Raw genomic sequence first — 137270 nt, 5'->3', positions numbered from 1 at the left:
GGAACGGAAAGCAATCAGGCTCTTGAGAGACTGAGCTGCTAGGTTCCTTAATTTCCATGATATATGCCCAAGACTACAGCAGAAAGACATAGGCTGTAAGAGAGAAACTATTTACCTCTAAGAAAGGGCGCACATTTCTGTTAATAGTCATAAAAATAATTGACCTTGTGATTTATTTGGCACTTTGGAATGGATGTACAGTGAGTGATAGAAGTGTTTTAGCACCAGGCATCGCTATAAGACACCAGTGAAGCTTGCCCACGCTTCGTGTGGTATTGGAATGGGGGTGAGGGACAGCCTCGGTGCTTCGGGTGCTCTGTGGCACACAGAACCGGTGGCTGTTGTTTACAAATACCTGTGCAGACAGGATGGTTTAGCCACAAAACCAACATGTTCAAGAGGCAGAAGAGAAGCTGTTTCCAGACTACAAGGTTACTGGTCTCTAAACTTTAAGCTTGAGGAAAAATTGAATGGTTAGATTGTTTGTAATCTTGCAGAAGAGGATCACCAAGAAAATCCACACGTCTCATATCTAACAACATTTCCCATAATAACCTTAAAAACATTTGTCTGGCCTACCTGTCTGATGGTCCAAAATCCAGACTGCTTTTGGTCCCCAGCTGAGCTCCTTTGGTGACAAGTTATGTAGCTCTGCTTCAAACGGCAAACGTCTGCCAGCCCAGCTGAGCTGCAAACAGTGAGGGCCGTTGGGATCAGCGTGCCCAGCAGCGGGCTGCACACAGGGCACCTGCTGCTGTCTAGGTCATAGCCACAAGCCACTGGCATGGAGAGCTGCCCTCAGTGCTTTTCCTGACCGCAGAAAAGCCTGCATCACTGCGGCATCACACCCATTGCAGACTCCCAACACCAGCCTTACCCCTGTGGTTAGACAGCAGATGTCCGTGCCCCGGGATCTGCTGTCTGGTTTGCAGCAGTTTGGGGAACCACCAGAGAAACAAGAACACACCTCTTCAGAGCAGACATACAGGGATCGTTGCCTTCTCCAGAAGAACAGTGGAAGTAGCTTTCCCTGCACAGCTGGAAGCAGTCCCCAGTGGGGCACTCAGCAGCAAAATGCTCTGGAAAAGCACAACATGGGTAGCCCCATCAGCACGGCAAGCTTCCTGCAAAGAGGCCCAAGCAGGACTGGTCAAAAAAAAGGGGGCAAGATACCCTCCAGACTATTACCTTCCAAAGCCAGTCCTCAAGGGAGGATTACCTTACCCTTCTCCAAAGAGACTCACATCTGTGCCCAGGACAGCTCCATGCCGCAGCAGCACAGCTTCTCAGGAGCCCTTGGGCAAACACATGCAGCAGAATTAGAAACAGCTCCACCAGACGGGCCCTCTGTCCACACCTCCTCCACCCCTGCGGTGCCCTGGCCAAGGGAGCAGATGAAAAACGGAGATACTGAGATTCATCCCGGAGAGACTAGTGGGCTTGGCATCATCCCTGCAGAGCTCCCTGCGGGTGTAGGCTGGGAAGGCAGACTCAGGATGCAAAAGCTCTGACAGTATTTCATAGTATCATAGGATCATAGAATCATAGGGTTGGAAAGGACCTCTGGAGATCATCTAGTCCAACCCCCCTGCCAGAGCAGGGACACCTTAGAGCAGGTTGCACAGGAACGCGTCCAGGCGGGTTTTGAATGTCTCCAGAGATGGAGACTCCACCACCTCCTTGGGCAGCCTGTTCCAGTGCTCTACCACTCTCAAGGTAAAGAAGTTCCTCCTCATGTTTAGGTGGAACTTCCTATACTCACGTTTGTGCCCGTTACCTCTTGTCCTGTCACTGGGCACCACCGAAAAGAGCCTGGCCCCATCCTCCTGGCACCCACCCTTTAAGTATTTATAAGCATGGATCAGGTCCCCCCTCAACCGTCATTTTTCCAGACTAAAGAGACCCAATTCCCTCAGTCTTTCTTCATAAGAGAGGTGTTCCAGTCCCCTAATCATCTTGGTAGCCCTATGCTGCACCCTCTCCAGCAGTTCCCTGTCCTTCTTGAGCTGGGGAGCCCAGAACTGGACACAGTACTCCAGGTTCGGCCTCACCAAGGCAGAGTAGAGGGGGAGGATGACCTCCCTTGACCTGCTGACCACACTCTTCTTGATGCACCCCAGGATGCCATTGGCCTTCTTGGCCACAAGGGCACATTGCTGGCTCATGGTCATCCTGTTGTCCGCCAGGACTCCCGAGTCTCTTTCTACAGAGCTGCTCTCCAGCAGGTCAGCCCCCAACCTGTACTGCTGCATGGGGTTATTCCTCCCCAGGTGCAGCACCCTACACTTGCCCTTATTGAATTTCATACGATTCCTCTCCACCCAACTGTCCAGCCTGTCCAGGTCTCTCTGTATGGCAGCACAGCCTTCTGGTGTGTCAGCTACCCCTCCCAGCTTTGTATCATCAGCAAACTTGCTGAGGGTGCACTCTATCCCCTCATCCAGGTCATTGATGAATATATTGAACAGGACTGGACCCAGTACTGACCCCTGGGGAACACCACTCATCACTGACCTCCAACTAGACTCTGCGCCCCTAACCACAACCCTCTGAGCTCTGTCTTGCAACCAGTTTTCTATCCACCTTACTGTCCATTCATCTAACCCACTCTTCCTAAGCTTCCCTGTGAGGATGCTGTGGGAGACCGTGTCGAACGCCTTGCTGAAGTCAAGGTAGACCACATCTACCGCTCTTCCCTCATCTATCCACATCTATCCTCATCTATCACACAATCATAGAAGGCTATCAGATTAGTCAGGCATGATTTCCCCTTGGTGAATCCATGCTGAGTACTTCTGATAGCCTTCTCTTCCTCCACGTGCCTTGAGATGACGCCCAGGACAAGCTGTTCCATCATCTTTCCAGGGATGGAGGTGAGGCTGACCGGCCTGTAGTTCCCCGGGTCCTCCTTCTTGCCCTTTTTGAAGACCGGAGTGACATTGGCTTTCCTCCAGTCCTCAGGCACCTCACCTGTTCTCCAGGACCTTTCAAAGATGGTGGAGAGTGGCCCAGCAATGACCTCTGCCAGCTCCCTCAGCACTCTCGGGTGCATCCCATCAGGGCCCATGGACTTGTGAATATCTAATTGACCTAACTGGTCCCTCACTTGATCCTGCTCAACCCAGGGGAAGTCTTCTTCTTTCCCCGTTACTTTCTCCAAGGCCTGGGACTCCTGAGGGCTCGGCCGGGTAGTAAAGACCGACGCAAAGAAGGCATTCATTAACTCCGCCTTCTCCGCATCCTCCATCACCATGGCTCCTGTCTCATTCAACAGTGGGCCCACAGCTTCTCTGGTCATCCTTTTGCCTCCAATATACTTGAAGAAGCCCTTCCTGTTGAGCTTGACATCCCTTGCCAGGTTTAGTTCCAAGGCGGCCTTGGCTTTCCTTGTTTCATCCCTGCACACTCTGGCAGCATTCTTGTAATCTTCCCAAGGGGTTAGGCCATTCTTCCACTGAGTGTAAACTTCCTTCTTCCACTTGAGCTTGTTCAGAAGCTCCCTGCTCAACCAGGCAGGCCTCCTGCATCCTTTGGCCGATTTCTTGCTCTTTGGGATGCACCGATCCTGAGCTTGGAGGAAGTGGTCTTTGAATACCAACCAGCTTTCTTGAGCCCCTTTGCCTTCTAGAGCTCTAGTCCACGGGATCTCCCCAAGCAGTTTCTTGTAGAGATCAAAGTTAGCCCTCCTGAAGTCTAAGGTTGTGATTTTGCTTCTTGTTGTTTTGTGTGTAGTGCCCATGATCCTGAACTCTATCTTTTCATGATCTCTACAGCCTAGGGTGCCCCCAACCTTAATGTCCTCCACCAGTCCCTCTGTGTTGGTTAATACTAGGTCCAGGAGTGCTCCTCTCCTTGTTGGCTCCTGCACCACCTGTGTTAAAAAAGTTATCTTCAATACACTGGAGGAGCCTCCTGGACTGTGTGTGACAGGCCATGTGGTCTACCCAGCAGATATCTGAGTGATTGAAGTCCCCCATAAGAACCAAGGCCTGAGATTGGGAGGCTATCTTTAGCTGTCTGTAGAAAGCCTCATCAGCTACCTCATCCTGATCAGGTGGTCTGTAATAAACTCCCACAACAGTGTCCCTCATATTTGCCTGGCCCTTAATCCTTACCCATAAGCTTTCAACCCTCTCTACATCCGCCCCCATTGAGAGCTCGATGCATTCCAGTTGCTCTCTTGCATAGAGCACAACTCCACCACCACGTCTCGTTGGCCTATCTTTCCTGAAAAGGACATAGCCATCCATGACAGTATTCCAGTCATGTGATCTGTCCCACCATGTCTCAGTAATTGCAATGAGATCATGGCCTTGTAATCGTGCACAGATCTCCAGCTCCTCCTGCTTATTCCCCATGCTGCGTGCATTGGTGTATAAGCATTTCAGAGCAGGAGTCGTGTGTGGTTTGGACCCTTGAGATGTGGTGGGCCTTCTGGCTCTCAGGAGTACTGGCAGACTTTGCTACAAGTGCTGAGCGACTACGCCCTGGCACCTCACCAGCCAGCCCGGTACTATCCCCACCCCCCTTCAAATCTAGTTTAAAGACCTCTTAATGAGCCCTGATAACGCTTGCCCTAGATCCCTTTTCCCCCTGCAGGACAAGGTATGTCTGCCTGTTGCCAGTAGGCCTGGCACTTTGTAAATCCGGCCATTTGTGCCCCTGAGAGCCTGCCGGGGCCTGTCAAACATCACAGACCATCTCCCTCCTCTTACGTGGACTGAAAAGATGCTGCACAGCAGAAACCGTTAGCTTTTCAGAGCCCCTGACAGCCACATGTGACCCCTCAGCCCCTCACTGGCCCCGAGCTCTGCTCTTGCACCAACACACCACACCATGTACTTGGAACCTCAACACGTCGCCACTGATCTCCCCTGCAAATCCCACTACCACAGCTCCAAAGACGAAGCAGCCCCAAGGGAATTTGGAGCTCACACACCAGCGGAGTGTGTGACAAACAGCTGAAGGCAGGAAAACCTTTGGAGCAGAGCTCCCCACAGCTGGCAGGACACCCTGAGCCGGGACAGGTGACCCATGAGCTCTAGAAGGAGCTCAGCTATGGACCTCAGTGTTGGGCACCCCTGACCCTCTCTCACAGGTGTGAGCCTGGTGGAGGTGGTGAAGCAAAAGACTGTCTCCACTCCAGCAAGAGGAATGAGGAAGTTGATGCTGAGCAGCCCACCGGGAGCAGCCTGTCTGTGGCACTCGGCAGCTCATGGATTTGCCCGTCCACTACCCTGTTCGGGACCCAGCATGGGGGTACAGCTCCTCAGGACACTGAGGACAGGGATGGTGGGGGGTTCAGCCACCAAGAGCCGTCCTCTACATGGCAGCGCTGGGCAGAAGCCCAGCAGGGGAGGTGGCAGTGTGACCCTGACTGCGGCCAGCAGCTGGGATGGTGACTATGTGGCAGCACGGTGACACCAGGGTCAGAGTGATGTCTCCTGACGTGACTGGATGTCACTGTTTTGCAGCACACCAGCGCACCCTGCTGTAGACCACAGGGGATCGAGGGACACTGCAACAGGATGTCTGGGGCACCAGGGATGGGATCTTGGGACACAGAAGGAGGGGAGCACTCCACAGCTGCATCGCTATTTGGTTGGAGACCTCTGCCTGCCCATCCTCTGTCCTCCTGCCTGCCTACACCACCTCGCTTTGGCGTCAAGACCCCTCACAGCAGTGTCTTGGGAGCTGTGAGGTGCCTCTTCCCGTACCCCCACCCTCCAGCACTGCCTCATACACCCATCCATCTTCACCAACACAAATCCCACTTGTGGCTTACTCCTGCCTCCCCCATTCCCATGTCCAGACCCCTTCTAGAACTCTGGCCTCCCCCACAGCAGCTCCATCCCCTCCCCACCCCACTGAACCCCTCCTCCCAGCCCCTGCTCCACATCTCCCCTTTCCTCCCCACACCATCTCCTGTCTCCTCTCCGCAGTGACACGGGGGCTCTCAATGTCAGCAAGAAGCAGCTGGATGCGATGGCATCACCCAAGGTGCTGGTGGGAACAAAGTCAGAAAAGAGGGGCTTTGGTGCTGACCCACCACTTGCTTCCCAAAGAGGGAACCTGCCATGGTGTAGGACCATGCAGCCAAGGGTGCCTGAGCCAAAGAGCATCAGCCCACTACCAAATGCACCTCTTGGCCGATGATCCCCTCTTGGCATTACGGAGGAAATTTGATTAACTGTATTCTTCTATCCAAATAGTCTCGTTTAGCGCTAGTAGCTTAGCACTAGTAGCTAAAGAAGTTGAAGCCTTAGGCTGCAAGAGCCCGTCTGAGAGTGTACTTTTTGATAACACTAATGCTGCTAACAAAGAACTAGCTGAATTCAGCACATATGAGTGGAATGAAGAAGATAAGGACCAAGGAGGCAATTCCAAGAGAAGGAGATAACTTCAGAAGAAGGCCAGCCCAGCACCAGTGAAAACCAGTAAGAAATCAAGAGGCCACCAACCAGAACTGAGTGATTGGGCTTAGGGATCGAGTGCTGGGTGGTATAACTGAGAGGCGTGATCTGGGGTAGGGGTTCCTCTCTGGAGGCACCCAGCTCGAGCTGTTACCTGAGAACTAATAGAAGAGGAATTGGAGGCCTTCACTCAGACTTTGCATTTTCTGTGGCATCCTAGTGTCGGTACCTGTTACGGTAGCCGGGGTGTGTAAATCCATAACAGTTTGGCATGCCAGATGGGACCCTAAGCGTCCACCATCAGAACTCTTGTCTACAAATGTCTGATCAGTGCCAACGGGTGAGTTCAACTGGAATCTTTGGCAGCAGGAGGTACAGAACCTGGTGAGTCTTAAATTCCTTCTTAAAAATTCCATTTAGAATGGGAAACACTTTCAGCATAGAAAAGGGGATGCCCTTAGCCAAAGTAATGGAAAACTGGCCTAAAATCGATGGCACCAAAAGAACAGGGAAAAAGAGATTAGTAACATTAAGCCAAGACAACTGGCCACTTCTTACACATGAGGGCAATCCTGCAGAAAGGTGGCCACCGCAGGGAACCTTTGACCAACAGGAATTGAACTTCCTGCGTCAACATTTGGAGGACGTGTTCCCTGCACAAATGGATTATATGTATGTATGGGATAATCAAGCATTTGCAAGGTGAAAAGAAAAGCCTAGAAAAAGTGGAAAAAGTTCCTTTAGAAATACCGTGAGTATGCCATCTGCTAAAATACTTGTGGAATCTGCTCCACCCTAAGTTCTGCTCTCTACCTTGGCTTCTCTGTCTTCCCCACTCTCATCTACTTCTATTTTCCAGGCCCCCTTACAGGTGGTGCCAGTACTGGGAATAGCTGTGCCTGGCCCCAGTGGGGTGTGCCAGTTAGCCAGTACAAGGGTCTACCAACTCTGGTGTCCACAGGATTTGATTGCTTGAAGTCAACAGACTCCCAGACTTAGAGAGGACCCAGAGAAAGCATTACAAGTCATGAAGGGAATACTGCAGTCGTATGACCCTGCCTAGGGAGATGTCCAGAGGTTCCCTGAAGCCCTGTTCACACCTGATGGGAAGCACACAATTCTTGAAGTGAAACGTCACTGGGCAGAACAAGGGTGAGATGCAGCTGCCCGGACAGCTTGGGCGACTGTGGATCCCGGGTGGAATCATAGCATAGGTGCAGGCTACAGACAGTTACAATTAGCCAGACAAGGCTTAGAAGGGGCTGTACATTTGGCAGGACAATAAAAATGAAAATTGGTCTAAAATAAGGGAGTGGCAACAGAAGCCTGAGGAACACGTCTCAGCTTTTCTCTCCAGATTGTTTAAACAAGCAGAAGGTCGCTGTGCATCTCTCTCTAAGCTTCAGCTGCGTCAGCAGGAAGGGAAATATTTAGGATTTGTATTAAAAGAAGGACGAAGATTAGTAGACCCAGAACAAGTCCAGGCTATTGCAGAAATACCTCGACCAGAAACAGAGAAACAACTGCGAGGATTTTAAGGTGCAGACCTTGGATAATGGGGATAGGGGAGTTAAGGGGGCCGTTGACAGAATCTATCAAAGCAGAGGAGGTGGAGCCTATATGGTGGGGTCCAGAGAGAGAAAAGGCTTTCCAAGCTATAACAGAAGCTTTAACGTCTGCTCCGGCATTGGGATTGCTGGATTACTCCAAGGCTTGGAACTATTTGTGCTTGAGAACAAAGGAGTAGCTATCGGAGTCCTTACTCAAAAGCTAGGTCCATACTGCCACCCTGTGGGTTATTACTCAATTCAGCTGGATCCTGTCGCAACAGACAATGATGGCTGTGTTAACACGATAGCAGCAAACAGCAACTGTCCTAGAAAAAGGCAGACCCGTTAGTCCTGGGTCACCAAACAACCGTGTATGTCCAGCATGAATCAGAACTGATTCGTAAGCAACATGCGACACAAGCGTTGTCCCCACAAAAAGCACGTGGTATGTGATTTTAAATGCAGATATTACGTTAAAAAGATGCGATGTTTTGAATCCAGCAACTTTACTGCCCGTTCCCCCTGATGGTGAGCCGCACCACCATTGTGCTGAGGCAGTGTTTGACTCCAGCCGCCTACGGGAAGATCTGCAGGATCAGCCTCTAGAGAACTCGGATCTAACCCTTTTCGCCAACGGATCATCATACTCTGTGAATGGAAAATGATACACGGGCTATGCAGCGCTGAGAAACTTAGACGTACTTGAAAGTACAACCCTCGGTAAGTGCTCAAGGGGCTGAATTAACTGCGTTAGCAAGAGCAGCCTGATGGGGACATAATCAGTGGGTAACTCTTTATACTGATTCTAAATATGCTTTTGGAGTGTGTCATGCAATGTGTGTGCTAAGGAAAGGAGAGGATTCCTTACCTCAGCAGGAAAGAATATTTCTAATGGAACTGAAGTCCAAATTCTGTTGGAAGCTACTAAGCTTCCAAGGGAAATCTCTGTAGTACACTGCCCAGCTCATACCATGGGCTCCACCAAAACGGAAAGAGATAATGAATTGGCAGAGAAAGGAGCTAAAGCCCCTGCCCGCCAACCCATACATGAGTGTACTGCCATATGTCATGGTTTAAGCTGGGATAGAGTTAACTTTCTTCCTAGCAGCTGCTGTAGTGCTATGTTTTGGGTTTGGGATGGGAATAATGTGATAGCACGCTGGTGTTTCTAGTTGTTGCTAAGCGATGTTTACGCTTTTCAAGGACTCTTTTCAACTTCCCATAGAAGATGAGAAGAAGTATAGACAGAACAATGGAATGGCAAATGGAATATTCCGTACCACAGATTCCATGCTCAGTATATAAATGGGGGGAGAGGGGAAGAATCTGCAATTGCTGCTTGGGGCGGTGCCAATTCACCAGGCAGTAAGGGTGACTTGTGTCATTATTCTTATTATTGTTATTTTCTTTTTCTGATACCATTATATTGAACAGTCTTTATCTCAAGCCATAAGGGTTTTTTCCCTCTCCCCTCCTTTTCTCCCTCTTCTCCCTGCCCTTCTTGGTGGGGAAAAAGGGGGGGTGAGTGATCAGCTGCGTGGTCCTAGCTGCTGGCTGGGGTTAAACCACGACACCATAACAACTCCCTCTGCTGATGATCAGCCAGATATCAATACTCCATCACAAATATATGCAGAGGTTACTCATGAAGAATGAGCTCGATGGGAAAGTTGGGAGGCTGTGAAAGATGAAACTGGGCAAAACCAATTTTAACAAGAAAATATTTAATGACTTTGGCTAGGTGGTTTCATGATTAAACACATGGAAGGATGACAACAGTTGTTAACCAGAATGAGAAAACGTGGGCAGCACCTGGAATGCATATGGCAGTAAAAAGGATTGTGACTTCTTGTCCCACACGTTGGGAGTTTTCCAACGCATAACCCAAAAAGCAGGCTGGAGGTTGACCATGGCCGTACTTCCCATTCCAAAGACTGCAAATTGATTATGCTAACATACCTCCTGTGAGTGGATTTAAGCACCTGCTGGTAATCAAGGATCAAATCTCAGGATGGGTAGAAGTTTTTCCCACCAGGAAAGCTGATATTGCAGGAGCTGTCGAAGCACCCTTGTGGGAAAGCACTCCCAGATACAGAATACCTGAAACAATATAATACCATAGGGGCTCTCATTTTATAGTGGGAATACTAAACTAAAAAAAAAAAAAGAGTTTAGGAATAGAATCATGGACTGGTCAGAGTTGGAAGGGACCTTAAATCTCATCTTGTTCCACCCCCCTGCCCTGGACAGGAACAGCTTCCACTAGACCAGGTTGCACAAAGCCCAACCCAACCTGGCCTTGAATATCTTCAGAGATGGGGCAGCCACAGATGGATCTGTGGACGGTTCGTCACCATCTAAGAGGCTGGCCCTATCAAGGACAAAGGTCCCAGGTACCGCTAAGTGCCTGCCAAGCGCTATTTCTGCTGCTGACAACCCTAGAGGTTGGCGAGTGGTATTTCTGATATCCCATAGCACTATTCCTATAACTTCAGGCCATTTCAAACCTACCTGACTACAAGTTCAAGCAATTCTATTTTTGAGAGTCCTGTTCATTCTTTCCGCCTGCCCGGAGCACTGTGGAACATAGAATCATAGACTGGTTGGAAGGGACCTTAAAGCTCATCCAGTTCCAACCCCCTGCCCTGGGCAGGGTCACCTCCAGGACCAGGTTGCTGAGAGCCCTGTCCAACCTGGCCTTGAACACCTCCAGGGATGGGGCGGCCACAGCTCTGGGCAACCTGTGCCAGGGGCTCACCACCCTCAGTAAATATTCTAACATCTTCCTTCACAATACCTTGCTAATATCTCATCTCAATCTCCCCTCTTTCAGTTTAAACTGTTCCCCCTCATCCCATGGCTCCCCTCCCTGATCCAGAGTCCCTCCCCAGCTCTCCTGGAGCCCCTTTAAGGCACTGGAAGGGGCTCTCAGGTCTCCCCGGAGCCTTCTCCTCTCCAGGCTGAACCCCCCCACCTCTCCCAGCCTGTCCTCCCAGCAGAGGGGCTCCAGCCCTCCCAGCAGCTCCGGGGCCCCCTCTGGCCCCGCTCCAACAGCTCCATGTCCTTCTGCTGTTGGGACCCCCCGAGCTGGAGGCGGCACTGCAGGGGGGTCTCCCCAGAGCAGAGCGCAGCAGAGGGGCACAATCCCCCCCTCCCCCTGCTGGCCACGCTGCGGGGGATGCAGCCTGGGATGCCGGGGGCTCGCTGGGCTGCCAGCGCACATTGCCGGCTCGTGTTGATATTAAGATAATAAAAAGAAAAGATAATAAAGTTCATAAGAAAATAACTAAATATACGCAATAAATACAGCCCGTATCAAGCTCCCAGGATGATGATTGTGTCACCGGCAGGCGCTGGGGAAGTCCCAGACTGGACTCAGTGGCGGATGGGACCTGGATTCCGGATATGGATTCAGGAATGCACGGGTCAGGATCAAAGGCTGATGAACAGACAGAGTCCTCCTCAGACACCGGCCACTGAAAGAAGAGGGCTGACCCTTTGATCCCTCAGCTTTTACACTGAGCACGAGGCAGATGGGACGGAATACCCCATTGGTCAGTTCTGGGTCACCTGTCCTGTCCGCTCCTCCCTGCAGGTGGGACACCTCTACGCTCTTCTGCTTCCGACCCTCCAACGGGGCAAGTAACAAAGTTAGCTGGCCTGGGGTGTTATAAAAAGTATAAACAAGATCCTCTCTCCGTACCATTCCTTGGTATTCCCTATAAACATCAGGCACTATCTGCTAGAAGCGGACACTGAAAAATATGCAGTTAATTTCAGAGTGAAGTTAGGAGAGACTTAACTGAAAAGTAAAATTACTGAACAGAAAATTGGTTCTGTTTTACCTCAAATCAAGACATTCCACCCCTTATTCCATACCTTTTGCGTCATGCTCAGATCACTATTGCTTTTTTATCTTCAAATATATACAGATCACTAATTTATAACTTATCTCTGTACAAAAAAAAAAAGTTTTTAAGTTCATTTAGTTCATAGTTGTAGGATTCCATCTATCATAGCAGTCTCTCAGGGCAGGAAAGATGGTATGAAATTCATCACGGTTTGTGCCCATGAGTAGTGTATGCACCTCAAGGAGTTTGCTGGACACCACTTGATGAAGCTAGCTCAGGTTTCCCCACCACTATGTCATCCTGAAAAACACTTATTGAACACTATTAGTATTATGTAACAATGAACATCATACAGAATAGCGTATTCTCACCCAGTGTTAAATTTCTTTGAGGTACACATTGAACTTCTCCGTTCTTCAGCATCACCCACCAAGTACATCCAGGTCCTTGAGCAAAAACAGTCCCACAAACGGGTTTGCCTTTGCCTGAAGCAGGAAAAACCCAATTTTTCCCAACATATTCCTTTCATGCACCACAGGGACTTTATCCCCTTCTACAGTATCTAAAAGGTCTGACTGAGCAGGACCAGCTCGATTGATGGATCCCCTGGTGTTAACTAACCAGGTGGCTTGCGCTAAATGCTTGTCCCAATTTTTAAAAGTCCCACTCCCCATTGCTTGCAGGGCAGTTTTTAACAGTCCATTGTATCACTCAGTTTTCCTGGAGGCTGGTGCATGATAGGGGATATGATATACCCACTCAATGCCATGTTCTTTGGCCCAATTATTTATAAGATTGTATTTAAAATGAGTCCCATTGTCTCAATTCTTTCTGGAGTGCCATGTGGCCGCAAGATTTGCTTTTCAAGGCTCAGGATGGTATTCCGGGCAGTGGCATGGGGTACAGCACGGGTTTCCAACCGTCCGGTGCTTGCTTCCACCATTGTAAGCACATAGTGCTTACCCTGGCGAATTTGAGGCAGTGTGATGTAGTCAGTTTGCCAAGCTTCCCCAGACTTATGTTGCAGCCATCATCCCCTATACCACAAGGTTTTAACCATCTAGCTTGATTTCCGTGCATGTTTCATAGTCGTGGATAACCTGCGCAAGAGCATCCATAGTTAAATCCACCCCTCGGTCATGGGCCCATCTGTATGTTGCACCTCTTCCTTGATGACCTGAAGTGTCGTGGGCTCATTGAGCTACAAATAGTTCACCTTTATGTTCCCAGTCCAAATCTGTCTGGAAAATTATAGCGGCCTGACCCGCTTGCTGTGCCTCAGTGGCCCGACTCATGGGTACATGGGCATCTACATGATGTACCTTTATGACTAGTTTCCCTAGCCAGTCAGCAATGTCTTGCCACAGCTCAGCAGCCCAGATGGGTTTACCTCTGCGCTGCCAGTTGCTCTGCTTCCACTGCTTTAACCACCCCCACAGAGCATTTGCCACCATCCATGAGTCAGGACAGAGATAGAATGTTGGCCACTTTTCTCATTCAGTAATGTCTAAGGCCAGCTGGATGGCTTTCACCTCTGCAAATTGACTCGACTCACCATCTCCTTCAGCTGCTTCTGCAGCTCGTTGTGTAGGGCTCTGCACAGCAGCTTTCTACTTTCAATGCTTTCCTACAGTACAACAAGATCCACCAGTGAACAGAGCATATGGATTCTCATTATCTGGGAGTTCATTATATGGTAGGGCTTCCTCCGCATGTGTCACCACCTCTTCTGATGGCATTCCAAAGCCTTTGGGCCAGTTTGTGATCACTTCTGCAGTTCCTGGATGATTTGGGTTTCCTATTCGAGCTTGTTGTGTGATTAAGGCAACCCACTTACTCCAGGGAGCATCGGTGGAATGATGAGTAGAAGGAACTTTACCCTTGAACATCCAGCCCAGTACTGGTAATCAGGGCACCAGGAGGAGCTGTGCTTCATACGTAGTGAAAGCAAACTGTGGCCTGCACTCTGCTGCCAAAGGAATAGAGAAAAAGTCATTAGCAACGTCAATTGTAGCCTACCTCTTAGCTTCCTTTGACTCCGGTCCATAGGGAAGTTCTAATGTATCTGGGACGGCAACACTCAACGGTGGTGTGACTTCATTCAGGCCACGATAGTCTACTGTTAATCTCCATTCTCCGTTAGACTTTCGCACTGTCATGCAGGGCTGTTAAAGTGTCAGCAAGTCTTGCTGATGACTCCTTGGCTCTCTAGCCAACCAGTCAGGTTGTGGGTGGGAATCAGGGAGTCTCGGTTGGTGCGATACTGTTGTCGATGCACCGTGGCAGTAGCAATTGGCTCATCTTTAACCCTGAGCAGTCCCACAACAGAAGGGTCACATGAAAGACTGGGCAAGGTGGACAGCTGTGTAATGTCCTCAGTCTCTACAGCTGCTATACCAAAAGCCCACCGATAACATTTTGGCTCTTTGCAATACCCTTTCTCAAGGAGGTCTATGCCAAGCATGCACGGAGAATCTGGGCCAGTCACAATGGGGTGCTTCTCCCAGTTTTTCCCAGTTAGGCTCACTTCGGCCTCCAAGACAGTCAGTTCTTGAGACCTGCTGTCACTCCAGCAATAGTGACAGATTCTGCCCCTTTATGATTCGATGGCAATAGGGTACACCGTGCACCAGTGTCCACCAGGGCTTTATACTTTTGTGGCTCTAATGTGACAGGCCATCGAATCCACACAGTCCAATAAACTCAATTGTCCCTCTCCTCCTCCTGGCTGGAGGCACGGCACCTCTGACATTGAGCATAGTAACTACGATTAGCAGATTGGTTCCTACCTGGGCTGGAGGATCACTCACCGTAGGTCAGAGCAGCCTTCCTCCTGGAAGAATTCTTCCGTCTGCTTTACATTGCAACTCAAGCACCCATGCCTGTAGGGCTGAGGTAGGTTGTCCACCCCACTTCCTCTCACTATGGAGAGGCATAGTCACAGAGGCAAAACCACAGGATATCTTGGAATGGATTCTGTTTCTCTTGCGTTGTTCTCGTAGGAGGGCATTTCTTTCCTAATGGCTGCAACGTGGGTCCATGCAGGGGAAGAGTGGGATCTTTCCTCTATCTTGGATGGTTTATTAAACAGTTAATCAAACAGTTGCTCGTTTTTCTTATCCATTTTCTCATTTTGCTCAGCCATTTTCTGGGTCATTTTCTCAATTTTCTCAGCCACTTTTTCTACGGCTGCCACAACGAGGGGACGAGAGAGACTGTCTACATACTGTCGTACTTTTTTAGCCACTTCATTTACAGTTAGTGTGTTGGCATCGGATCCTCCCCAGACCATTGTTAACAATATGTGGGAATATACAAGTGGTGCACTCCGCACAAACGTCCTCGGCATAGATCATTTGCATGGCATTTCGTCAGGGTCTACATTCACTCACCATCACCATAAATCACCTCTCACACAGCCACTTCTCTCATGCACTTAATACCTTTCTCCATGGTGATCCATTTGCTTTGACGGCACTTGATACCATCCTTAAAGGGATACCTGCCCTTTACAGCTGACACCAGTTGCCTCCAGAGACTGAGAGTGTTCATCTTTCTCCCAAACACTTTATCAATACCTCAATCTCTGGCCAGGTTTCCCAAATGGAAGCCAAAAAGTGTAGAGGGGTCCCACCTGCAGGGAGGAGAGGACAGGACAGGTGACCCAGAACTGACCAATGGGGTATTCCATCCCATCTGCCTCATGCTCAGTGTAAAAGCTGAGGGATCAAAGGGTCAGCTCTCTTCCTTCAAGTGGCCAGTGTCTGAGGAGGACTCTGTCTGTTCATCAGCCTTTGATCCCGATCCGTGCATTCCTGAATCCAGATCCGGAATCCAGGTCCCATCATAGAATCATAGAACAGTTTAGGTTGGAAAGGACCTTGAAGATCATCCAGTTCCAACCCTCCTGCCATAGGCAGGGACACCACCCACTAGACCAGGTTGCCCAAGGCCACGTCCAGCCTGGCCTTGAACACCTCCAGGGATGGGGCCTCAACAACCTCTCTGGGCAACCTGTTCCAGTGCCTTACCACCCTCAGAGTGAAAAACTTCTTCCTAATGTTCAATCTGAACCTGCCCTCTTCTAGTTTAAAGCCATTGCGCCTCGTCCTATCGCTACATGCCCCAGTAAAAAGTCCTTCCCCAGCTCTCCTGTAGGTCCCCTTTAGGTACTGGAAGGCCGCAATAAGATCTCGCTGGAGCCTTCTCTTCTCCAGGCTGAACAGCCCCAACTCTTTTAGCCTCTCCTCATAGGAGAGGTGCTCCAGCCCTCACATCATCCTCGTGGCTCTCCTCCAGACACACTCCAGCAGGTCCATGTCCTTCTTATGTTGGGGACTCCCGAGCTGGATACAGTACTCCAGGTGGGGTCTCACGAGAGTGCAGTAGAGGGGCAGAATCACCTCCTTTGACCTGCTGGCCACACTTCTTTTGATGCAGCCCCGGATACGGTTGGCCTTCTGGGCTGTGATTGCACACTGCTGGCTCATGTTGAGCTTCTCGTCAATCAGCACCCCCAGGTCCTTCTCCTCAGGGCTGCTCTCCAGCCATTCCCCGCCGAGCCTGGAGTTGTGCTTGGGATTGCTCTGACCCAGATGTAACACATTGCACTTGGCCCTGTTGAACTGCATGAGGTTGGTTTGGGCCCACCTCTCCAGCCTGTCCAGGTCCCTCTGGATGGCATCTCTCCCCTCCAGCGTGTCTACCTCGCCAAACAGCTTGGTATCATCAGCAAACTTGCTGAGGGTGCACTCGACCCCACTGTCCATGTCGCCGACAAAGATGTTGAGCAGTACAGGCCCTAGTACGGAGCCCTGAGGAACACCACTCGTCACTGCTCTCCACTTGGACATCGAGCCGCTGACCGCAACTCTTTGAGTGCGATCGTCCAGCCAGTTCTTTATCCATCCAGCGGTCCATTAGTTGAATCCACGTCTCTTCAATTTACAGATGAGGATATGGTGTGGGAGAGTGTCAAACGCTTTGCACAAATCCAAGTAGATGACATCAGCTGGTCTCCCCTTGTCTACTGCCACTGTAACCCCTTTGTAGAAGGCCACCAAATTTTTCAGGCATGACTTGCCCTTGGTGAAGCCATGCTGGCTGTCACCAATCACCTCCCTGTTTTCTACGTGCCTCAGCAGAGTTTCCAGGAGGATCTGCTCCATGATCTTGCCACTGAGTCCAGTCTGGGACTTCCCCAGTGCCTGCCGGTGACACAATCATCATCCTGGGAGCTTGATACGGGCTGTATTTATTGCGTATATTTAGTTATTTTCTTATGAACTTTATTATCTTTTCTTTTTATTATCTTAATATCAACACGAGCCGGCAATGTGCGCTGGCAGCCCAGCGAGCCCCCGGCAACCTGAGCTGCATCCCCCACAGCGTGGCCAGCAGGGGGAGGGGGGGATTGTGCCCCTCTGCTGCACTCTGCTTTGGGGAGACCCCCCTGCAGTGCCGTCTCCAGCTCGGGGGGTCCCAACAGCAGAAGGCCCCAGAGCTGTTGGAGCGGGGCCAGAGGAGGCCCCGGAGATGCTGGGAGGGCTGGAGCCCCTCTGCTGGGAGGACAGGCTGGGAGAGGTGGGGGGGGTTCAGCCTGGAGAGGAGAAGGCTCCGGGGAGACCTGAGAGCCCCTTCCAGTGCCTTAAAGGGGCTCCAGGAGAGCTGGGGAGGGACTCTGGATCAGGGAGGGGAGCCATGGGATGAGGGGGAACAGTTTAAACTGAAAGAGGGGAGATTGAGATGAGATATTAGCAAGGTATTGTGAAGGAAGATGTTAGAATATTTACTGAGGGTGGTGAGCCCCTGGCACAGGTTGCCCAGAGCTGTGGCCGCCCCATCCCTGGAGGTGTTCAAGGCCAGGTTGGACAGGGCTCTCAGCAACCTGGTCCTGGAGGTGACCCTGCCCAGGGCAGGGGGTTGGAACTGGATGAGCTTTAAGGTCCCTTCCAACCAGTCTATGATTCTATGTTCCACAGTGCTCCGGGCAGGCGGAAAGAATGAACAGGACTCTCAAAAATAGAATTGCTTGAACTTGTAGTCAGGTAGGTTTGAAATGGCCTGAAGTTATAGGAATAGTGCTATGGGATATCAGAAATACCACTCGCCAACCTCTAGGGTTGTCAGCAGCAGAAATAGCGCTTGGCAGGCACTTAGCGGTACCTGGGACCTTTGTCCCTGATAGGGCCAGCCAGATGGTGATGAAGAAGTTACCAAATTTGTATTGGGGATACAGAAACATCTACAAGAAAATAGGGTACAAGCCAGATGGATTCAACCAGTACCAGCTGGAATGCAATTACACGATAGCTAGTCTGCAGATGCAGTAATGGTAAAAGTCCACTCTCACAAAAGAAAGTTCGACCCTCAACTGGGGGGTCCATATATTGTGTATATGTAAGCAACTTCTTACTTTTCTGTAAAGGTGGCAGAGAAGGCTGACTGGATTCACCACTCATGTTGAACAACTGCCAAAAGAATATCAGTTAGATGGACCACTCTCAACCCCATGGGACTCCGTCAATCCTACCTTGGAGATTGACACTGGGACCATCTGAGCTTACAAATGCTAAAGGAACCCCAGGACCATGTTGGTGGTTGTCTTTCCAGAGCAACCCGGACCAGGAAGGCATCTGCTGCTTGGCCAAGTGGACCATGAGAGACCATAAATCAAGGACAGTGTTTTATTTGGTGTATACACCATCCTTATCAAGTGGCAATCACTCCAGACTCAGTTGCAAGAGGGGAAAGTTTGAGATGGCATCGGCATGGTTGGCTTTGGTTATCCTGCAATAATTATGGCCCATGTCAACCTGGCTGGTGTATAAATAAAGGTTGTTGGGAAAACCACCATTGAGGTTGGGGCTGGGGAAATATAACCCAACACCCAGTGGCAGCTGCAAGAGGGTCAAAACCACCCAGGTCTGCCTTCGCAGCACCTCCTTCACCAGTTGGGCCATACGTGGTGGATGACGCTGGGGGGCAGCCAGGGGAGTCTGCAGTGGGATCTGTAGGGGGCTCAGCAGGGGACTCTCTGGAGGACCCTTAGGAGGACCCTCTGGGCGACCCTTCCAGGGGCTCTCTGGAGGACTCTCCTCTGAAGCCCCCATGGGGCTCCCCTGAGGAGGCTCCCCGGGACGCTCTGGCAGTGTGTGGGGAGGACCACCACCACCCCACCCTGCTTCCCCTGGGGGTCCAGCAAGGGGGACATCACCAGCCCCAGGAGTCCCACAGTGCTGCTGCCACCACTCGCTCCTCGGGGCAGTCACCCTCCACCCCATGCTTTGGAAGGAGGGGAGCTGGTTGAGGAAGGTGGGGCTGTCAGGAACATCAGGGACAGTGTCCTTGCTCTCCCCCAGCCCTACTGCCACCACTCAGTCCATGCAGCAGCCACCCTTTGAACTCTGAGGTCAGGGAGCTCATGAACAAAGGTGGTCAAGCTGGGGCTGTCACAGACATTGGGAATAGTGTCTGTGCCATCCACGGTGCTGAGCCAGGTGAGCATATTAATGTTGGTGTCACCTGCCTGCTGAGAAAAGACCTCTTCAAAGGCATCTGCCCCCTCCTCAGGCAGGTCTGCAGGCTTCTCCAAGGCTGCTGGGGTGGTTTCCACTGCTGAAAAAGCAAAGAAAGCCAACCCAACCCCGGGGTGATGCAAGCTTTCCTCAGCATAGGCCTCCCACAGACTCTGCCACCCCCCAGACCTCACCAGTTGGCAGACCTAGGGTCAGCTGGTAGCAGGGATGCTGTTCTTCTCTATAGCCACCGCACCCTTAAAGGCCTCCGCCAGGCAGGGTGTGGAGCACAGGAGGTGCTGCACCCAGCACTGATCCATCCACAGGGTACCACCAACCACTCTCAAGCTGGAAGCACTGGGATCCTCCTAGAGCTAGGCACACTTGAACTGGGACCACCTCACCCAAAACTGGACATCTTAGCAGAACTGGGCACCCTCAAACTAGGACTACCACCCCCCTCCAACAGGGACCACTGGGCTCCCCAGACTGGATTGCTTGAACTGGGAGCACTGGGATCCTCCCAGACCTGGACTCTCCTTTAATGGGACCATTGCACCCATTTACTCCAGACCCTACTGAGGACCTGGTGTAGCCACACTGCTGGCATCCCTCAGGCCCCCTCAGCACCAACCCCCCTCCTCCCACACACCCCAGTAAAGGGAAGGGAAGAAAAGAGAGCCACTGTGGTTTAACTCGTTTTATTTAGACTCATACAAGGTAACTGCGGCCCAGCTGGACCGTGCACATGGGGCTGAGACCCCGTAGAAACGCAGCAGTAAGTCAGGAGCGGGGTGGGACAGGGTGAGCTGCAGCAGGGCACAGTGCCTGGGCTGCTGAAGGAATGGTCAGTTGTTAAGACGAGGGTTTATGAGAGCTGCCCACAGTCGGTAATGGTGATCTTCTTGCTTGTTTTGCCATCTTTGGAGCCACAGCGCTCCATGGCCTCCACCACATTCATCCCCTCCTTGACGCGGCCAAAGACAACATGTTTGCCATCCAACCTGCAAGAGAAACATCAGTCATGGCTGGCACCTGCCATCCCCATGCAGGGACCTCAGCACCAGGCCTGGCATGTCACCTTCCCCCAGCTCACCCTCCCGCAGTCTCCAACTCACCAGTCGGTCTTGGCAGTGCAGATAAAGAACTGGGAGCCGTTCGTGTTGGGGCCAGCGTTGGCCATGGACAGGATGCCAGGGCCCGTGTGCTTCAGGATGAAGTTCTCATCAGGGAACTTCTCCCCATAGATGGATTTGCCGCCAGTGCCGTTGTGGCGCGTGAAGTCACCACCCTGTGAAGAAGCAGCCTTTCAGGTCACAGGCGCAGAACTCTCCAACCAGGCACAGCAGCCCTGCAGAGGCTGCAGGCAGGAGGCAGATCCACCTTCCCACCCCAAATCTGCCAGCACCCAACTCTGAAACCCACATAAGTGGCAGATCTCCTCACCCACCCACCTCCCTGCTGTGGTAGGAGCACCACACACCTGGCACATGAACCCAGGAATGATTCTGTGGAAACAGGACCCCTTGTAGCCGAATCCCTTCTCACCGGTGCTCAGGGCACGGAAGTTTTCTGCAATGGAAGAGGAAAACCATGAATGACTTGTTTTGTCCAGAGTTAAGGAGAAAGCACTGGGGTCTGGTGCAGCCGCAGTGCAGCCAGTGCTGCTTTACCAACCTGCCGTCTTGGGGACCTTGTCTGCAAACAGCTGCAAAGAGAAAAAGAGGCTGTTAGTCAAACTGGGGTGAAGGCTGGCTGCACCCCCAGCCCGTGGGGATCTCCCCCCGTCCCCCTCACTGCTCAGAGCCCAGGGACTCCTGGCCATGCCTGCAGAGGATTCTCCACCTCACACTTTCATCTGGAAACTCTGAACTAACGGATATGGCATCCAAACGAGTTTAAATACGCCGCATGCCTCACCAGCGGGGCGGATGCACATTCGTTCCGCTGGCTGAGATTGAATTAAAAAAAAAAAAAAAAAAAAAGACATAGACAACTATTGGACTGGAGCGTTCCCAGGCAGGGCGCACGGCACCACCCCAGCGCTCCGGGAGGATTTTGGGCAGACAGCAGCCATCTGGGCGGCGAAGCGCTGCCAGGCGGGGCTCTGCGGCAGCCGCAACGCGGCCATTCCTGGAGCGCGGTGCCCGGCCGGGCCGTGCCGTGCCGGAGATGCTTCACACCCCGGGCTGCGCGCTCGACAGGGCGCTAAATGCTTTCCCTTCACGGCGACAATCCCGCGGCCACCCGGCAGCACTACGAGAGCGCTAGAAGCATCCCCAGAGGGAAAGAGGAGGATTGAGACGCAGCTCGCTCCGATGCACCGGGCGGCTCCGGGGGCTGCTGGGGCCACCCCGCTTTTGGGGGAAGGGGGAAGCGGGGGGGGAACGGGACAAAATGGCGGCGCGGGCGGCAGCAGCAGCGGCCCCGCTGCCGGGGCGGAGCGGAGCCTCCCGGAACGCGGGCTGGCGGCGAGGCCGCGCGGGGGGGGAGGGCCGGCAGGTGCGGGGGGGGGGGGGGGGGGGGTAATGCCCGCGGGCCGCGGCACACCCTGGACTGGCACCCCGCCGCCGGCGCTCCCCGGGCGAGCCCGGCTGCATCCTCCGCCCCGCGGGGCTGCATCGGGGCCTTTGTTCCCTTCCCGCCGCCGCCACCGGGGGGGGCCGGGGCGCCGATACCCGCCCACCTCCCATAGCCCCCGGGGGAGCCGCGGCCACGTGGAGGCGGCGCGGGTCCCCCAGCCGCGCAGGCGCAGTGCCCACCACCCCTCACGTCTCCGACGAGGAAATGGCGGCGGGGTCCCCTCCCTCAGCGCCGGCCGCCCTCCTCCTCCCTCCCCCCCCAAGCCTGCTCGCTCCCCCCACCTCGAAGGTGACGCGCCCCAGGGGCTCGCCGTTGGCAGCGATGTCGAAGAAGACGACGGGGTTGGCCATGGCGGGAGCGGGGTGGGAGCGGGGCGGCGGCAGCAGCAGCGACGGCTCCGAGCGGCGGGCGCGGCGCAGCAGAAGGAGAGGGGCTACGCGCCGCCGCTTATATAGGGCCGGGGAGAGCCCGCCTCCCCCGCGGCACCGGCCAACGCGGCGGCGTCTTGTGGCGGAGCGGCGGGGCGAGCGACCAATCGGCGCCGCCGCGTTTGAAAAGGCGGAGGGGGGGGGGAAGAAAAGAGGCGGGGGCGGGGGGCGCGCGCGGGTCTGGCGGACGGGTAGGGCGGGGCGCGCATGCGCGGTGCCGGTGGGGGGGGGGGGGGGCGCACCGGCGGGCCTCACTCCCACCTTGGAGACCGCCTAGAACCCACACGGCCCGGGCGAGGGCCCCCCCCGCCATGCTGCGGGCTGCCGGCACCGCTGCCCGCCTTTAATGAGTGATAGCAACGCGCACGCTTCACCGCCCGGCCGGGCCGCCGCCGCCGCCCTGGGGAGGGGATGGGATCCGTCCAACCCCCACCCCCGACTCATTCCCCCCCCCCCCCCGTGTGTGTGTGTGTCACCCCCACCGCGGGGTGACAAGGGATGGAGTGGGACACGCGTGAGCCCCGCCGAAACGAAATCCTTTAATAGGCAGCGATAAGGAGACGGTACAGGGAGCTCGGCGGCGGGAAGGGGGGGGGGGGTGGGGCGGGGGGGACCGAGCCCCACAGCCCCCCCCTTCTCCTCCCCCCCTTTCCGCCGTGGAAGCAGCGTTTGCACATTTATACAGGGGCGCGGGTCGGCCCCGCAGCGACGCATTTGCCTTTAAATACGGGGGGGGGGAGTCTCGGGGGGGGGGGGGGGGCAGTAGTGTTTCTACACTATGTACAGCCTTGTGCTTCTGGGGGGGTGGAGGGGGGGGCGGGGGGCGAGCCTGTCTGTCCTTTCAGGGGAAGCCCCCTTGTTGCGGGGGGGGGGGGGGGGGGGGGGAGGAGGTGTCCCGGCTCTGCGGAGGGCAGGGGTACGCCGGTGCTGCCCCCCCCCCCCCCCATCCCATCCCTGTGAGGGGGGGGGGGGTGGTGGTGTCCGATGGGGCGGGGATGGCTCAGTTGTTCTCGAAGAGGGAGAGGAGGTCGTCGTTGCTGCTGGCGGGGAGGTCGGGGGGGCCCAGGTAGGAGAGCAGCTCGTCGGGGTTCGTCAGCTCGGGCAGGAGCTGGGGGCGGCAGCCTGTGACCACCGGCCCCCCCCCCCCCCCCCCATGGCGGCGGGGGGGTCCCAAACCGGCAGAGGGATCCCCAGCCGCCCCGTCTGTCATCCCCGTCCCCCCCCCCCGGGGTACTCACGTCGAGGGCAGGCTCCGCACCCTCGCCCGTCCCCGCCATGCCAGGAGCAGGTGGGAAGGTGAGGTCGCCGGGGGGAGCCGGGGGGGGCCGTGCCGGAGCGCTCCGGTGGTGCAGCGGCTGTGCCGGCTGGCTGCCCGGGGAGGGGTTGTGCAGCCCCGGTTGCACCGGGGGGTGGGAGGGCTCCATCCGCCCCGGTGGGGGCAGCTAAGGGGGGAGAGCGTGGTGGTGAGACACCCCCCCACCACCACCTCCACCGTGACTCCCACCACCATGGCACCACCACCCCCCATGGGGAGATGTGGGGGTCAGGGTGGAGCCCCCCCCACCCGCAGCCCGGCTGACCTGTGCGGGGAGAGGGGGCGCAGGGGGCTTCTCAGGGGCCAGGAGGCCACCAGGGATGTCAGACTGGTAGGAGATGGGGGGGGGTCCCGGCGCGAAGTCGCTCAGCGTCGGTGTGCCGGGGGCGCCGGGGGGGGGGAATGGCTCTGGGAAACCCCCCGGTCCTGGAAAGCCGGAACCTGCAGGAGGAAAGGAAGTGATTGAGGCAGGGGGGGACGACACAGAGAGGGCCTGTCCCCATCTCCCATAGGTCCCCCGTACCCGGGGCGCCGTAGTCGGCCGCAGCACCTGCCGGTGGTGGTGGCAGCGCTGGGAAGGGTGCGGAGCCGGGCCCCAGGGCCGCGATCATCTCCATGATGTTGGGCAGCACCATGTGCGTGGGGCTGAGGGTCCGGCACCGCTTCAGCGCTGGCCCCTCCGGCTCCTCCTTGACATGGACGTCAGGTTTGACCGGAACGGGTTTCCAGCTGCAGGTCGGGTCGATGGTGATCTCCTCGTGCTCCGAGCTGGGGGTGGCAGGATGGCGGGGGGAGTCAGGCTGGGGGGGGGGGAGGGGGGGTGTCTGTGCCCCCGGGGTTGCACGGTGCCGGTCACGGATGGATGGAGCAGGGACACTTACTTCTGGATGTAGATCAGGATGCCCAGCATGTACTGGTCCACCTCCAGCCCCTCCAGCAGGGCCGTCTTACTGAAGGCAAGGAGAGGCAGGGTGAGGGCAGGGTGAGGGCAGGGAAACCCCCCCCGCAGGCAGGGAAACCAGGGCACGGCCCCACTGGACCCCCACTCACTTGCAGACGGGACACCGCCATGTCCCCCTCTCACAGTTGAGCTGCAGGTAGGATTCCAGGTCGAAGCACTGCAGGGAGAGAGCGGCAGCTGAGCCAACGGTGGGGGGGGGGGATACAGGGTGGGAGACACCACCCCCCCCGCCACCCTCCCTACCTGTATGTGCCGGCAGTCGTGGCCCCTGGCCGGGAGCTGAATCCTCCGGAAGGTGATGGGGCACTTGAGGGACACCTTGATGGCCGTCTGCTCCACTCCGTCCTCGCCGTTGGGCCCCGGGGTCCCCGGGATGGTCCCGCTGCTGAAGTTGCGCTTGACTGGGGGGGGGGGGGAGGGGGAGAAGGGCGAAGGGCACCAAGGGTCAGAACTGGGACGCTGGGATGAGGGTGGCACTGGGGTGGCACCTGGGCATGGTGCCCCATGACCCCCATCGTGTTGCAGTCCTGGACCAGGGCGTGTGTGTCCCCCATGCCAGAGCCCCCGCACCAGGGTGTCCCCCCCACCCTGCTGCAGCCCCCAGACCAGCGTGTGCCCCCCCTCTACCCCACCCCATCCCACTGTGTTGCAGACCCCAACCAGGGTGTCCGTAGCCCCCATACCAGAGTCCCTGGACCAGGATGTGTCCCCCCCCCCTTGCTGTGCTGCAGACCCCCAACCAAAATATCCCCCTCCCATACCAGAGCCCCTGGATGAGGGTATGCCCCCCCCCCTCACTGTGCCAGAGTCCCCGAACCAGCATGTCGTGTCGCCCCCCAACCAGAATCCCTGACTATGGTGTCCCCTCCACTATGCTGCAACCCCTGACCAGGATGTCGTCCCCCCCCATAAAGCCAGAGAGACCCTGGATGAGGGTGACACCCTGTCACGGTGAGGGGGAACACCTTGCTATGCCAGAACCCCCGCACCAGGGTGATCCCCCCACGCACTTCACCCCTGTCCCCCCCAGAGCCGGTAGGGGGGGGAGGTGGGCAGCTGCAGTGCTCACTTTTGGTGATGCAATGCTCGGCGGGGAGCAGGCGCTTCTTGATGAGCCCCTGCAGCACCGAGCGCACCGAGGGCCGGTGCACCAGCTGCAGGACGAAGAGGTGGGACTGCGGAGAGACACAGGATTGGGGAGGGGGGGGCTGAGCGGCAACCCCAGCCACCACCGCTGTCCCCACGGGCACCCCCGCGGCGACTCACGCAGCAGCAGGCGGTGACAGTGATCTGGATGGTGTTCCTGCCGGGCTGGCAGACGTGCTTCAGGTAGAGCGGCTTGTGGGAGGTCTTGTTGTCACCACGCTCGATGGTGAGCGGCGTGGCATTGACGCTGACCTGGACGGAGGCCGGCCAGTTGGTGTTCATCTGCCGGTCCTCATGGTGGTAGCACTTGAACTGCAGCTCCAGGTCGGGCCTGGAAGGGTGGGCAGGGGTGTGGCAGGGGTGGGGTAGGGGCGCGGCCGCACGCGAGCCACCGTGCCGGGTACCACCGCGCCACACGGCACCGTGCCGTGCCACGTACTACCATGCATACAGCACCGTGCTGGGCCAAGGCATGCCATCCGCGTACCACCGCGCCGTGCGATGCTGTGACAAACCACGCCGGGTACCACCGCGCTGCATGGCACTCTGCCATGCCACGCTGCCCCCTGGACCACCGCGCCATGCAGCACCATGCCGTGCCAAGCGCCGCCACGCATACAGCTCCGCGCCATGCTGAACCGCGCCACATACTGCCACGCCGAGCCACGCCGCGGCGGCGTGCCACACTGCGCCGCTCGGTGCCACGCGGTACCGTACCGCCCCTTCCCCACCTCATCATGAGGGTCTTGTAGACGGAGTCGCGCAGCTGGAAGACGTGGTTGCTGACGGCCAGGTTGTGCTGCAGGCGGAAGGGCTCCAGCACCACACCGTCCCGCACCGGGAAGGTCAACCGCAGCTCCTCCCCAGGGGCCGGCCCTGCCAGGGACACCATCAGCAGGGACCACCCCTCCAAGCCCCGGCCACGCCCCCCCCAGCCACACCCCAGCAAGCCCCGCCTGTTGTTTAAGAACCCATCCTGCAGGAAGCCCCACCCCCATACAGAAGCCCCTCCCACTCCAGACAGCCCCACCCCATGCATGAAACTCCTCCCACTCAAGGAGGCCCCACCCCATGCATGAAGCTCCTCCCACTCAAGGAGGCCCCACCCCCACAGAGGCCCCTCCCACTCCAGGCAGCCCCCACCCCATGCATGAAGCTCCTCCCACTCAAGGAGGCCCCACCCCCACAGAGGCCCCTCCCACTCCAGGCAGCCCCCACCCCATGCATGAAGCTCCTCCCACTCAAGGAGGCCCCGCCCCCACAGAGGACCCTCCCACTCCAGGGCACCCCACCCCTAGGCAAGAAGCCCCTCCCACTACAGGCAGCCCCACCCTTATGCAGTAAGCCCCTCCCACTCAGAGACCACCCCCACATAAGCCCCACCCACCATGCCCGAGGCCCCTCCCACTTCAGGCTGCCCCACCCTATGCAAGCCCCGCCCACCAAAGCAACCACTCCTGACTGAAGCCCCTCCTACTGAGGCCCCACCCTTTCTACAAGCCCCTCCCATGACTCACAGCCCTGCCCCCTTCAGAGGAAGCCCCTCCCACTCCCTTGATCCACCCTCTCATTGGCCAGTGCCTGTGAGGCCCTGCCCCTGACCCCTGGCTGTGGCCACGCCCCCACGCGGGAGCCCCGCCCTTTTCCTTCGATGCATCCCTGCAGCACCCGGCTGTTAAAGGGGCAATGACCACCAGGCACCCGCAGTGGGGCCCACACCAGGGCACTGGCACATCAGGGGGATCTCTGCAATGTGCCCACCCCCCGGCACCCCTCTCCCCCACCGAAGGCACCTACCCGAGGGGGACGGGTGCAGGGAGGTGACGCTGGGCTTCATGTCCGGCAGAAAGGGCGACTTGACGTCCTGACCCGGGGATGCGTAGGGGGGAATGCCGCTGCCCGGCGTCATGGGCGGTGTGGGGTTCCCTGCCAGTGGCGAGCTGGGGTACCCCGGCAGCGACCGGCCCGGCTGCGGAGGTACCGCGCACCCTCAGCACCCAGCCCTGCCGACATTGCCCACCGCACCCCACCCGGTGCCGGGACTCACCCCGTTGACGGCCGCCTGGCTGTAGGTGCTGAAGCCGGCGCTCTGCCCATTGAACTGGTCAGCCGGCTGCGGGAGGAGGAAGGTCCCCAGGGGAGTGACACCAGAGGACAGCAGACACCCACACACACCCCCCACCCTGTGCCCGCTGTCCCCCCTCCAGTACCTTGTAATAGGGTCCAGCGTTGCCCGAGGCGGAGAGGTACTGGCCCATGCCCTGCTGCAGCCTGTGGCCGGGATAGGAGGGGGACGGAGCGGAGGGCTGGGGGGCGCTGGGGGCATACTGGGCACCCGCTGCAGCGTACTGCCCACCCTGGAGGTACTGCTGCGCCGGGTATCCCTGCGGAGCCAGGGAGAGGTCAGTGCCGGCGGTGGCGGGGGGGACGGTTCCGGCATGCCGTGGCCCCCCCCTCCGGTGCAGATGCTCACCTCGTTGGAATACGCCCGCTTGAGACCCTGGCGGGGGAGCTGCTGGCTCGGGGGGGGACCGGGGTAGGTGTGTTGGGGCACCCGCTGCCCGCCGTACAGGGGGCCGGCACCGGGCGCTCGCGCAGGGCTCATGCTGACGGGGGAGACACCGGAGGAAGCCATGACGCCTGCCATGCCAGCCGGGCTCATGCCGGCGGGGCCACGGGGTCCAGCGTGGGGCAGGAACTGGCTGCCGAAGGGCTGTCCCGCACCCATCTGCGGCAGGGAAAGACGGGGGTCACAGCAGGGTGGCAGCAGCGGCCGGTGGATTCCCGGCTCCACCGTGGACGGGCTCTTACCGCGCCGTACTGGCTCAGCTCCTGGCTCTGCTTCTCCTGCAGCGCTGCCACCGTCGCCGTGGCCGTGGCGGTGGCTGTGGCGGCGGCGGCGGCCACGGCGGCAGCAGCGGCTGCCTGGGTGAAATCGGCGGGAGGCCGGCCGGCGTGTGAAGGGAGCCCCATCCCACCAGGGCCACCGGGACTACCGCCGTAGCTGGAGGACAGAGAGAAGGGGAAGGGGCGTGCGGTGGCCCCGTGGTGGTAGATGCGTGCCAGCATGGCGGGCGCAGGGCCGGCCTTACCTAGCGGCGAAGCCTGTCCCGCCGGGATAGGCGCTGCGGCCGTAGACACCCGGTTGCACGTAGCCTTTCCCGGTCGCCCCCTCGGCAAAGGGCTGTTGCGGTAGGAACGGTGGTGAGCTCATACCCGAACTGGTACCGGCCATACCGGGCAGCAGCGGGGTGCTGGAGCTGCTCCCCCCGGGGCCCATGGGGCTGCCGAAAACCTGGGGGGGGGGGGGGGGTTAGCGGAGAGGGGGGAGGGTTAGGCAGGGGGTCGCCATGCTTTGTGGGGGGGGGATGAGGATGCTGGGGGGGGGGGGGGTACCTGGCTCTGGGAGGTGTTGCTGACACCCCAGACGGTGGTTACCACGGAGAGGGATCCCGCCGGCTGATTGGTGCTCGGTTGCCAAGGAACGGCCTCGTATGCAAATGAACCATCACTAGAAAGAAAAACAAATTAATTAAGAGGAAGGAGAGGGGGGAAAAGGGGGAGGGGAGGAAAGGTGGGGGGGAGGTGGTGGTTTGCTCACCCGTGGGGGGTGGGCGGCAGGGAGGGTTTCATGGGGTTCATGGAGTTCATCGGCGGCGGGACGGCGTCACCCTCAACCGGGGCTGCGGGAGAGGAAGAGGAGGGGGATGAAGGGGGCGGACATCTCCGCCTCCCCCCCGGGACGTGCCCGGGGGCGGCGGGGCGGTTGCCTTGGCAACCGCCCCGCCGCCCCCGGGCACGTCCGGTGGGGGGGGGGGGCGCCCGATGGAGCCATTTTGCCTCCTCCCCCCGTCCCCTGCCCCGCACTTACCGTCGCGATCGGCCCCAAAATGGCCCTTGGCGGCGCCGGGCGCGCGCGGCTGCGCGGAAGCTGCGCGGGATTTTCAGCCCGCGCGCAGCGGCGGCGGCGGCGGCGGCTCCACGGCGGGAGGAGGAGGAGGGGGGGGGGGAGGGGAGGGGGGAGGGGGGGAAAGGAGGAGGAGGGAGGGGGGGAGGGGTGGGGCCGAGCCCGGCCCGGCCGAACCCTCCCGCCGGCGCGCACAATGGGGCCGCGAGCTCATCGGTATGCGCGGCCCCGCCCCGCCCCGCCCCGCCCCGCCAGGCGCGAGCAGTCGAGCACCGAGCGGCAGCGGCTGTGCGTGCGTGGGTGCGCGTGACGCGCGGAGGGGCGGGACACACACACACACACACGCGTGTGACAGCGCGATGCGTGTGTGACGGCGTGACACGCGTGCGTGGCAGCGCGACGCGCACATGGCAGCACGACACGTGCGTATGGCAGCGTGACACGCGTGCGTGACAGCGTGACACACATCTGTGACAGCACAACACGTGGCAGCGTGATGTGTGCGAGACTGCAACACACGTGCGTGACAGCGTAACACATCTGTCACAGCGCAACACGCATGTGACTGCAACACGTGTGTGCGGCAGCATGACATGCTTGTGTAGCAAAGCAACACACATGTATGAGTGTGACACGTGTATGGCAGTGTGACACGTGTGTATGGCAGTGGGACACACGTGCGTGACAGCGTGACACACATCTGTGACAGTGCAACACACGTGGCAGTACGGTGTGTGTAAGGCTGCAACATGCGTGCGTGACAGCATGACTCATCAGTGACAGCGCAACATGTGTGTGACTGCAACACGTGTGCGGCAGCATGACACACTTGTGTAGCAAAGCAACACACATGTATGAGTGCGACACACATCTGGCAGCTTGACACGCACATGGCAGCACGACATATGTGTATGGCAGCGCAACACATGCGTGTGACAGCGTGACACACATCCTTGACAGCGCAACACGTGGCAGTATGATGTGTGCAAGACTGCAACGTGTGCGTGACAGCATGACTCATCAGTGAAAGCACAACACGTGTATGACTGCAACATGTGTGCGGCAGCATGACACACTTGTGTAGCAAAGCAACACATGTATGTGTAACACACGTGTCTGGCAGTGTGACACACATGACAGCATGACACACGTGTGACAGCGTGACATGCACATGACAGTGACACGTGTATGGCAGTGCAACACAGTGCGTGACGTGTGTAACAGCATGACATGCATCTGTGACAGTGCAACACATGTGGTAGTATGATGTGTGCAAGAGTGCAACACGCATGTGTGTGACAGCATGTGACAGCACGACACGTGTGTGTGGCACCATGACACACTTGTGTAGCAAAGCAACACACATGTATGAGTGTGACACGTGTGTGGCAGTGTGACACGACCACAGGCTGTACATGAAGTGCCTGCCTGCGTGTGTGTGCAAGCAAGGATGTGGCCCCCACGTGCACCAGGGTGACGGTGTGACAGCACCCTCACGCCGGGAGGCAGCACACGTGTGTGCAAACACCCATGGGTGTGCGGCAGCCCCCCACCCCGGCTCTCCGCCCCCCCACCCCACTGCCGAAGGATCCGGGTGACACTGGGGGGACGCGGTGTCTATGGGGGAAGCCCCAGCCAGCCCTGCCGGGGGTCACCCCCCACGGGAGTACACAGTGGGCTCGGTGCCGGGGTGGGCAGAGGGGGAATGCGCTCCCCAGGGACGGGCGAACCCCCCACGGTGCCCTGGAAGCTGAAGGGGAGCTGGGGGGGCCCAGACACACCCCACACACACCTCAGAGAGAGGCAGCGGCTGCTGGACAAGCGCGACAGAGGACTGGGAGGGACTGGGAGGCTGCTGGACCCATGGCACTGGAGACCCCCCGAGCAGAGCCCCGGGGACCAGCCCCTCCTGGGGGGCTCCGGGTCTCCCCCACCCTTTGGAGAGCAGGAGGGCAGCTCCCAGCCCCTCTCCCCCCACCCCGGGGTGGCTGCGCCAACGCTGGCCCCGGCACGAGCTAGACAAGGACTCAAGGTGCCATCATGGGGTTTTACAAGGTCTGTAGTTAAGGAGGGAGGGGGGAGGCGAGCGAGGGACAGACAGAGGGACAGACAGACGGACGGGCGCATGCTGCCGCCGGGCTGGTGCTTAGGCCAGGTCCTTGAAGGCGTCGAGGTTGAAGGCCGTGTCGAGGAGCCGCTGCAGCTCCGTCAGGTGGGTTTTCTTGTTGCCGGTGGCAGGGGCAGCCGCCGGCTCCCGCCCCGCGTACCTGCAGGGTAGACGGCAGAGAGTGAGGAGGGGGTCTGCAACCCCTAAACCCTCCCCCAGCATCACGGCCACTCTGCCGCATCCCTACCAGACGGGCTTGGCGCGGTTGATGGTGGTGCGGAGCCGGGGTTTGACGTAGTCGTAGTAGCCCTGGTTCTTGTGCTCCTCCTGGCACCACACCAGCTCGGCAGCCGGGTACTTCTCAGCTTCCCGCTGGAGGAGGTCGAAGGGGAAGGGGGAGAGCTGCAGGGGAGACAAAGCGGCGTCACGGCAGTGTCACGGGGGCCATGGCACCCCCGGCCCGCGGGCTCGGAGGTGGCCAGCCCCTACTCACCTGCTCCACCCTGGTGATGGCCACGTCGGCCTCCATCTGCCGGGCCTTGCGCTCGCGGGTCAGGTCATAGTAGACTTTGCCAGTGCAGAACAGCACCCGCTTCACCTTCTCAGGGCTCTGGGCCGCAGGGCCGCTGTCGGGGATGACTCGGAGGAAGTGGGTGCCTGCCAAGGGAGAGGACGGCACTGTCACCCTGCACCCCTGTCCCCTGCCAGCCCCCCCCGGCACCCCAGGCAAAGCAGAGAGGCAGAGCCAGACCAGCTGGGACTGGGTTCGGCTCCCAGTACAGACCATCATGTCTCTGTGTGACTCGGGGCTGCCAAACCCTGGCCACGCCGCTCCAGCAGAGGGAGCCGAGCCATGTTTCCCTGGGGTGCTGGACTTGGCACAAGAGGTGGCTGCAATTTGCTCGGTACGCGGCTGCAGCCGGCACACCCCGGCCACAGTGGGGGCGAGCACGCCAGCTTGGCACTGGAGGGGAGTGGGGAGGGAGGAAGAAAGCCCCTGTGCTGCGCCGGCACAGAGCGACCCGCACAGGCTGTCTGCGGTGCCCTGATGGCAGTGGCGTCAGCTGTGCTTGGCCGCTCTTCAGCGGGGAGAGGCTGCTGCCAGGCGGACTTTACCCAAGGCGGCCGCTCCTGCCCTTCACCCTTCATCCCACAGAGAGGCGTGGAGGGGGCGGGAAACAAACAGCTCCGTGCCGCTCGTACCTGGCAGCATGTCGTCGAAGCTGGAGCGGGCTTCAGGGTGGCGCAGCAGCGACTTTGGAGTGAAGATTATCAGCTGGAAGGGGGAAGAAGGGGATAAGCACAGTGGTCTGCCTGGCCAGAAACACCTGCCCTGCAAGTCAAGGCCGGAGCGCAGACCTGCCCACCCCTCCCCTGCCCGAGCACAGGAGCAGCCGCAAGAGATGTGTTCCTCGTGCTCTGCCAGACTGGGCACTGCTTTCCGACAGCACCAGCTTTCCCAGTCTGGGTTTCCCCTGGGGAAGAGGTTGAGGTGCTGCCGCGGACCTGCCTGCCCCACGGCCAGAGCTGGAGGCAAGCAGCTGCACCGGGTTATTTACTGATGTCCGCCAGCCCCGACGCCTCTGACCTCCCTGCAGTGTGCAGGACGGGGTTGCAGTCACCCCAGCCTGCACGAGCCAGCCGGCAGCATGGCACGTACCGAGCCAACCCCGAGCACCAAGAAGTCCTTGGCCAGGGCAGAGGCAAACTGCCCGCGTTTGCTGCCGAGGTGCAAGAACAAGCCCACCCTGAGTCCCATCCCCAGGCTCAGCAGGGACGCCAGGCTGCCCTGCCTTGGCACTGAGCTGGGCACAGAGCTGCCAGCACTGACCGGTTTGCGGAAAGGCAGGAGGATCTGGCGCCGGAGGACATGGAAGAAGTTGGCTGGAGTGGAGCAGTTCACAACGATCCAGTTGCAGTCGTAGAGCTGGCGCACATCAAAGTCGTCCAGTTTCTGCCGCGGTGAGCGCAGTTGAAGGGATTTCAAGAAACACAAGGTGCCTCGTGGCTTCGCGGCTCCAGCAGTGGGGAGAAGAGCGGCACCCAGCCCTCCCTCCCCTCCCCTCCCCTCCCGGAGCACATGGAGACCTGGAGTGGCTGCAGGTCTGTGACCCCCACCTCAGGGCAGCCAGCAGCCCCCTCCCATGCTGCTTTCAGGGCCTCCTCTGCCTCACACTGTGCAGCAGCCCCAGGGGCGGCGGAGGTGCAGCCTGGGCACTGGGTTTAGTCCCTTTCCCCAAAACCTCCCACCTGCAGCGCGAGCCCAAGGTGTCCCGAGACACCCACCCCGACCGCAGTGTTGCCCTGAGCCCACCCGGGTGTTATTGCCCACCCCGTTCCCCATTTCAAAGCAGTGGTCGGATCCAGGACACAGGAGGGCCGGGCTGAGCACAGCGCGGCCGCCACTCACAGGGAAGACATCGGGATCGTCGTTGCACATCTGCAAGAATCGCTCCGGGCGGGCGGAGGAGTGCTCAGGACCCTGCGGGGACCAAGCCAGGGTGGAGTGTGAGCTGGGAGCAAGGCTGGAGCAAGAAGCCGATGCCAGGCACGGCCGTGACATGAGCAGTGCTACCTGCCACTGCTGCCCTCAGCTGCGCTTCTGGTGCGGGCCAGGCAATGGGCACCCCTGGGTACTCACGAGCTGGGGGGGGGGGTGGGGTGGTGTCCTTACCATGCCCTCCATGCCGTGGGGAAGCAGCAGGACGATGCCGTTCTGCCTGACCCACTTGGCCTGCCCAGGACAGATGAACTGGTCGATTATGCATTGAGCAGTGTTGTGGAAGTCCCCGAATTGGGCTTCCCAAAGCACCAGGGCGTTGGGGCTGGCCATGGCGAAGCCCAGCTCGAATCCTGACGGATGGAAGAGAAGCGAGGGGGTTATCCTCTTACAGTGGCCTCATCCCTCCCCAGGCATCAGGCGCAGACCTCCTCGCTCACCAAGGACGCCGTACTCTGACAGAGAGCTGTTGCAGACAGTGTAAGGAGCCTGGTTGGGCCAGAGGTGGTTCATGGGGATACAGGTCCTCTTGTCCACGTTCTGATCGTGCAGCACATGGTGGCGATGGCTGAAAAAGGGAAAAGCATTACTCTATCGTCACCCTTCAGACCGCTTCCAGAAAGGCCGGAATCACTTTTACGGCCACCAAAAGCACAGCTTTACCTGAACGTCCCCCTCTCGACGTCCTGGCCGCTCAGGCGGATGTGGATGCCCTCTTTAAGCAGGGAGCCGAACGCCATGTACTCTGCCAGGGCCCAGTCCACCGTCCGGTTCTTCACCATCTCCCCACGGGTTTTCAGAATACGGCTCAAACCTGCCGGGATAGAAGCCAGTTCATAGCCAGCGTGGAAGGGAGCTGCAGCGACACCATGTTTGTCCCTCAAGCTGCCCACAGACTCACGGACTGCAAATGCCTGGGGACAGAGAAACGGATCCACCTCTGCCCAAGGGATGAACCAGGGATGGGGAATCGGGACTGCAGGGAAGGATCAGCCCTGAACAAGAACTACTCCTCGGTTCACTTCCTTTAACCACAGCTCTCTTGTGAACTAATTCTCATAGACTCACAGAGTGGTTTGTGTTGGAAGGGACCTTCAGGGGTCACATAGTCCAACCGCCCTGCCAGCAGCAGGGACACCTTCCACTAGACCAAATTGCTCAAAGCCCCTCCAACCTGACTTTGAACACTTCTAATGATGGGGCATCCACAGCTTCTCTGGAACACCTGTGCCACTGTCTCACCACCTTCACCGTAAAACAGGTCTTCCTTACGTCCAATATAAACCAACTCTCTTTCACCTTAAACCCCCTCGCCCCTTCTCCTGTCACTACAGGCCCTGGTAAAAAGTCTCTCTGCACCTTTCTTATCAGTCCCCTTTAAGTACTGAAAGGCCGCAGTAAGGTCTCCCCAGAGCCTCCTCTTGTCCAGGCTGACCACCCCCAACTCTCTCAGCCTTTCTGCACAGGAGAGCTGTTCCAGCCCCGGGATCATTTTTGTGGCCTCCTCTGGACCTGCTCTACAGGTCCATGTCTTTCTTGCGCTGGGGACCCCAGAGCTGGGCGCAGGGGTCCGGGTGGGGTGTCAGGAGAACGGAGTAGAGGGGTGGAATCCTTTCCCTTGGCCACACATATTGAAGCACTGTAACACGTCCCTTGCTTCCAGGCTGCATTCCAGCCCTATCCCACATCTTTCTCTGGAACAAACACCCAATCTGCCATAGCTTCTGCAAGCTCCTACCTCCATGGATAGTGAAATCCTCCACTGGCACTGAACTGGCCACTTGACCAATGTGCGTCAAGTCCTCTTCATTCAGACCGGTGGAAGGGCAGGTCATGCTCCGGGGCTGGCCGTCCAGAGTGAAAAAACCTGCAGGAGGAGGAGCAATCCACCACATTGCAGAAGCCATGCTCAGCTCCGTGTGAAGAGCTCAAGTCATAAACATCCTCAAGCAAGGGTGGGGATGCCAGGAGTCAAGACCACCGCCCCACCGCCCCACCAGGGCGACTTACCAGAAAATAGCTGCCACGGCTCTAGAGAAGCTAGGCTCTTTTCTAGGGACCTCTAAAACATTGCTAGCGACTTACCAGGCCAGGGTGAATCCAGCCAGTGCTTGATGTGCAAGATCTTTTCATCCTTGGATCTCGCATGGGCCTCCTCACAGATCTTATCGTACTTGGCAATTTCCTCCTGAAAGGCAGAAGCAGGAGGTGGCAAAGCATTAGCGAGGGGTCTCCAAACAAGGGTGCCAAGCCTGGGGGTCTCGGCGCAAGCTTGCAAGGGTGCTGGAGGGCACAGCTGGTCCCCACAGCAGGGCACCCCAGGGCTGTGCAGCTCAGCCTTAGAGAGCAGAGCCGCTACGGGAGGCCCCTGTCCCCCAAGGGACAGATTTGCTGCTGTACGAACCGACAACTCGCATTCAACCCTAAAGATGCTGCAAAGTGGTACCGGAGCAAGGAAGAGCCGGCAGAGCTGCTGCCACGCTTGCTGCCTGGGTGGCAGAGCCGGGGCAGGGGACCTGTACCAGATAGCCCCAGGCCACAGTGAGCCCAAGCGCTGCGGAGTCCAACTCCCAGCCGTGCCACAGTGGCCCGGCACTGTATGGCCTGTGCCGCACCGATCACAGGGCAATCCTTGAACTAGATGTTCCTGCGCTGTTCGGAGCTGGCACAGTCCAAGGACGAGCCTCGGCTCCTAACCCATCGCTGCCAGGACTGAGCGCTTGCCCAAGCCTAGCACAGCTCTGCCACCTTTAGGTGACATGCACAAACACAAACGGACCCCATCACGTCATTCACACCCAGGTCTGAACCAAACAACCAGACTTCCCCGGAGATGCCGCCCGCAGTTTTCCTCCCAGGCTCCAAGGGACAGTACCTCATACTCCAGCTGATTTACCACCCCCTGGGAAATCAGCAGTTCTGCATATTTCTGCAGCACCGGCTTCTGTTTCCGGATCTGTTTGTACATCAGGGGTTGTGTGAACATGGGTTCGTCCATCTCATTGTGACCGTTGCGCCTGTAACAAACCTGCCAGGAAGGGCAAAATAGCTTTGAAAACAGCTGCTTGCAAGCCAAGGCTCCAAAAGCAGTCGGAGATAGCTGGGTCTCTGTGCTAGGAAGGGTCTGAAACAGCCCAAAAGGGATGCAAGCGTGTCCTCCCCAATGCTGGAGACAAGGTCAGGCTCCATACAGAGACAGTGTCACCTCTCCAAGAGCTATTACACCCTCGTTGACTTGCTTTACAGCACCTCCTCCCTGTCATCACACTAAAAGGGCCAGACAAGCCCTGAAGAGAAACCTCAGCTTTTAGAAAATACACCCCAAGAGGTACCGGCGAGCATCCACAGCAGAGCCACAGCTTTAGGATAAAGCTTCATGCCACGTTTCTTACCAAATCCACCACCACATCCTTATGGAAGGTGCTTCGCCACTCTGCTGCCACATTGCACACATAGACGACGGCCTCTGGGTCGTCCGCGTTGACATGGAAAATGGGCGCATTCACCACGCGGGCGACATCAGTCGGGTACGGAGAGGAGCGGGCCATCCGGGGATCTGTCGTGAAGCCGATCTGTAGTGGGTGAGAGGGAACAGGACCAGCACAGTGGTAAGGATTTGGAAAGTGGCACATGCAGCTTCGAGGGCAGCTCAGCTGCTGCGGCTGAGCCGGAGGTTCCCCCATGGCTGCACCACTCAGCCATAGCACAACCTGCCCATCTCCTGTGCCCCCAGGCACTGCAGCCTGTCCCGGTCCCTGCGCCTGGCTGTCATCCTGCTGCACCCGCAGGGATGGGCTGGTCCCAGTGAAATGTCTCTGGTTTACGTGGGGGCAGAAAGGCACAGCCCCACGTGATCTCGCATGCCAAGCATCAGGTTGCACCACCTCTGTGCCAGGCTGGGCTCAAAAGCTGCTACTGTTGAGCAGCTGGGCATAAAAGTACCTCCTTGCTGACCCCAGGATTATGGCTCATTCCAGGAATATTGGCTGGGAAACAGCTACTTCCTGCTGCCACCTACTATCCAGATCTGAGCCTGCAGAAGCTGGTCTGCAAGGGACACCGGGGATGCAGGGGATTTGCTCCTCACCTGGTTGTTCACCACGACGTGGACGGTGCCATGGGTGGTGTAGGAGGGCAGGTCGCTCAAGTGGAAGGTCTCGTACACAATGCCTTGCCCAGCAAAAGCAGCATCTCCGTGCAGGAGGATGGACATCACCTTGTGAGACATAAAGCCACAGCAGTCAGCAGGGGCTCTGTGAGGACGGCAGGCAGGGGCAGCCACCAGGAAAGGGCCCGAGTCTCATCCCCATGAGCCTTCGGCATCCCAGAAAGGACACGGAGCATCTCATCGATGCATCCAATGCTTTCTCAGGGGATCAGAGTGGAGCCGGCCATGGCTGGCACAACCACCAGCGAGAAGGCTGCAGCCACCAGCTCTCCCCCTGAGCAAGGGCAGCACGCTGGGGGACCTTGACTGGGCAGCAAGATGGCACCCAGCACAGAGTGTCTGGGAGGCGAGTCCCATTCCCAAACACACAGGTCCCAAAACAAAGCCTTTTCCCCCACACTTTCACCCTAGAAGATCTTTGGGCAAGGAGCTGGGCCGGGAGCTCACTCCAGCTTCTGTGACGTTATTTTGCGATCGTACCCAGGGGCTGGCTGAGGACGCCGCCTGTCAGACAAGGACAGAGTCTGTCTATTTATATCCAGCCCTTGGGATGTAGGAGGAAGAGAAGCACTTTTGATCTCACCCTTCCACTTCTTGGTGTTGGAGACAGGTCTGCGATGAATCAGACTGCAAATAAACCCCCCCGCCATCCTGTTCCCCACCTGCTCTCCCACCCAGGTGCAGAAAGCTGCGTCCTGCTGCTGGTTCCAGCTTTCCCAGCCTCAAGAATGGTTATCCCTGGTCACGTTGAGATCCTTCAGCTTGAGCCTCCTACTGCTGAGCCCCCCGATTTGTGATGCTTGGACTGGCTTTTGGGAGCGCCCCTCATTTCCCTGCTTTCCACCCAAGGGTTTGGGCATCTGCTGCTCCCCACAGCCCAGCTGAGTCAGTCATTCTGAGACAGAGGAAGCAGCAACGGGAGCCCAGGGTGGGTGAGTCCCTACCAAAGACAGTGGGGAAGGATGGGGGAAATCAGGGTGATAGCAGGGTGACGGCAAGGGAAGGGGCACAGCAAACAAAAACCAGCTGGGTTTCTTCACTTCCTCACCAGCCTGCCTCCCACCAAACCCTGTCCAGCCCAGGCCACATCAGTGCAGGCATCTCAGCACCACTCACCTTCTTCCCTTCTGTGTCCCCGCAGTAAAACTGCTCCGCTTTAGTCTTGCCTTGAACAACAGGATCAGCTGCCTCCAAGTGAGAAGGATTTGCCACCAAGGAAAGGGTGATGTTCCTGTCAGTGACACGGTTAATCCGCCGGTGATACATTCCCAGGTGGTACTTCACATCACCGGAGCCCTGATGGAGGGGAGAGCAGACTTGAGGCAGGGCGGTAGTGACCCCAGGGGCTGGAAAAAGGGTGCATTTTCTGGAGGGACTGGCAGAAAGCAGCAGGCACTCACTTTAGGAGCTGACCTGGCATTCAGCAGAGCAAAAGTAGCCTGTTCCAGGGGCCAAACCACCAACAAACCTCAGACACACATCAAACCCATCTAGGTAAGGTCGTGGGTGCAGGAGAAGAAGCAAGTGTGGTGGGTTTGGGGAATACAATGGAAAACAGAGCTGGTATAATGCTCACCCAAGCTCTGCATGCACTGTGGCAGTACAGCTGTCCCTGGAAGCGCTCGCAATATGCTGCAGTTCCCAGTCAGGGCACCTCGACGCCCCAGGCTGCTGCATTCTCACCTTGAAACACCACCTGAAGGGCATAGCAGGATAAAGCCAGCCCAGCCTGGCTTTCTGAAAGCCAAATCATCCCTGCTTACGATGCTGAAAGCTTTGGAGCATGAGTGCATCACAGCAACAGAGCCTGCAGCACAGGCAATTTGAGCCTCGGGGCTTTTGGAGCTGCTTTAGGACCCCGTACGGGGACCAGGGGCTGTTGCAAGGGTACAAGCCAAGCTCTGCTGCTGGCTGCTTTCCCTTCACCTCATCGTTCACCCCACGGCTGCTTTATGCCCAGGGAGAGCTGCTGACCACCCAGCCTGAGCTGGAGACACTGGCAGCCGTCAGGGCATACGTTCCCCCAGCCAGGACAGGCAAGGGGATACCAGCACTGGCACCAACACAAAGGCTTCAGTTGCACGAGCAAGCGTGTGCTGTGGAAATCCTTGCAACACCGAAGCCACCAAGTGACACCACAAGCAGTGGAACAATCCAGCTCGCTCTGCATGGCCACAGCCTCTGGGGGCCGTATGGGGACAGGCAACAGCAACCTGCCACAGGCAGAGGAGGAGACTCACCTCATCAGCAGCCTCCAGCTTGGAGTCGAACTGGCAGAAGATCTGCTCCAGCTCTTTCCTGATGACATTGGCGAGAACATTCAGGCGTCCCCTGCAAAAACAATACCGTTGTTGGCAATCAGCAGCACCAGCCTGTCATCGAGTGCCAACAGTGACCTGCCTCCCCCCCCATCACACAGAAGCAGTGCAACAGCCCTGCACCTTCAGCGACAGCTGTAGGGTCGCCCAGGGAGGGGGTTCTCAGGGTTTCACCTGAGGAGACTGCAGACCCCTCAGCACAGGGATGGACCAGCTGCCGCCACATCCTGACAGCTGCCCCCGCATCCTGACAGCTGCCCCAGAGCGGGCAGGCCAAATCCTGCTCTGGGATTCAAGCTCTGCTGCTTGAGCCACCACGCCCCTCCAGATGAATTTACAAATGAGCTGAAGCTGAAAACAGCTTGATGAGCAGAGAGCAGCCACAGCCTGAGCTCTCCAGCTAAGGTTCACCACCAGCCAAGACCAGATAGGTAATGGCAGAAACCAGTTTGCCCTCCAGTACCGAAGCCTGGCAGCATCCCCCCTTCTCCACGCCCCAAGCACCATGGTGCAGAGAGGCAGGGTTACCTGTGGGGCATCCCCATGATAACGTAATCCACTCCCTTCTCACTCGACTTATCAATAATGGTCTTTAAGGCTGGGATCAGCACTTCGCAGCCCTCCAGACCAAAACGCTTCTCTGAAGACCATTTCCGATGGAGGAATTCCTCAAACCTGGAAAGCAAAGGGCAAGAGGGATCAGTGCCAGAGCTACAGCTGAGGACAAAAACCAGAGAAAGGATCAGGACCGCACCGAGGGAGCCACAGCACCAAATGATGCTTAAGCAGGCATCACATAGCAGCCCGGGAGACTTCCCGGTCACCCTGGTCCCTTCCCACAGAGCCTGGGTGGCTGCTCCCCAACCCCGACATGGTGCTGCACTTAAACCTTATTTTTAGACCTTTTCTTTCCTTTCAGGATCATCCATGTTTTTGGGCTCTTTGCCAGCACCTGAGCCTGCCAGTACAGCAGCTTGCTGGCGTCACCCTGCTGATTAAGCCAAGCGCGACAGATGACGTCAAGATGTGACTCAGGCAGTGACCACGTCGCTCCGGCTGGGAGCAAACCACCCTGGGCAGCAAGGGAAAATAAGGGAAAGGTGAAGATCCTCCCGGGGGTACCTGGTAGAGCGGACCAGCCTGGCCAGCAGTGTGCGTTTCTCTTCATTGGTGAACTGCATGATGCCCGGGGTCTCAAACTTCTGCCGGATCCACTGGCATTGCTCCAGGTCGTTGATAAACATGAACTCCACACCGATGTGCTGGCAGTATGCCATCTGCCCCAACAGGAGAAGGGCCGTGAAACAACAGCCAGGGCTTTAACACCTCCTCACCCTCCAACAAAGGCAGGCCCATGCGGCACTGTATTGGACCACGGGGCCAGGGACTCTTTCCTGCCCCTCTTTAACCTTTCAGCAAGACAAAGAGCCCTCCCGCACCAGCAGAGACACAAACGCTCCTGCCTGGCAGCCGCACCGCACTGTCCAAACACTGGCAAGCACTGCCTGAACACAGGCAAGCACTGCCTGCAGTGGCAGCCTGGGGGGACCCGTGAGCAGCGCCCGGCAGCCAGCCCTGTTTTGGGAGCCTGATTTGAGCTGTTTTTCTGGGAAAGGGGACACTGCAGGGAATGTTCCAGGATGCTGCAGGGCACCTCAGACCCTGCATATGACCCAGCATCAAGATGTTTAATTCCCTTTTCCCAAGGGGCCTAGGATCAGACCCTCGAGTCCTTTATATCCACCTCAGAGGCGAGATTTTCCCTCTTGGTGGCATCAGCTATGACCAGGTCCACAACCCCACTTCATATGGCAGGGAGAGAATCAGCAAAACAACCTCCCCCAGCAAATAAAGAGCCTGTTCTTGCAGCTTATCTAAGATGTTGATGCAGCTTTGCTTCTCCCAAGGTCAACCTGTCTCGGCAGAAACCATCTGAGTAAGCCTGCAGCTTGCCTGGGAGCCATCTGCACTCAGATCAGGCAGAGCAGGGTATGAAATTTGGCAGGAAAGGGGAACTGGCTGCAAGAGCTGGAAGCCCAGACCCAGGTTGGAGCTGCTCCTGCACCGAGACCCTCCAAGGGACCACCACGCAGGGCAGCAGCACCGCACAGGGGGGTATCACCTGCCTCCAGCCCACTCTTGTGCTCTCTCAGCACTGTTTGCTGCTTTTTAAGTGGAAAACATAGCTGGAGAGGTTTCTGAAAATGCAATGTCTAATTCCCTGGGGTTTGCTCCACCTTGGGTAGACCAAATGTGTTGCCCCAATACAGCGTGAAGCTGGAGGTGATCAGAGATGACCAGGTAACACAGGGCGGCTGCTACAAGTCGGGCAAGCGCCAAGGAGAAGGTCCCAACCTGAAGAGCTTAAAATCTGCAGGTGGGCAGCAGCAGGGCCCAGGACCTCCAAAAAGCAACTGCTCTGCCCCCGCCCTGGGCTGTAAACAGGTCTCGCACAGCCCTCCCTGCCCTCCTCACCTCCAGCCGACGGATGATTTCCCGGAGCGGAAGAGCCGATTCATTTCCACCGATGAAAGTGGTTGTGGGCAAGTGGAAGACCTTGTCGAGGTCAGATTCATCCAGCCCATAAAAGCCTGCAGGATTTTTCATGGGTGGGACAAGCGAAAGCAAGAGAGAGAAGGAAGGAAGAGGGATAGGGGGACACCGTCACGCAGGGACCAGGTGCATTTGGGAGAGGCGGGGAAGGGACAAAAAAAAAGCAGCATAAAACCAAAAATAAGCATGAAGGAGGTTTATATGGATAAAAACAAAGCCGTAATTAAACAAAAAGACATTAAGCACAGAACAACAAGGTTATAAAAGGTAACGCGGGAAACAAAACACAAAGCAATATATATACGCATGTAAATCGGTAATTAAAATCCAGGGTGAGAGTCAGGAAGTTTGTAGCCCCAAGAACGCAAATAATACACCACAAATTATAACAGAGGGAAGAGAAAAGAAACAGAGGAATTGAGGAGTCACCGAGCACAACAGAGGTGTCGCCACACGGTGGGAATTAAAAATGAGGAGTCAACGCGGAAAAGGAAATGGTTAAAACAGACAAACCCCAAAGAGGGAGAGAAAGAGAAGCAAGAAAGAGAAAATGGCATCAGGGCTCTGCGACGGACTCTCCTGAATAGCTCAGCCCGGGAGCGGGGCAGCCAGCAGCCCCTCGGGAGTTTTGCTGCCCAGATACCCCCTTGCCCAATTAACAGCCTTATAATTAGGGGTTTAGCCTAGGTCTGCTCGGCAAACCCCCTCCTTTTTGGTGCTGGTACCTCGTGGTTTGTAGGTGGCTCCTACTTACGGCACGCGGGGCTGCAGGGAGCTGGGTGTGCCTGGAGAAGGTACCGAGCAGGGCTCAGAGCTGAACGTCGGGTTTTAGAGCTGCCGCTGCCATTACAGCATCAGCAGGTCCCTGCCAGGGCCCACAGCAGCTCCACAGTACCCCAAAGCCATCGGAGGTGCCTCAGCGCCTGCTGAAGCTCATGGTTGTCTTTGGGAAACTGAGGCACAGAGGAGAAGGGACAATGAACTGGCTGAACAATGCAGCAAGGCAGAAGCAGAGCTGGGGATTCCCAAGACCCTTTTGAAGCATGAGCTTGGCTGGAAGGGAGGTGGGCGAGAGGAGCTGCCCGCTCCCAACAGAGACAGGTTTCAAGGTGTTTTCTAATTCAGGGCAGGAGCCACAGAGGAGGCAGAGTTACCCCTGCTCCTCCCAGCTCCCGCCAAACCAGCCAAATGCCCCAGCTGGGATCTCTTTTAGGGAGGCTACAGGGGATGTCACCCCCTAAACACTGCAGGGCAGCATAGCTCAGCTTCCTCCGGGCAAAGGGAGGCAAAAATTGGCCCCTCCAGAGCTGGCCCTCCTTGAACTTTATCTTAAGAGAGTCTATCTCTCACACTCTGGTCAGGAATGGAGGATGAGCTGGAGACAGGGCTGGCCATGGCATGTCCCTGTGCAGTCTCGAGACCTGCGCTTGCCGGAGGCTGGGAACACCCACAGCACACCCGGAGCAGAGGTTTTCCTGGTTCCTACTGCCATCCATCCCCTCTCCTGCCCACATCACCCTCTTGGACGCTGCTAGTCCCCGGGGAAGGAATTAAGCCAGACCCTGGGGAGCTCGGCTCTGGAGCTGTGCCTGGGAGCACTGAACCGCAGCTGGCAGGCACTGAGAATTTGGCTCCACATCTCCAGGACTTCTCTGTGGTTCCCATCCAAACAGAAGTCCTGGAGAGAGGCAGCATTAGTCCAGAGCATCCCAGTTAAGCTGCTGGCTGGAGGTTTTCAGGGAAGCCTCAGTAATTTGCTGTGGCTCCCAGCCCCGCAACACAGGGCTTCGTTTTGCTCTGCCACGCCAGTTTCAAGACTCAGGCACACTTTGGGGGGTATCAGATTTTACAAGGAGTTTTGAAGGCTCTAAGCATCTCTGCTTCTGCTTTGCTGCAGCCTGCCAGCTTTTTTGACGGTGCTGAGTATTTATAGGCAGCAATACCATCAGATGGGGGGAAGGCTGGGGATGAGCTGCCAAATTTTCACTGGGACAAAACCAGGACAGAGTCAGGAGAAGACAGCTTGGATTTTTAGGAGACTCGAACCAATCGGGGAGATTGAGGCCTCGTAAAATTAATGCTTACAACAAAACGTGTACACTAGCAAGCTAGGCATGCAAACACACAGTATGGAAATGGCCAGGGGGGCTCTAAATTGGGGATCTCTACAGGTGAAGCATCACTAACCAAGCACCTACATTGAGACTTTTAGTGGGATAAATTAAAAATAAACATGTTACAAAACTCAAGAGTGGTGCAAGACAGGAGAGGACCACTTTACCAGCTTCGTTCATGCCCAGAATAACCTATTCAAAGAGAGTCCTGCACTCCAGAGGGTTAAAGGCTCATTAATTGCATACCTCCTACTGTTAACACTCTCAGCCGCTCCTTGAACACTGCGAGATCTGGGGTGGGCAGGGGAGGGGGTGCAGAAAGGGAGAAGATAGAGAGACGCAGGCAAAGTTAGTAAAAAAAAAAAAAACCTGGAACTGTGAAAACTAGTCATGGAAAGCACAAGTCAAAAAAATACAGTATTTAAAATACAGTCAAAAACCATCAAAGGCAAAAGGATTGGGATGGAGGATGACTATGCACTAGGAGGAAAAGAAATCCCAGTGGAAGGTCTGGCAAGAGGAGGGAGGAGCAGGGAGGGGAATGGGAGGCATCAGACACTGGCTAGCAGTTGAGCTGCATGGTTTGAGATCTCTCATGTGCACGCCTCACACGGGAAAGGGAGAGAGTCGGGCACGGCGTCTTCACCTGCTACGACCAAAAGGCATCTTCCCATCAAGCTGCATCAAGGGGAGCGTTATCCTCTGCAGAGCAGGGAGCTGCCTCCCACCAACATCTGCTCCCAGAGGGTTTTGCTCTGCTCGTTGCTACCGGGAGGATTTCAAGGTCACCCCAAGGAGGCACTGCTGCTGCCTACACACAGGCAGGAAGGGGATCGGGGTGTTAACGAGCAGTCCGTTAATGAGGAAGACCAACAGGAGGCAGGCACACGCAATGCTGTCATTTCTCGAGCATGCTCGGACGCTGTGCCGGATGCAGGCAGTGCTGCCGGAGCAGCGGGCAGCGTGCGTCACCAGGGCTCCCCAGCTAGGTTAGGTGACCTGAGTGCCTCAATCTCACCTGGGTTACAAGAAAGCTTTGGAAACACTTCTCCTTTCAGTCAGTGGGGAAAAAAATCATACATTTAGGTGAGATGTTGGGTTAGCAAGGTCTCAAACTGGGGAAACAGGAGGCAGCAGCGCTCCCAGCCCATCTCCCCATAGGAGCTCAGCTGGCTTTTCCCAAGCTGGAAGACAATTTCCATCAATTCCCCTGGGCAAGAGACAGGAACAGCTGCCTTCCACAGAGAGACAGACAGACAGACAGATGCTCAGACACACACCGCCTTCCATGCACCACCTGGACTTCAGTGTGCTAAAGTATTATTTCCTTGTACAGGTCACATCAAGTTCTGTGGTCATCTTGTCCTTGTTTTACACCACTTACCATGCTAGATCAGCTGCAGTAGAAGACCAGGATGACATTATTTTGGTTTTTGAAAAGAAAAGACAACAGAAAGAGGAATTTGGTGGCTCCAGCACCACCGCTCATCAGACCAAGTACCCCCAGGCGGGCTTTCCTCCCCTTACATTTTCTCCAAAGCTTACACTGCTTAATCCAAAGAGAGCTTCCAAACCAGACACAAACCAGTTGCTAAACAAAAGGCAATTGAGAAGAAAGATCAATTTCCAAGATTAACCATGCAACTTCTTTGAATCACAGCACTGTCCGGCCACAGTTTAAGCTACTGGCAGCAGAGCTCGCACCACAAAAGCTGACCTTTAAGGATTTCACTGCTCAGAAAGAGGAAACAAGATTGTTTCCAAGTTTCAAAACCACTTCTGTTATTAACTGCTCTGTCAAGTGTTAAGAAATACTCTTTCAAATCGAAAAAAAGCCAGCAGGATCTGCTTAGAAATTGGCTTTCTCTGCCACAAGCAGGCAACACCCAATCTTAGGCTCAGCCAGAGTTCTGCCCACGCTCTGCACCAGCTCTGCTCCCCTCCCCTCTTGCTGAGCACTATTTGCAAGCTATGATCACCAAGTTGTATTTTAAGATCAACCAGATGAGGTTTTCCAGGATGAGGATACCAGGGAAAGTCTACTTATTATCTTGCTGTAAGTATTATTTATACTAAAGCCTCCTCCGATTAGTCACAGCCATTTGAGTCTGGGGTCCTACCACAGGACACAACCCCAGCACGAGCTAGAGGCTGATACCAGCACAGCCTGTTCCCTGGACTCGTTATTTCCTATGGATTCCTGGTAATTAAATCAACACCAGGAACCACAATGACAGATATCTTAATACAAAAGCCACAAAGAAACAGAAATTTAACTTAATGCCGGGCTCAGACATGGAGATCATGGGCTGACATTCTCTTCCAGCCGATGCCTACAGACCAGCCATGCCTGAACACTTTCCACCACAGTGAGCCAGGCTGGGTCACGCTGCTGAGCTCGTGACCGCTCACCCTGGGGGAGCAGGAAAAATGGAGCTTATACTGCATCACCCAAATTCTGTTACAGCTGTGATGATGCTGTCAGCCCAGCTCTGCAGCTGGGGCTCCAAGGGAAGACTTCTTGGATCGCTTTGGGCTCTTCTTCCTCTGAAGCAAGGACGCTGCTAAAGCACACCTTGCTTCAGAGGAACCACACGGTCAAAGAAAAGCACTCTGAACTGATTTTCCCCACTGAAGCAGTCCCACAAGTTCACTGACAAAGTGGAAACCAGGAAGGAGCAGTATCCCTCTAGGGTCCATACTGGGACCAATATGGTTTGATATTTTCATCAATGGCATGGATAGTGGGATCGAAGGCACCCTCAGCCAGGCTGCCGGTGACACCAAGCTGAGTGGTGCAGTTGATACACTGGAGGGAAGGGGTGCCATCCAGAGGGACCTGGGAAGGCTGGAGGAGTGGTCCTGTGTGAAGTTCGTGAAGTTCATGAAGTTCAACAAGGCCAAGTGCAAGGGTCAGGGCAGTACCCAGTACCAGCACAGACCGGGGGATGGATGTTGGTAGATGAAAAATTGGACATGAGCTGACATTGTGCGCTGGCAGCCCAGAAATCCAAACATATCCTGGGCTGCATCCAAAGAAGTACGGCCAGCAGGTTGAGGGAAGGGATTCTGCCCCTCTACTCCATTCTCCTGACACCTCACTTGGAGCCCTGTGTCCTGCTCTGAGGTCCCCAGCGCAAGAAAGACACGGACCTGTAGAGCGGGTCCAGAGGAGGCCATGAAAATGATCCCAGGGCTGGAACAGCTCTCCTGTGCAGAAAGGCTGAGAGAGTTGGGGGTGGTCAGCCTGGACAAGAGGAGGCTCTGGGGAGACCTTACTGCGGCCTTTCAGTACTTAAAGGGGACTGATAAGAAAGGTGCAGAGAGACTTTTTACCAGGGCCTGTAGTGACAGGAGAAGGGGCGAGGGGGTTTAAGGTGAAAGAGGGTCGGTTTAGATTGGACGTAAGGAAGACCTGTTTTACGGTGAAGGTGGTGAGACGCTGGCACAGGTGTTCCAGAGAAGCTGTGGATGCCCCATCATTAGAAGTATTCAAAGTCTGGTTGGAGGGGCTTTGAGCAATTTGGTCTAGTGGAAGGTGTCCCTGCTGCTGGCGGGGCGGTTGGACTATGTGACCCCTGAAGGTCCCTTCCAACCCAAACCACTCTGTGAGCCTATGACTTACTGAGCAGCATGGTAACTCTGCTCCCCACACCCAGCTCCCTTTTCTCATGAGGGAGAGCAGTCACTGCAACCACTTGAAGCCATCAGCTCTGGGTTTCATGCAGACCCTTCTCTCCTCTCAAAAGGGAAACATGTCCACCAGGCACAGCGCTTCAGGGCTCTCCTCTGCTGCTCTCCCTCAAAAGGCACTGGTAACCACAGCAGAGTTCAAAACCCCGAGCTAGAAAAGGCTCTCCTCGCCCTTTCCTCTCCCCAGCCACTATGAGTGACTTCGAAGTCACCTAAAAAAGTCTCCCTGCTCCCCTTGCAGGGCCCACCACAAGCACTTGTGTCCTCTCCTGCACCTGTACTCATGCCCATAATCCCGCCTCTTCCCATCAAAACTTCCCAGGCACAGGGCTTGCTCCAACCCAGATCCAGCTGGCTCCTGAGGCACAGCCAGGGCTTGGTCCTCCAGACAAGCATGTCAGAAGTCCAGACCTTGGGATGAAATGGATTCTCCATCATCCAGTGAGCTGGGACACCCAAAACCTAATCCTTCCCTGCCACTCCCAGTACGCGTAATCTTGCATGAAGGTCCAGCAGGTCCAGGGCTGGTGTCCCTGTGCTGGCAGCTGAACAAGGAATCAAGATCGTTTACATGCACCGTACGCTCTGATCGGCTGTTTCAGTTGTGCAAGGTTAGTAATCATCACTGCTGCTCTACTCTAAGTTAGAAGCATGCCTCTCGAGCGCTTGTAGTGCCAGGGTAACAACCCTTGGAAAGCACCAGCAAGGTGAAAGAGCTCAGCGCTGCGACCTCATTCTAGCTAGAAGAATGGCAGCGTACTATGGAGATCAAATCTAAAGCACATCGAGTGGCGCTGAGTTTAAGCACTTTCAGATTAGGATTTCAATTCCTAGGCACCACACACACTTCTCTGCAACACTCATGCATTTTTCACTCGAAAGCATTGGGATTTCCACCTCTCTACTTGGATGGGAACGCATCCCAAAGCTTCCTTGTTATGATCACCGACAGGGACTAATAGCTCAGCCTTGGAAAAAGGGGGCAATTAAGAGATTTACAGATGCTGTGGCAAGCTGGGAGCAAAGGAGGGGAGGGCATTGTTGCAGTGGCATGCCAAGAGGCGCTTCTCAGCCCCGCAGAGATGAAACCAGCCCATTCCGCCCAGCTCTCAGGGTCCCCAAGAGCAGCAAGAGGAGCTCAGGGAACAGACCTCCAGCTCACACCAACACGAAACCTCTCTGCTTTGCATTTCCAGAAGATTCTCCAATTGCTCTCCCCTGGATGAGCAAGTTCAATTACATAATTAATTGGCACCAGTTGGAGGAGAAACATGAGCCGAGCAATAGGGTTTTGGCACAAGACCCATTCGCCGTGACAGCCAGAGGGGGGCAGAACTGCTCCGCGGCGGCCGGTCGACTATAAATTTAGAGTGATCATTACTAAGGAAACTTAAGACCTTTCCCCCCTTACTGGTGAAGCAATCTACCTACAAAGCCGTGAAAGAGAGAGGAGCTCAAGCAATGCAGCACTAACTGCTCTCAAAGCCCTCACCCAGTTTGTCTGTGGATGTGATAATATCGGCTGGAAGGGAGGAGTCCAGATCTGCATCCAAGATGCCCAGTGGGTCGAGTTGTGCTACGTGATGCCCTCGAATCTATGAAATGGGCCAGGAATGGAAAGGAGAACAGGTACCAAGAGGGAGAGGGGAAAGGGAGAAAAACAAAAGAGGGGAGGGGTAAAAAAGTTAAATTACATTAGAATTAATTTGCAGAGTAATTCTCACCGACGTTTGGAGAAACAGTTACTGGTGCATCATCAAAATTTACACAACTAATGCCGAGAGGATCAAGCTTTGCAATGTGATGACCCCTGACCTGGAAGCAACAACACAGATCAGTCATTAAAACAAGTTAATTGAAGAGACATTCCTTAAAAAAAAAGCAGAAAAAAAAACAAGTTATGCACAGTTTCCCTCTTCACATTTTCTGCAGAGCCACCCCAATTTCTGGCTGCAGCTAAAGCCTGGAGAAGTTGAGTTTACTTTCAGCTATAGCATGTAGCTACGAGTGCCACCAGCTGCAAGGACCACTCTGCTCTGCCTGAAGCCAGGCTGAAGCGGGGTGGGTAGGGGGAAGGTGATCTTCACAGCAGAGACCTTCCAGAATTGAGGTCCGAGGGCCTCCCACCTGCTGTCCAACCTAAGCACCTCCTCTCTATGGATGCAGTAACTCCATACCAACGGTTTATTCCTAAGCATCATAGCAAATGAAGAGGCAACTTTCCACATTTTGGCAGATCTAGGTGCTCTCCTGCCAACGTAGCAGAGAAAACAAGCATTGCCAACTAGCAGCAGTAGCATCTGAAAGGCCGAAGAACTTGTCTGGGGAACATCTGCCTGTCTGTGTTATTAGAGGTCAGCAGCTCACAGCATTGTTTTGCAGAGAGGAGCCTACAGCAGCACTTGGAGCACTCTTCTGGGAAGGGGCAGGTGCAGAAATACCAAAGAGTTTTGGCACCAAGAGAGCCTTGACTGCTCCCAGCAGCGGCAGTCAGGCCAGGAGTCACCACGCTGGGTTTGAATCTGCATCAGGAGCCACAGAGGTAATGAGGAGCTTTTCACCTTCACAGGAGGACCCCACCACATCTCGCTGGGCAAAGTCAATTCATCTCAGTGGCCAGCACTCTCCAATTGGCAAGCCACAGTTTATTTCTTCACAGCTCCTGCTCTTGAAGCTTCAGGCTCAGCTATGCTGGGAGCAGAGCAGGAAAGACTACTGCCACGGTACGGGGTGCAGTGCCTTCTTTATGCTGTGAAAATGATACTCCCGGCCATCAAATCTGTTGCCAGTTAGAAAAATCATTCATATACGAGGGGATTACTAAACCTCTTGTACAAACCAGACATACTGATCTGACCTTATTTACCAGAAAAGCATTCCTATTCAGAGTATCCTAAGGGGATTTTAGGAACGGATTTTTGTGGTTTTACCAACCAAAGAGCCTCAAATCAGCCACTGACATTAAGGCAAACTGCTAAGAAAGCACTGATCCCCCTCCACGCTCTCTGCAGGGCCAGACAACAACGTGCCCAAGCACTGGTGGCCACACGGAAAGCTCTTCTTCTGGGCCAGCTTTGTCTGGGAATAATTTGCTTGTCCGTCTTGCAACAAAGTGCAGGGGCTAGCCCATCATTTAGCAGTCGGCAGGACACAAGCTCACCATGCTGTTCCCAACAACCAGGACACTCTCAGCAGGACCAGGAAGCCACTTTGTATGGCAAATGTCTTTGAGCTGAGGGCGTCTGATGGCCTTGAGGTCAACTCAGCAGTTCGCAGGTCCACAGCAAATCCCCAAGTCAGCGTGGAAGCGAGGAGGTCTTTTCCCCCATAGGAGCCATGCTGCTTGTTATTGTCCATGTGCAACGCAAGCTGTTTTGGCTGTTGAGGGTGCTAGTGCATGGGATCCCTTGGCAAACTGCCCTCAGAGGCAAAGGAGTGAATGAGAGCTGAGAGATATTTAAAGACATTTTTCTCAGGGTGCACGAGCTCTCAGTCCCAGCGTGCAAGAAATCGGGCAGGTGAGGCAGGCAGCCAGCTTGGCTACGTCAAGACCTCAGCCAAACCCAAACACAAAACCAAAATGCATAGGCAGTGGAGACAGGGATACACATCCTGGGGAGATGATAGGGATACAGCCTGGGAGTGCAGGGAGGGGATCAGGAAAGCCAAGGCACAGCTTGAGCTGAACTTGGCTAGGGACGTGAAAAATAACAAAAGGGGTTTCTCCAGGAACACAGGATGTAATCCCCTGATGAGCAAAACAGGAGACCTGCCTGCAAGCGACATGGAGAAGGCTGAGGTACTCGGCAACTTTTTTGCCTTGGTCTTCACTGGCAAGTGCTCTAGCCGTGCCACCCAATTCACAGAATCCAAAGGCAGGGACTGGGACAATGAGGTAACACCCACCATAGAAGACCACGTTCAAGACCATCTAAGGAACCTGAAGGTACACAAGTCCATTGGACCTGATGAGACTCATCCGCGGATCCTGAGGGAACTGGTGAATAAAGTTGCCAAGCCACTATCCATCATATTTGAGAAGTCATGGCAGTCTGGTGAAGTTCCCACTGACTGGAAAAGGGGAAACATAACCCCATTTTTAAAAAGGGAAAAAAGGAAGACCTGGAGAACTACAGGCTGGTCAGTCTCTGTGCCTGGCAAGATCATGGAGCAGATCCTCCTGGAAACTCTGCTAAGGCACATGGAAAACAGAGAGGTGGGTGGTGACAGCCAACATGGCTTCACTGAGGGCAAATCATGTCTGACAAATTTGGTGGCCTTCTACGAGGGGGTTACAGCATTGTAAGGAAAGAGAAACTGATGGCAACTACCTGGACTTGCGCGAAGCTGTACCACATGACATCCTTGTCTCTAAGTTGGACAGACGTGGATTTGATGGATGGACCACTCAGTAGATAAGGAACTTGGCTCGATGGCCACACTCAGAGTTGCGGTCAACGGCTCAGTGTCCAAGTGGTGACCAGTGACAAGCGGCATTCCTCAAAGGTTAGTACTGGGACTGGTGCTGTTTAACATCTTCACCGGCAAGATGGACAGTGGGATCAAGTACACCCTCAGCAAGTTTGCCAACGACACCAAGTTGTGTGGAGCTGTTGACATGTTGAAGGAAAGGGATGCCATCCAGAGGGACCTGGACAGGTTTGAGAGGTGGGCCCATGCAAACCTCATGAAGTTCAACAAGGCCAAGTGCAAGGTCCTGCATGTGGGTCGGGGTAATTCCAAGCACAAATCCAGGCTGGGCAGAGAATCGATTGAGAATAGCCCTGAGGAGAAGGACTTGGGGGTGTTGGTGGATGAGAAGCTCAACATGACCTGGAAATGTGCACTGGCAGCCCAGAAAGCCAACCACATGCTGGGCTACATCCCCAGCAGCGTGGCCAGCAGGGCGAGGGAGGGGATTCTGCCCCTCTGCTCCGCTCTGCTCTGGGGAGACCCCCCTGCAGTGCTGCCTCCAGCTCGGGGGGTCCCCACAGCAGAAGGACACGGAGATGTTGGAGCGGGGCCAGCGGGGGCCCCAGAGATGCTGCAAGGGCTGGAGCCCCTCTGCTGGGAGGACAGGCTGGGAGAGTTGGGGGGGTTCAGCCTGGAGAAGAGAAGGCTCCGGGGATACCTTAGAGCCCCTTCCAGTCCCTAAAGGGGCTCCAGGAAAGCTGGGAAGGGACTCTTGATCAGGGAGCAGAACCACAGGATGAGGGGTAACCGTTCTAAACTGAAAGAGGGGAGATTTAGATGAGATATGAGGAAGAAATTCTTTGCTTTGAGAGCGGTGAGCCCCTGGCGCAGGTTGCCCAGAGAAGCTGTGTCTGCCCCATCCCTGGAGGTGTTCAAGGCCAGGTTGGACAGCGTTTGGAGCAACCTGGGCTGGTGGGAGGTGTCCCTGCCCAGGGCAGGGGGGTGGAATGAGACGATCTTTAGCATTCTATGCTTCAAAGCATTCTATGATTCAAAAAGAAATAATGACTTGGAGATGCAACCACAGCTACAATTAAGAAGCCATCGCTAATGCCACAGCAGTGGAGGGTCACTGCTCACCTATAATTACAGGGACAATCCAGCTCGATCCAATTAAGCAATTAATTGCCTGGTGTTTTAAGTAGGTTACCCATCACAGGCAAGGTTTCCTCCTGCCTTCCTACTCTTTTGTACCTCCGTACACTGTGCTGAACTTCTCCACCTGGACACCCCACTGCAGCTACAGCCCTACAGTGACACTGGGGTAGGAAGGGAGGTAGATTTCTCACTGCACACAGCTTAAAAAAATACGTCTGAGAGCAATGACCTCCCAGTGCTGCCATTCCGAGACTGAGGAAGTGACGGGAATGCAGAAGATGTTGTGGATGTTGTGTTCAAATCACTGACTTGGAGCTGCTGCCTCCAACTACATCAGTCACCACTTGTTTGAACTTGGCGCCTGCCTGCTTGTTCCACCAGCGAGAGCTGCACGGCCTTTAGAAACAGCTCGCCAGGATCCACATGAGCTGGAGAGAGCTGGCCAGGTGGTCATCTCCCATGAAATCAGTAACGAGGGAAGACACAAGCCCTCACAAACATGTCCCCACTTCCTCTTCTTAAAGAAAAGCAGGGCAGGGCCCCAGCATTCATGTTGGCACCTTGGCTGTGGAGGTGGGCAGGACAGGAGCCTTCAAGCCAGAGAGCAGGGCCAAGGCTGGGCAGACCTTTGGACTTGCCCAGTGCTGCAGTTCTTGCCTCAACCTGTGGCCTTGTACAGTGGATTTTCCCCATATCTGAGCAGGAACACAACCTGCAACAGCTGCTTCTTTGCAGGAATAGGGGAAAAGACCATGGTCACACCTCCACAGCAGCTGGGTTTGTTAACTTCACACTACAGCCCAAATTAAAGCCCCCACACTTCACAAACCAGAGTGCAACCAAGGGTGAAAGGATGACACAGATCTAGAAATACATTTAAATGTTCTCTTGAGTTAAAATATTGGCTGGCCAACCCCTAGCCAGAGGATGTTTCCTTCCTTGTTTCTCCCAACAGGCTGACTTTGGCAGCACCAGTCTGAGTTGCAGCCCAGCAGCACCACAGCCCTCTTCCTGGTCGCAAATTGCAAGGAAATGTTTCCTGAGCTTTTATTTTAGGACCTCAGAAGTTTTCTCAGCAAAATGGGAGAAACAGGATGGGTGTCCCACACCACTGCTGAGCATGGCAGGAGCCCACAGCACAGGAGCCTCACTCCAGCAGCCAGCAAACCACACCGCTTAGAGAAGACCTCCCCCTCCCTGCCACCGTAATTGCTCTGTTTGGGTGACAATAGCTTTAATCTTCCTATTGTCCAGCAAAGCATCAGCTGAGCTTCTGCCCCAACAGATCAGCAGCTCCTGTTAAAAAACAGGCAGCCCAGCACGCATCCTGCATGCTCTCCATGCAAAACACGTGCATCAGCTGCACTAACCACAGCCCACCTTGGCCACTGCATGCCCCTCTACAGAGGGGACACTCCCCCTCGGCGAAAAGCCCATCTCCTTACCTGATATGCCCTGATGAGAGATTGCACTGCGAGATGGTCCTCCACCAGTTTATCTACGTTGGGCTGTGCTTGAACCAGGAACTGGGCTTGGGACAGCGTGGAAAGGCTGGTACTCAGTGGAGGGGGGCTTTGGTAAGCGGTGCCTGGAGCAGCTCCGGCATTGGCATTGCGAAAGAAGATGTCCCATGACTAGGAAAAGGGAAAGAAGAGAGGCAACAAGGTCATTACCCGCCACCCAAACACCTCCTCACTAGAGCTTACTGGCATCTCGGATCTATTGCCACAGCAGGGAGTAAAATCCCCCAGGGGCAGAGCTGCCTCCTCCCCCACACACCTCAGCCCCACACAGCGGCTGCCAAAGGCACCCACCTGCGTTGGACAGGAGAGCACTAAAGCTTTCCCACTGTTCCAGTTACACCACTATCCAGCTTCCCATCCATCTGGATTGTTTCTTTTCGCATGAGACTGTTCTCAGAGCCCCCACCCCACCCCCCCCCAGCAGCAGCACCCAGGACAGGACACCGGTGACAGCTCTCACCCAGCTCACCTCTCAAAACCACTACTCTGAGCAATGAGCCCCAGACTGGTCTTCAGGCTCTTGTTTCCCTCTCTCCAGGGCAGGACACTGCCCTCTAAATACCCACAGTATTTCTTGAAAAATATTTTTGCCCTGTAATCAACTTCTTCCTCTTTTCTGTGGTCTAAATGGCCTGAGACCCAAGTCCCAGCGTAAGCTGTGTTGTCCAGTGCTCAAATAGCAATGGCTTTTTTCTTTTTCTATCCCCTCCAATTTTTCCCCATCCTTTCAGCAACACCAACTATGTGGCTACTCCCATACCAGCTCTCCCATGCCCTTAGCGAGGCAGATATCACCTCTGCTCCTGTTCCCCTCTGTAGATGGGCATTTCTAGGTGTTAAGAAAACAAAGGAAAAAAACAAAAAGCACATTTCAACAGACTTGGTGTAACTTTGTGGTACTTATCCAGCACTGCCTGAAGAGACCAGAAGTTTCCCAGGCAAAACTCAAGTTAATCTGTCTACTTGGAGAGGCACGGATAGACCGGGGGAAGGAGAGACCAGCAGAGCTAAGTCCAAGCCACGTCTTCTCATCACACTCTCACCCCTGCCCACTTCCCACGTGCCACTGAATGATAGCAAAGGACAAGGGCGAGGTGGAACAGCATCTGCCTGCCTGCACGTACCCAAGGCACCAGTTAGAGCAAACAAATCCCATCGGTTTCGCATGCTGGTTTCAGCCCCAAGGGTCTCTCCACTGACCCAGCACTCAGCACCCTGCATGTCCCTAAACCTCATGTCTGCAGAAAGCACCAAACCCAACCTCAGTGATGCAGAGATGGGTGAAGCTCTGCCCAAATCAAGTTGAAAAGAGACATGAAAGCAGCTCCAGTGGTGGTTTGGGGCAGAAAAAGCAGCTTTTGCACCCTGGTAGCAGGGTGGAGGGGACCTGACCTTTGCCAGAAGAGCACCAGCTCTCCCCTTTCCCTGGAGCTCCTCTGGCTGCAGTGCCCATCACATGCCCCAGGAAGCTATTTCCAGCCCAGATTTACCCAGACACCCCATCACACGGCTGCACAAGGTGATTAAATTTAGAAACAAGTCATGCTGAAGGAACATAAATAAAATTTGGAACAATTTGGCACCGTAACTGATAAACAATAGTTCCCCCAAAGGAAAAATGAAAAAAAAACCAACAAAAAAACCCCAAAAAACAAAGACAGAAAACAAAGACAGAAAACACCCACCCCTGTTCTGATTGTTGTCTGCTAAAGGAAATCTCAGCAGAAAAAGAGTGAGAGCTGCTTTTTGTACAATCCTTACTCCAAGCCACTGGTGAGAGCAGCCCAAGCCCCTTCCCCAGGCTCACGGAGTTCACGGGTGCCCCAGAAGCCATCAGCTCCTGGGAGCGGAAAGAACAAGCACGCTGGGATTAGGCTTTGTGCCCTCAGGGAGGAACCTGGCTGGACGCTTTGCTCAGTGGCTTAAGGTTGTTTAATGTACTGGAAAATAAAGACAGGCAAGAAAAAGGGAGCATCTGCTAGACCCAGGAGGAGGCTGGCAGCGGTGCTGGGGGACAGGGACAGAGCCAGGAGGCAGAGGTGTTGCCTTTATGACCTCTCTTCTGACGTTCAACACTATTAACCTCCTGGAGATGCAATTTGCTTCTGTTCTGAAAGAAAAAGTTAATTTTAATCTCTCCAAACAAGGTGTGGCACCAGCTGGGTCAGCTCAGGCACTTTTACTAAATGCTTTATTGCCCAACCTAATTACAGAGTATTTCAGGCTACCTGACTGCAGGCTTTGCCCCCAGTGAAGGCTGTGGCCCTGATAAGAGCTATAAAAACGTCAGCTTTCAAGTTGCTGATATGGTTTCGAATTCGAGGGTATTCAAGGGCCAGCCCTGGGGTTTCTGGAGACCCACGGAGGTGCTTCTGGAACTCACGTATCCAGTGGGAGAGGCTGAACAGCGTCATCAGCGTTATCCTGCTTTATTGCAGGAAGGGGGACTTTGCCTTAATCCAGCACTTGCCGAAGGTAACAGCAATAATAAAGCTCATCAGGTTATTCCCCTCTGACCCTCTCCATGCCCACAGCAGCCCTTAGAGCCTTCCTCCAACTCTTATACCCTATATATAGAGATAGGGTATAATATATATATAGGGTATAAAAGAGGTCAGATTCACCTCATTTTTACCAAGAGGGCTCAAAGCTGGTATCTCCCCGCTCTTCAGTGAGCAAGCAGCCCCCAGGTCTCAGCACGCTAAATGCTCCCAACCCCAGGTCCCTGCTGTGACTGTCCCACAGCCGCGCACCCCACCACGACCACAGCACAAGGCATTGGCCCAGAACGGCTTTCCCGGTGCTCCTCTGTGCCACTGCTTGTGTGCCAGCAAAGCAGGATGGGAGAGGCAACTGACTGCAGCAAGCCTGGATAGTTCAGGCTTTAGAGGGATTTTGAGCTCAGCTCTGAGAACAGAGCTCACCACAGGTTTTTCTGCTGAGAACAGCCCCAAAACAGCTCATCAACTGAAACCAGCATCTTTCACTTTGTTTATCAGACTCAGTTCCTGGAGAAGGCTATGGGTCCCAGCCTCTGCCACAAATCCAGCTCAGAGATCAGGTGCACACAGGAAGGGGACAGGGGTGACATCTCCCACCTGCTGCAGGGCACCTCAAATTGGGCTGGGGCTGCTCCAGGCTGGGAGGTGCACAAGGGAGACACTGTCTCTACCTCCAGCTCAGGCTGTGTTCTTGCTCCTTCTCATGCCACAGGCTCCAGGGGACAGAAAGCACCAACCAGACCTGCTCTGCACAGTCGGCAAGCCAGGCAGCACCTCCTGCCTCGGCAGGGAGAAGAGGAGGAACATTCAGAGCTTAAGGCTGGAAGAGGAGCCTGAACCAAACTTACAGCTGAGAGTAGGGAGTCAAGCAGCAATTGATCAGTTCATCCTCTGCACATTGCCTTGTGCCTTATCAACATAAACAAGGACTTTCAATTCTCTGCAGTGCTCGCTTTTGAAGATGGGGGATGAAACCCAAATGTTTCCGACTCCCAAGCAAGACTCCTGCCAAATTCAGACTGGGGTCCTATTTGTGAGCATGACTGCAAAGGATGCAGCAAAGGCACCTCTGGCCTTGCTGAAGGCTGCTGGCTCCTGCCATCATGTCAGCAAAGCTGGGCTTACACAGCGTGGTCTACACACATTGTGGTCACAAAACCACTTTCAGTACAAAAATCAAAACGCTGGCATATTAAGAAGTTCATGTTAAAGACTGATGTATATATATACAGGGAGAGCTGTATCCCTTTACACTACTTCAACGTGAACACAGGAAGGCTAGACTTGTCGCAGATGTATGACTGCAGGTATCATCTACCTGCAGTCAAAGTTCTCCAGCTGCCTGACCTGAAGCAAGCTTAAAATTGCATTAAAAAAAAAAAAAATTCCCTACTCTAACCAAACATGTAAGTACATTCTACAGTTTAAACCACCAGTGTCTCCACAGAGGAAGTGAATTGATTTTGCTCAGCTGGGACGGACATACAGCCTGGACGTGTCGTAGGTCTTCAGCGACAACAGCAAAGAAAGCCCAGCTCTTCCCTGGCTGAAGGTCTCTCCCTCACCACCAAAAAGCAGCAGTGAGACACAGCTGGCCTCTGCTCTGTGGAGGGAACAGATAAGCCGCAGCTGGGTCCATGTGACCGCCCAGCTTTTTTTGGGAACTCCACCTTCAGATCTGACCCTACGTCTAACAGGATGGAGGCCAACTCTTATCAGGGACGGGGGTGGCACACTCCACTGCTGCTTCAGTGTCACAGCAGAGGGGACACAGGCTGACGGGGACTGCTTGCAAGGCGAGACCAAGGAAGGCCACAACCCTGATCCCACTGCAGCAGCTTGGTGACCCAGTGGGGACAGGGTGAGCCACAAAAAAGTGCAGAGAGGAGAAAGGGGCAAAGCTAGGAGCTGGGAATGGATCTCGGTCACTGGAATGAGGTGGGATCCACCCAGGAGAGACAAGTCAAGTGCGTCACCTGATCAAGAGCATCAGGGACCAACAACAAAGTCCGTGCCAAACCTCAGATATCATTACATTACTCGGGTTTGCTTCCTGGCAATGATAAGACCCCATTTCATTTCACACTTATTTTCCTACTGCCACAAACCATCCCCAGCCACGCTCACGTCACCTCCTGCACTGCTCACTAAGCACTTAGAAGTACTTCGAGGGACACTGATTTCCAGGGGTGACTGATACACACTTGCAATTCTTCACCATAAACATTGGACTGGGGGACTGGAGTGGTGGTGCAAGCTCCACCCTCCAAAAATCTGCTCAAAATCTGACCGCACAAGGCCCCAAGTGACCTAGTCTAGCCACGAAGCTGGAAACCACCTCCAAGCTGGATGCCACCTCCAAGCTGGCCATGCCAGGGCAGAGGCTCCAGAGGCTCCTTCTGACCTAAATTCTCCCCCATTTTCTTCAGCCAAGCGTGCATGAGGGCACTGTATGCACTGCCTACCTGCAGATGAGCTGATGAAGCTCCAGGGGCTACATTAAACAGCAGACAAGGCCAGAAGAGATCCAGAGGTCTGGTCTCAGGACCTAAACACACTTCCCAGCCTGCTGCCCCTGTTAGTCTTGATGATTACTCTCACATCTGCTCAGAGTGACATTCAAGACTGAGCAAGGTCTGTAAATCAAAGAGCTGGTATCAAACTGTGAAGATCCCTTGCCAAAGACATAACTGTGCCTGTAGCTGGGACAAATGTGGTGTAACACTCACTCGTTTTCAAATTAGACTACAGCATTTACATTCATGGCTTTTAATTCAATATCCTGCCTCTGAAGGACTGGGTTGCACCACGTGCACATGCTTGGGTAGCTTTCAAGTCACTATTTGACAAAGGGCCCAACCCAAACCAACATACTTTGTGTTTTCCGAGTCTGTATTGCTTGGCTCAGCTACCCGTTTGCCTCGAAAGAAGCATAAAGTCAACACTGCTTGTGAAAATCTGGCTTTGATCTTACCATAAAACCTTTACAGCACCCTAGAGGCTGTGCATTTTGGATGCATGGGATCAGTGCCATGGAAAACACACACTCAACACTGATGCATGTGTTGGGGCATGAGATTTCTTATTCACCCTTGACTGCTCAATTTAACCATCACGTCCTGGTTTGCAGACTGCTCACGTGCTACTGAGTAAAGAAAATCCCTGCTTTACATCAGGACGGGTATGAAACTGTCTTAAAAATCCTCTGGGTAATGCCAAGGCTTAGTCACTAGAGGAACATTTTCCTTGTGAAATATTGGGGATGGGGAAAAAATGCAGGTGGGTTTCAGAAATCCTCTTCCCAGCTGAGCCCTCACCTGCTGGACTCTACATTAAAGACCTGGCCTTCTCCTCGCCGGAGGAGCTTCAGTAATAGAGATCAAGACAGAGCTCTGTGTATATTGCCCACAGTCAGGTCAATTTCCCAGTTTTAAGTTCAGGCGCAGCTGGTGGGAATCCCTCTGGCCACCAGACCCAGTCCCCCTCCCCAGGCTGCAGATCAGCAGTCTGGCTTTATGCACACAAGCTCAGAGTCAAGCTTAGCTACGGCCTGTCTACCCCAACACGTAACACCACCCGTGCCTGAAGCAAAAAGAAAAACAGTCAGGATGCAGAGAATACCCTCCCTGCCTCCCACCCCATCCTCCACTCCAGAACAATCCCTTCAGATGAGCCATCAGAGCTGGAAAAAAATAAAGCATCGTGAGCTCGTTAAAAGTGGACTCCCAGAAGAAGCCATTCCTTGTATCCACTTGTGATGCAGGATGCTGCCCATGTCCCACAAGCCGACGGCGTCCCTTTTGAACAGAGAAGGTCCTCTTGGCTCTTGCTCAAGGAATCACTGACGTTTCTTTTGGGCAAAGCGAGGCAGAAGGACCATCCACAACCATCAAGCCCCTCCAGCTGAATTCGATCCTCCTTCAGACATGTGCACTTACCTGAACCCCCTGATCAGACAGACAGAGAAAGAAGCGAAGGCGATATCCTGGTGAGGTTGCTCCTTACCTTATGTACACTTTTGGGATTTTCCAGCCAAGCATAATACATTTCCTCCACGTAGTTTGAACTAGTCCCACTCAAAAAAGGCTCGGCAGCCACTGGTGCGCTGTAGCACCTGATTTGTTGAAACGTCCTGGGTACTGCCGGCCTGTGTTGGGAAATTGTCTTTACAGTCTGTGAGGCCGTCAACGGCCTCAGCTTTGCTGCACAAGTCCTTAAGTTAAGCATGTTTGTCCTGTCGTCTCACGCAAGCTCCTGTTGGGAGAGAAAGGAAAACTGGGTTAGAAATTATTGTGGGAGAGCACTGAGCAGAGACCACTCCCCTTCCATCCCCTGCAAGCACCAAGCACAGAGAACTGAACTCAGGATCAGTTTTTAATTTAGATCAATCTGTCCACCCCGTCCCACAGCCGAGCCCCCAATGGCTGGGAAATGCAGCTTCTGCTCAAGACGTTTAGCACGGCAAGGTCTGCCTCCCCTGTCCCTGCCGGCACAGCAGCATCATCTCCCCTGACACATCGGTGAAAAGCAGATTTGCTCAGCAGGGTACCCAACACTGGCCTCAAACAAGTTGCTGCACATCAAAGCCACCCGCACCTTTTTATATCGGCACCTTCATACAAAATAAGGCATGTTTGATGGTGAAATGAAGCCTGGATTAACAGTATAAGGCATCAGGTTCCCCCGGTGCTTTCCTCTTTAGTTCCTAGCCAACAACATCTACTCCTTTTCCAACAAAAAATCCATAATATTGTTTGACTTCTTTTGATCTCTCGATTCTTCCTCTGAGATTCCTCTTTTTTATTTTAAACAGGAAAATCCTCTCTGTGAAACTCAGATTCCAGCAGGAGTTGGACACTTTGGCCCTTCAACCTCCCATTTGTAGGGGCATCGTACGAGTTTGAAGAAAAGTACTTCAAAGCACAGTGCCCAGAAGGCTGCTGGAAAAAAACTTGTTACCAGATGGATTTTAATGCTGAATATCATGTCTTCCTTCACATCGAGCTGACCGAGTCTAGCGGGGCGCGCTCCTCCAGGTCTGTGAGAGCTGAAGAAGGACAGCTCTCATCACATCGACCCAGTGTGGAAGTTTTTTCTGTCGCTCTGTCTCCCAGGTAGAAGGTCTTGGCTTTGATTTTTGCTGTTACTTACCCTGCGACCACCCTGCTTGGCCAAGGTTTTCTTCTCACCAGTTTGTGTTACGTGCTCCAGGACAAAGCTGGGAAGAAACTGCCTATGGGGAAGACCCCTCTCAAAGTAGAGGTACAGTGGTGCAAAGCACTTTGGATGTGGGCTCCAGGACAGACCAATTCATTGCTTCTCCTTAAAAGTTCAGACCCAAGGAGGCCAACACCATCGAAAGACCCAGAGAGGGGCTCTCCCCTGCCCAGAGAACCCAGAAAAGCAACCCCAAGCCAGCATGGGACCTTCTCAGAGGTCCCGAAGCAATCTCCACCTCACAGCTCTTAGTGGGGCGCAGGGAGGCCTGGGGTTAACCATGCTCCTCATTACACACATCTGACCAATAGTCACAGCCCAAGGGAAAGTGCTGGAGCAAGATCATCCCATGGGAAGCGCTGGCATTTGGAGCCAGCTCTTCTTGGAGCTGCCCTTTCTACCCAGTTCCTCCTGCAAGAGCAGGACCCGAGGTTGGAGGGGACCCAACTGGACTGTTTCCATATCCCCAACCAGTTTAAGGAGCAGCAGCCCAATGTCAAAGCAGCTATCATGCATTCACCACGATTAAAATGAAGTTTTGCAGCAGACTGGAGAAAAAAAAATACACCTTTGTTACCAACGTTTCACCAGCCAGGCTTCCAGATTTGCCTTGCTGAATCTAGTTTAGGCTACTCAGCACAGCAGCAGCTATGCTTCCCACCACAAAACACAAGATTTTGGTCCAAATAGCCTGAGGAAGATCTGGGATCACTCTAATTCAGCCAAAGCATTTTACAGATTTCCCCGGGGGAAGAAGGGAGGACCACTTGTGCTTTCCACCCTGCTTGTTCACTTCTGCCTGCAATCAAACAGGCGAGAAAAGGCAGGCAGGTGCAGGACAGCGAGTGTGGCAGCACTGGATGTTTCCCCAGCTTACCCTCCTAAGATTTAAGCAGCAAAACACAGGCAGATATTTCAGAGAGCCGACTGAACCGGGTGTCAGCGCACAGGCATGCACGCAGCAGGAAAAAAAAAAGCTTTAGGACGAAAGCGTTGGCAGTGTCTCCGGCGCTGAGTGTCCGGTTTCGGTGCTGCCGCTCAGCAGTGTCCTGATGACCTCTCTGGAAAACAGGGGTATTAACGCCAGGCTTTGCCCCAAAACGAGCGGAACCAGCCGGTCTTTGAGGGCCTCTTCCAGAGAGAGTTGGCTTCCTTGAAAGCGCGGGAGCCGGTGCGGCAGCAGAGCCGGGATGGCCGGTGCGGGGGTGACACGGGCACCCAGCGCACAGGGAGGCGGTGACGGCTGAGGAGAGGCTCAGGAGAGGCGCCGGCCCAGACCACGGCCCAAATTTCACCCAAAGGTCAAATAACAGGAATATTCACCACAGATTAACGGCGGGGTGGAAACGGGGAGGGGGGGGGGGGGGGGGGGGGGGGGCTGAGGGGGGCCGCCCCACAACACCCGCGCGCGCCCCCGCCCTGCCTATAGCAGCGCCGCCAGGCGCCGCGCCGCTTTCCCATTGGCCGTGCCGGGCTGTCCTTCTAACCGCGGTCCCGCCCCCCGCCCTGAGGCGCCCGGGCGGCGGCGCCAAGGACACCGGGGAGCGGCCGCGCCCCCCTTCCCCTTCCCCTACCCTCAGCCCGGCGGGCCGCCGCCGCCGCCGCCGCCGCCCCCCCGGCCCCGGCCCCGGCCCCAGCACGGCACAACACAACACGGCCCGGCCGCGGTACCCACCGGCCCCTCCGTCCGCCTCGCTGCTAGTCCCAGCTCTGACAGCGGCCCCAAGCGCCGGCCTGCCGCGCCCGCCCCGCGCCGCCCCGCCCCGCACGCCTGCGTCACCGCGTCGCCACACCCCCCAACGCTCTGCCGCCACGCCCCCCTCAAGGCGCCTGCGCCACTGCCTCCGCGCGCGGACCCTCCAGGGGCGGGGCCAAGCGGAGGGGCGGGGCTTGGGCGGTGGCGACCGGGGCTGGCGGTCGCTATGGTAACCCCGGGCGGCCTTCTCCTCAAGCCTCAGCCCCACGGCCTGGGGACCCCGACATCATCTGGGGACCCCACTGTGGCCTGGGGACCCTCACCATGGTCTGGGGACCCCGCTGTGGCCTGGGGACCCCGCCATGGCCTTGGGACCCACCATGGGCTGGGGAACCTCACCATGGCCTTGGCACCCTGCCATCATCTAGGGACCCTGCGATGGCCTGGGGACCCTGCCATTGTCTGGGTACCTCGCCATGGCCTGGGACCTCCTCACAGCCTGGGGACCCCTTCTATGACCTGATGATGTCTACCATCACCTGGGGACCCTCACCATGGCCTGAGGACCTCCGCCACAGCCTGGGGACCCCTTCTGTGACCTGGCGACCTCTACCATCACCTGGGACCCTCACCATGGCCTGAGGACCTCCGCCACAGCCTGGGGACTGCACCGTTGCATGGGGATGCCTGCTGTGCCCTGGGAACCCCTGCCACAGCCTAGGGACACTCACTGTGGCTTGGGGACCTCCCCCCTGGCCTGGGGACCTCCCCCCTGGCCTGGGGACCTCCACCACAGCCTGGGGACCTCCGCCATGGCTTGAGGACTTCTACCATGGCCTGGGGACCCCCACCGTGGGAACTTCTGCCATGGCCTAGGGATCTCACCACAGCCTAGGGACACCCACCATGTCCACACCATGGTGTGGATGACCCCCTGGTTTGGTGGACCTCATGGCCTGGAGGACCTCAGGCGTGGGTGACAGCCAGCAGGCCTCACCCCTGCATGGGGGACAGGCACAGGAGCCCCCTGGGGAGTTTTGGGGGTGCTGGTGATTTCCTGCTGGCTGAGTCACGGCAGCGGCCGCCTCAAGCCGAGGAGCCGCCAGCGCTTTCAGGAAGTGAAACAAGTGCCAGGAAAACACCACGACAGCCGGCGGCCACGCAAGCCCAGCCACGCACATCCCCGGCCCAGCCGGCATGGCGCAACCGCCGGCACCCCAGATGGACTCAGGGCGTCCTGCCAGCTGTGGGGTGGTGACAAGGAGTGTCCTCGAAGGCCATGTCCCCAGTGCAGCGCGGGTGGGCATGAGGGACCGAGGGGGTATTGGGGCGGTGGGGACAAGGAGGGGTGACAGAGGGGGCCCTGCCGGCCACGGTGCCATGGACTTGGACATTGCAGGAGGAAGTTGTGGGGAAATGGTGGAGCAGCAGCACTTGCGCCACCAGCACCTTCCGGGGCTGCCGTAGTGTCCGGCACTGACGAGGATGGGCGTCATTGCGGCCTGGGCCGGATGGGGATGGGGAATGGGATGGGGATGGGGCAGTCCATGATGGGTCAGCCTGGCCACTGAAGGCCAGCATGTGAGCACCAACCCCACACAGTGATCCCAGGGCATCGCCCCTGCTCTGCCCCACACACCAACCCCAGAGCATCCCCTCTGCTCTGCCCCATGCACGGCCCACTCGCTCAGCCACACGGCACTGCTCGGGGGCAGCCAGCTGCCCAGCCCTCCCAGTTTCGCCAGAGGAACTGGGTAAACCAGGCATTGCGAAAGGTGGAAATCCCGCTCTGACGGCGCTTCCTTCCAGCAGCTCTTGAAAACCCGCTGCGCCGACGCTGGGCTCAGAGAGCACCCAAGTGACGCTGTCGGCAGGACAGGCAGGAGCAGGCAGCCAAGCGCAGCAGCACTCAACAGGTACCAGCAGGTCTCTGCCCAGGTTTTCACAGTCAGCAGCAAAGATGGCATTTGTCCCAGATTTGGACACACTGGAGAGCAGCAGGTAAGCATGGCTGTGCCGGGTGGAGATACTGGGGACACAATGCTGCCCTGGTGCCATGTTGTCCCTGGCTTCACCATCTCTTCTTTCCTTCCAGCCTGAACGAGGAGACATTTTATGGCCCTGACTGCCTCTGCCTGCAGAAGGTAACGCTGGGGTGGTGGGAACAGCCCTGGGACTGCCATGATGGGGAAGCCGGGCTCTCACCCCACATCCCCTTCCCTCCCCAGAAACCTCGCTTGGACTTGGAGGTGGCATCACCCGGGGTGGACATCCAGGTGACAGTGACCAAGGGACACCCTACCAGGACCTTTCGCCAGGCTGCTGTCCTTGTGGTGGCCGTGACCAAGCTCCTGAAGCAGCCGGCACACAAGGACTTTGCTGACAGTGACCTTGGGGGCTTCCTGGATGATATTTTCGGTATGGGGGCATGGCGTTGGGGCTGTCACCCCAGCCGGGGGGTGCTCTTGGGGGATGCTCTTGGACCCGGGTGCATCATTGTCCTGACTATCTCCCTCCCCGCAGAGCCCGTCTCCTTCCAGCAGATTGAGAGCAGCTATACCGGGGCGCCCGTCTACCGCTACACCCGCTCCCAGTCCTTTGACATCTTTGACATCGACCACAAGTGCTTTGTGCTGGAGTCGCCCACCCAGCTGGTGGCCCTGCACCTGCAGGGACCCTCTGCCGGGCGTAAAGGTGAGGCGACACAGTCCCAACCCAATGTCCTTGTCCCCAACCACCCAGGAGCCACTGCACAGCCCCAGGACCACCCGTTAACCCATCTCTTCTCTCTGCAGTGAAACTCAACATCGCTCTGTACCGTCCCCAGTCATCGAAAGGTGGCCTGGGCACTGGGCGGATGCCGGTGGCATTGGGCATCAAGGGCTACCAACTCTACATGTCGTGTGTGATGAGCGGTGCTGAGCCTGTGCTGCAGCTGGAGGTGAGTTGGGGGTCCCACTCACTCAACCCCCCATAGGGCAGGGGGCTCCATCCCTCCCTAAACCCCATTTTAACCCCTTGGTTGTAGGAAGCTGATGTCAGGAGGGACATCGAGAGCTTGGAGCTGACCCGCTTCATCTTCTACCGCCTGGACAGCCCGGCCGAGGGGACCACCCGCTTTGAGTCGGCCGCCTTCCCAGGCTGGTTCATCTGCACCTCCCTGCAGCCCCGCCAGCCCGTCGGCATCACCAACCGGCCCGACCAGGTCCACATTGCCACCTACAAGCTGAGCGGGCACTGAGGAGCCCCCACGCCCAACCCAACCCAACCGGCAGTTGCTGGTTTTCAGGCCGTATGTACCGAGTACAACCCCCCCAAGCTGAGACCCCCATCCTCCCCATCTATTTCAGGTGAAATAGCAGCTCTGGGCCCCATGGGCCCGAGTCACCCCAATTTTTACTTATTTATTGCGTCGGTCCACTGCTTTTGTACTTATTTATTGTGTCCACCCCTTGCTTTTAACTTATATACGTTTTAATGGAAATATTATGATTTTGTTATTGGGAATGGGGGTATTGGCGATGAAGGTGGAAATAAAAGGTTTCCCAGGATGGCATCACTCAGCTCGTTTCTCTCACAGGGATAAATGATGCAGGGGTGGTTTGTGGTTGGGAAAATCCAGCTGTTTCATTTACTTTCGGGGGCTCTCCAGGCCTGGGTGCAGAGCCCCGGGGGGAGGGAGTGGCCCCACAGTCCTGGGACCACCCCAAAACCAAGGGACCACAACAGACCTGGGGCCATCCCATGCCTGTGCCCACCCCGCAGCTGGAGGGGTGGCTGGGGTGGGCGTCCCAGGGGTGGGGGTCACCCACAGCCACCCAGGGCTGCCACCTCTGCCCCAGCCACTGTCACCACACACCACTGAGGCATGGTGTGGTGGGACACAGCATGGCATGACATTGTGCAGCGTGGCACGGCATCACATGGCATGGTGTGACATGGCCTGACACGGCGTGGCATCTCATGGCATGGTGTGCTGTGGTGTGGTGTGGCGTGACATGGCCTGGCATGTCGTGACATGACCTGGCACGGCATGGTGTAGCATGGTCTGGCGTAGCGTGATATGGCATGGTGTGGCATTGTGTGGCATGGCATGATGTGGCACAGTGTGGTGTGGCATGGCATGGTCTGGCATGGCATGGTGTCATATGCCATGACATGGCCTGGCATGGTATTGCATAGCATGGTGTGGCATAGTGTGATATGGCAAGCTGTGACATGGCACGGCATGGTGTGGCATGGAGTGGCATGGCATAATATCATGTGGCATGGTTTGGCATGGCATGGTGTGGCATGGTGTGGCATGGCATGGCACACCATGACAGGGCATGGCATGACATGGCATGATGTCAGGTGGCATGGTTTGGCATGGCATGGTGTGGCCTGGCATGCTAAGGCATGGCATGGCATGATCTGGCATGGTGGGACATGGTCTGCCACGACACGCCATAGCATGGCATGGTGTTACATTGCATGGCATGGTGTGACATTGTATGGCATGGTGTGCCGTGCCGTGCCATGCCTCGTGCCACGCCTCGTGCCACGCTGCCCCACCGCACGCTAATTGATGGTAATCGGGTCTAATTGCCGGGGCAGCCGCTGGTGCCGTGTCCCCCCTCGCCCCGCCCCCGCCCCGCCCCTGCTCACAGCGAGCCCTGCCCCAGGCCCCGCCCCGCCCCGCCCCGCCCCGCCCCGCCCCGCCCCGCCCCGCCCCGCCCCCTGTGAGTGGAAGGGTCGGCGAGGAGGTGTTGTCACCGCCCCCAGCCCTCCTCTAGCCAATCACGACTCTTCTCTCCCGCCCGCCCCGCGCGGAGCCGGTGCTTTCCCGCTCTCCATTGGTGAATTTGAAGTGGCCAATGAGCGCGGCGCGGCGGTTGGCGGCGGCGGCGGCGGCAGCGGCAGCGGCAGCGGCAGCGGTGGCGGCGGCCGCCGCGCTGAGGAGAAGATGGAGCGGACAGGGGCGACTGCGCAGGGTGAGGGGCCGGAGAGGGCCCTGCGGGGCGGGAGGTGCTGGGGAAGAGGGGCCCTGTGGGGCAGAGACGTGGGGGGCCCTCGGAGGGGGGGGACACACCCCACTGGGTACGGGTCGGCAGCGATCTGTGGTGAAATGGCGGGTGCTGGGCTGGGGGGGATCCGGGGTAGGCGTGGGGTGGGTGGGCCTGCCGGGGGGTGGGGAGGGGCATGGACGGGGTGGGAGGGGGTCTGGGGGGGGTGGGAGAGTGCTGAACGCCCGAAGGGGTGCGCAGGGGGTACCCCCTGAATGGAAGCGTTGGGGTGGTTACAGAGGTCGGGGGGGGGAGGCTTGGAGTGTGGGGGCACCCAGGGGTGCCACGCTGCCTTTGGGGCTCTGTGGAAGCCATGGGGTGCGGCGTCAAGGGAAGGGGGTGGCCGGGAGGTGGGGACTGAGGTGCCCTCAGAGCCCCGGGTGTGTGGGCTGTCGGGTGAGGGTGTGACAGCTCTGGGGACAGGGGCGAGGCCCTGGGGACGGGTTGATGCCGGACGGTCCAGGCCAGGCTGTCCCTGCCATGAGGTGCCCCAGCACCACAGCCAAACTGGGGTGTTGGGGGAAGCTCTGCCTTCCCTGTTGAGACGCTTCTCGCTTTTCCCGCCTGCCTGCTTTAGCGGAGGGGCTCGGACACGGCGGGGTACAGGCTTGTGGGATACATAGTTGAAGCAGGGTCATCGGCAGCATCTCCCTTTTCCTTCTGCAAATTGACTGAGCCCCCCACAACTGAGGTTTCCAACAGCATCGCACCATGAGCATCAGAGTGCTCTGGTCTTTATGTGCTGATGAGCCTCTGGACAATATCACCTACATGGAAACCCTCTGGGAATTTCTGAGAACAGCATCACCAGGAGGGGAGCGTGGGGGGCCTACATGGTAGTGCTGTGAATGTAAAAGAAATCCATTCTTATCAGTGCTCCAAATACCGAGGTTGTGGTGCACGCACTGCATTTTTCCTACCATCTCTTTGCAGAAGAGCGGAGAAGACGGCTCCAGGAATACCGAGCGGTCAAAGAAAAGCTGAAATGCCCAAGTGCAAAGTAAGTCAGGAGGATGTTGGGCTTGGATTAGGTGATCTGTAAAGGTCCCTTCTGACCCAAATCACTCAATGATTCTCTGAGGTAAAGCTGACTTCCCAGCTGGCCAGGGTCTGCCTTCTCTGCACAGCGATTCACTAGCGTACAGAGAATCGCCACCTTGCCGTTGAGGCAGCACCCAGGGCCGGCTCTGGCCCCGCAGCACTCCGGCAGCACTCAGCAGAGTTACTGGCAGCAGGAGCAAAGGGACGGTTTGAGTGTTGACATTTCCTGCTGGTTGGTATTGTCTCTTCTGGGTATTTTCTGAGACTCTGTGAAACTTTCTCATCTCAGCTCTTCGGTCTGGCAGGACAGGGCCCTTTGCCAAACAACTCAGCTTCGTAACTAGGTCTTGAAGAAAGGGTGGTTGAACTGTCAGTGCTGCTTTTTAATGGCAGCTTTCAGTGACCTTCTGGGATCAGTTAATGTTAGGCAAGGGCATTTTCACTGCATTTAAAAAGAAATAGATACAACTACCTGTTAAGTGAGTTACCGGGCTCTGGGACCCCTTGCTGACTTGCTTGGTTTCCCTGGAGCTGGGCTGTGTGCAGATACACTGCTGTGAGCGCAGCAGCCACTTGCAGGCTGCGGGTAGCAACGCACCTTTCTGCAAAGCTTTTAAATTAAACTGCTGATGCGCTTGGCAGACTTGAAAGACTCCCCATTGCACCGAGTATTTCTCGTGACATTGTGGTGCAAAGGAAGCCATAAAACTTCTCAGTGGGGAGAAGATAAAGGGAAACAGGATCAGTGACCAGAAAGAGCAAACCAGTCCCTGGTGCCAGGCTCTGGAAAACACTAATATAATAGAAACGAGGAGAGAAGATTCATGATCTTTCTTTATGGCATAGTACACCACTTGTGTAAAATAGAGGACAATACCCTAACTCTCCAGGCTCTTTGATTGCAGAAAAATATCTGCACCACTGGCATTAATCTTCCCTAACGGCTGAGCTGCTAGCTCCAGAGCAGAGGGGTGGAAGAATGCTGCAGCTGGTTGCTGTCAGAGGGCTCCAATTCACGCAGGGGGAGGAGGACTGTTGGGGAGAGCTGACAGCCAGGGATGCTCTCCCACCTCCCTGCTTCACTGCCAGCACCCAGGCAGCTGAGGGGCCCATGAATCAGCCGCCGCAGCGCTGCGGCTCGCCGTGGCAGAGTAAACACTGGCTGATGTGCTCTGAGATGCTGCTGTGAGCTGCAGTGTGGCAGCAGCTGACACAGGCACCTCAGCTGCCTCTGGCATGCAGGGGAAATAGGGATGCCAGCCGGGGACAGTAGCCTCAAGAGCCTCCAAACCTATTGCCTTCCAGGCCCCCCTGCCTGCAGGAAGCGTGTCAGTGGAAGCCATAAGTTTTGTGACAACCTTGGATGTCAATGTTTTGTGTTGCTTTTCTGTTGCCACGCAAAAGAAAAATAATTAATATTATGTGGTACTTCTTTGACAGCTTTTTGGTTTCCGAAGGCTTCTCATAAACTCCTGACTGTTTTAGGTATTTAACCTTTTCTGCAACAGCTGTTAAATAACCAGATATCTTGTCTAACTTCCTACAGACCCTTTTTAAATGACTGGACAAATCGCCTGAATACACCCTTAGAACCAGTCTCTAAACTAGAGCATGTAAGTAGAAATCTTTTGAGTCTAGTTTTGTATTTCATGCTTGAAGCTAGTCTGGGCAGAACAGGGTTCCCAAATCAGGGTAGTGAGCTCCTGACCCTAATGGGGCATAGTCAACAGATTGCTAAATTGCCAGGAAGTTATTATAACTAATTATTTTTTAGAGGAACTTAGTGTGGGAGACTCGTCCTCTGCCCATGCGCTGGTGGGTGTTGTGTTATTGTTCCATTGACAACTGCTTTGTCACCGTGGGCCTTTGTGTGGACGTCCCCTGGGCTAGCAGGGCTGGGGCAGGAGCGAGCTGTCAAGGTTTGACCAAACTGAGCTCTCCTCAGGGCTGAGGTTTGTTTTGCCTCTCCAGGTTGATATGAACAAGAAGGACGTTCTCAGATACGTGGTGAAGGGCCCTCAGAGGGATGGCAAGCTGGGTGCCAAATCCACACAGCACCCTGGCCACGCTGCTCAGCAGAAGTCTTCGAATACATCCCAGAGAGCAGCGGTGGTGCGTCCAGAGCAGCCGAGGAAGAGCGCAAAGCCTCCTGTGGGACTCGTGCCAAGCATGAGCCACCGTACGCAGCCCAGAGGGAGACTCTCAACTTCAAACTCTGGTCACCTAAATCCAGAAAGGAACAAGAAGCCTGAACAGGAGACTGTCACTGCTGCAGCACCTCAGGCTGGAACAGACCACCGTCCTCCTGAGGCATCCTGCTCACTAAATGAGGGCCTGCAGGACAGGCTGGTCTGCAACAAAGAAAACGTCCAAGCACAAGCCTCTATACACCCTGTGCGGAACAGAGTTTTTCAGTGTGATGGAAACACTCTTGGGAACAAGAGAGTCTTGGCTCACAGACAAAGCTCAGCCACAATGTCAAGAACCATCACGGGCCCAAAGGACAGAATTAATAGCTGCCAGGCTAAGGAAGAGCTAATTCAGGATAAATTCAGTAAAACTCTGCCAGGCTCAAAGAGCGTATCTCAAAAAACAGGTGTCAAAACTCAGCCATCGCAACCCCCTCGATTACTTACTGCTTCTACTACTTTGCTACATAAAAAAACAGGGGCAAACCAGGAAAAAACTAATATGGCAAGGGAACCCGTAGGAAAGCCACTCAGCACACTTCCAGCGGGAGGTGTGAAGCACCAGAGTCGACCCCCCCAACCCAAAAGATCTCCCACAAAGCCTCTGCCCTTCAGCAGGCCCCAGGGCACCACAAACCTGAAATCGAGCCTGAAACCAGGTGGCACTGTGCCATGGCAAAGGCCCGTGGCTAAAGGGGAGGCAGCTAGGAAAGATGTGAAGTTGGTGCCTCCCAGACACACAGCAGCATCCCGGATGATGGTCCCCCAAAACCAGCCTCGCAGTGTACACAGCTCCAAAACTCAAGCCATTGAGCGTGATTTTAGCAGTAGGACAGATAAGCTTAAACCAAAGCTGTCAACAGCAAGTGGAGTACAGGCTGGCCGTGTTCCCAAGGCCCCATCGGCTGCGGACCGTAAGTAAGTAGCAGCTTTGGTCAACTCTGTCCTCGCCTCCAGGGGACAGCAGAGTTTAAAGTGTTTAACTGGGTGAACCAGCACCAACCTGCTGGAAACAGGGTCCAAAGTCTCCTTATTGGTGAATGCCTGCTTGGAGCTCAATGTGTCAGAAAAGAGGAGGGTGGGGATGAGATTTGGTGGTACCCTGGGTTCCTCTCCCACTGATTTGGGGAGCAGGAGGAGAGCGTGCGGCTGCTCTCCTGTTTTATCTTCAGAGCACAGTTAAATTTGAGAGGGTTTTCCTTTCCCAGCCTGAAATTTGGATGCCTCTTTAGGATATATATACTGGTTCTTCCCGAGCAGCTGAAGTTGGCTAGAGGGAGATTCCAAGGGAGAACAGTAGCCTGGCAAGTGCTGGCAGTCTGCTGGGGTGGTAACAGTGATCCCTTGGTCCTTTAACAGGAAACAGCTGGAGGAGTGGTTGGCATCCAAAGGCAAGACGTACAAGCGGCCACCTATGATGCTGCTTCAGAAAAAGGCAGTGAAGCTGTCCTGGAGAAATGTCAAGGAGACGGAGAAGCAAGAGAAACCAGAGCAGCTCTGCCTGGAGAAGATAAACAACATATTAACTGAGTGCCTGAAGCTCATTGAGGAGGTGGGAATGGGAAAGGAGCTGCTTGAACAGGCTTCTCTTCTCCTGGAGCATCCCAGGAGATGAGGGCCATGTCCCCCCAGCAGCACAGAAGGGTTTGGAGCAAGCATTCCTGCTCACTTGGCTGCAGTTGCCAGAGGGGTAACATCATGTGTAGGAAAGTTATGGATAGGCCAAAGGCACGCAGCGAGATGTGCTAACAGGAAAAACGGAGTGACACCTGGTCACGGGGCTTGCGTGTTTCATTGCCGGTGTCCTGGTACCTGGTGGTGCAGTCTGCAGCAGGAATTTCTGCAGCAGCAGCCCGGGATGATTGAGGCAGCTCAGAGTATGTCCCTGGTGGACCTCACAGCTTGGGATACATCTCTGGTGAACCTCGCAGCTGCTGTGAAGTACCACCTCTGGGAATGCTGACCATTAGCCCTGCTCTGGGTTTTAGTGGCTCCATGAGTGCCAGCACCAAACACTATCCCTTGACATCCCTCTGAAATACTAGATTAATTTTACCAAGGGGGCAGGAAAGCTGTTATCTGTTCGTGGTCATGTATGAGACTTGCAAAACCAGACTCTTCAGACACTGCTTTTCCTAGAGAGCGCTGGGAGAGCGGTTATGCACAGACAGCTCCCCCAGTGCGTACCTCTGGCCCTTGCGATTGACACCTTTCTCTGGGACCTTACCCTTCTTGTAGGGTGTCCAGGCAGACGATGTCTCTGCAGTGCTGTCCCACGTGCCCCAGGCAGAGAAATTTGCCAAGTTCTGGATCTGCAAAGCAAAACTCCTGGCCCGGAGTGGCCCTTTTGACGTGATGGGGTTGTACAAAGCAGCAGTCTGCGCTGGTGCTGTGGTGAGTGAGGCGCGCTTCTCTTCGGTAGCTCCCTGTATTCCCTGCCTCTGCACCAGCAGGTTTCCTCGAGATCCAGGGGTTGGATTTGGGGATGAGTTTAGCAATGCTAGTCACTGGTGAAAAAGCCCTTTAGAGCTCATTAGGTCTCATTTTGTCCCATGGAATCGCCTTTGGCTTTAATCAGCCAAGCAGGCAGCGCCGTGTGGGCATGAGCCGGTGCCGGGGGGAGGCCGGGTAGAATGAGCGCCAGCACTGTGTCGGAGCTGTAGCTGGAAGCGACGTGCCGACAGCTCTGTGCTGGTCTGGGCAGCAGAACTGCAGCATCTGGTGGGATTTATGAGGGTAAATGCTGTGCAGGGTGGACGTCTGCCCAGCCATGCCCGTGTGCTGACGGATCTCACTTGGAGAAGGGAAACTGCAGCCTTTTCGCCGCTGGCTCCAGCACAGGGTGTCGCGATGTAGCAAAAACCTTTTCTCCTATTTGGTTGTAACTCCAGTCTCTGTTCCCGAGTCAGGCCTGCTTTGACCCACGTTCTGCTTTTCCTGCAGCCACTCCAGGAGCTCAGAGAAGTTGTCCTTGATATTTTGAAGGCCGCAGACCGAACATCAGAAGGTAAGGTGTGAATGTGGGGGTAGGCTGGAGCCAGGGGCAGACTGGGGGTTCTCTGCTGCTGCAGGCAGGGAAAGCAGCATGGTTTGCAGCCAAGGCGTTGTTGGGTGCCCACCAAATGTCCCCATCAGCCTATCAGGGTCCCCATTCCCCCTCCTCAGGCAGGGAGGGAAACTGAGGCACGGCAGGGGAGCGGCACCCCATTTCCCTTTCGACTTTGGCGGAGGCAGAGTGTTGTGAAAATTGAGAATCCTGGTCTCAAAAATGGGGCAAGATTCCTCTGCCAGGGCTGGGCGCTGTCCCAGCCCATCACACCTCGGTAGCAAGGTGCCCTCGCCCGTGTCCAGAGCACCGCGGTGTTGTAATCCCTCCCAAGCTGCCGCTCTCTGCAACTGTGCTGCCCTTTTCCTCTCCTGTCAGGGGAAAAGGCTGAGCAGCCCATTCCTTGGGAGCCTGCAACGCCTTGCCCGAGTGAGAGGCAGCACGTGGTAGCGACTCCCTCCCTGACGGGGAGGTCCCTGACCAGCCTGCCCGCCTCAATCAAGTTACAAGTTACGTCTGCGTCCAGGTAAGGCTGAGCTGCCTGCTCCTGGCAGCAAGCACCCTCCGTGCCAGTGCTCCTCTGCAGGGTTCACCTAAAGACTCTCATCCTCTCCGCAGAGGAAAGGAGTTGCTGGAAGGCCAGGAGCTGAAATTCCTGACGCCGGTGCGGCGCTCGCTGCGGATCGAGCGGGTTGGGAGCCGCTACCCGGAGATGCTGAAGGACCATGACCCTCTGGTGTCATCTCTCAGTGAAATCCTGGATGCTGAGGAGGAGACCCAGTTCTTCTTCCGGAAAAACAAGGCTTTGCCAGAGGTGGCGGAGCTGGAGGGGTTGAGGTCATATCCCCCAGAGTGCTGCTGAGGGATTCCCGGTGGGGGGTGGGCTGCTTGCTCCCTGGTGCTGCCTTGCACGCACTCCACTGACTTCTCTACATATTTACAGCTGAGGGGCAACAAGAGGTGGCACATAATAAGCCTGTTTTAAATATATAAGCACTGTTTATAAATATATATAAAAACTTGCAGTAGAGATGCAGTGTGGCCTAGTGAGTAGTGTACGAGGTCCCGGGTTGGCGACACGGGTTGTGTCCCCTGGGACTGCCCTTGGCTCCTCCATGTGATGCATGCTCCGATTTTCCTGCTGTAGGATGATGTCAGTCAGGCTCTGCAGCTCTCCAGGCACCCTCCAGTGTTTCAGAAGTGATGTCCTGAGGGATTTGCTCCAGAGCTGCATTGTACCCTACCTGGACAGCATCCGGACTGTCCCCGCCAAGAGCCACGCACAGCCCTGATGTCTTGAGTGGCGTGTGGCAGCACCAGCTGTGCCAGACTGGTGAGGGGCTGGAGGGACCGGGGTACCTGCAGGACTGCAGCAGCTTCCGCAGGGGCCCCAAGGAGACTGAAGGTGGCACACAAGGGGTGCAGAGGTCCTTGGGGTGAAGCCATCCAGGCTCCCAAACCCCTGGGCATGGCTGGGGGTCCAGGATGGGCCAGTCAAGCCCTCCAAGTGTACTCGGGGCCCTGACAGCAGCCCCCCCCCTCCCCCCCCTCCCCCCCCCGAGAGCTGTTCTCACCCCCAGAGCGAGCAGCAGCACAAGGCTGCCAGGAGCTGGCACAGTTTCCCTGCTGTGAGAGGAGGATTAAAGCGGTGTTGCCACCTTGAAGGGTGGAGAGGAGTCCCGTTGTCACCCTTGTGTCCCCAGCAAGCAGCGGTCCTGTCCTCATCCCACCCTTTTGCCTCCTCCCAATGCAGCCACCACCAGCCTTGACTCGGCAGCTTTATTGAGAACCTCAATGCTGGAAGAAGTCTTAGAGCAGTATTTATAAGTGCTGGCAGGCCTGGCCCCCTCCTCCGGGGTGCAGGACAGTTACTGGCAGCAGGGGGGGGTGTTGGGGTGGCTACCCTCTGCCCAGTGGTATGCTCTTGTCCCAGCTGCTGGCTGAGGAGTTGGGAATTGCCCTTTGCCCCCACCTCCCAGGCTTGGCGGCAAGGCAGTTTTCCTTTAAAATAGCTAATTTTATGTCTCTGCAGTGCCAGAAGTTTGAGTATCTTTTATGAAGAGAAAAGGGTAGAAAACAGAAGAGGGTGACAGCAGGTAAAAGGGATTCCCAGAGAGCAGCAGATGCCTCTCAAGCCCTCCTGTGCTTGAGCAACATCCCCCCGGAGCCAGGCCCCAGCAGCCCCCCCAGCCAGGCACCGAAGCTGGGGGGGCTGGAGCTGCTGGGACTATCGACTGGTGCAAAGTGGGCTTCCAGCGCTACCCAGAGCAGCGTCACTGCCGGCTGTCCCCAGCGTTGGGCCGTCCCAGACTGGCATGGAGCTGGCTGGAAGGAGCAGCTGATGGCTGGGGGGAGGGCATGAGTGAGAGGGGGGAGCACTGGGCAGCCCGCGGGCTTGGGGGGGGACGGACACTTCTCCTGCCACAGGGGAGAGGGGTGACATGGGGCATGGGCCAGGGTCACCAGCCATCCTGTGGCCGCTGGAGGGGGTGGCTGACCATGGGTGGCTTTGGTCTGCCAGCTGGCAGTGGTCCAGGGCCACCAAATGCCCCCCCCCCCGGGGGCCAGCGCCTGCCAGGTCAGCAGTCTGTCAGCGCTGGGGTGAGCTCAGGCTTCTCCGTCATCTTCCTCCTCCCCGCTGGAGTCCTGGGGCACCCCGCTGACCTGAGACAGAGGTGAGGGGCTCAGTGGGCACAGAACCCCACCGGCATCATGGTGCTGGGGCTCCCATGCCCTTCTGCCCCTCTGTCACAGGCCACCCACCTGCTGGCCAGGGTGGCCATGCTGGGCCAGCCAGGGGGCCAGGGCTGTGCCTGCTTCCCCCGTGTCCAGGCGGCTGTGCTCCACCGTCGACTCATGTGCCATCTGCGGTGGGGAGAAGGCTTGCAGAGAGGGACCAGCACCCACCACCCAACAGGCATTGGGTGCCCGCCTAACGTCCCCATCAGCTCCGTACCCCCTTCCTCAGGCAGGGAGGGAAACTGAGGCATGGCAGGTGAGCCAGGGGGGTTGGCAGGAGCCACGTACCAGGACAGGGGGTGCCCGGAAGAGGTAGCTGAAGGGGTAGTAGAGGAAGTTGATGAAGGAAGCGGCGTAGAGGTCAGCGTAGCGCATCAGTTGGTTGGCGAAGAGCGTCTGGCGTGAGCCGCAGCGGAAGAGGCTGCCCATCTTCCCATAGCACATATCCATCTCATGCGTGACTTTCTGTGGTGCAACGGGATGGTCAGGGCACCCAACGGCCCCCCTGGCGTCCCCCCCAATAGCGGGGGGTTCCGGGCGGATGGGGTGGGACAGTGTCCTGTGCATCACCTGGATCCGACGCTTGATGGAGCTGATGTCCGGGCGCTCGCTGCTGCCACTGTCCAAGTGCCTGGAGTGGGACAGACCCCGCTGGGGGCTCGCCTGGAGGTGCCCCCACAGGTGCCTGCAACACCCCCCTGTGCCCCTCGCAGTGTCCACTCACTGGTACAGCTCTGCCAGGAAGAGGTCCAGGCTCCGCAGCTCCTCAAACAGCTCTACAAGGGCAACAGGGACAGCTCAGGGCAGGCAATGTCCCCCACTGCCCAGCACAACCCACATGGGGTGTCTGGGCACGTCCCACCGTGGCTGGTTTTGCCATCGAAGAGGGGGCAGGAGGCTCCAGGCCACCTCCCTGAGGTGGGCTTGGCCATGTCCCTGGCCGGGTGCTGCTTACCGCTCTTCTCCGTCCAGACCTGCAGCTCACGGGCCAGCTCAGGCACCACCAGGAAGGTGCGCCAGCCCTGCCGCTTCTTGGATTTGAGGATGTCCCCGAAGATGTGGTCCCCCATGTAGAGGATGTCTTTGCCCTTCACGCCCAGCAGGTCACACACCACGTCTGAAGAGCCTGTGACAGCCAGACGGCAGGGTGGCGGTGTGGGCACGTCCCCCCACGCTGCCCGCGGAGCCCGGATGGGCACTCACCGCCTGAGTAGACGGCGCAGTGCTGGAGTGGACCAGTGTACGTCCCGATGCGCAGCTTCCCTGTGTCCTGCGGGACAAGAGGACCCCAGGATGGGTGTGTGTGTGTTACCACTACATGTGCCCACCCAATGGTGAATCCACCCGGCTGTCCCCAAGGGAGCCCCCTCTGTGCCCAGGCAGTGCCAACTGCCCCCCATAACTAGGGAGAGGTCCCCACCGTGTTGACTTGGCGCAGGACGGTGCCCTCGGCGAAGAAGAGGGGCTTGCGGGTGTCCACCACGATGAGGTCGAAATAGGATCTCCAGGGACGCTGCGGGGTCTCGGCCTGCCGGGTGTCAGGGGTGGATGGAGGGGTCAGTGAGGGGCTGCCGATGGCACCCTGTACCCACTCCTCACACACACGCCCCCTGCACACACCGTGGAGAGACTCACCTTGTCCCCATCGCTGAAGTCGAACAGGTAGGACATGATGGCCTGCAAGGACACCCGGCGTCTCCACCACTGTGGGCAGACCCCTGCCGGCACTTTGCCCTCCCCCCATCCCTCGCCCCCCGTCCCGGGCAGACTGGAGCCGGGGTTGGGGGGTGGACAGACACCCCCTACTCACATCGGTGTAGTTGTAGTCGCTGTTGGTGGCCAGAAAGACTTTCCCCACCTCCTTCATGCGGCTCAGCAGCAGCGGCACCCGGGGCTGGCGAGGGGCAAGTCAGCGCAAAGGGGGGCCGTGGGGACCTGATCAAGGGCACAAGGGTGGGGGGGTGTCCATGGGGTGGGGGGTGTCTGCAGACACTCACGTCCTTCACCACGTATTTCTCCAGGTTCTCCAGTGTCTTCTCCTTTAGGCAGCCCTGCAGAGGGGACAGATGGGTCTGGCCAAAACCTCCCAGGGCGAGGGGAGGTGGGAACAGCGCCAGCACCCTCAGCATCCCCCCACCCCCCCCTCAGTGCTCCCCCCCCCCCAGCCCCCTGCCCACTGCACCCACCGAGAGGTGGACATGGTCCATGGCCTCGCGCACATCCTGGAACATGCTGCGGAAGGACATGAAGAGGTTCCCGTGCTTGTAGCCGGTGTCGCAGCTGCAACGGTCGTAAAAATGGGGGTGTGTGAAGGGAGTGAAGATATCCCACCCCCCCCATCATCCCGCCTACCCCCACCCCACATCATCCCACCCAGCCCCACCACGATCCAGCAGGTCCAAGCCCCCACCCACCAGCTCCCTCTTACTTGATGTATCTGGAGCAGTTGGTGAAGAAGTCCACGAGACAGGCATAGAGGTAGGCCTCTGCCGGGGAGGGGGCAGTGAGAGGGGTCGTGGGGGCACGGGGGGGAGGGCAGCACCCCATGATGGGGTGTGGGGGGCACGGGTGGGGGGACATGGGTTCTTACTCACCGGTGAGGTTGAAGAGTGTGTTGAGGATGTGGAAGCGCTTCATGTCGTCCCGCTGGATGAACTTGTTGGGGTAATAGTGGAGGATTTCGGCCCTGGGGAGGGAGCACAGAGCTGCACCCCATGCCGAGGGTCCTCCCCATGTGTCTCCCCCCCTCCCCCCCAGCCCCTGGGGTCCCAGACTCACCCCTTGAGGAAGCGGAAGCCGTGAGCGCAGACAAGCAGGTTCCCATGGGAGTCCACCTTCAGCAGGTTCCCGTACAGGGCATCAAACACCAGCCCCCTGCGCCGCACAGCCCGTCAGCGGGTGGGGGTCCCACCAACACCCCCTCCTTGTGCTCCCCCATTCCCCCCCCCCCCCCCCCCCCCCCCCAAAAAAAAACCCCAACTCACCGTGTGGGGAAGGTGGGGTCGTACTTGTAGGCAAGGATCTCATGGGGGTACCCAATGGAGACGAGGTGCTCCAGCAGCAGGGCAAAGGCCAACTCCTCATAGTCGGGGGACTTGTACACTGCGGGGGGGGCAAGAGAGGGCAGCGTGGGCAGGGGTTTGGGGGGGGGGGAATGTCTGACCACCCCCCAGCCCCACCCCAAAAACGCACTGGCCAAGGTGTAGTCCATGTCAAAGCCGAAGCACTTGATCTTCTCCAGCGCCAGGCTCCGGTTGACAAAGATCCTGGGGGGCAAACAGGGGGACTTATGGGGTGGGGGGGTGTCTAGGGCTGGGGGTGGCATGGAGGAGGGGATGAGGACCTGTCCCCATGTCCCCCATCCCTGGGCTGGGGGGGGAGCTGTGTGCCTGCCCTGGCCCAGGGGCCCCACAGAGAGTTATTGGAGCAGAAAAATGGGCTTTTGAGCTGGAAATGGAGCCGGGGGGGAGGGGGTTGGGGGGGGAGGGCAGGGAGGGGGGATGGTGAGCCCCCTGTTTTCGCCTGCACCTCCCGGCGTGTCCACATGGGGGGTCCCCAAGCGCCGCTGCCCCCTCCCGCACCCCCCCCTCCCCCGAGTCCTCCCCCGTACCTGCGCCCCTGGGGTTCTGCTCTCCCCAAAGTGCCCCCCCAAAAGCGCCCCCCAACCCCTGCGGCCCCCGATCGTGTGTGTCTCCCCCCCGCCCGGCCCCACCGGTGCTGGCAGTCCCTCCGCAGCGCCCGCGGGTCGCCCTGTCCCGGGCCTGGGGCCGCCGTCGGGCCCCGCTCCCCCTCGCTGCCCATCGCCGCCGCCTCCGGTCGCCGCCTCCGGTCGCCGCCGCTTTAACGGGCCCCGCGGGACCGCCCCGACCCGGCCCCCGCCCCGGGCACCGCACCGACTCCCCCCCCCCCCCTTCCCCGGGAGCAACAGCCGGGACGGGACTCGGGCTGGTGACCCCCAAATCGGGGCGGTGATACCCCCCCAAATGGGGCTCCCCGGAACGTGCCCCCCCACTCCCCCCCAGCACTACCCCCCGTGCCCCCCCCCTCCCCCCGCCGTTCCCAAGCCGCCCCCCCCCCCTCCCAGGGAATAGCCCTCCCACGGCCCCGACGGCGCCAGCAGCGCCCGGGCGGTCCCGGAGCCCCCCGGGCGGTGTTTGCCCAGCGGGGCCACTGGCAGCGCCCGGCGGCGAATCATTAACCGGGGTCAAGGACCGGCCCCGCCACCGCCCCGCCGGGCCCCCGCGGAGGGGTGTGTGTATGGTGGGGGGGGGCTGTGCGACGCAGGGGACGGGAGGGGGCACCCACGTCCCGTGGGACATGAGCCAGTCCCAATGGGAAGTGTCACCATTCCCGTGGGACTCATCCCCATCCCCGTGGGGTCCTTCCCCATCCCAGTGGGTCATGTCCCCATACAGCTCCGCCAGGCACATCCCAAACTCTATGTGTCCCCCCATCCCTGCACCCCCATCGGTGTCCCCACATTCCCATCTCCACATCCCCATCCCTGACCCCGCATCCCCATACTCCTATCCTTGTCCCCACATCCCCATCCCTGACCCCACCCGCATCCCCATATTCCCATCCCTGACCCCGCATCCCCATATTCCTATCCTTGTCCCCACATCCCCATCCCCATATTCCCATCCCTGTCCCCGTATCCCCCCCCCCCGGGCCAGTCCTGGGTGCCACTGCAATCACCGGCAGCTCTTGCGCCACCCCAGTGCCAACCCGCTGACGTGGGTCCCCGTGGCTGGCCTTGACCCCCAGGACAGGATGGAGCATCACTGGGGCACAGTGGGGACATGGAGGGGAAGAGCAGGAGCAACCCCAGGGCTGGGGGGGGAAGGGTATAGGGTTGGTAAGAGGGGCAGGAGCTGCCCCCCGCAGCTGTGAGGCCCTGATAACCCAACCCCCCAGTGCTGGGGTGCAGCTCGGGGCTGTTTACAGGCAGTCCCGTGACAGTGGGGGGGAACATGTGGGGCTCTTATCAGCCGCCCCAGCTCCCTCCCAGGGCGTGGGTCCAAGGAGGGGCAGGATAGAAGCGACGGCGCATCATGTGACAGGGGACAGTGCCCACACCGGCACCCCCCCACCCAGGACCACCAGCAGCACTGGCGTACGAAGGAAATCTTTATTGAATCCGAGGTAGCAGCAGTGAGGGGGGACCGGGGGCTGCCCCCCCAAGGACCCCCGAGCGGGATGGGTGGGCAGCATCTGGCGTCCACACCACTACAGCGATGGAGGCAAAGCTGAACACAGCACAGCCCGCGATGTGTGTGTGTGTGGGGGGGGGATGACACCCCACAGCCCCCGAACCCTCTCAGGAGGGGCAAGGAGCAGCCCTAGTCCTTACTCAAGGAGCAATCACTGCCAGGGGAATCTGAATTAAGTCATTAAAAATAAGAGCGGCCTCCCATAACTGCTAATCTACAGCTACAGCGCAGCAGGGGAGTCACACCGGGGGCGGGCACAGGCTCAGCGCTGCACCCCCCCCCCTCTAGAAACTTAGCGCCAGGACATTTATATTTAAAAAAAAAAAAAAAAAAAAAAAAAAAATACTTCAGTGACAACACTACGCAGAACAGAGGAAGCCCCAGAGATGATGGTAGCCCCCATCCTGCGCCGGGACGAGCCCCCCTGGCTCCTGGAGGGGAGGGGTGGCAGCAGGGAAGCAGGAGCAGCATGAGCCCCGATGCCCTCACACCTTCAGGATGGCATACTTGAAGACAGCCATGATGGCAGCGCTGATGAGACCCGAGATGGGGACAGTGACGAACCAGGCCATGAAGATGTTGCGGAACAGGCGCCAGTCCACCGCCTTCCTGGAGCGCAACCAGCCCACCGAGACCACGGAGCCCACCTGCCCAAGGAACCAGAGCAGGGCTCAGCATGACGAGGTTACCCCCCCCCCCCACGCGTCCACCACCCCACAGCCCTTCCCAGGGGTGCCCAGAGTCTTGCACCAGCCCTTGGAGACCCAGCAGAGCGAGGAGCCGCCAGCCTGGGGTTCCAATGGCTGCTTGGCAGAGCCCAGGGGTCCATCAAAGGGGTTTTGTCACCTCCTCAAGTGCTCCCTCACCCAGCCCTGGGCAGCCACTGCCACAGGCATTGAGATGCAAATGGCAGAGCTGGGACCTGAAGGCCGGCCAACAGCCTATTTTTTGGGACCTCCCGCACAGCTCAGCCTTATTAACACCAGGATTCAGGGGAAGCCCAGCTTGGCCCCAGCCGGCGCCATCCCCTCCTGCCACCCCCACCTACCTTGCAGTGGGTTGTGCTGATGGGGAGGCCAACATTGGAGGCGATCACCACCGTCAGGGCAGATGCCAGCTCGATGCTGAAGCCACTGCGGAGACAGAAAGTGCATGAGAACCTGAGCACTGAAGCCCCCGCACCGCCCCGGCACATCAGGCTGGTGAAGCCCACAGGGACCTGGGACTACGCAGCAGGGTCAGCTCCTCACTTGGCTCTCCAGCCCCCCAGCAGCCCCAGGCTGACCCCTCCATGGGTGTAGGGAGGTGTTACAGGGCCACGCATACCCCAGCTCCACTACCCGAGCAGTGAAACCCCCAAAGAGATCACGGAGAGGTGCTCCAGGAGCAGGATGAAGCTCTAGGACTGTCTGATGCCTTCCCCTGCCCCAAGGCAGACCTTACCTTGATGGTGTGATGGGTGTCAGGTCCTTCCCCATGGTCTGGATGACTCTTCTTCCCCAGACCCACAAGCCGATGCAAATTCCCACACCTCCATAGAGCAGCAGCCAGATGGGAGTTGCCACCTTGGTAGCCACATCACCTGTCTGGTAGACGAGGTAGAGTGCAACCAGGGGCCCTATGGCATTGCTGAAAGAGAAAGGAGAACTGGTCTAGATGGCCAGAGGCTCTGGGCAAGGTGGACACCAGCCCCAGTGAGCAACCCCACCGCTCCTGCTAACCCAACTGACCTGACGTCGTTGCCACCGTGAGCAAAAGAGCCAAAGCAGGCTGTGAGGATCTGCAGGAACTGGAAGAGGAGGGACACCTCGGGTTTGTCCTGGTCATGCCATTCTTCCAAGGAGCTACTGCTGCCTTTGCGGTCACTGTCGCCCATCTCCACCTGGGCCGTGTTCAGATCCACATCAGCGGCCGGGTGGGCATCTGCCACTGCGTTGCAGTAGCTGGTGTAGCTGTCCATGCGGACCCTCTTCTTGGTGTCCGCCACAGGCCAGGTCAGCTTCTCCATCTCCTCGCCCTCCTTGGCCCGGAGGGAGTCCAGGGGCATGCCGCAGATGGCCATGGTGTAGGAGGTGTAGCTGTTGTTGCGCCGCAGGGGTTTGTCCCCCGAGTCCCCCATGCAGTCCCCCATCTTGGCCAGGTGCAGTTTATGCAACAGCTCCTTGTAGAGGCCGGAGTCCTTGTGCACGGTGTGGTACTGGTACTGCCCGCTGGAGCTTAGCTGGTGGCCTACGGCCTGGTTGAACTGGACAAGGTTGCCGTTGGGCAGCCGCACGGCTCCTGCCAAGGGACAGCAGGGGTTTAGCACCTAGGGGTACCTGGGATGGGGGAAGGCCACCCCAGCACCCCCGTATCGCCTCCCACCACTCACCGCTGTCGATGCTGGTCTCCTTCAGATCAAGGCTGGGGAGCCTCTCCTGCTCTGGGGCCTCCTCCAGGTCCCCCATGTTGAAGGAGACCGTCCTCTCCTCCACTGCTGCCGCCCGGTGGGGCGCAGCCGACCCCACATCAGCAATGGGGCACTTGGCATCGCCTAGGGGCACCTTAGGCTCCTCGTGGTCCTCCTTGGGGCTGACGTTCTTCTCCATCAAGGGGCTTTCAGAAGGACTGGATTTGATCTCTCCTGTGAGGGGGAGGCAGGTGCCATCAAACCCCTTCCCACCACCACACCCAACACCAGCAGCAAGCCCACACCCCTCATCACTCAGATTTATGGCAGCTAAATAAAATTTACAGCTCCCCCCCCCCCCCCCCAATCCTGAACTTTGGAAATTGCCGGGCAGTCACACCTTGTCCCGGGCACGACAGCCAAACCATCGCAAGCCAGCTCATCTCCTATTTTTAGAGCCCCCCCCACCCACACAGGGTGTGGTGAGCACCATTATGGGGCTTTTATGCCCGTTCTTCCGATGGCAGAGGTTCCTCTTCGAGCCATGTTTGTCCCATCCCCATTCCCAGAGGCCATAGGATGCTCTGGACCCCCTTCTGGGGTGGTTACGACCCCTGAAGCTGATGGGAAGGTGCCCAGAAGAACCCAGCTCTTCTGCCAGCCCATCAGCTCCAGCCTGCCGGGAGGACTGGCCGGCCTGGGCTCCTCTCCAGCTCCTGGTGGTGGGTGACAAACCCAAACAGGAGCCAGTCTCCACCTCCGGAGTGCAGGCTGGTTTCCTGTCCCACTGGAATTGCCAAGCCAGCAGCACCAAGCCCTGGAAGCTGTTACTCCCCCATCGACCGAGAAAAGCATGTTTTCTCCAGGTGAAAACATGAGGTCAGCTCCTTCAGACAACAACAAAAAACCACCTCCTTGTCACAAACAGGACCGTTTCCCAACCAGTTTGGGCACTGCAAGGGCTGGGTGGTGGCACCCAGCCCCTCACCCTGGCATCTGGCACCCGCAGAGCTCATCTTCCCCCCCTCCCCGCGATGCTCCCCAGCAGGCAGGACAGCCCGCCTTGCAGGCAGGAGTTAAGCCGAAGCTGGAACAGCTGGAAGAATGTCAAGGGCAGCCATAAAGCTGTTAGTCACACCCCAGTTACACCAGTCCGACAAGGACACTGGTTATCCCCTCATCTCCCAGTTCCTTAAGCGCCCCAGACTGCACACCAAATTTATATGCAAGACCACACACAGCTCCAGGAGAGCTGCCTGTACTTTTCAGGAGGCAGAGCTCGGGACTGCTCTTTTGGATGCCTTTCAATAGATATTTTTTTTTTTTTTTTTTTTTGGCGCTACAGGGAAAGGATTTCATCAGCTTACACAGCTTTAAACTTGTGATCTGCATCTGCCAGGCCAAAGATTGATCAGCAGGTATGCAGAGGATTAAAGGTTACACCGGTTAACAGGCAGGTCATCTCCTGCCTCCTCTTCTTCTCTATTAAACAGGGAAATTGGGCTGTTTAATATTGCCTGCCGTCTCACACGGTTCAAGGAGAGCTCTCGCCCCGCTCAGAAATCGGCTGCCAGACATCGCCGGGCAGCGCAACGGCTCCTTCGAGGGGGATTTTGGGGTCCCAGGAGCAGCTTTCCGCTGCTGCTGTGGGTTAGGAGCACGCGGGGGTCCAGCTCCACGAGATGTGACTCAGGGTTTGCAGAGCAGCTTAAGCGATAACTGACGCTGAGGATCCCTGCTAATGACAACCCTGCGGCTAATGAGATCTCCCGCTGGGAAAAGAAGTTGGTTAGTCCGAGCGTGCCCTTCCCAAAGGATTGCGAAGAGAGAGGCGTTACTTACGTTCGATTTTCTTCTTCATTCTCGGACATACAAAGAACCAGACGATGAGAGCACAGACAACAGCACTCCCCGCCGAAATTAGGAGGATACCCCACAGAGGAAGTTTGTCAAAGCCCAGCACTAGGAAATAAAACAACGGATCTTTGAAAACCTCTGGGCAAAACGTCTCCTCAGCGTATGACTCCGCTATTCCCAGCACCGGGACTCCATCACCTGCAGCATCCCTGAGCTAATTCACCTGACGGGGAGAAAGGCTGTCGGAAAAACCATCCCTGACTGCACCAAAACCTCACCCCGCGCAGAATTCCGCGCACCCCCGCCCCCAGGTTACAATCTCCCCCAGCAAAAGCTAATCTTCCACACGTGCAGACGCTTTCCCCTCCCTCCCATAGCCATACCCCATCAGGGACCGGTGTTTGCCCTGAGCGGGGACAGGAGGCTCCTCACTTACTGCAATGTCAAAGAAAAAAAAAAAAAAAAGGAAAAAATAAAAACCACCAAAACACAACCACCCAGCACGGCTGCTGCGGCGACAGCGCTGCTTCCCCCACGTTGGACCTGGGCTGCTCCCACCGGAGAGCCCCACGTCTCCATTAACTCCTCCAGCTGCTGGGTGGGGGGGTGGGGGGTGGTGGGAAGACAGGTCTCCTGCTCTACCAGTCCCTGGGAACTCAAGTTTCCAAGGCATCCGAGGTGTTAGTGACCTACTTATGAGCATTCCCACACACAGCGTGACTTTTCACAGAGGTTTTGCGTTACGCAGCCCGGTCAGGGGCATCAGGTGCTCGCGACCGCTCGACTCCTGCGTTTTCCTCTGCAGGCAATAACTCACTGCTCCGAACGCACCACCAGCGACAAATCGCAGCTACTTCACCCGCGCGTCCGGCTATTCGCCCACGCCAAGCCTGGAGCTCCGAAGGCTGCGAACCCCACACTTGAGAGACACGGAGCTCGCCCAGCCCTCCTGCAGCTGAGGGCTCGGGATAAACACGAATCCACCTCGGGGGTGCCAAGCGATAAGGTGATCTTACAGCCCCAGCGCCCCCCAGCAGCACCGCAGCAACCCCGCCGCCTCCCCCGGGGCTGGAAAACCAAGGGAAGGGGAAGCCGACATCCTTCCAAACGTTTTTTTTTTTTTTTTTTTTTTCCAGCCGCTGTTTACAGAGACAACCCCGCAGTGCCAGCACCGACTGCCCTTACCACACCTCCAGTGCCTCCTTCACAACAGGAAACCCACGCTCAGACCGAAAAAAAAAAAAAAAAAAAAAAAAAAAGAAAAACCAACCAAAAAACACCAAACCAAAAAACAGCTCACGCCGAGTCACCCCGGCAGATGGAGGTTACGGAGCCTCCGGCTCCGCAGGCAGAGCCGCCCTCTCCTAGTCCTGCCCGCGCCCTGGCTCCCTACACAGCAGCCAAACGAGCATTTCAATTCGGCTTTTTCAAACCCAAGCACAAACTGCTCTTCTCGGTAGAGGCGCCAGCTCTCCTCGCCAGGGATAATGAGTTTATTCCTGGGGACAAGGCGAATGCGGAGGCACAGCCTCCGTCCCTGCTCCTAGCCTCACTACCGGCAGCCCGAGGAGTCTCTTGGGCGGCAGCCGGGTACCTGAGTTTTAGCAGAGGTAAAAGAAGGGAAAGGGGGAAGTCATGTTATCTGCCAGTCCTGTGAAGTTTAAGGAGAAAGGTCTGGAGGGGTTTAGTTTGAGCAGGTCTCTTTGGCTGGGCAACTAGCTAGCCCACAACTCGGCGCACGCTAGCCTGCAGCCTTCTGTAACCGGCACAGGCCAGCCGCCTTCTAGGAGATTTCAGCCCTGTAAAGCAAAAAAGGGGTAAATCGTGCATTTAATGGAGGTTTTGTAAAGCATTTAAAAATTCAGGTTCAAGTATTCTGTCGCGTACTTACACGGCGCGCCGGTATACATGATGGAGAAGAGGTTGATCCCCACGGTACAGGCATAGAAGATGGGCAAAGCTCGCAAGCCGTTGGGAACGGGATCTGCCTGCAAAGGAAGGAGCGGTGCTTGGAACGACAGACCTTGCGGGGTTGTGCGGCAGCCGAGGAGCGTCCCCTTCCCAAAAGGGGGTTCGTGCCTTCGGTCAACTGCTGACAGCAGCTCCAATACCATTTCTCCTGCAGGTTCTACCAAAAGCCGGAGCTCCCGACAGCTTTTAGAGAACAACCCACGGGGCTGCCACCATCTGACCCCCTCGGCAGCCCAGAACACCATGCGTCCCACGAGGCTCCCCAGGGCAGGACCAGCCGAGCATCCCACCGCTCCCGAGGCTGGAGCATCTCATCCGCACCCGCAGCCGGGGGGCTGCCCGGCTCCCGAACCCTCCCCGAGGCTCCCCACCCTGCAGACCTCCACAGCCTCCAGCCACACGTACGTTTTCTTTCAACTCCCCAGGCGCTTTCAGACAAAACCATTTGTCAGACAAAGCTTTTACCTCTTTCCAGCCGACTTGGATGAAATAAAAAAAAAAAAAAAAAAGTCCATTACTCACAAAGCTGCTTATTTCACCACATACCTGCGCAGAGAGGCCCTCACCCCAGCAGCAGGAGCACTTAATCTCTGCTGCTGCCCAGCAATTGGGGTCTAGCGTCGGTACAAACACACCGAGCGTTACTGACCGCGGAGCAACGGGACTATTCAGCGCTAGAGCCGAGCGTGACGGGGCCAGCCCGGCTTCGAAAGGCCAGTTACGCAAGGTTACTCTGACAGCGATGACGCTGAATTGTTTTAAAGGGCTGCCAGGTAGAAACCAGCGGCGATAAGATCTTAACATCTCTTGAACCAGAAATGCTTAGAGCCAAGTCCTAAAATAATTTAAGTTAACCTCAAAGGGGCAGAATAAAGTGTTGGATTTCCTCTGCAGAGCTGGCAGGATACCCCCGCTCTGAGCTGGCAGCACTCTTTGCTCCAGGGTCATCACCATCTCAGAAAGGTAAGGTCTAGAGCTGCCACCTTTGAGTGTCCGGTCCCTCCTCCCGAGGGTGTCCCTAAAGTCAGCCTGAGCACCCCTCGGTGTACCCATGGTCCCAGATGGGAGAGAAAAAAAAAAAAAAAAAAAAAAAAAGAAGCTGTCACTGTTGGTCACTGCCTTGCTCTGTAGCAGGAACATAAGAGGAGGTCCAGCCTTGCACCAAGACTTAGGAAAAGCCTGAGGAAAAGCTCTGATCTTATCTATTTCTGGGTTACTTCACTACTCAGAAACTGTTTCTGCTGAGGCCAGGCAGGACAGGAGGTCTGGAGGAGGCCAAGTGAAGCCTCTTCACCTCCCAGGCTCTGCTTTGTGGAGCAGCTAGAGGTCCCGTTCGCCCATCCCTTCAGCTCCTCCTGGGGAAGGGCTCACCGAAGTGTCACCACAAGGATGGATGTGCCTGGAGAAGGTCTGGTGCACCTAAGCCAACCAACCAGTCCAACAGGCAGGCAAGGGAGAACCCCTGGGAGCCCCGAGGTGTCAGAAAATGCGGGGAAGAGCCCTTACCTTACGGAGGATGAACCTCTGGACGAGGAAGAACAGGATAGCAGACATGATGCCCGAAAGGAGGGGCGAGATGAACCAGGACAACACTAGGAGAGAAGAAGCATGATCAGCAGCCCGCTGCTGGAAAGGGAAGCCCAGGGGGCACACGGGGTGGTCAGGCCAGCTGGACTCACCAATCTTTAGCAGCTCAGACCACTTGACACCTTCTTGCCCTTCAGCCACCAGCGAAAAGCCAATGGTGGCTCCAACAATGCAGTGGGTACCAGAGATGGGGAGCTTCAAGAACGAAGCCACCAGCTGCCACACAGCAGATCCTGGAGGAGAAGGAAAAGCCTGGTAAGAAAACCATTACCGGGGAACCTTGGGGCACCCCACCCCCATTTTTTGACACCCCCCCCCCCCCCGCCCACCCTGTTCCTCACCGAACATGGCACTGATCGAACCCGCCATCAGCAGCTGCTGCTTGGATCTGTACATCTCCACATCGATCAACCCTTTCCGGATGGTCTCACTGACTTTGGCTCCCAGGAGAACAGAACCCACTGTCTCAAAGACGCTGGCCAAGACGCAGGCTTGCCGGAGGGTCACCACCCCCGAGCCCACCGCCGTGCCGAAGGAGTTGGCCACATCGTTGGCGCCGACAGAGAAGGCCAGGATGAAGGCGATGATGAAGCCCAGGACCAGCATCCAGAGGAAGCCCGCCATGGGGGCGGCGGGCACCGTGGGGGTGGGGTCCATGGTTTGGGCGAGGTATTAATAAATTAGGTATAAAATTAAATAGAGGGGGTGGGTGGCGGTGGTGCGTGTGTGGGGGGGTGGCTATAGGGCACGGGGGGACTCCACTGTCCTACGGCCCCGCCGACCGCGGGGTTTGGGGGCCGGGTGCTGCGCCATGGCCTGCGCCGCTCTTCATCCTGCGGGAGAGATGGGGAAGGGAAGGGGGGGGGAAGGTGGTTACCGGATAACGGCCCTTCCCGCGCACCGGTAACGGCCGCTCCCGCGCGCGCCGGCCGGCTCCCCTCCCCCGCGCCGCCATGTGCCCGCCCCGCCGCCCGCTCCTCACCGGCCGGGCCGCGCTCACCAGGAAAGGATCAGCTCCGCTCTACTCCGCGCTCTCTCCGTGCCGCCGCCGCCGCCGCCGCCGCGCTTTAACCGCCCCCACCGCCGCCCCACGTGACCGCCCGCCCCGCCCCGCCTCCCCCGCCGCGCGCCACCGCCCGCCCGCCGCCATTGGCCCGCCGCCCGGCGGGGAGGGGCGAGGCCGCGCCGCCATTGGGCAGCGCTGAGCGCAGAGCCCGCCCCCCGCTCCGCTCCGCCCCGCCCCGCCGCCGCCGCCGCGCCCCCGCGCGGGCAGTGCGCCCCGGCACCACGTGCGCGCTCACCGGCGGCCGGGGCGGGGCCGGGCTGGGGCGGATGGGCCCGGCCCGTCTCGGCTCGGTCGGACTCAGGCGCGGTCTCAGCACGGGTGCGGCCCGGCCCGGTCCGGCGCGGCGCAGCCTGGAACGGGTGGGGGGACCGGCCCAGGCCCAGCCCAGCGCGGGTGTGGAACCGGCTGGGCACCGGCACGGGTGTGAGCTTGGCTCCAGCACGGCGGGCTTTGGATCCACGTGGGTCTGGCACACTCAGGCACCGCTCCGGACCAGCCTGCACTGAGCCCAGCACCGGGTCAGGGGGTCACCGAGCCGCAGAGCACCGGACTGGCACCGCAGAGCAGTTCCGGATGCTGAATCGGCGTCACACACAGGCCCTGGGGCAGCCGGTGCCCATCCCCGCCTCAGGGTGACCGTTGCTCGGCAGGAACCGCGGCCCAGTGGGCAGAGCGGCGGTAGCCCGGTCGGGGGGCAGCGGGTCAGCCCGGCGCAGGAAGTGCTGGTGTCCGGCCGGGCACGGGTCAGCAGCTCAGTGCTGGCCAGAGCTGAGCCGTCGTGGGCCACCGCGTCGTGGGGACACCAGTGACGTGGGCCCATGTATGGCAGCCGGCGGGGGGAACGCGGTCGGAATGCACCGGCCCTGCTGCCCTTGTGTCACCGGGCCAGAGTCCGGCCCATGTCCCTGCGTGCCCTGTGTCTCCAGCCACGTGCAGCGCTGGATGCACGGACGGGGCAGGCCTGGGGAGTAAGGGGGGTCACGAGCCTGGGGTCCCCTCGCCCCTCTCTGCCCCTCAAGGCGGTGGCAGGGGCTGACCCAGCGCCCTCACCCTGTCCCCATCCTGCTCTCCTGTCACCCCTGGGTGGCCCCATCTGCCCTAGATGGGTGAGGCTGAGGGGAAACTGAGGCAGGAGCCATGGGATGAAGCCGGGAGGACCCATGGCTGGGCCCCGTCCCCTGGCACCCTGAAAGCTGAGAAGGGACCAAGCAGGGGCAGAGGGGGCCCAGGGGGAACACCGGGAACATGGGGGGCAGCACCAAGCATAGGGGGGTGCAGGGCCAAGGATGCGCTGGGGACTGAGCAGGCGTAGGTGCCTGTCCGAATGGGTGCAAGTGTGGGGACCCACCAGGAGCACTGGAGTGCTTGGAGGAGCTGGATCTGAATTGGCTTTGAATGGTCATGGGGACTGGGAGAGCTTCCTGCAGTCTGGAACTGAGCAAAATCATAGAATCATAGACTGTTTAGAGCTGGAAGGGACCTTGAAGATCATCCAGTTCCACCCCCCTGCGCTGGGCAGGGACACCTCCCACCAGCCCAGGTTGCTCCAAGCCCAGTCCAACCTGGCCTTGAACACCTCCAGGGATGGGGCAGCCACAGCTTCTCTGGACAACCTGCGCCAGGGGCTCACCACCTGCACAGCCAACAATTTCTTCCCAATATCTCATCTCAATCTCCCCTCTTCCACTGTAAAACCATTCCCCCTCATCCCATGGCTCCCCTCCCTGATCCAGAGTCCCTCCCCAGCTCTCCCGGAGCCCCTTTAGGCACTGGAAGAGGCTCTGAGGTCTCCCCGGAGCCTTCTCTTCTCCAGGCTGAACCCCCCCACCTCTCCCAGCCTGTCCTCCCAGCAGAGGGGCTCCAGCCCTCCCAGCATCTCCGGGGCCTCCTCTGGGCTGCTCCACCAGGTCCATGTCCTGATGTTGGGGGTTCCTCCAGTGGTGGACCCCTGGGGGCACAGGGCTCTCTAAGGGCAGGATCAGGAAGGCACCAGTGGAGGAGAGGTGAGCGGGGCAGTGGAAGCAGAGGAGGTGTGAGCCTGCGGGAGGAGAAGGGAGGAGACCTGAGCCATCATCCTGGGAGGGGAAGGGATCCGACACGGTGGCAAGCAGAGAGTATCCCGGTTCAGGCAGGGGTCAGTGGAGGAGATGTCAGCATGCACGGAGGGAAGAAAAGGACTTTGAGCATCCCAAGAGGGAAAGGAAAGACATGTGAGTGCTGCAGAGTGGAGAATGAAGGAGGGGTGAGCATGAGCAGAGGAGAAACAGTGGGTGACAGCAGATGGGGGGGGCGGGGGGACAGCAGGAAGAGGTGTGAAGAGACGCTGCTGGGAGTTGCAAGCTCGCATGGGGGGCTGGAGGAGCCTTGGAGAGGTAGTGAGATGCTCTGGGTGTCCAGGGAGAGGAAAGGCAGGGACACGAGTGCTTACGGGGACCATGGAGGGGGTCCAGGATCTTGCAGAGGGGAAGGAAGGGGGTGGGGGTGCTCAGGAAGGGGAAGGGATGAGAGCAAACAGGGTGCTGTGGTGGGCTGACCTTGGTGGACACCAGGGTCCCATCAAGCTGCTCAATCACTCCCCCTCCTCAACAGGACAGAGTGAGAAGATAAGATGAAAAATTCAAGGGACAAGATAAGGACAGGGAGATCACTTACCAATTACCATCGAGGGCAAAACAGACTCAACTTAGGGGAACTAATTTAATTTATTGCCATTTAAGCAGAGCAGAGTAACGAAAAATAAGAAAAAAATCTAAAACCACCTTTCCCCCATCCCTCCCTTCTTCCCAGGCTCAACCTCGCTCACAGTTTCTGCTCCACAGAGGCGTTACCACCAGCCTTGGCCAGCGGTGGGTCCATCTTGGAACCTGCTGGAACAGCCTCTGTTGGACTTGGGGAATGCTTCTGGCATCTTCTCTGGCATCTTCTCCGGCATCTTCTCCACCCCGCTATGAAAACCTTGCCATGTAAACCCGGTACAGGTGGGCACCGGGGGGTCCGATGTGCCCAGGGTTGGTGGAGATGTGAGCTTGCCTGGAGGAGAAGGCAGGAGCTGCGAGGGCAGGGTCTGGCAGTGCTGGGGTGGCATCCCCTCGGGAGGGTCTGAGCAATGGTGGGGGTCTGGCAGGGGATGACATGGGCCAGGGGGACGCTGGAGGAGACCTGAGCGAGGAGGGGGTTCTGTGGGGACGGGTCAGGAGCGGGGCCGTGGGGTCAGAGTGGGCAGGGGTGGTGACCGTTGCGGTGCTGAGGGGAGTCCAGGGGGTGCTGGGGTGACACTTGGGGCTCCAGGGTGGGCAGTGAGCGTTGTGGTGCCCAGTGGTGCTGCTGACCATTGGGGCACCTTCAGGGACCTCCAGATCAAAGCCAGCGCCAGGGCTGGGAGCACCGACACAAAGTGGCTCAGCTCAGCAGCACCAAGAGCCCCATCCCCCTTCTGCTGTGCCATCCTATGGGCATTTTGGGCACCTCTGCTCCAGGGTTCACACAGCTCCTCTCCCTGGAGCGTGCTGCGAGGTGGGAACGCCCCATGCCCAGGAGGATTTTGGAGGAAGGCTTAGCATCCAGCAGAGAAACTGCAGCCTTGGAATCCCGTGCTGCCCGTGCATGGAGCGTAGGATTTACGGACCTGCTGGTGTTACTGGGCAGGGGATGGAGCCTGTGGTTTTGTAGGTGAAATGGGCACGGGATGGAGCAGTTCCCAGGTTGTTTCCAGCAGATCCCTCTGCCCCAGTGCCTTAAGATTCGTTGTCCCCACTCCTCAGGGAGGGGAGCTGCAGGAGGGGAGCTGCTGCAGGTCCACGGTTGCCCCACTCAGCGTTGGCTGGACCTGTAGGGATTGCTCTTCTGTACCGTGTTATGGTATCCCGGTAGTGCTGCTGAGCCGTGGTTTGGCTCTGTGTCTGCACGGTGGCTCCTCTCCCCATGTCCTTCACATCTCCGTCACAGCAGCCCTGTGTCCCTGTGCAAGCCACTCGACAGGACAAATGGCACAGCAAAGCGGTGGTGGCTGCTGGGCTGTCATCCAGCCCGGGTTGCTTGATCTCGGCGTAGGGCTCCTGCCCTTCAGATGAGAATCCCACATCTCCCACTGCACCACCCGGTCCCAGGACACAACTGTCCCACAGCCCTTGGCCCATGACCTGTAGATACAGCTACAGATAGGGATGTTGATACATAAATGAGCTTTCTTGTTTCTCCAGAAACAGCAGCATTTCCACAGGTGATGCCAGTCAATGAAAGTCTTGGGGTCACTGGGGTTTGGAGATGCCATCCTGGAAGCCCTGCCCTGATCTTGTGGTGCTGTTCCCAAAGACTTGCTCACCAGACCTCTACCCATACCACTGCAGATCCCACACGTGTTTCTAGTTGCTGTGGCTCCCCAACACCCACAGTTTCCTTGGGGATGTCACTTCCCTGCTTCTAGACCCTGCACCTCCTGGTGTCCAGGCAGCTCCTTCACCAAGCCACCCCACCTCCTCTCTTCTGAATAAGCTGATGGCCACAGCCTGGTCTGGTGGAAGGCTGGAGAGGTGGGAGCACTTGCCTTCCCCCTCTGTGGAGCTGGGGATGCCAATTAGTCAAGAATAGGCTTCCCATTTGAGGACAACCATGAGCCAAGCTGGAAGCCACAACTGTATGATGAGCCAGAGCCCATGGCACCTTCAGCTCAAAACCACAGGAGGAAGAGCAGCAGCCATTTGGGGCAGGAGATGCTGAGCAAAAGACCTGAGGCACAAAAGGGAGATGCAAAGGGAGAGACCTTAGGGTATGCATGAGGAGGTGTGTGAGAAGAGAGAGGAGGAAGCAGAGGAGATCTGTAGGAGGGGGCACTGTTGGAAGAAGGTGTTCCACGCAGGAGGTGGTATCCCTCTGCGGGGACTGCAGCCCATGGAGCACCCATGCTGGAGGAGGGACATTGCTGAGAGAATGAAACCCGTTAAGGAACCCCCGCTGGAGCAGAGGAGCAGTAGGAAGACATTTTGAATATCACCATGGGTGAAGACTCCACAACATCCATGGGCAACCTGTTCCAGTGTTTGACCACCTAAAAGAGTGTTTTCTTCTGTTCCGGTGTGTCCTGGTTTGAGAGACACAGGACTAATTTCTCTTCTAATGCTTGGGAAAACTGCACTTTCAGAAGACTCCAGTGTCTGAATTTGTGAAAATATTTACTTTACAGCCAGCTATGGTGTGTGGGTCTCAAGGTCTCAGTGTTTTTGAGCTAGCCAGGTGCAGGGATGAGGAGGAGCGAGACCCGGGCACTTGACCCAAGCTGGCCAACAGGATTATTTCATACCATCAACGTCACACTCATTATAAATTAGAAAGTTTGCTGCGAAGTCGCTCTCTCTCCCTTGATGGCTGCCATCCTGAGAACTTCGTGCCCTGGTGCCAGAGCCCTGAGGCCTTCCCTTCCTCCTGAAGCCGTAGCGCTCACAGTGTCCCACATTTGCTGTCCACTGCTGGGAGTGCACAGCTTCCTACTGATATAACTGGCTGAGTATAATCTTTGCATATTCCGTATTGGTGTCGGGATCAATATCAGTTCTTTAGTGCTGTTAATGTTAATTATCTAATCTTATTTTATTAAATCTGTTTATACTTCAGCTCTCGGGTTTTCTTGTTTTTCCCGATTTCCCTTTCCCAGGTGGGGAGGGGTCATCGGGTGATAGAATGATTGTCTAAATGACAGCAAATTGTTATGGGTCTCTCAAACCATAACACGGTGGAATTTCCTGGGTTTTTAATTTGTGCCTGTTGCCTCTTGTCCTGTCTGTGGGATCAACTGAGAAGGGTATGGCTCCCTCTTCGTCATTCCCTCCCATCAGATATTTGCAGGGCTCTGCATATCCCCTTGTTGAACATCCATCATGAGGTTCCTCTCAGCCCAGTTGTCCAGCCTGTTGAGGTCCATCTGGATGGTAGCACGACCCTCTGGTGTGTCAGCCACTCCTCCCCACTCTGTGTCATCTGCAAAGCTGCTGAGGGTGCATCTGCCCCGGTGTCCAGGTCATTATTGAAGATGTTGAACAGGACTGGCCCCAGCATCCACCCCTGGGGTAGACCACCAGTGACTGGCCTCCAGCTGGACTTTGTGCCACTGATCACCGTGCTCCGGCCTGGCTGTTCAGCTACTTTTCTGTCCACCTCACTGTCCACTTACCTAACCAGACTTCTCCAGTTTGTCTATGAGGGTGTTATGGCTGACAGTGTGAAAAGCCTTACTGAGATGGAGGTAAACAACATCCACTGCTCTTCCACCAAGCCGGTCATCTCACTGTAGAAGGCCGTCAGGCTGGTGAAGTGTGATTTCCCCTTTGGCAGTCCATGCTGACCACTCTCCATCAGCTTCTTGTTTGTCATGCACTTGGAAATGGTTTCCAGGTCATCATTCTTGTCCTGCCCGTGCACAAATCCAGGCCGGGCAGATAATGGAGAACAGCACTGAGGAGGACTGGGGGAGTGTTGGTTGATGAGAAGCTCAACATGACCTGGAAATGTGCACTGGCAGCTCAAAAAGCCAACCACATCCTGGGCTGCATCCCCCGCAGCGTGGCCAGCAGGGCGAGGGAGGGGATTGTGCCCCTCTGCTGCGCTCTGCTCTGGGGAGACCCCCTGCAGTGCTGCCTCCAGCTCGGCGGGTCCCAACATCAGAAGGACATGGAGCTGTTGGAGCGGGGCCAGAGGAGATGATCAACCTGGTCTAGTGGGAGGTGTCCCTGCTCAGGGCAGGGGGGTTGGAACTAGATGAGCTTTAAGGTCCCTTCCAACCCAAACCATTCTATGATTTCCCTTCCTGGGTGCTCCCTTCCCCTCCCTGTGCCTGCTCAAGTTGCCCATGGGGTGACTGCTGTGCAGGGCAGGATGGGGTGAGCTGCCTGTGCAGGGCCACCCCAAGGGGGGCTGCTGTGCCCCTGTGCTGCCGTCCACCACCTCCCGGATCTGCACCCTCCTGCCCGAATCTCTGCAGATCAACACCCTACCAGGCACCGGCTGGTGGCCCCAGCTTGGAGCTGGCCCCAGGGGGCTTCATTTGGCATTTCCAAGGGGGCTGTCGGCAGCAAGAGCGGGAGGTCCCACACCAGCATGCCTCTGCTTGGCAACAGCACTGCTGACCTTGGAGTTTCCTGATCTTGGGGTTTTCCTGCCTTGGGGTTTCCCTAGATTCCCTTAAGCCACACTTGTCTGCAGTCGTGCAGGTCCATGCAGCTTCATACAGATCTTGTACGTTTCCCGATGCTCTCGGAGTGCAATCTTCCCACAAGCCCAATGGGCAACACCACAGGTGTCCATGTGCACATAGAGAGGAGGGCGAGATGTCCTGCCCACCTCCTGCAGGGTCCAGTTCCTGGAGGAGGAAGCACCGGCTGTAAGGACAAGGTGTCCACCAGTGGCTGCTCTGCCAGAGGAAGGACAGGCTCTCTGGGATGGAAGGGCAGAGCCAGACTCCATGTTCCTCCTCCGCCTTTCCTAGTGGGCTTTATGTGTCTCCAGCCTTGCCAGAACCTCTCTCGCTTATGGCGGCAAGATGCTACAACGGCAGGGAAAAATTCCCTCTTGACCCTGGCTGAGCACCAGGCCAGGAACCAGGAGAGTCACCTCAACAGCCCTGCAAGGCATCACTTGGATGCCCCCTGCGGCGCTGCAGAAGATGGCAGGGAACTGCTATTTGCAGAGCAGGAACGAGGAGAGCAAAGCAGAGGTGTCGACACAGGCAGTGCCACCAAAGAGCCCAGGAGCCCTCTAGTGATGGTTCAGCCATTCTCACAACATTCAGCCCGAAGGCCTTTTTTCCAAGCAAGTCAAAATTTGAGGCTCCATCCCACACCTCCTGAAGACAGTGGATATTTTCATTTTCTCTTTTCATGCATTTTACACCAGGGTGCTTGTGAGACAACCCCAATGCTTCAGGTTTTAAAGAAAACAAACCCACAAAACTTCCCAGACTCCCAAATCCATGTTCTAGTCATAAACAGAAGTTATTGGTCACGCTAATAGAAGTACAGTAAATAAAAAGGTCACTGGGGGCTCCCTGCCACTGGACGTGAAGAGCAAGAGTCCAACTCAGGGCAAGCACTGGAGGCAACGGCTGTCCGCATTGCAGGGGGTGATTGATCTATGCCCCCAACACAGCCCATTGCTTCTGTCCTTTTGGCTTTACTTGTCAACTCCTCCCTCGCGGTCATATGACCGCGTGAGAGACAAGTGCAGTGCAGAAAATGATGGAGTCGTTCACAAGACTGAAAGGCCAAGCCCATGGAAGTAACTGAACGAGCATGTCTGAAGGGGTCTTTCAAGATTCCATATCCATAGAGCTGTTTTTCCACACCCGACACCATCCCTACATCAATCTGTACCACATACTCCTGCTCTCTGATGCTCTTTCCTCATCCAATGAACAGGAATTCAGGCAAAAATGCACAGGAGCTGGTTGAAAGGACAGCCGTGGGTTTCCACAATGTGCATCTCCAGTGGTCTTGCTGGAACACGATGTACGCAGAGATTGCGGAGTCTCCATCCTTGGAGGTATTCAAAATTCCTGGGCCACCGGCTCTACGTGGTCCCGCTTGAGCAGAGGGATTGGACTTCCCTCTGCCATGTGTTGGATTACAGCTACATGTGTCACCTCCAAGGCTGGGACGGTGCTGGGGGGTGGTGAGCCCGCTGGCTCAGAGCCTGACTTGTCTCGCCCTTGCTTTTCAGAGGTCATAAGGATTTGGGACGCTGTGTCTGAGTACATGCTACAGCAGTTTGCGCTGAACAAGGTGGGGTTTTCCTCCTGGTACCCGCATGCTTGCAGCAGCCTGGGCAGCCCCCCTGCCTCAGCGTGGGGGCTCCTTGGCAGTCTTCTGAGGTGCCCTCAGAGGACTCGGAAGCGGGCTTCTCTTGGCCTGCTGTCAGCAGCGTAGCAGAGCTGTGTCACTGAAAGCCAAGACATGAGTGTGGCCTTGGAGAGACCACGACCCAGCAATGAATCCCCATGGATATACACGGGCCAGGAGCGGTCCAGCTCATGTCTCCTGCACCACACCAGAGGTGGCTCATCCTACCTGACAGGGCACAGAGGGCACCCACAGGCCTCTCCTGGACAGATCCTGAGCCGCTTCATCCCCTCCCCGCTCCTGGTACCCTCGACGAACCCTGTGGCTCGCACCCTGCTCTGCCCATCCTGCTCAGATACCTGCAAAGCACTCGGATCACACCTGGGCTTTGCGGCAGCACCTCCCTTTTTAATCACAGCAGAGAAATCTGGTTCAGGTACCAGCTGCTCACTCCCACTGGGAACAGCCGTGGCCGGGCTCTGACGTGCCACGTGTCCCTTGGTGCTGCCCAGGCTGTTGGGGCTGGAACTCTCCCATGCCCTGGAGGCATCAGTTCTCTTCTTTCCTCCAGGAAGCAGCAGCTCCTGGCGCCTTCCCACCCAGTGCAGGAGGCGCATCTCGTCCCCCGCGGGTGGCTGGGGAGATCAGGGCAGCGCAGGAGGGCACAGCACCGTCCCTGCTCAGAAAGACGCTCCTGAAGGACCAGACGTGCTCTAGCCGCCAGCCCTGCTGGGCCTTTGCTCTTCCCCGTCCTTCTGCTCTTCCTGGCAGGTTCTGTCCACCTCTAAGACCTTGTCTGGGTCTCTGGCAAGGCTGTGTGGCTGCAACAACAGGGAGAAGGTCGATCTCATGCCCCGAGACCCCCATCCTGCCCCAGCCCCACACTCCCCTGGTCTCATGGGTAACCCCGTCCTCAGCTGAGGACAAGCCCTAAGCACTCTCTTAGGAGCGAGGTACCTGCAGGCAGGGGCTGACCAAGGACGTTGCCCGGCCAGGAGAAATTGGAGGGTGCTGTATCCAGCCCCACGGCTCAAGGTCAGCATCCTTGACCCAATGCCGACTCCCTGCCACGAAACCGTGCCAGGACGTGGCAGGATCTGTGCACGCTTACCGCTGCAGGTCTTCACTGGCAGATACTTTGGCTCCCATCTCCACACCTCCCATCTCTCCTGGAGCTCAATGTAATACTCCCGTCTCCTGGCGGAGGCTGAAGGAGTGGGGCAATAGGATTTCTGAAAAGCAAGAGAGGCTTCTCAAGCAGCAGGCAAGCGCAGGGGTCTGTCTCCCAAAAGCACGCGCCCCAGGGCAGGCTGCAGCGGGGTCGCTGCAGACACAGCGGAGGCATTAGGAGAATCACTGCCGCAAGTCCCCGCAGGGATGCCGGGGCTGGACCAGGGGCTCTGTGCGCTTCCTGAGCGGCACGGCTGAGATGCAGCAGGTACCTGCTGGGGAACTTTTGGTTTCCTGTTTTAGGAACTTCTTACCAGGCAACCTCGGCTCTCTCCTAGACCCGCCTTTCGCTCTCTCCTGTCAATCGCCAACTTGGAGATGACACACACTGTCCCCTGTCATGCGAGAGGGGAAAAAGAGCGCATTTTGGCATGAGGGGCCGCCAGAGGAAATGTCCCTGCACAGCCCAGCCCAGCACGGGTGCCCCACCATTTGGGGGACGCGATGCAGCCGTGCCGTGCAGCCCTGCACAGACCCAGCCCTGCCTGCGGGAGAGAAATGCCGTTCCTCTGCCCGGCTGAAAGAGGTGCCGGTACCTGCGGGTTCAGGGCAACCATGTTGGCCTGCCAGGACTGCTGCTCTGCCAGCTCGGCCCTTTCTTGCTTCTCCTCCTCTTCCAGCAAGACCACCCGCAGATTTTGTTCCTCTTGCAGCACGCACAGGGAGCATACCTCCTGCAGGGCCCACAGACACACGCGCAGACACTGTTAATACCACGTAACGGGGAGGGTTCTGTGCCTTGTCCCAGGCCCTTTGGGCTGCTGCGCCGTGTCCCCACTGCTGTAACGGCGCTGCTCCACCGTTCACCATGACACAGTGGTGACACAGGAGAGATCCCGTACCTGTCCCACTCTCTGGCGGCCTTTGCAAGTGGCGATTTCACTTCTCCGTTGGCCTGGAGGAGTCCTTTTGCTGTTGCTCTCCTGCACGGAGCTCCCCTCCGTCGCCGGCGGCACGCTAGAGATACAGAGCGGGCAGAGTTTGGACTCCACCAGAAATACTGGCGTTTCCTTTGCAAGCACAGACTTGCGAGTTGGGCACCCGCCTCTGCAGCAGACGGGGGCTGTGCAGCAGAACTGCGTCGCCTGCTCCTTGCCCTCTCCTCCGCTGAGAAAGAGGCACTGGGAGCGCTCAGGAGGGGCCCTCTGAAATGACCCTGCAGAGCCCCCAACTGACAGTGATGGGGAGGACTGTCTGCTGGTCACCGTGCCGGGCTGGGGGCTGCAGGGGCCTTTGCTGCTGAGGCACAGTGTGACCGAAAGAGATGGGGATGTAGGGAGAAAATTTAAAATTTATCGCATAAAGGAAAACTTCCATCTCCTTTTGACAGAGGACTAATGTACACCCCCCCCCCCCCCCCCCCAAATCCCAGAAATAATAAGCCGAGAAGGGAGTTTCAGCAAACCGTGCCGCACACTTGGCCTCCAGCAGGAAATCGCCCAACCCGGGGAACATGTCCAGAGAGCCTTCCAGAGCTGATAAAGGGCAGGTGGCCAACACAAACAGCTCATCCCCAACATGGACAAAAGCCCAACCATTTCCCGCTGTGCTTCTCCAAGCCGCTCACCTTTCTGGGGACTTGAGAAGCGAGGCTGGCTGACCCTGGCCATCTCCTCTCGCCAGCCCAGGCAACGTGAGAGTGGAAAGCCTCCTTCGATGAAGACGGCTCTTCTCAGGAGGAGTCCCTGCAAGTGAGAGTTGAGAAACCTCTTTAGAACAGCAGCATCTCTGGGGCAGCTCAGACAAGGTGCACACGCAGAGCTGCTCAGTCTTGTTGTTAAACCCTCTGTGGCAGCACTCCAGAGACCCTGGGAGTCTCTTTTCCTAGGGGGACACAGGCGGCTGCAACCCTGGATCTCGTCCGACTTCGCAGGTCAGCAGTAACATTTCCACCCCTGTGGTAGGCCTTCTTGAGGGTTCTTTTTCCCTAGGACACCTCCTCAAAAGAGGGGCTTGCAGGAAAAGGTGGAGTCCTCATAGACTGTCTTTGGTCCAAACAACTGCACTCAAGGGAAAGAGTCCACGAGCTGCCTGCACTGCTCTACGAGAAACACGTGAGTGCTCCTGTAGGCACCGTCAGCCCAGAGACACTCTTTCTGAGGAGTCTTTCAGCAACTGCAACAGAAGCAACAAAGCTCACAGCACCCACCCTGCCATGCTGCCTGCTGACTTTTGACAATGTGCCCAATACAACCTCACTCGTGAAGTGACAACAGGTGGAAACCCCAGCACATACCAAGACTCCTTTTCCTTCCCCTTAACGGCAGAAATTGCTGCTCAGACGGAGGGGGGACTGCCATCCTATTGGGCTCCATCCAGCACAAACACACTCCACAAACACACAAGGCCTTGCCAAGATACACTGCTGAACGGCGCCCAATGGCGATGTCTTCTTTAGCAGACCATCACCAACATGCAGCGCCACCCTGGCTAAGGAATTTCTTCCATAGGGAGCCCCGTAGGACTCACTCTTTGGGGCAAATGAGCCACAAGATGGGCATTTTCCTGTCCCACGCCTCAGCTCGCAGCAAGACTTGCTTTCCCTGCCACTGAGGACACAGGAGAAACCTGCCAGCCTCTCTCAGGACCCACCCATTACTTGGTCTTCTTTCTCACTCCCCTTACCTGCGCCTCTTTCCACTTCCCTCTGCTGGACTGATTTTAGAGACACCGGCGTGGCAGACGGTTCTTGGACAATCGGAGACCTGGAAACCAGAAGACAATAACCATGAAGCCCACACCTGAGTCTCACCAACGTCAGACGCACACTTGGCCTCCAGCAGGAAATATCCAAGCGGGGAAGACGTCCAAAGTGCCTTTCAGAGCTGATAAAGGCCAGGTGGGCAACACGAACAGCTCATCCCCAACATGGACAAAAGCCCAGCCCTGTCCCACTGTGCTTCTCCAAGCTGCTCACCTTTCTGGGGACTTGACACCCGAGGCTGGCTGACCCTGGCCATCTTCTCTCTCCAGTCCAGGCAACCTCACAGTGGAAAGCTTCCTTCGATGAAGGCGGCTGTTCTCAGGAGGAGTCCCTGCAAGTGAGAGATGAGAAACCTCCTTAGAACAGCAGCATCTCTGGGGCAGCTGAGTCAAGGAGCACATGCAGAGCTGCTCAGTCTTGTTGTTAAACCCTCTGTGGCAGCACTCCAGAGACCCTGGCAGTCTCTTGTACTTCAAGGAAAAAACTGGCTGCAAACCCTGTGTGTCGTCCTACTCCATATGTCAGCAGTGACAATTTCAGCCCTATGGTAGGCTATCTCCATGGTTCTGCTTCCCTAGGACACCTCCTGAAAAGTGGGGTTTGCAGGAAAATCTGGGGACCTCACAGAGCCTCTTTTGGCCAAATAACTTGTCCCCCGGCTGCTCTCACACGTGAGGACTCCTGTGGCCACCGTCAGCCCATAGGCGCACTTTCTGAGGAATCTTTCAAAAATTCCAAAAGAACACATCCTGGGAAAAATTCACTGCTCTCCTAGACACATGTGAGCGCTCCTCTGGCCACCGTCAGCCCAGAGACACTCTTGGTGAGGAGTCTTTCAACATCTCCAACAGAAGGGACCAAGTTCACAGAGCCCGCCCTGCCATGCTGGTGGAGTACACACTTGGAGACTTTGGACAATGCACCCAACACAACCTCACATGTAAAGTGACAACAGGTGGAAACCCCAGCATATACCAAGACTCCTTTTCCTTCGCCTTATGGCAGAAACTGCTGCTCAGAGGGAGGGGGGACAGATTTCTTTTTCGGTCCCTCCAGCACAAACACTCTCCACCATCATACAAGGCCTTGCCAAGATACACTGCGGCACGGCACCCAGTGGGGATGTCTTCTTCAGCAGATTATCCCCAAAGTGCAGCATCGTGTTGGCCAAGAGTCTTTATCCATAGGGAGTCCGCAGGACTCACTCTTTGCAAAAAATGCAGCCACAATATGGGCATGGTCCTGTCCCACGCCTCAGCTCACAGCAAGGCTTGCTTTCCCTGCCACTGAGGACTCAGGGGAAACCTGACATCCTCTCTCAGGACCCACCCATTACTTGGTCTTCTTTCTCACTCCCCTTACCTGCGCCTCTTTCCACCTTTTCCCTCTGGACTGACTTGAGAGAAGTCGGCATGGCAGATAATTCTTGGACAATTGGAGACCTGGAAAGCAAAAGACAACAAATATGAAGCCCACACCAGAGTCTCACCAAACCCTGCCACACACTTGGCCTGCAGCAGGAAAACACCCACCCCGGGGAACACGTCCAAAGAGCCTTCCAGAGCTGATAAAGGCCAGGTGGGCAACACAAACAGCTCACCCCAGCAATGGACAAAAGCCCAGCCCTGTCCCGCTGTGCTTCTCCAAGCCGCTCACCTTTCTGGGGACTTGAGAAGCGAGGCTGGCTGACGCTGGCCATATTCTCTCCACAGCTCAGGCATCCTAAGAGTGAAAAGCCTCCTTTGATGAAGGTGGCTCTTCTCAGGAGGAGTCCCTGCAAGTGAGAGATGAGAAACCTCTTTAGAACAGCAGCATGTTTGGGGCAGCTCAGACAAGGAGCACTTGCAGAGCTGCTCGTTCCTGTTGGGAAACCCTCAGTGCCAGAACTCCAGAGACCCTAGGCGTCTCTTTTCATAGGGGGACAGAGGCGGCTGCAACCGCAGCCGCAGGAGGAGTCCTCACAGAGCGTCTTTGGGCCAAACAACTGCACCCAAGGGGCAGAGTCCCCGGACTGCCTCCACTACCTTACGAGACACACGTGAGCAGTCCTGTGGCCACCATGAACCCAGAGACACTCCTTCTGAGAAGTCTTTCAGGAACTCCAACAGAAGGGACCAAGCTCACAGTGCCCACACTGTTATGCTGGTGGATCACACGCTTGGGGACTTTGGACAATGTGTCCAACACAACCTCACTGAAGTGACAACAGGTGGAAACCCCAGCATATACCAAGACTCCTTTTCCTTCCCCTTAATGGCAGAAATTGCTGCTGAGAGGGAGCGGGGACTGCCATCCTATTCGGCTCCCTCCAGCACAAATACACTCCACCAACACACAAGGTCTTGCCAAGATACACTGCTGAACGGCGCCCAGTGGGGATGTCTTCTTCAGCAGACCAACCCCAACCTGCAGCGTCACCCTGGCCAAGGGGCTTCTTCCATAGGGAGCCCCGCAGGACTCACGCTTTGGGGAAAACGCAGCCACAAGATGGGCATTTTCCTGTCCCACGCCTCAGCTCGCAGCAAGGCTTGCTTTCCCTGCCGCTGAGGACACAGGGGAAACCTGCCAGCCTCTCTCAGGACCCACCCATTACTTGGTCTTCTTTCTCACTCCCCTCACCTGCGCCACTTTCCACCTCCTGCTGCTGGACTGACTTGAGAGACCCCGGCGTGGCAGATCGTTCTTGGGCAGTCCGAGACCTGGAAACGACAAGACAACAACCATGAAGCCCACACCAGAGTCTCACCAAACCCTGCCGCACACTTGACCTGCATCAGGAAATCACCCACCCCGGGGAACACATGCAAACAGCCTTCCAGAGCTGATAAAGGCCAGGTGGCCAACACAAACATCTCATCCCCAACATGGACAAAAGCCCAGCCCTGTGCCCGCTGTGCTTCTCCAAGCCGCTCACCTTTCTGGGGACTTGACTCTTGAGGCTGGCTGACCCTGGCCATCTTCTCTCTCCAGCCCAGGCAACGTGAGAGTGGAAAGCCTCCTTCGATGAAGGCGGCTCTTCTCAGGAGGAGTCCCTGCAAGTGAGAGATGAGAAACCTCCTTGGAACAGCAGCATCTTTGGGGCAGCTCAGACAAGAAGCACCCAGAATCATAGCATGGCTGGGCATGGAAGGGACCTTCGCAGATCATCCAGTCCAACCTCCCTGCCAAGGCAGGGTCTCCCACAGCAGGTGTCACAGGATCACATCCGGGCAGGTTTGGAATCTCTCCAGAGAAGGAGACTCCACCGCCTCTCTGGGCAGCCTCTTCCAGTGCTCTGGCACCACCAAAGGAAAGAAGTTTTTTCCTCATGTTGAGACGGAATTTCCCGTGATCCAGTTTGTGCCTGTTGCCCATTGTCGTGTCGCTGGGCACCACTGCAAAGAGTCTGGCCCCATCCCCTTGACACCTGCCTTTCAGATATTCATAAGCACTCATGAGATCCCCTCTGTCTTCTCTTCTCCAGGCTAAACAGCCCCAGGGCTCTCAGCCTTTCCTCACAAAAGAGATGCTCCAGTCCCTTGAACGTCTTCGTAGCCTTCTGCTGGCCTCTCTCCAGTACTTCCTTGTCTTTCTTCAACTGGGGAGCCCCGAACTGGACACAATACTCCAGATGTGGCCGCCCCAGGGCAGAGTAGAGGGGGAGGATGACCTCCCTCGACCTGCTGACCAAGCTCTTTGGAATGCACCCCAGGAGACCGTTGCCCTTCTTGGCCACAAGGGCACACTGCTGCCTCAGGGGAACTTGTTGTCCACCAGGACTCCCACGTCCCTCTTTGCCAGAGCTGCTTTTTACAGGTCAACCCCTAACCTGGACCGGTGCATGGGGTTATTCCTCCCGAGGTGCAGGACCCTCCACTTGCCCATGTTGAACTTCATTAGGTTCATCTCCGCCAAATTCTATAGCCTGTCCTGGTCTCGCTGAATGGCGGCACAGCTTTCTGGTGTGTCAGTTTTGTTCCTTCAGCAAACTTGCTCAGGGTTCATTCTGTCCCCTCATCCAGGCCCATGAATATCTTGAACAAGACTGGGCCCAGTACTGGTCCCTGGGGAACTGATGTACTTGAAGAAGCCCTTCTCATTCTCCGCCACATCCCTTGCCAGGTTGAATTCCAAGTGGGCCTCAGTTTTCTTATTGCATCCATGCACACTCTCAAAATATTCCTATACTCCTCCTAAGTGGCCAGTCCCTTTTCCATATTCTGTAAACTCCCTTCTGCCATCTCAATTTTTCCAGAAGCTCCTTCCTCACCCATACAGGGCTCGTGCCTCCTTTGCCACACACACATCTCCCCAATCCTGTTGAAAAAACCTCTGTGCCAGCATTCTGGAGACCCTGGGAGTTTCTTTTCCTAGGGGGACATAGGCAGCTGCAAACCCTAGATCTTGTCCGACTCCACAGCTCAGCAGAGCAGTGACATTTTCACCCATGTGGTAGGCCTTCTCGAGGGTTCTTTTTCCCTTGGACACTTCCTGAAAAGCAGGGCTTGCAGGAAAAGGTGGAGTCCTCCTAGAGCGTCTTTGGGCCAATCAACTTCACCCAGGGGGAGGAGTCCCCAGGCTGCCTCCACTGCTCTAGGAGACACACGTGAGGACTCATGTGGCCACTGTCAGCCCATAGGCACACTTCTGAAGAGTCTGTCAAAAATTCCAAAAGAACACATCCTGGGCTGCTGGCGCTGCTCTCCTAGAGACACGGGACTGCTCCTGTGGCCACTGTCAGCCCAGAAACACTCTTTCTGAGGAGTCCTTCAGCAACTCCAACAGAAGGGACCAAGCTCACAGCTGCTACCCTGCCATGCTGGTGGAGCACATGCTTGGAGACTTTGGACAATGTGTCCAACACAACCTCACTTGTGAAGTGACAACAGGTGGAAACCCCAGCATATACCAATCCTCCTTTTCCTTCCCTTTAACGGCAGAAATTGCTGCTCAGGGGGAGGGGGGTGGGCACTCCTTCTTGGCTCCCTCCAGCACAAACACACTCCACAAACACACAAGGCCTCACAAAGATACACCACAGACTGGCGCCCAGTGGGGATGTCTTCTTCAGCAGAATGACCCCAATGTGCAGCGTCGCTCAGGCCAAGGAACTTCTTTCCACTGTGAGCCCCACAGGACTCAATCTTTGGGGAAAACGCAGCCACAAGATGGGCATTTTCCTGTCCCACGCCTCAGCTCGCAGCAAGGCTTGCTTTCCCTGCCGCTGAGGACACAGGGGAAACCTGCCAGCCTCTCTCAGGACCCACCCATTACTTGGTCTTCTTTCTCACTCCCCTCACCTGCGCCACTTTCCACCTCCTGCTGCTGGACTGACTTGAGAGACCCCGGCGTGGCAGATCGTTCTTGGGCAGTCCGAGACCTGGAAACGACAAGACAACAACCATGAAGCCCACACCAGAGTCTCACCAAACCCTGCCGCACACTTGACCTGCATCAGGAAATCACCCACCCCGGGGAACACATGCAAACAGCCTTCCAGAGCTGATAAAGGCCAGGTGGCCAACACAAACATCTCATCCCCAACATGGACAAAAGCCCAGCCCTGTGCCCGCTGTGCTTCTCCAAGCCGCTCACCTTTCTGGGGACTTGACTCTTGAGGCTGGCTGACCCTGGCCATCTTCTCTCTCCAGCCCAGGCAACGTGAGAGTGGAAAGCCTCCTTCGATGAAGGCGGCTCTTCTCAGGAGGAGTCCCTGCAAGTGAGAGATGAGAAACCTCCTTGGAACAGCAGCATCTTTGGGGCAGCTCAGACAAGAAGCACCCAGAATCATAGCATGGCTGGGCATGGAAGGGACCTTCGCAGATCATCCAGTCCAACCTCCCTGCCAAGGCAGGGTCTCCCACAGCAGGTGTCACAGGATCACATCCGGGCAGGTTTGGAATCTCTCCAGAGAAGGAGACTCCACCGCCTCTCTGGGCAGCCTCTTCCAGTGCTCTGGCACCACCAAAGGAAAGAAGTTTTTTCCTCATGTTGAGACGGAATTTCCCGTGATCCAGTTTGTGCCTGTTGCCCATTGTCGTGTCGCTGGGCACCACTGCAAAGAGTCTGGCCCCATCCCCTTGACACCTGCCTTTCAGATATTCATAAGCACTCATGAGATCCCCTCTGTCTTCTCTTCTCCAGGCTAAACAGCCCCAGGGCTCTCAGCCTTTCCTCACAAAAGAGATGCTCCAGTCCCTTGAACGTCTTCGTAGCCTTCTGCTGGCCTCTCTCCAGTACTTCCTTGTCTTTCTTCAACTGGGGAGCCCCGAACTGGACACAATACTCCAGATGTGGCCGCCCCAGGGCAGAGTAGAGGGGGAGGATGACCTCCCTCGACCTGCTGACCAAGCTCTTTGGAATGCACCCCAGGAGACCGTTGCCCTTCTTGGCCACAAGGGCACACTGCTGCCTCAGGGGAACTTGTTGTCCACCAGGACTCCCACGTCCCTCTTTGCCAGAGCTGCTTTTTACAGGTCAACCCCTAACCTGGACCGGTGCATGGGGTTATTCCTCCCGAGGTGCAGGACCCTCCACTTGCCCATGTTGAACTTCATTAGGTTCATCTCCGCCAAATTCTATAGCCTGTCCTGGTCTCGCTGAATGGCGGCACAGCTTTCTGGTGTGTCAGTTTTGTTCCTTCAGCAAACTTGCTCAGGGTTCATTCTGTCCCCTCATCCAGGCCCATGAATATCTTGAACAAGACTGGGCCCAGTACTGGTCCCTGGGGAACTGATGTACTTGAAGAAGCCCTTCTCATTCTCCGCCACATCCCTTGCCAGGTTGAATTCCAAGTGGGCCTCAGTTTTCTTATTGCATCCATGCACACTCTCAAAATATTCCTATACTCCTCCTAAGTGGCCAGTCCCTTTTCCATATTCTGTAAACTCCCTTCTGCCATCTCAATTTTTCCAGAAGCTCCTTCCTCACCCATACAGGGCTCGTGCCTCCTTTGCCACACACACATCTCCCCAATCCTGTTGAAAAAACCTCTGTGCCAGCATTCTGGAGACCCTGGGAGTTTCTTTTCCTAGGGGGACATAGGCAGCTGCAAACCCTAGATCTTGTCCGACTCCACAGCTCAGCAGAGCAGTGACATTTTCACCCATGTGGTAGGCCTTCTCGAGGGTTCTTTTTCCCTTGGACACTTCCTGAAAAGCAGGGCTTGCAGGAAAAGGTGGAGTCCTCCTAGAGCGTCTTTGGGCCAATCAACTTCACCCAGGGGGAGGAGTCCCCAGGCTGCCTCCACTGCTCTAGGAGACACACGTGAGGACTCATGTGGCCACTGTCAGCCCATAGGCACACTTCTGAAGAGTCTGTCAAAAATTCCAAAAGAACACATCCTGGGCTGCTGGCGCTGCTCTCCTAGAGACACGGGACTGCTCCTGTGGCCACTGTCAGCCCAGAAACACTCTTTCTGAGGAGTCCTTCAGCAACTCCAACAGAAGGGACCAAGCTCACAGCTGCTACCCTGCCATGCTGGTGGAGCACATGCTTGGAGACTTTGGACAATGTGTCCAACACAACCTCACTTGTGAAGTGACAACAGGTGGAAACCCCAGCATATACCAATCCTCCTTTTCCTTCCCTTTAACGGCAGAAATTGCTGCTCAGGGGGAGGGGGGTGGGCACTCCTTCTTGGCTCCCTCCAGCACAAACACACTCCACAAACACACAAGGCCTCACAAAGATACACCACAGACTGGCGCCCAGTGGGGATGTCTTCTTCAGCAGAATGACCCCAATGTGCAGCGTCGCTCAGGCCAAGGAACTTCTTTCCACTGTGAGCCCCGCAGGACTCAATCTTTGGGGAAAACGCAGCCACAAGATGGGCATTTTCCTGTCCCACGCCTCAGCTCGCAGCAAGGCTTGCTTTCCCTGCCGCTGAGGACACAGGGGAAACCTGCCAGCCTCTCTCAGGACCCACCCATTACTTGGTCTTCTTTCTCACTCCCCTCACCTGCGCCACTTTCCACCTCCTGCTGCTGGACTGACTTGAGAGACCCCGGCGTGGCAGATCGTTCTTGGGCAGTCCGAGACCTGGAAACGACAAGACAACAACCATGAAGCCCACACCAGAGTCTCACCAAACCCTGCCGCACACTTGACCTGCATCAGGAAATCACCCACCCCGGGGAACACATGCAAACAGCCTTCCAGAGCTGATAAAGGCCAGGTGGCCAACACAAACATCTCATCCCCAACATGGACAAAAGCCCAGCCCTGTGCCCGCTGTGCTTCTCCAAGCCGCTCACCTTTCTGGGGACTTGACTCTTGAGGCTGGCTGACCCTGGCCATCTTCTCTCTCCAGCCCAGGCAACGTGAGAGTGGAAAGCCTCCTTCGATGAAGGCGGCTCTTCTCAGGAGGAGTCCCTGCAAGTGAGAGATGAGAAACCTCCTTGGAACAGCAGCATCTTTGGGGCAGCTCAGACAAGAAGCACCCAGAATCATAGCATGGCTGGGCATGGAAGGGACCTTCGCAGATCATCCAGTCCAACCTCCCTGCCAAGGCAGGGTCTCCCACAGCAGGTGTCACAGGATCACATCCGGGCAGGTTTGGAATCTCTCCAGAGAAGGAGACTCCACCGCCTCTCTGGGCAGCCTCTTCCAGTGCTCTGGCACCACCAAAGGAAAGAAGTTTTTTCCTCATGTTGAGACGGAATTTCCCGTGATCCAGTTTGTGCCTGTTGCCCATTGTCGTGTCGCTGGGCACCACTGCAAAGAGTCTGGCCCCATCCCCTTGACACCTGCCTTTCAGATATTCATAAGCACTCATGAGATCCCCTCTGTCTTCTCTTCTCCAGGCTAAACAGCCCCAGGGCTCTCAGCCTTTCCTCACAAAAGAGATGCTCCAGTCCCTTGAACGTCTTCGTAGCCTTCTGCTGGCCTCTCTCCAGTACTTCCTTGTCTTTCTTCAACTGGGGAGCCCCGAACTGGACACAATACTCCAGATGTGGCCGCCCCAGGGCAGAGTAGAGGGGGAGGATGACCTCCCTCGACCTGCTGACCAAGCTCTTTGGAATGCACCCCAGGAGACCGTTGCCCTTCTTGGCCACAAGGGCACACTGCTGCCTCAGGGGAACTTGTTGTCCACCAGGACTCCCACGTCCCTCTTTGCCAGAGCTGCTTTTTACAGGTCAACCCCTAACCTGGACCGGTGCATGGGGTTATTCCTCCCGAGGTGCAGGACCCTCCACTTGCCCATGTTGAACTTCATTAGGTTCATCTCCGCCAAATTCTATAGCCTGTCCTGGTCTCGCTGAATGGCGGCACAGCTTTCTGGTGTGTCAGTTTTGTTCCTTCAGCAAACTTGCTCAGGGTTCATTCTGTCCCCTCATCCAGGCCCATGAATATCTTGAACAAGACTGGGCCCAGTACTGGTCCCTGGGGAACTGATGTACTTGAAGAAGCCCTTCTCATTCTCCGCCACATCCCTTGCCAGGTTGAATTCCAAGTGGGCCTCAGTTTTCTTATTGCATCCATGCACACTCTCAAAATATTCCTATACTCCTCCTAAGTGGCCAGTCCCTTTTCCATATTCTGTAAACTCCCTTCTGCCATCTCAATTTTTCCAGAAGCTCCTTCCTCACCCATACAGGGCTCGTGCCTCCTTTGCCACACACACATCTCCCCAATCCTGTTGAAAAAACCTCTGTGCCAGCATTCTGGAGACCCTGGGAGTTTCTTTTCCTAGGGGGACATAGGCAGCTGCAAACCCTAGATCTTGTCCGACTCCACAGCTCAGCAGAGCAGTGACATTTTCACCCATGTGGTAGGCCTTCTCGAGGGTTCTTTTTCCCTTGGACACTTCCTGAAAAGCAGGGCTTGCAGGAAAAGGTGGAGTCCTCCTAGAGCGTCTTTGGGCCAATCAACTTCACCCAGGGGGAGGAGTCCCCAGGCTGCCTCCACTGCTCTAGGAGACACACGTGAGGACTCATGTGGCCACTGTCAGCCCATAGGCACACTTCTGAAGAGTCTGTCAAAAATTCCAAAAGAACACATCCTGGGCTGCTGGCGCTGCTCTCCTAGAGACACGGGACTGCTCCTGTGGCCACTGTCAGCCCAGAAACACTCTTTCTGAGGAGTCCTTCAGCAACTCCAACAGAAGGGACCAAGCTCACAGCTGCTACCCTGCCATGCTGGTGGAGCACATGCTTGGAGACTTTGGACAATGTGTCCAACACAACCTCACTTGTGAAGTGACAACAGGTGGAAACCCCAGCATATACCAATCCTCCTTTTCCTTCCCTTTAACGGCAGAAATTGCTGCTCAGGGGGAGGGGGGTGGGCACTCCTTCTTGGCTCCCTCCAGCACAAACACACTCCACAAACACACAAGGCCTCACAAAGATACACCACAGACTGGCGCCCAGTGGGGATGTCTTCTTCAGCAGAATGACCCCAATGTGCAGCGTCGCTCAGGCCAAGGAACTTCTTTCCACTGTGAGCCCCACAGGACTCAATCTTTGGGGAAAACGCAGCCACAAGATGGGCATTTTCCTGTCCCACGCCTCAGCTCGCAGCAAGGCTTGCTTTCCCTGCCGCTGAGGACACAGGGGAAACCTGCCAGCCTCTCTCAGGACCCACCCATTACTTGGTCTTCTTTCTCACTCCCCTCACCTGCGCCACTTTCCACCTCCTGCTGCTGGACTGACTTGAGAGACCCCGGCGTGGCAGATCGTTCTTGGGCAGTCCGAGACCTGGAAACGACAAGACAACAACCATGAAGCCCACACCAGAGTCTCACCAAACCCTGCCGCACACTTGACCTGCATCAGGAAATCACCCACCCCGGGGAACACATGCAAACAGCCTTCCAGAGCTGATAAAGGCCAGGTGGCCAACACAAACATCTCATCCCCAACATGGACAAAAGCCCAGCCCTGTGCCCGCTGTGCTTCTCCAAGCCGCTCACCTTTCTGGGGACTTGACTCTTGAGGCTGGCTGACCCTGGCCATCTTCTCTCTCCAGCCCAGGCAACGTGAGAGTGGAAAGCCTCCTTCGATGAAGGCGGCTCTTCTCAGGAGGAGTCCCTGCAAGTGAGAGATGAGAAACCTCCTTGGAACAGCAGCATCTTTGGGGCAGCTCAGACAAGAAGCACCCAGAATCATAGCATGGCTGGGCATGGAAGGGACCTTCGCAGATCATCCAGTCCAACCTCCCTGCCAAGGCAGGGTCTCCCACAGCAGGTGTCACAGGATCACATCCGGGCAGGTTTGGAATCTCTCCAGAGAAGGAGACTCCACCGCCTCTCTGGGCAGCCTCTTCCAGTGCTCTGGCACCACCAAAGGAAAGAAGTTTTTTCCTCATGTTGAGACGGAATTTCCCGTGATCCAGTTTGTGCCTGTTGCCCATTGTCGTGTCGCTGGGCACCACTGCAAAGAGTCTGGCCCCATCCCCTTGACACCTGCCTTTCAGATATTCATAAGCACTCATGAGATCCCCTCTGTCTTCTCTTCTCCAGGCTAAACAGCCCCAGGGCTCTCAGCCTTTCCTCACAAAAGAGATGCTCCAGTCCCTTGAACGTCTTCGTAGCCTTCTGCTGGCCTCTCTCCAGTACTTCCTTGTCTTTCTTCAACTGGGGAGCCCCGAACTGGACACAATACTCCAGATGTGGCCGCCCCAGGGCAGAGTAGAGGGGGAGGATGACCTCCCTCGACCTGCTGACCAAGCTCTTTGGAATGCACCCCAGGAGACCGTTGCCCTTCTTGGCCACAAGGGCACACTGCTGCCTCAGGGGAACTTGTTGTCCACCAGGACTCCCACGTCCCTCTTTGCCAGAGCTGCTTTTTACAGGTCAACCCCTAACCTGGACCGGTGCATGGGGTTATTCCTCCCGAGGTGCAGGACCCTCCACTTGCCCATGTTGAACTTCATTAGGTTCATCTCCGCCAAATTCTATAGCCTGTCCTGGTCTCGCTGAATGGCGGCACAGCTTTCTGGTGTGTCAGTTTTGTTCCTTCAGCAAACTTGCTCAGGGTTCATTCTGTCCCCTCATCCAGGCCCATGAATATCTTGAACAAGACTGGGCCCAGTACTGGTCCCTGGGGAACTGATGTACTTGAAGAAGCCCTTCTCATTCTCCGCCACATCCCTTGCCAGGTTGAATTCCAAGTGGGCCTCAGTTTTCTTATTGCATCCATGCACACTCTCAAAATATTCCTATACTCCTCCTAAGTGGCCAGTCCCTTTTCCATATTCTGTAAACTCCCTTCTGCCATCTCAATTTTTCCAGAAGCTCCTTCCTCACCCATACAGGGCTCGTGCCTCCTTTGCCACACACACATCTCCCCAATCCTGTTGAAAAAACCTCTGTGCCAGCATTCTGGAGACCCTGGGAGTTTCTTTTCCTAGGGGGACATAGGCAGCTGCAAACCCTAGATCTTGTCCGACTCCACAGCTCAGCAGAGCAGTGACATTTTCACCCATGTGGTAGGCCTTCTCGAGGGTTCTTTTTCCCTTGGACACTTCCTGAAAAGCAGGGCTTGCAGGAAAAGGTGGAGTCCTCCTAGAGCGTCTTTGGGCCAATCAACTTCACCCAGGGGGAGGAGTCCCCAGGCTGCCTCCACTGCTCTAGGAGACACACGTGAGGACTCATGTGGCCACTGTCAGCCCATAGGCACACTTCTGAAGAGTCTGTCAAAAATTCCAAAAGAACACATCCTGGGCTGCTGGCGCTGCTCTCCTAGAGACACGGGACTGCTCCTGTGGCCACTGTCAGCCCAGAAACACTCTTTCTGAGGAGTCCTTCAGCAACTCCAACAGAAGGGACCAAGCTCACAGCTGCTACCCTGCCATGCTGGTGGAGCACATGCTTGGAGACTTTGGACAATGTGTCCAACACAACCTCACTTGTGAAGTGACAACAGGTGGAAACCCCAGCATATACCAATCCTCCTTTTCCTTCCCTTTAACGGCAGAAATTGCTGCTCAGGGGGAGGGGGGTGGGCACTCCTTCTTGGCTCCCTCCAGCACAAACACACTCCACAAACACACAAGGCCTCACAAAGATACACCACAGACTGGCGCCCAGTGGGGATGTCTTCTTCAGCAGAATGACCCCAATGTGCAGCGTCGCTCAGGCCAAGGAACTTCTTTCCACTGTGAGCCCCGCAGGACTCAATCTTTGGGGAAAACGCAGCCACAAGATGGGCATTTTCCTGTCCCACGCCTCAGCTCGCAGCAAGGCTTGCTTTCCCTGCCGCTGAGGACACAGGGGAAACCTGCCAGCCTCTCTCAGGACCCACCCATTACTTGGTCTTCTTTCTCACTCCCCTCACCTGCGCCACTTTCCACCTCCTGCTGCTGGACTGACTTGAGAGACCCCGGCGTGGCAGATCGTTCTTGAGCAGTCCGAGACCTGGAAACGACAAGACAACAACCATGAAGCCCACACCAGAGTCTCACCAAACCCTGCCGCACACTTGACCTGCATCAGGAAATCACCCACCCCGGGGAACACATGCAAACAGCCTTCCAGAGCTGATAAAGGCCAGGTGGCCAACACAAACATCTCATCCCCAACATGGACAAAAGCCCAGCCCTGTGCCCGCTGTGCTTCTCCAAGCCGCTCACCTTTCTGGGGACTTGACTCTTGAGGCTGGCTGACCCTGGCCATCTTCTCTCTCCAGCCCAGGCAACGTGAGAGTGGAAAGCCTCCTTCGATGAAGGCGGCTCTTCTCAGGAGGAGTCCCTGCAAGTGAGAGATGAGAAACCTCCTTGGAACAGCAGCATCTTTGGGGCAGCTCAGACAAGAAGCACCCAGAATCATAGCATGGCTGGGCATGGAAGGGACCTTCGCAGATCATCCAGTCCAACCTCCCTGCCAAGGCAGGGTCTCCCACAGCAGGTGTCACAGGATCACATCCGGGCAGGTTTGGAATCTCTCCAGAGAAGGAGACTCCACCGCCTCTCTGGGCAGCCTCTTCCAGTGCTCTGGCACCACCAAAGGAAAGAAGTTTTTTCCTCATGTTGAGACGGAATTTCCCGTGATCCAGTTTGTGCCTGTTGCCCATTGTCGTGTCGCTGGGCACCACTGCAAAGAGTCTGGCCCCATCCCCTTGACACCTGCCTTTCAGATATTCATAAGCACTCATGAGATCCCCTCTGTCTTCTCTTCTCCAGGCTAAACAGCCCCAGGGCTCTCAGCCTTTCCTCACAAAAGAGATGCTCCAGTCCCTTGAACGTCTTCGTAGCCTTCTGCTGGCCTCTCTCCAGTACTTCCTTGTCTTTCTTCAACTGGGGAGCCCCGAACTGGACACAATACTCCAGATGTGGCCGCCCCAGGGCAGAGTAGAGGGGGAGGATGACCTCCCTCGACCTGCTGACCAAGCTCTTTGGAATGCACCCCAGGAGACCGTTGCCCTTCTTGGCCACAAGGGCACACTGCTGCCTCAGGGGAACTTGTTGTCCACCAGGACTCCCACGTCCCTCTTTGCCAGAGCTGCTTTTTACAGGTCAACCCCTAACCTGGACCGGTGCATGGGGTTATTCCTCCCGAGGTGCAGGACCCTCCACTTGCCCATGTTGAACTTCATTAGGTTCATCTCCGCCAAATTCTATAGCCTGTCCTGGTCTCGCTGAATGGCGGCACAGCTTTCTGGTGTGTCAGTTTTGTTCCTTCAGCAAACTTGCTCAGGGTTCATTCTGTCCCCTCATCCAGGCCCATGAATATCTTGAACAAGACTGGGCCCAGTACTGGTCCCTGGGGAACTGATGTACTTGAAGAAGCCCTTCTCATTCTCCGCCACATCCCTTGCCAGGTTGAATTCCAAGTGGGCCTCAGTTTTCTTATTGCATCCATGCACACTCTCAAAATATTCCTATACTCCTCCTAAGTGGCCAGTCCCTTTTCCATATTCTGTAAACTCCCTTCTGCCATCTCAATTTTTCCAGAAGCTCCTTCCTCACCCATACAGGGCTCGTGCCTCCTTTGCCACACACACATCTCCCCAATCCTGTTGAAAAAACCTCTGTGCCAGCATTCTGGAGACCCTGGGAGTTTCTTTTCCTAGGGGGACATAGGCAGCTGCAAACCCTAGATCTTGTCCGACTCCACAGCTCAGCAGAGCAGTGACATTTTCACCCATGTGGTAGGCCTTCTCGAGGGTTCTTTTTCCCTTGGACACTTCCTGAAAAGCAGGGCTTGCAGGAAAAGGTGGAGTCCTCCTAGAGCGTCTTTGGGCCAATCAACTTCACCCAGGGGGAGGAGTCCCCAGGCTGCCTCCACTGCTCTAGGAGACACACGTGAGGACTCATGTGGCCACTGTCAGCCCATAGGCACACTTCTGAAGAGTCTGTCAAAAATTCCAAAAGAACACATCCTGGGCTGCTGGCGCTGCTCTCCTAGAGACACGGGACTGCTCCTGTGGCCACTGTCAGCCCAGAAACACTCTTTCTGAGGAGTCCTTCAGCAACTCCAACAGAAGGGACCAAGCTCACAGCTGCTACCCTGCCATGCTGGTGGAGCACATGCTTGGAGACTTTGGACAATGTGTCCAACACAACCTCACTTGTGAAGTGACAACAGGTGGAAACCCCAGCATATACCAATCCTCCTTTTCCTTCCCTTTAACGGCAGAAATTGCTGCTCAGGGGGAGGGGGGTGGGCACTCCTTCTTGGCTCCCTCCAGCACAAACACACTCCACAAACACACAAGGCCTCACAAAGATACACCACAGACTGGCGCCCAGTGGGGATGTCTTCTTCAGCAGAATGACCCCAATGTGCAGCGTCGCTCAGGCCAAGGAACTTCTTTCCACTGTGAGCCCCGCAGGACTCAATCTTTGGGGAAAACGCAGCCACAAGATGGGCATTTTCCTGTCCCACGCCTCAGCTCGCAGCAAGGCTTGCTTTCCCTGCCGCTGAGGACACAGGGGAAACCTGCCAGCCTCTCTCAGGACCCACCCATTACTTGGTCTTCTTTCTCACTCCCCTCACCTGCGCCACTTTCCACCTCCTGCTGCTGGACTGACTTGAGAGACCCCGGCGTGGCAGATCGTTCTTGGGCAGTCCGAGACCTGGAAACGACAAGACAACAACCATGAAGCCCACACCAGAGTCTCACCAAACCCTGCCGCACACTTGACCTGCATCAGGAAATCACCCACCCCGGGGAACACATGCAAACAGCCTTCCAGAGCTGATAAAGGCCAGGTGGCCAACACAAACATCTCATCCCCAACATGGACAAAAGCCCAGCCCTGTGCCCGCTGTGCTTCTCCAAGCCGCTCACCTTTCTGGGGACTTGACTCTTGAGGCTGGCTGACCCTGGCCATCTTCTCTCTCCAGCCCAGGCAACGTGAGAGTGGAAAGCCTCCTTCGATGAAGGCGGCTCTTCTCAGGAGGAGTCCCTGCAAGTGAGAGATGAGAAACCTCCTTGGAACAGCAGCATCTTTGGGGCAGCTCAGACAAGAAGCACCCAGAATCATAGCATGGCTGGGCATGGAAGGGACCTTCGCAGATCATCCAGTCCAACCTCCCTGCCAAGGCAGGGTCTCCCACAGCAGGTGTCACAGGATCACATCCGGGCAGGTTTGGAATCTCTCCAGAGAAGGAGACTCCACCGCCTCTCTGGGCAGCCTCTTCCAGTGCTCTGGCACCACCAAAGGAAAGAAGTTTTTTCCTCATGTTGAGACGGAATTTCCCGTGATCCAGTTTGTGCCTGTTGCCCATTGTCGTGTCGCTGGGCACCACTGCAAAGAGTCTGGCCCCATCCCCTTGACACCTGCCTTTCAGATATTCATAAGCACTCATGAGATCCCCTCTGTCTTCTCTTCTCCAGGCTAAACAGCCCCAGGGCTCTCAGCCTTTCCTCACAAAAGAGATGCTCCAGTCCCTTGAACGTCTTCGTAGCCTTCTGCTGGCCTCTCTCCAGTACTTCCTTGTCTTTCTTCAACTGGGGAGCCCCGAACTGGACACAATACTCCAGATGTGGCCGCCCCAGGGCAGAGTAGAGGGGGAGGATGACCTCCCTCGACCTGCTGACCAAGCTCTTTGGAATGCACCCCAGGAGACCGTTGCCCTTCTTGGCCACAAGGGCACACTGCTGCCTCAGGGGAACTTGTTGTCCACCAGGACTCCCACGTCCCTCTTTGCCAGAGCTGCTTTTTACAGGTCAACCCCTAACCTGGACCGGTGCATGGGGTTATTCCTCCCGAGGTGCAGGACCCTCCACTTGCCCATGTTGAACTTCATTAGGTTCATCTCCGCCAAATTCTATAGCCTGTCCTGGTCTCGCTGAATGGCGGCACAGCTTTCTGGTGTGTCAGTTTTGTTCCTTCAGCAAACTTGCTCAGGGTTCATTCTGTCCCCTCATCCAGGCCCATGAATATCTTGAACAAGACTGGGCCCAGTACTGGTCCCTGGGGAACTGATGTACTTGAAGAAGCCCTTCTCATTCTCCGCCACATCCCTTGCCAGGTTGAATTCCAAGTGGGCCTCAGTTTTCTTATTGCATCCATGCACACTCTCAAAATATTCCTATACTCCTCCTAAGTGGCCAGTCCCTTTTCCATATTCTGTAAACTCCCTTCTGCCATCTCAATTTTTCCAGAAGCTCCTTCCTCACCCATACAGGGCTCGTGCCTCCTTTGCCACACACACATCTCCCCAATCCTGTTGAAAAAACCTCTGTGCCAGCATTCTGGAGACCCTGGGAGTTTCTTTTCCTAGGGGGACATAGGCAGCTGCAAACCCTAGATCTTGTCCGACTCCACAGCTCAGCAGAGCAGTGACATTTTCACCCATGTGGTAGGCCTTCTCGAGGGTTCTTTTTCCCTTGGACACTTCCTGAAAAGCAGGGCTTGCAGGAAAAGGTGGAGTCCTCCTAGAGCGTCTTTGGGCCAATCAACTTCACCCAGGGGGAGGAGTCCCCAGGCTGCCTCCACTGCTCTAGGAGACACACGTGAGGACTCATGTGGCCACTGTCAGCCCATAGGCACACTTCTGAAGAGTCTGTCAAAAATTCCAAAAGAACACATCCTGGGCTGCTGGCGCTGCTCTCCTAGAGACACGGGACTGCTCCTGTGGCCACTGTCAGCCCAGAAACACTCTTTCTGAGGAGTCCTTCAGCAACTCCAACAGAAGGGACCAAGCTCACAGCTGCTACCCTGCCATGCTGGTGGAGCACATGCTTGGAGACTTTGGACAATGTGTCCAACACAACCTCACTTGTGAAGTGACAACAGGTGGAAACCCCAGCATATACCAATCCTCCTTTTCCTTCCCTTTAACGGCAGAAATTGCTGCTCAGGGGGAGGGGGGTGGGCACTCCTTCTTGGCTCCCTCCAGCACAAACACACTCCACAAACACACAAGGCCTCACAAAGATACACCACAGACTGGCGCCCAGTGGGGATGTCTTCTTCAGCAGAATGACCCCAATGTGCAGCGTCGCTCAGGCCAAGGAACTTCTTTCCACTGTGAGCCCCGCAGGACTCAATCTTTGGGGAAAACGCAGCCACAAGATGGGCATTTTCCTGTCCCACGCCTCAGCTCGCAGCAAGGCTTGCTTTCCCTGCCGCTGAGGACACAGGGGAAACCTGCCAGCCTCTCTCAGGACCCACCCATTACTTGGTCTTCTTTCTCACTCCCCTCACCTGCGCCACTTTCCACCTCCTGCTGCTGGACTGACTTGAGAGACCCCGGCGTGGCAGATCGTTCTTGGGCAGTCCGAGACCTGGAAACGACAAGACAACAACCATGAAGCCCACACCAGAGTCTCACCAAACCCTGCCGCACACTTGACCTGCATCAGGAAATCACCCACCCCGGGGAACACATGCAAACAGCCTTCCAGAGCTGATAAAGGCCAGGTGGCCAACACAAACATCTCATCCCCAACATGGACAAAAGCCCAGCCCTGTGCCCGCTGTGCTTCTCCAAGCCGCTCACCTTTCTGGGGACTTGACTCTTGAGGCTGGCTGACCCTGGCCATCTTCTCTCTCCAGCCCAGGCAACGTGAGAGTGGAAAGCCTCCTTCGATGAAGGCGGCTCTTCTCAGGAGGAGTCCCTGCAAGTGAGAGATGAGAAACCTCCTTGGAACAGCAGCATCTTTGGGGCAGCTCAGACAAGAAGCACCCAGAATCATAGCATGGCTGGGCATGGAAGGGACCTTCGCAGATCATCCAGTCCAACCTCCCTGCCAAGGCAGGGTCTCCCACAGCAGGTGTCACAGGATCACATCCGGGCAGGTTTGGAATCTCTCCAGAGAAGGAGACTCCACCGCCTCTCTGGGCAGCCTCTTCCAGTGCTCTGGCACCACCAAAGGAAAGAAGTTTTTTCCTCATGTTGAGACGGAATTTCCCGTGATCCAGTTTGTGCCTGTTGCCCATTGTCGTGTCGCTGGGCACCACTGCAAAGAGTCTGGCCCCATCCCCTTGACACCTGCCTTTCAGATATTCATAAGCACTCATGAGATCCCCTCTGTCTTCTCTTCTCCAGGCTAAACAGCCCCAGGGCTCTCAGCCTTTCCTCACAAAAGAGATGCTCCAGTCCCTTGAACGTCTTCGTAGCCTTCTGCTGGCCTCTCTCCAGTACTTCCTTGTCTTTCTTCAACTGGGGAGCCCCGAACTGGACACAATACTCCAGATGTGGCCGCCCCAGGGCAGAGTAGAGGGGGAGGATGACCTCCCTCGACCTGCTGACCAAGCTCTTTGGAATGCACCCCAGGAGACCGTTGCCCTTCTTGGCCACAAGGGCACACTGCTGCCTCAGGGGAACTTGTTGTCCACCAGGACTCCCACGTCCCTCTTTGCCAGAGCTGCTTTTTACAGGTCAACCCCTAACCTGGACCGGTGCATGGGGTTATTCCTCCCGAGGTGCAGGACCCTCCACTTGCCCATGTTGAACTTCATTAGGTTCATCTCCGCCAAATTCTATAGCCTGTCCTGGTCTCGCTGAATGGCGGCACAGCTTTCTGGTGTGTCAGTTTTGTTCCTTCAGCAAACTTGCTCAGGGTTCATTCTGTCCCCTCATCCAGGCCCATGAATATCTTGAACAAGACTGGGCCCAGTACTGGTCCCTGGGGAACTGATGTACTTGAAGAAGCCCTTCTCATTCTCCGCCACATCCCTTGCCAGGTTGAATTCCAAGTGGGCCTCAGTTTTCTTATTGCATCCATGCACACTCTCAAAATATTCCTATACTCCTCCTAAGTGGCCAGTCCCTTTTCCATATTCTGTAAACTCCCTTCTGCCATCTCAATTTTTCCAGAAGCTCCTTCCTCACCCATACAGGGCTCGTGCCTCCTTTGCCACACACACATCTCCCCAATCCTGTTGAAAAAACCTCTGTGCCAGCATTCTGGAGACCCTGGGAGTTTCTTTTCCTAGGGGGACATAGGCAGCTGCAAACCCTAGATCTTGTCCGACTCCACAGCTCAGCAGAGCAGTGACATTTTCACCCATGTGGTAGGCCTTCTCGAGGGTTCTTTTTCCCTTGGACACTTCCTGAAAAGCAGGGCTTGCAGGAAAAGGTGGAGTCCTCCTAGAGCGTCTTTGGGCCAATCAACTTCACCCAGGGGGAGGAGTCCCCAGGCTGCCTCCACTGCTCTAGGAGACACACGTGAGGACTCATGTGGCCACTGTCAGCCCATAGGCACACTTCTGAAGAGTCTGTCAAAAATTCCAAAAGAACACATCCTGGGCTGCTGGCGCTGCTCTCCTAGAGACACGGGACTGCTCCTGTGGCCACTGTCAGCCCAGAAACACTCTTTCTGAGGAGTCCTTCAGCAACTCCAACAGAAGGGACCAAGCTCACAGCTGCTACCCTGCCATGCTGGTGGAGCACATGCTTGGAGACTTTGGACAATGTGTCCAACACAACCTCACTTGTGAAGTGACAACAGGTGGAAACCCCAGCATATACCAATCCTCCTTTTCCTTCCCTTTAACGGCAGAAATTGCTGCTCAGGGGGAGGGGGGTGGGCACTCCTTCTTGGCTCCCTCCAGCACAAACACACTCCACAAACACACAAGGCCTCACAAAGATACACCACAGACTGGCGCCCAGTGGGGATGTCTTCTTCAGCAGAATGACCCCAATGTGCAGCGTCGCTCAGGCCAAGGAACTTCTTTCCACTGTGAGCCCCGCAGGACTCAATCTTTGGGGAAAACGCAGCCACAAGATGGGCATTTTCCTGTCCCACGCCTCAGCTCGCAGCAAGGCTTGCTTTCCCTGCCGCTGAGGACACAGGGGAAACCTGCCAGCCTCTCTCAGGACCCACCCATTACTTGGTCTTCTTTCTCACTCCCCTCACCTGCGCCACTTTCCACCTCCTGCTGCTGGACTGACTTGAGAGACCCCGGCGTGGCAGATCGTTCTTGGGCAGTCCGAGACCTGGAAACGACAAGACAACAACCATGAAGCCCACACCAGAGTCTCACCAAACCCTGCCGCACACTTGACCTGCATCAGGAAATCACCCACCCCGGGGAACACATGCAAACAGCCTTCCAGAGCTGATAAAGGCCAGGTGGCCAACACAAACATCTCATCCCCAACATGGACAAAAGCCCAGCCCTGTGCCCGCTGTGCTTCTCCAAGCCGCTCACCTTTCTGGGGACTTGACTCTTGAGGCTGGCTGACCCTGGCCATCTTCTCTCTCCAGCCCAGGCAACGTGAGAGTGGAAAGCCTCCTTCGATGAAGGCGGCTCTTCTCAGGAGGAGTCCCTGCAAGTGAGAGATGAGAAACCTCCTTGGAACAGCAGCATCTTTGGGGCAGCTCAGACAAGAAGCACCCAGAATCATAGCATGGCTGGGCATGGAAGGGACCTTCGCAGATCATCCAGTCCAACCTCCCTGCCAAGGCAGGGTCTCCCACAGCAGGTGTCACAGGATCACATCCGGGCAGGTTTGGAATCTCTCCAGAGAAGGAGACTCCACCGCCTCTCTGGGCAGCCTCTTCCAGTGCTCTGGCACCACCAAAGGAAAGAAGTTTTTTCCTCATGTTGAGACGGAATTTCCCGTGATCCAGTTTGTGCCTGTTGCCCATTGTCGTGTCGCTGGGCACCACTGCAAAGAGTCTGGCCCCATCCCCTTGACACCTGCCTTTCAGATATTCATAAGCACTCATGAGATCCCCTCTGTCTTCTCTTCTCCAGGCTAAACAGCCCCAGGGCTCTCAGCCTTTCCTCACAAAAGAGATGCTCCAGTCCCTTGAACGTCTTCGTAGCCTTCTGCTGGCCTCTCTCCAGTACTTCCTTGTCTTTCTTCAACTGGGGAGCCCCGAACTGGACACAATACTCCAGATGTGGCCGCCCCAGGGCAGAGTAGAGGGGGAGGATGACCTCCCTCGACCTGCTGACCAAGCTCTTTGGAATGCACCCCAGGAGACCGTTGCCCTTCTTGGCCACAAGGGCACACTGCTGCCTCAGGGGAACTTGTTGTCCACCAGGACTCCCACGTCCCTCTTTGCCAGAGCTGCTTTTTACAGGTCAACCCCTAACCTGGACCGGTGCATGGGGTTATTCCTCCCGAGGTGCAGGACCCTCCACTTGCCCATGTTGAACTTCATTAGGTTCATCTCCGCCAAATTCTATAGCCTGTCCTGGTCTCGCTGAATGGCGGCACAGCTTTCTGGTGTGTCAGTTTTGTTCCTTCAGCAAACTTGCTCAGGGTTCATTCTGTCCCCTCATCCAGGCCCATGAATATCTTGAACAAGACTGGGCCCAGTACTGGTCCCTGGGGAACTGATGTACTTGAAGAAGCCCTTCTCATTCTCCGCCACATCCCTTGCCAGGTTGAATTCCAAGTGGGCCTCAGTTTTCTTATTGCATCCATGCACACTCTCAAAATATTCCTATACTCCTCCTAAGTGGCCAGTCCCTTTTCCATATTCTGTAAACTCCCTTCTGCCATCTCAATTTTTCCAGAAGCTCCTTCCTCACCCATACAGGGCTCGTGCCTCCTTTGCCACACACACATCTCCCCAATCCTGTTGAAAAAACCTCTGTGCCAGCATTCTGGAGACCCTGGGAGTTTCTTTTCCTAGGGGGACATAGGCAGCTGCAAACCCTAGATCTTGTCCGACTCCACAGCTCAGCAGAGCAGTGACATTTTCACCCATGTGGTAGGCCTTCTCGAGGGTTCTTTTTCCCTTGGACACTTCCTGAAAAGCAGGGCTTGCAGGAAAAGGTGGAGTCCTCCTAGAGCGTCTTTGGGCCAATCAACTTCACCCAGGGGGAGGAGTCCCCAGGCTGCCTCCACTGCTCTAGGAGACACACGTGAGGACTCATGTGGCCACTGTCAGCCCATAGGCACACTTCTGAAGAGTCTGTCAAAAATTCCAAAAGAACACATCCTGGGCTGCTGGCGCTGCTCTCCTAGAGACACGGGACTGCTCCTGTGGCCACTGTCAGCCCAGAAACACTCTTTCTGAGGAGTCCTTCAGCAACTCCAACAGAAGGGACCAAGCTCACAGCTGCTACCCTGCCATGCTGGTGGAGCACATGCTTGGAGACTTTGGACAATGTGTCCAACACAACCTCACTTGTGAAGTGACAACAGGTGGAAACCCCAGCATATACCAATCCTCCTTTTCCTTCCCTTTAACGGCAGAAATTGCTGCTCAGGGGGAGGGGGGTGGGCACTCCTTCTTGGCTCCCTCCAGCACAAACACACTCCACAAACACACAAGGCCTCACAAAGATACACCACAGACTGGCGCCCAGTGGGGATGTCTTCTTCAGCAGAATGACCCCAATGTGCAGCGTCGCTCAGGCCAAGGAACTTCTTTCCACTGTGAGCCCCGCAGGACTCAATCTTTGGGGAAAACGCAGCCACAAGATGGGCATTTTCCTGTCCCACGCCTCAGCTCGCAGCAAGGCTTGCTTTCCCTGCCGCTGAGGACACAGGGGAAACCTGCCAGCCTCTCTCAGGACCCACCCATTACTTGGTCTTCTTTCTCACTCCCCTCACCTGCGCCACTTTCCACCTCCTGCTGCTGGACTGACTTGAGAGACCCCGGCGTGGCAGATCGTTCTTGGGCAGTCCGAGACCTGGAAACGACAACAACCATGAAGCCCACACCAGAGTCTCAGCAAACCCTGCCGCACACTTGGCCTGCATCAGGAAATCACCCACCCCAGGGAACACGTGCAAACAGCCTTCCAGAGCTGATAAAGGCCAGGTGGGCAACAGAAACAGCTCAACCCAAACATGGACAAAAGCCCAGCCCTGTCCCGCTGTGCTTCTCCAAGCCGCTCACCTTTCTGGGGACTTGAGAAGCGAGGCTGGCTGACGCTGCCCATCTTCCCTCTCCAGCCCAGGCAACGTCAGAGTGGAAAGCCTCCTTCGATGAAGGCGGCTCTTCTCAGGAGGAGTCCCTGCAAGTGAGAGATGAGAAACCTCCTTGGAACAGCAGCATATTTGGGGCAGCTCAGACAAGGAGCACAGGCAGAGCTGCTCATTCCTGTTGGGAAACCCTCTGTAGCAGCACTCCCAAGAGCCTGGGAGTCTCTTTCCCTAGGGCAACATTGGTGGCTGCAAACCCGGGATCTCGTCCAACTCCACAGCTCAGCAGCGACATTTTCAACCCTGTGGTAGGCTTTCTTGAGGGTTCTTTTTCCTTAGGGCACCTCCTGAAAAGAGGGGCTTGCAGGAAATGGAGGAGTCCTAACAGAGCGTCTTTGGGCCAAACAACTTCACCCAAGGGGAAGAGTCCCCGAGCTGCCTCCACTGCTCTACAGGACACACGTGAGCAATCCTGTGGTCACCATGAGACATACTTTCTGAGGAGTCTTTCAGGAACTCCAACAGAAGGGGCCAAGCTCACAGAGCCCGCCATGCCATGCTGGTGGAGCACACGCTTGGAGACTTTGGACAATGTGCCCAACAGAACCTCATTCGTGAAGTGACAATAGGTAGAAACCCCAGCACATACCAACCCTCCTTTTCATTCCCCTTAAGGGCAGAAATTGCTGCTCAAAGGGAGGGGGGACTGCCGCCCTATTCTGCTCCCTCCAGCACAAACACACTCCACCAACACACAAGGCCTTGCCAAGATACACCATGGAATGGCGCCCAGTGGGGATTTCTTCTTCAGCAGATCAACCCCAAACTGCAACGTTCACGTGGACAAAGAGCTTCCTCCATAGTGAGCCCCACAGGACTAAATATTTGGGGGAAATGCAGCCACAAGATGGGCATTTTCCTGTCCCACGCCTCAGCTCGCAGCAAGGCTTGCTTTCCCTGCCGCTGAGGACACAGGGGAAACCTGCCAGCCTCTCTCAGGACCCACCCATTACTTGGGGTGGGTCTCACTCCCCTTACCTGCGCCTCTTTCCACCTCTTGCTGCTGGACCAATTCTAGAGACGCCGGCGTGGCAGATCCTTCTTGGACAATCGGAGACCTGGAAAGCACACGACAACAAATATGAAACCCACACCAGAGTCTCACCAAACCCTGCCACACTCTTGGCCTCCAGCAGGAAATATCCAAGCGGAGGACACATCTGAAGAGCCTTCCAGAGCTGATAAAGGGCAGGTGGCCAACACAAACAGCTCATCCCGAAAATGCATAAAAGCCCAGCCCTGTCCCGCTGTGCTTCTCCAAGCCGCTCACCTTTCTGGGGACTTGACACCCGAGGCTGGCTGACCCTGGCCATCTTGTCTCTCCAGCCCAGGCATCCTCAGACTGGAAAGCCTCCTCCGATGAAGGCGGCTCTTCTCAGGAGGAGTCCCTGCAAGTGAGAGATGAGAAACCTCCTTGGAACAGCAGCATCTTTGGGGCAGCTCAGACAAGGAGCACATGCAGAGCTGCTCATTCGTTTTGTGAAAGCCTCTCTGACAGCACTTCGGAGACCCCGGGAGTCTCTGTTCCCAGGGGAACACAGGGGGCTGCAAACCCTGGATCTCGTCTGACTCCACAGCTCAGCAGTGACATTTCCACCCCTGTGGTAGGCCTTCTCGAAGGTTCTTTTTCCCCAGGACACCTCCTGAATAGAGGGGCTTGCAGGAAAAGGACAAGTCCTCCTAGAGTGTCTTTGGGCGAAACAACTTCACCCAAGGGGAAGAGTGCCTGGGCTGCCTCCACTGCTCTCCTAGACACACGTACGCGCTCCTGTGTCCAGAGAAACTCTTTCTGAGGAGTCTTTCAAAAATTCAAAGAAAAGGCATCCCGGGCTGCCGGCACTTGTTTCATAGAGACACGTGAGCGCTCCTGTGGCCACCGTCAGCCTTGAGACACACTTTCTGAGAAGTCTATCAAAAATCCCAAAAGAACACATCCTGGGCTGCCAGCACTGCTCTCCTAGAGACACCCGAGTGCTCCTGTAGGCACTGTGAGCCCAGAGACACTCTTTGCGAGGAGTCTTTCAGCAACTGCAACAGAAGCAACAAAGCTCACAGAACCCACCCTGCCATGCTGGTGGAGCACACGCTTGGAGACTTTGGACAATGTGCCCAACACAACCTCACTCATGAAGTGATAATAGGTGGAAACCCCAGCATATACCAAGACTCCTTTTCCTTCCCCTTCTGGCAGAAACTGCTGCTCAGAGGGAGGGGAGACTGAAGTCCTTGTTGGCTCCCTCCAGCACAAACACACTCCACCAACACACACGGCCTCGCAAAGATACACCACGGACTGGCCCAGTGGGGATGTCTTCTTCAGCAGAACAACCACAACATGCAGTGTCGCTCAGGCCAAGGAACTTCTTTCCACTGTGAGCCCCGCAGGACTCATGCTTTGGGGAAAACGCAGCCACAAGATGGGCATTTTCCTGTCCCACGCCTCAGCTGGCAGCAAGGCTTGCTTTCCCTGCCGCTGAGGACACAGGGGAAACCTGCCAGCCTCTCTCAGGACCCACCCATTACTTGGTCTTCTTTCTCACGCCCCTTACCTGCGCCTCTTTCCACCTCTCTCTGCTGGACCGACTTGAGAGACCCCGGCGTGGCAGATTTTTCTTGGGCAGTCCGAGACCTGGAAACAACAACAACCATGAAGCCCACACCTGAGTCTCACCAAACCCCGCTGCACATTTGGCTTCCAGCAGGAAATAGCCCTCCCCAGGGGAGACATCCAAAGAGCCTTTCAGAGCTGATAAAGGCCAGGTGGGCAACACAGTTTACCCCACCAATGGACAAAAGCCCAGCCCTGTCCCGCTGTGCTTCTCCAAGCCGCTCACCTTTCTGGGGACTTGACGCCCGAGGCTGGCTGATGCTGGCCATCTTCTCTCTCCAGCTCAGGCTTCCTCAAACTGGAAAGCCTCCTTCGATGAAGACGGCTCTTCTCAGGAGGAGTCCCTGCAAGTGAGAGATGAGAAACCTCCTTGGAGCAGCAGCATGTTTGGGGCAGCTCAGACAAGGAGCACACGCAGAGCTGCTCATTCCTGCTGGGAAACTCTCTCTGACAGCACTCTGGAGATAATGGGATCTATTTTCCTAGGAGGACATAGGTATCTGCAAACCCTGGATCTCATCCAACTTCAGAGGTCAGCAGTGACATTTCCACCACTGTGGTAGGCCTTCTCGAGAGTTCTTTTTCCCTAGGACACCTCCTGAAAAGAGGGGCTTGCCAGAAAAAGGTGGAGTCCTCACAAAGCATCTTTGGGCCAGACAAGATTCCCCGGGCTGCCTCCACTGCTCTACGAGACACACGTACACGCTCCTGTGGCCACCGTCAGTCCAGAGACACACTTTCTGAGGAATCTTTCAAAATTTCCAAAGAAAGGCATCCCAGGCTGCAGGCACTGCTCTCCTAGAGACACGCGAGCGCTCCTGTGGCCACCGTCAGCCCAGAGACACTCTTTCTGAGGAGTCTTTCAGCAACTCCAACAGAAGCAACAAAGCCCACAGCACCCACCCTGCCATGCTGGTGGAGCACACGCTTGGAGACTTTGGACAATGTGCCCAACAAAACCTCACTTGTGAAGTGACAACAGGTGGAAACCGCAGCATATACCAAGACTCCTTTTCCTTCCCCTTCTGGCAGAAACTGCTGCTGAGAGGGACTGGGGAGGCAGTCTTTGTAGGCTCCCTCCAGCACAAACACACTCCACAAACACACAAGGCCTTGCCAAGATACAGCGCGGACTGGCGCCCAGTGGGGATGTCTTCTTCAGCAGACCAACCCCAACCTGCAGCATCACCTTGGCCAAGGGGCTTCTTCATAGGGAGCCTACAAAGGAGCACATGCAGAGCTGCTCTATATATTTGGAGAATTTTGACAATGTGCCCAACAAAACTTCACTCTTGAAGTGACAACAGGTGGAAGCCCCAGCACATACCAACACTCCTTTTCATTCCCTTTATGCAAGAAATTGTTCTTAGAAGGAGTGGGGTCTGCAGTCCTTTTTGGTTCCCTCCAGCACAAACACACTCCACAAACACACACGGCCTTGCCAAGATGCACTGCGGCACGGCACCCAGTGGGGATGTCTTCTTCAGCAGACCAACCCCAACGTGCAGCGTCATCCTGGCCAAGGGGCTTCTTCCATAGGGAACCCCGTAGGACTCACTCTTTGGGGAAAATGCAGCCACAAGGCGGGCATATTGCTGTCCCACGCCTCAGCTCGCAGCAAGGCTTGCTTTCCCTGCCGCTGAGGACACAGGGGAAACCTGCCAGCCTCTCTCAGGACCCACCCATTACTTGGTCTTCTCTCTCACTCCCCTTACCTGCGCCTCTTTCCACGTCCTGCTGCTGGACTGATTTTAGAGACGCCGGTGTGGCAGATGCTTCTTGGACAATCGGAGACCTGGAAACCAGAAGACAATAACCATGAAGCCCACACCAGAGTCTCACCAAACCCTGCCGCACATTTGGCTTCCAGCAGGAAATTGCCCTCCCCAGGCAGGACGTCCAAAGAGCCTTCCAGAGCTGATAAAGGGCAGGTGGCCAACACAAACAGCTCATCCCCAACATGGACAGAAGCCCAGCCCTGTCCCGCTGTGCTTCTCCAAGCCGCTCACCTTTCTGGGGACTTGACACCCGAGGCTGGCTGACCCTGGCCATCTTGTCTCTCCAGCCCAGGCATCCTCAGACTGGAAAGCCTCCTCCGATGAAGGCGGCTCTTCTCAGGAGGAGTCTCTGCAAGTGAGAGATGAGAAACCTCCTTGGAACAGCAGCATCTTTGGGGCAGCTGAGTAAAGGAGCACATGCAGAGCTGCTCTGTCTTGTTGGGAAACTGTCTGCCCAGTAGTCCTGGTGGCTTTGGTGTTACTTTTCCCATGAGACCTTAGGTCCTGTCTGATGGGGCTCAATTTAAGGAGTGCTTGGCAAGATCCACTGGGGATATAATGGGATGGTGTTCTTCAGCATATCTACTGCAATTCGGAGCAGTGGGCATGCGTTGTGTAGCCTTAGCTTCTATCCCCCGGCAGTAAGGAAACCTGAAAACCTTTTTCAGGATTCCTCCGTTCCTTTACCTTTTTTCTCTTCCTTCTCAGCGATTTCTTCTCCCAGTTCTCCTCCCTGTTCAGACTGGAACCCTGCCCTCAGTCTGGGTAACAGCTGCTGAAACTCTTCACTGGAAAGAAGGTGAAAACGCATGAAGCTGACTGCAGTGGCTCACAAAACCTGCTGTGCACCGGCAGGCCAGCCAGGACACGGCAGCCCTTGTGAGATGCACTAATTGCCTTTCACAGCTAATGCATACAGCGTGTCCAATGGAAGCGTCTCGCTCCCGTGAGTACATGACCACCCCCGTCGCCCTCATCCCCTTCCCCAAGAGTCTCACTCGTGCACAGGCCGCTTTGTACTGCCTTGTTCCCCGTTGGTCTCCTTGACCCCCGTCAAGTTGCCTGCTGAAAGCCTCTTTCCATGGTGGAGACGTTGTTTCCCTGAAACTGGGAAAGAAGACACCTCTTCAGAAGAGCGATTTCATAGAATCATAGAACGGTTTAGGTTGGAAGGGACCTTGAAGACCATCTAGTTCCTCCCCCCCGCCATAGGCAGGGACACCTCCCACTAGACCAGGTTGCTCAGAACCCTCTCTAACCTGGCCTTGAACACCTCCAGGGATGGGGCAGCCACAGCTTCTCTGGCCAACCTGCGCCAGTGCCTTACCAGCCTCAGAGTGAAAAATTTCTTCCTAATATCTCATCTAAATCTCCCCTCTCCCAGTTGGAAGCCATTGCCCCTCGTCCTATCACTTCATTCCCTTTAAAAAGTCCTTCCCCAGCTCTCCTGTAGGCCCCCTTTAGATACTGGAAGGCCACAATAAGGGCTCCCTGGAGCCTTCTCTTCTCCTGGCTGAACAACCCCAACTCTCTCAGCCTGTCCTCATAGGAGAGGTGCTCCAGCCCTGGGATCATCTTTGTGGCCCTCCTCTGGACTCGCTCCAACAGGTCCATGTCTTTCCTAGGTTGGGCGCTCCAGAGCTGGACTCTAGGTGGAGTCTCACCAGAGCAGAGTAGAGGGGAAGAATCATATCCTTGTGACTGCCAAGGCAAGAGGAAGGGCAGACCTGCTCGGTCCCGGCTTGGCAATCGGACGGTCTTTACCTTCTTTCTCCCTGTATCCCTCTGCGGGATAGAAAGAGTCTTTGGCTGTTCCTCCAGGGGGTGGCTTAATCTCAAACCTGGAAAGAAGCAGACACACGCTGGAAGCTTGGCATCCAGTGACAGAGATGGCTGCCAGGCACTGCAAGGTCTCCAGTTTTCTGACGCAGCACATGCAGGCTGTTCACCACCTTGGAGGACCCCGTCAGGTCACTGTGTGACACAGCCAAGAGGCCCCCCAGCTCCTGCGCAGTCCCTCCCTGGCACACACTTTAGATATGTACAGAGCCAGCTCTGTCCCACGCCTCATGGGTGGAT

At 56.5% G+C, this 137270-nt stretch overlaps 7 protein-coding genes across 14 annotated transcripts; 2 read left to right on the top strand and 5 right to left on the bottom strand.

Moving 5' to 3' along the window:
• Positions 1-20016: 20016 nt before the first annotated feature.
• PPIA (peptidylprolyl isomerase A) lies at positions 20017-22346 on the bottom strand. Its single transcript, XM_082495692.1, has 5 exons — positions 22196-22346; positions 21009-21039; positions 20815-20903; positions 20450-20622; positions 20017-20335 (listed from the first exon to the last, which is right to left on the bottom strand). Exons 1-5 carry the CDS (start codon positions 22262-22264, stop codon positions 20200-20202), a joined length of 498 nt encoding a protein of 165 aa, XP_082351818.1. The 5' UTR covers positions 22265-22346; the 3' UTR covers positions 20017-20199.
• A 952-nt stretch (positions 22347-23298) lies between these two features.
• Positions 23299-29760, bottom strand: ZMIZ2 (zinc finger MIZ-type containing 2). 3 transcript variants are annotated; one of them, XM_082495806.1, is made up of 19 exons: positions 29636-29760; positions 29366-29447; positions 29161-29275; positions 28857-29059; positions 28576-28768; positions 28238-28492; positions 27975-28148; positions 27812-27877; positions 27562-27733; positions 26496-26640; positions 25885-26095; positions 25688-25793; positions 24862-25019; positions 24708-24775; positions 24539-24607; positions 24181-24425; positions 23923-24098; positions 23581-23784; positions 23299-23450 (listed from the first exon to the last, which is right to left on the bottom strand). In XM_082495806.1, exons 2-19 carry the CDS (start codon positions 29413-29415, stop codon positions 23343-23345), a joined length of 2718 nt encoding a protein of 905 aa, XP_082351932.1. In that variant the 5' UTR covers positions 29416-29447; positions 29636-29760; the 3' UTR covers positions 23299-23342. The 3 variants fall into 3 exon arrangements, with proteins under 3 accessions (XP_082351932.1, XP_082351933.1, XP_082351934.1); XM_082495807.1 differs by having other exon boundaries at positions 24208-24425; XM_082495808.1 differs by having other exon boundaries at positions 28857-28948.
• A 1952-nt stretch (positions 29761-31712) lies between these two features.
• On the bottom strand, positions 31713-65701 carry OGDH (oxoglutarate dehydrogenase). The gene is made up of 23 exons (XM_082495805.1): positions 65612-65701; positions 62725-62973; positions 56141-56329; positions 50617-50719; positions 43240-43355; positions 41887-42041; positions 41293-41439; positions 40687-40777; positions 39563-39742; positions 38366-38494; positions 37671-37850; positions 37154-37306; positions 36364-36466; positions 36017-36145; positions 34942-35092; positions 34719-34846; positions 34453-34631; positions 34189-34260; positions 33610-33732; positions 32982-33054; positions 32272-32435; positions 32026-32180; positions 31713-31938 (listed from the first exon to the last, which is right to left on the bottom strand). Exons 2-23 carry the CDS (start codon positions 62944-62946, stop codon positions 31818-31820), a joined length of 3063 nt encoding a protein of 1020 aa, XP_082351931.1. The 5' UTR covers positions 62947-62973; positions 65612-65701; the 3' UTR covers positions 31713-31817.
• A 1795-nt stretch (positions 65702-67496) lies between these two features.
• Positions 67497-69191, top strand: LOC309681776 (interleukin-1 receptor antagonist protein-like). Of its 3 annotated transcripts, XM_082495728.1 has the most exons (6): positions 67497-67633; positions 67728-67776; positions 67861-68050; positions 68156-68326; positions 68428-68573; positions 68661-69191. In XM_082495728.1, the coding sequence occupies exons 1-6, from the start codon at positions 67593-67595 to the stop codon at positions 68871-68873; spliced, it is 810 nt and encodes a 269-aa protein (XP_082351854.1). In that variant the 5' UTR covers positions 67497-67592; the 3' UTR covers positions 68874-69191. The 3 variants fall into 3 exon arrangements, with proteins under 3 accessions (XP_082351854.1, XP_082351853.1, XP_082351852.1); XM_082495727.1 differs by having other exon boundaries at positions 67728-68050; XM_082495726.1 differs by having other exon boundaries at positions 67728-68326.
• Positions 69192-70739: 1548 nt separating this feature from the next.
• On the top strand, positions 70740-78246 carry CKAP2L (cytoskeleton associated protein 2 like; the record flags this gene model as incomplete). Its single annotated transcript, XM_082495861.1, has 9 exons — positions 70740-70770; positions 71611-71677; positions 73265-73331; positions 73690-74825; positions 75267-75459; positions 76146-76301; positions 76851-76914; positions 77332-77479; positions 77572-78246. The coding sequence occupies 9 exons, from the start codon at positions 70740-70742 to the stop codon at positions 77813-77815; spliced, it is 2106 nt and encodes a 701-aa protein (XP_082351987.1). The 3' UTR covers positions 77816-78246.
• Positions 78247-78754: 508 nt separating this feature from the next.
• Positions 78755-83519, bottom strand: LOC309681761 (cytosolic purine 5'-nucleotidase-like). 4 transcript variants are annotated; one of them, XM_082495710.1, is made up of 18 exons: positions 83405-83519; positions 82885-82958; positions 82677-82794; positions 82471-82566; positions 82287-82378; positions 82121-82178; positions 81879-81972; positions 81690-81743; positions 81503-81586; positions 81328-81369; positions 81113-81220; positions 80896-80962; positions 80648-80818; positions 80417-80468; positions 80263-80323; positions 79981-80157; positions 79717-79818; positions 78755-79617 (listed from the first exon to the last, which is right to left on the bottom strand). In XM_082495710.1, the coding sequence occupies exons 1-18, from the start codon at positions 83491-83493 to the stop codon at positions 79561-79563; spliced, it is 1596 nt and encodes a 531-aa protein (XP_082351836.1). In that variant the 5' UTR covers positions 83494-83519; the 3' UTR covers positions 78755-79560. The 4 variants fall into 4 exon arrangements, with proteins under 4 accessions (XP_082351836.1, XP_082351835.1, XP_082351834.1 ...); XM_082495709.1 differs by having other exon boundaries at positions 82677-82958; XM_082495708.1 differs by having other exon boundaries at positions 81113-81586.
• A 1254-nt stretch (positions 83520-84773) lies between these two features.
• On the bottom strand, positions 84774-93780 carry SLC20A1 (solute carrier family 20 member 1). Its single transcript, XM_082495660.1, has 11 exons — positions 93692-93780; positions 93051-93542; positions 92802-92942; positions 92629-92714; positions 91043-91139; positions 89137-89256; positions 87277-87528; positions 86636-87185; positions 86349-86534; positions 85954-86038; positions 84774-85552 (listed from the first exon to the last, which is right to left on the bottom strand). The coding sequence occupies exons 2-11, from the start codon at positions 93364-93366 to the stop codon at positions 85391-85393; spliced, it is 1995 nt and encodes a 664-aa protein (XP_082351786.1). The 5' UTR covers positions 93367-93542; positions 93692-93780; the 3' UTR covers positions 84774-85390.
• Between the last annotated feature and the right edge of the window lie 43490 nt (positions 93781-137270).

Source organism: Vanellus vanellus (assembly GCF_965231255.1).
Source record: "Vanellus vanellus genome assembly, chromosome: 26".
In the NCBI taxonomy this organism is placed as follows: Eukaryota; Metazoa; Chordata; class Aves; order Charadriiformes; family Charadriidae; genus Vanellus; species Vanellus vanellus.
Note: the sequence above shows the minus strand (reverse complement) of the source record. Positions and strands in the feature narration are given on the sequence as shown.

What these genes read in the sequence shown, in the direction of transcription:
- SLC20A1 (XM_082495660.1), bottom strand. Translation starts at nt 93,366, where the DNA reads ATGGACCCCACCCCCACGGTGCCCGCCGCCCCCATGGCGGGCTTCCTC. An exon ending in TTCGATCAGTGCCATGTTCG is followed by an intron (nt 92,943 to 93,050) that starts GTGAGGAACAGG and finishes CTTCTCCTCCAG; the next exon opens with GATCTGCTGTGTGGCAGCTG. An exon ending in ACACCCATCACACCATCAAG is followed by an intron (nt 86,039 to 86,348) that starts GTAAGGTCTGCC and finishes CTGTCTCCGCAG; the next exon opens with TGGCTTCAGCATCGAGCTGG.
- PPIA (XM_082495692.1), bottom strand. Translation starts at nt 22,264, where the DNA reads ATGGCCAACCCCGTCGTCTTCTTCGACATCGCTGCCAACGGCGAGCCC. An exon ending in CAAGGTCCCCAAGACGGCAG is followed by an intron (nt 20,904 to 21,008) that starts GTTGGTAAAGCA and finishes CTTCCATTGCAG; the next exon opens with AAAACTTCCGTGCCCTGAGC. An exon ending in TGCACTGCCAAGACCGACTG is followed by an intron (nt 20,336 to 20,449) that starts GTGAGTTGGAGA and finishes TTTCTCTTGCAG; the next exon opens with GTTGGATGGCAAACATGTTG.
- LOC309681776 (XM_082495726.1), top strand. Translation starts at nt 67,593, where the DNA reads ATGGCATTTGTCCCAGATTTGGACACACTGGAGAGCAGCAG. An exon ending in GACACACTGGAGAGCAGCAG is followed by an intron (nt 67,634 to 67,727) that starts GTAAGCATGGCT and finishes CTTTCCTTCCAG; the next exon opens with CCTGAACGAGGAGACATTTT. An exon ending in ACCCTCTGCCGGGCGTAAAG is followed by an intron (nt 68,327 to 68,427) that starts GTGAGGCGACAC and finishes TTCTCTCTGCAG; the next exon opens with TGAAACTCAACATCGCTCTG.
- LOC309681761 (XM_082495707.1), bottom strand. Translation starts at nt 83,493, where the DNA reads ATGGGCAGCGAGGGGGAGCGGGGCCCGACGGCGGCCCCAGGCCCGGGA. An exon ending in AGAAATACGTGGTGAAGGAC is followed by an intron (nt 81,587 to 81,689) that starts GTGAGTGTCTGC and finishes GCCCCTCGCCAG; the next exon opens with CCCCGGGTGCCGCTGCTGCT. An exon ending in TTCCTGGCAGAGCTGTACCA is followed by an intron (nt 80,324 to 80,416) that starts GTGAGTGGACAC and finishes GTCCCACTCCAG; the next exon opens with GCACTTGGACAGTGGCAGCA.
- OGDH (XM_082495805.1), bottom strand. Translation starts at nt 62,946, where the DNA reads ATGCTTAACTTAAGGACTTGTGCAGCAAAGCTGAGGCCGTTGACGGCC. An exon ending in TCCTGCCTTTCCGCAAACCG is followed by an intron (nt 33,055 to 33,609) that starts GTCAGTGCTGGC and finishes TCCCCCTTCCAG; the next exon opens with CTGATAATCTTCACTCCAAA. An exon ending in AACCGCGCCAAGCCCGTCTG is followed by an intron (nt 31,939 to 32,025) that starts GTAGGGATGCGG and finishes TCTACCCTGCAG; the next exon opens with GTACGCGGGGCGGGAGCCGG.
- ZMIZ2 (XM_082495806.1), bottom strand. Translation starts at nt 29,415, where the DNA reads ATGAACTCCATGAACCCCATGAAACCCTCCCTGCCGCCCACCCCCCAC. An exon ending in CTGTCACCGCCTGCTGCTGC is followed by an intron (nt 25,794 to 25,884) that starts GTGAGTCGCCGC and finishes GTCTCTCCGCAG; the next exon opens with TCCCACCTCTTCGTCCTGCA. An exon ending in GTGCGGAGCCTGCCCTCGAC is followed by an intron (nt 23,451 to 23,580) that starts GTGAGTACCCCG and finishes TGCCGCCCCCAG; the next exon opens with CTCCTGCCCGAGCTGACGAA.